This window comes from Mesocricetus auratus, unplaced genomic scaffold (genome assembly GCF_017639785.1).
Source record: "Mesocricetus auratus isolate SY011 unplaced genomic scaffold, BCM_Maur_2.0 Super-Scaffold_100011, whole genome shotgun sequence".
In the NCBI taxonomy this organism is placed as follows: domain Eukaryota; kingdom Metazoa; phylum Chordata; class Mammalia; order Rodentia; family Cricetidae; genus Mesocricetus; species Mesocricetus auratus.
The window spans coordinates 45,151,247-45,295,425 of record NW_024429195.1 but is presented as its reverse complement, the minus strand read 5'-3'; the positions used below and the strand labels follow the sequence as shown (position 1 = coordinate 45,295,425).

The 144,179-nt window shown below is 42.7% G+C and overlaps 1 long non-coding RNA gene across 1 annotated transcript; it reads right to left on the bottom strand.

Annotated features, from left to right (window-relative positions):
- Positions 1 to 48,504: 48,504 nt before the first annotated feature.
- LOC121143095 lies at positions 48,505 to 107,430 on the bottom strand. The gene is made up of 3 exons (XR_005880205.1): positions 107,241 to 107,430; positions 52,933 to 53,068; positions 48,505 to 49,059 (listed from the first exon to the last, which is right to left on the bottom strand). It is a non-coding gene; the product is annotated as an uncharacterized LOC121143095 (long non-coding RNA).
- Between the last annotated feature and the right edge of the window lie 36,749 nt (positions 107,431 to 144,179).

Sequence of the window (144,179 nt, the reverse complement as noted above, 5' to 3'; positions counted from 1 at the left end):
TCTGCAGAGCATACCCTGATAAGTTTGCCTGATCTTCCCCGCCAAGCACTCTTCCCAACCTGCCAGGCCCCACTTTGAGGGTCCAAGCCTAGTCCAGCCACCCCTGCCTGTGCAGGACTCCTCTAGGATTCTATCAGGACGCACCTGCCTACCCCACAACCCATCAGCCCCTCCCACAACACATCCAGCTTCTCCAACAAGCCAGATCTACACCTACACTGAAGATTTGGACCGGGACGAATATCCTACACAATAGCCCAACCTCCTTTTCCACCTAAGTCAGTGGTTGTCAACCTTCCTAACGCTGTAACCCTTTAATACAGTCCATCATATTGTGGTGACCCCTAACCATAAAATTATTTCATTGCTACTTCATAACTGTAATTTTGCTACTGTTATGGATCTTAATGTAAATATCTGTTTTCCAGTGGCCCTAGGCAAACCCTGTGAAAGGGTCACTGAACCTCCAAAGGGTTACAACCCACAAGTTGAGAACCACTGACCTAAGTCATTTACAGCCTCTAGGCCCCACCTGCCTACATATCCTCTCTTCTGCCCCAACCAATTCTGTCCATATCAGACACAGAACTAACAAAAGAAGTCCATGTGCCCATCTCTCACCACAAAAGCACAAACAGTGTGAATGGTCAAGCTAGTATCCCATTTCCAAAACTCATCAATCCCATAGAAATGTTTGCCAATGAAAATTACCTAGATGAACCCCAGAACACAGGATTAAGTAGAACCACAAACTTCAACAACGAATCCAAGGAGTTCAAAGAATATATAAAGAAACAGTTTGACGAAATTAAGGAGAATAAACACCCAAGAAAACAGAAAATTCACAATACCCCATCTCCAACAAGTTTATCCTCAGAGAGTTTTAAAACAAAGATATTATACCATCACCTTTTTAAAACCCCTTCAATGCTTTCTACTTCTTAAAAATGTTTGTGGCGCCAAGGTACCTCACAAATGATACTGCCCCAAAATTACCCCAAACTCCCCCACTCACATGTTGTGTCAGGCCATAGCGAGTATTTCCCAATTCTTTCCTCTTGGGGTGCTCCCTCCCCCACTTCCAGATCTCTGAATGTTCACACAAGTCCCATGACTCCAAGTCTCAGTTATGCTTTTTCTGGCCAGCTCTCCCTGACTCCCCCCAAGACCTATGCTGATTTAGATCCCACAGCATATCACTCTGCTTCAGTAAGAGCTCTGGTTGTATCCTTAAAATATTCCAGGGTCTGCAAGGGCAGGACTATGGCTAGCCTGGGTCACAGTTATGTCTCCAGCATATAGCCAAGCCCTCACCACATGGTGCGTATGGAATGCTGCTCTGGGACAAAGTTTCTATGAGGGTGAATGTCCTGGTCCATTCAGGCTGTTACAACAAGCACACTAGGCAATTTATTGGCAACAAAAACAAATACACATTCCTCATAGCTCTTGAAGGCTGTGAAGAACAAGATCAAATCCCTACCAGAGGTGGTGTCTGCTCAGGGCTGCCTCTCTTCTTCAAAGAGGTTATGGCTTCTTGCAGCACCCTCACAGTGCGGAAGGAACAGACAGGATCTGTCAGAAGGGCACAAGTCCTACTAACCACGGATCTACCCTCGTGGCTACCCCCTAAGGCTCCTACCTCTTAGTATTACAAAAATGGGGATTTGGCTTCCACCTGAGTTTTGGAAGGACACAAGCATTCAAAATATGGAGGCGGTGATCCAAACCCACCTGATATAAGGCTTCTCTGTGGAAATGACCGACTGCGTGGACATACGTATGGCAAAGGTAGAAGACGGAACCTTGAAGAAGTCTGGATCTTCCAGAACATAATTATGATGATTCACTTACATTCAAATTAGATGATGATATGAAACTGTCTAGGGGAACAAAGGGAACTAACAGAAAGGGGAATGGAGAAAAAGAAGAGATCTGGGGTGTGTGAGGAACATGGTCAATGTGTATTTTATATGTTATAAAAATGCCAGGACCCAGTAAGATAATGATGATTCAGACTGAAGCAACGGTAGGGAAACACGTGTTTTCCTTAGCAGCTGAGGTCACACTAGGACTGTTTCAGAGCAAGGAGTGGAAAGGCATCGGGATCAGGTGATTGCAGTATCCGCCAGCCCCATCCTCTGATGTGAGAAAGACAGAAGGAAGAGCCAAATCCAGAAGCACCATAGCCACCGGGTTATCATCTGACCATATAGAGAGAAGCCAGATGTGTTGACACACATCTTAATCCCAGTACTCTGGAGGCAGGAGGACCAGGAGTTCAAGAACAACCTGGATAACACAGCAAGACTTAGTCTCAACAACTAAAATAAAAATAAATAGACACAATTCTAAAGGATATAACATATGAGGGAAGAAATAAATGAAAAAGACTTTTAAAAAAATAATAAACCAATGCCACAGGTCAAAACTGCGGCATTAATTTACAGTGTGAATGTTGATGACATATTTCCATTGACTCATGGGGATGGTTTGAGTGAGAAATGACCTCATAGTCTGGGGTACTTAAACATTTGGTCCCCAGAAGGTGTCGCTGTTTGGGGAGGTTTAGGTGGTACAGCCTGGCTGGAGGAAGTATGTCACTGGGAGCAGGCTTTGAGATTAAAAGCCTTGCACTGCTTCTAGTTTGCTCTCTCTCTCTCTCTACTTCATGCTAATGGTTGAGATGTGAGAACTTGGTTTCTCATGTCTGTCTCCATGCTGGCCACTCCCTGCCGTGATACCCATATCCCAATGGAATCATAAACCCAAATAAACCCTCCTCTCTGTAAGTTGCTTTTGGATGTGGTACTTTATCAAAGCAACATAAAAGTAACTAACACAAGCCCTGTGGCCCAGCACACAGCAAAGGCTTTCAAGTCTGGAAGAAAAATTGAATTATTAATAAATTTAGACTTGACAAAACTGCTTTGCCTAGAGATTAAAGGAGCTCTAACTATCATGAAGATTAAATATTAAAATAAGTTATTTTATTTCTTAAACAGATGAAGCATTATGTGCTCTCCCATTTATTTTCATCTTAAATTCAGTTAAGGAGTGAAACCGTGGTGGAACCTGGCTGGCCTGGATTCCTGAATTAATGCTGTGCTTCATGGCACACAAATGTTTTAAAATCTAATGAGTGAACATAGGTGTTCCACCAGGGCAGAGTTGGTGCTCATTGCGTTCACGGGTTCTGGAGAGGCTGTTTCTCCTGAAGTTACTCTCCCGCATCTCACCTTCTGTTTGCTGAATCTCAGCCATCTGAGGCTCATGGAGAAGACAGCCTGTTCAGCAAGAATCTTTGGTTCCTTCCCATCCTAACCCAATATCCGTGCTAATTACCGTGATGTAATCATGGCCTCTTCCCCTTTTCCAGAATATGTATGAATAATTCTTCGTGTAATCCCCAGGTACGTTATTAATGCACATCAAAGAACGGTTTAGTTATAAATATTAATGACCTGCACAAAGTAATTCTGGGTGTGAAATTGTTTAACAGACTCAGTTTTTGTCATTAATTCCTCATATTGCTTGATCATAGAGAGTTTCAATTAGACGTGATAATTATTTGATTCTTTGCTTTTGGTGAAAGGTTAGAAATTGTGGTGCTACAGCCATCAAAATGAGACATGATGTAATCTTTAGCTGTCGTTAAAATTTCCAATCAGTTGTTGTCCTGGCTGGTTTTATGTCATTGACACAAGCTACAGTCACCTGAAAGGAGGGAACCTTAGCTGAGAAGATGTCTTCATTAGATCAGGCTGTAGGGCATTTTCTTAATTATAGATTGATAGGGGAGGGCCCAGCCCATTGTGGGTGGTGCTGTCCATGGGTTCTATAAGAAAGCAACCTGAGCAGGCCATGAGGAGCCAGCCAGTAAGCAGCACCCTCCATGGCCTCTGCATCAGCTCCTGCCTCCAGGTTCCAGCTCTGTTTGAGTTCCTGTCCTGACTTCCTGCAGTGATGAACAGTGATGTGGAAGTTTAAGCCAAATAAACCCTTTCCTCCCAAGTTTGCTTTTGGTCATGGTGTTTCATCACAGCAATAGAAGCCCTAGCTAAGACATTTGTAAAACACATTTCCCTGTCGTGGAGTACACCGTAACTTTATGGGCTAACAAGTTGCTATGTAACATTTACGAGAATTAACTACCATTACTGAAAGGAAGTAAGGCATGTTCAACATAAATGTAACTGGAATACAGTGAACTCCTTTTCTCTTAGTCTTTCAGGGACCAATGCCCCTGATATGACATCTTTCTGTGTTTATTAGGGCCAGCCAAAGCTCTCCTCCCTGATTTGTCATGTAAGTGTGATGAGGAAGTCCTGTGTATATGTCAATAAGCACTGTTGGCCAATAGGGAAGCAAGATAGGTGGGACTATGAGTTGAGGAGGATTCTGGGAAAGAGAGACACAGGCAGACACAATGTAGCCCACCAGAGGAGTAAGAGGTCCGGAACGTTTTCTCTGGTAAGAGAAATACTTAGATTAACAATTATGTGTTAAATACTTAAGTCAGAACTAGCCAGTAAGAAACAAAACAGCCAACAGCTTCATAATTAATATAGCGTCCTATGTGTTATTTGGGGACTGCAACTGTGGCATGGCCCAGGCAGATGGCAGGGAAGGCTGCACTCTACATATGGCTGTCAGGAGTGGAATTGAATTTCCAAGTAGAATGACAAGAGCTTAAAAGGAATTTTAGAAACAAAAGAACGTAGAGAAGCACAGCTTCTTGGTAGCAGCATTTTCTCCAGTGGGCTCTGTTTTGCTAGAGACAAGCAGAGACTCAAGTGACTTACTTAAGGGAGTCTTCCTGACTCAGCATAAGCAAAAAAAAACCAAAAAACAAAAACCATCAAGGTTCTTTTAAGAGGCTCTGCTAACAATTGAAAGGTGTGTACGTACAGCTGGAAGTGGCAGTGACCACATCTCCAAGCCAGCAGCTTTTGCTGGATGTCAGCATATACTGAGGCGATGAGCTGGAGTCATGCTTACGCCCGCCATCTTGGAAAAATTGAAGTTTAAACAGCCATGGTTATTACCAGACAGGACACGTGGCCAGAAAAACATAAAGATTTACAGTAAAGTCAGATTCCGATGAAGGAAAACCTCTAAATGTTTACAGTGTGTTTAAAATATATATAGGATTGAAAGAGAAAAAGAAATGGCATAGTGTTGGGGAAGTCCTCTGTATATGTCAATAAACTACTGTCTGGCCAATAGGAATCTAGATAGGTGGGGCTAGGAGTCCAGGAGGATTCTGGGAAGGAGAAACACAGGAGAGTTTGAGATGTAACGCCATGGGGTAGGAAGCCCGGAAACCTCTCCGGTAAGAGACATACTTAGATTAACAATTATGGGGTAATTATTTAAGTCAGAGCTAGCCAGTAAGAAACAAGCAAGGCCAACAGCTTCATAATTAATATAGTATCTTCTGTGTTTATTTGGGGACTACAAAGCTGCAGAACCCAGGCGGCTGGCGGGGGATAAACCAAAGCGGCTAACAAGGAAAAAGCTTCCCTTAACAGAATGGTTGTCAGGAGCGGGATTGAATTTCCACGCAAAACAACAAAGGCTTTAAAGGAATTTTAGAAACAAAAGAACAGAGAGAAGCACAGATTTTGGTAGCAACATTTTTCTCAGGTGTGCTCTGTTTGCTAGCAACAAGCCGAAATTCACGTGGCTCGCTTACCAGAGTCTTCCTAACTGGGCATTAAAAAAAAAAAAAAATCAGCCAGCAAGGTTGTTTTAAGAGACTCTGCTAACGATTGAAAAGTGTGTACGTACAGCTGGAAGTGGCAGCTTTTGCCGGATGTCAGCATGGACGCTTTCGCCCGCCATCTTGGAAGGCAGCAGTTTAAAACAGCCGTGGTTTTACAAATAAGACACGTGGCCAGAAAAACATAAAGATTTACAGTAAAGTCAGACTTGGATGAAGAAAATCTCTAAAGGTTTACAGTGTGTTTAAAAATATACGTGAGATTGAGAGAGAAAATGAAACGGCAAAGTGGTATATAAATACAAAAGCCGGCTTTGTGGTGGCGCACGCCGGTAGGATTTACTCCAGAGGCAGAGGCAGGCGGGTTTCCAAAGAGAAATCCTGTCTCAGAGAAAAATAAATAAAAGTAAAATAAATAAAGTAATAATAGATAAATAAATAAGCCACGTAAAGATGGAAAATACACAGAAAGTCTGGATACTGTACGCTATTGTGTTTTTCAGTTTTTTCATTGCTAAGGAAGGAACAACTAAAGTACACTTGATTATAAATGCTGCTGAATTAATTCAACTTCTATCTTTTGAAAATGCCTTGACTTCAAACTTTAAGTATAAGGATATGTTACTTGGGAAAGGAGATTTTACTTATGTTTCCACAGAAAATGAAAAGCTGAGGATTCCTTCCAGGCTTCTGTGGTTTGATGAACCAAGACCCCCGGAAGCAGTAGACCAGGTGTTCCAACAATTGAAACAGCTAAGATGATGGAGCTTTACAAACCCTGAAAATAAGGACTTATACAGGTTTCTGAGTTTTGTCATGATCCCCATGGTATGAACAGCGCCCCCTTCCAGCAGGAAGCAGTTTGGAATGAGCAACGTCCCAATTCCCATCTTGTTTATAAATCTTTGTTTTCATTTAAATGGGGTTGCTTATAATTGGTTAATGATCACAACCAATCTCTTTTTAATGGTAAAAAGGGGAATTATGGTATGGGTATTGTTTTTCATTTATTGAGACAAATTCAAGATCAATTTTGTGATATGTATATTTCTCCTCTTGATTAAGTATTGTGCTTATACTGATCTTTTAAAATGTAATGCATAATTGAATACAGACTATAGATAGTTACTTATAATATAATTTATAGTTAGGTAAGTTAGGTTTTCTAGATATATAGAGATGTATTTGAGATAGATAATCTTCAAACCTTTCAAAGACCTTCAGAAAATGGCATTTAAAATGGTTTAGGGTTTTTCTTGACAATGAGAAATGTCTGCTCCTGGCAGCACCAATTACATCTGAGAGGAAGATGGGCATCGAAGAAACTTGTTATGGAGTTTACTTTCAACATGGCAAGATTAGCCATATGGGCAAGAAACTACTCTTGCCTGTACTGCTTGACTGTTGTTGTATAATCTGGACATGCAGGACCCACAGAAAAGTGACTGCTAAACTCAGTTTTACAGGGTTCCTGCTTGATGAAGAGTCTACGAGACTTTCTGCAGGACAAAGAAAAATGACTGACAGACTGCCAATGCAGATGGACAGTTTGAAATTTTCTGCTTTGCTGAGAAGTGTTCCAGACACATTGTGGCCTATGGGCTGAAGATGGATGCCCCAACGTTACAGAGGAACTTTGAGTGACTGTCCAGGCAGTAAGATGTCTCTGTCAATCCTAGTGTTTATATATTATTCTTCTGTGGTCTTTGATGGAGCTGAAGGCAGATAGTTATAATTATAATTTTCCTTAGTTATGATAAAAGATAAGCTACATATAGAACTTTAGACTCACAAGGATGGGATGGATGATATTTTCTTTAAATCTTGCTGAATGTTGATAGACAAAATATTGTAACTGTATTCTTACTTGATAACTGTTCTGTTATATACAATTTGACTATGTTAAAGTTGAGACCTTTCTTTTTGTTTAAACATAAAAGAGGAGATGTTGGGGAAGTCCTGTGTATATATCAATAAAGTACTGTCTGGCCAATAGGAATCTAAATAGGTGGGGCTAGGAGTCCAGGAGGATTCTGGGAAGGAGAAACACAGGAGAGTTCGAGATGTAACGCTATGGGGTAGGAGCCCGGAACTATTCTCCGGTAAGAGACATACTTAGATTAACAATTATGGGGTAATTACTTAAGTCAGAGCTAGCCAGTAAGAAACAAGCAAGGCCAACAGCTTCATAATTAATATAGTATCTTCTGTGTTTATTTGGGGACTACAAAGCTGCAGAGCCCAGGCGGCTGGCGGGTGATAAACCAAAGCAGCTAACAAGGAAAAAGCTTCCCTTAACAGGCATAGTGGTAAATAGAGAAGCCAGCTGTGGTGGCAGTAGGATTTGCTCCAGAGGCAGAAGCAGGCGGATTCCCACAGAAACCCTGTCTTAGAGAAATAAATAAATGAATAAATGTAAAAGAAATAGGGCAATAATAATAGATAAATAAATAAGCCATGTAAAGATGGAAAATATACAGAAAGTCTGGATACTGTATGCTATTGTGTTTTTCAGGGGATTTTTATTCTAAAGAATGAAAAACTGCTAAAGTATACTTGATTATAAGTATTGATGAATTAATCCAACTTATATATTTCAAAAATGCTTTAACCTCTAACTTTAAATATAAGGAACGGTTACTTGGGAAAAGAGTTTTTGTTTATGTTTCCACAGAAAATGGAAAACTGTGGATTCCTTCCAGGCTTCTGTGGTTTGATGAACCAAGACCCCTGGAAGCAGTGGACCAGTTTTTCCAATAATTAAGACAGCTAAGATGATGCAGCCATACAGACCCCAAAAATAAGGACCAATACAGGTTTCTGTGTTTTGTCATGATCCCAATGGTATGGACAGCACCTCCTATCAGCAGGAAGCAGTTTGGAATGAGCAATGTCCAAATTCCCATATTGTTTATAAATCTTTGTTTTCATTTAAATGGGGTTGCTTATAATTGGTTAATGATCACAACCAATCTCTTTTTAAAAGTAAAAGGGGATTATGGTATGAAAATGAATACTCTGTATTGGTATGGTTTTTCATTTATTGATACAAATTCAAGGCCAATTTGTGATATGTATATTTCTCCTCTTGATTAAGTATTGTGTTTATACTAATCTTTTAAAACATAATGTATAATTAAATACAGATTATAGATAGTTACTTATAATAGTCAGAACTTATAGTTATGTTAGCTGGATTTCTAGATATACAGAAATATATTTGAGATGATAGATAGTCTTCAAACCTTTCAAAGACCTTCAGAAAATGGCATTTAAAATGGTTTAGGGTTTTTCTTGACAATGAGAAATGTCTGCTCCTGACAGCACCAGTTACCTCTGAGAGGAAGATGGGCATCGAAGAAACTTGTTATGGAGTTTGCTTTCAACATGGCAAGTTAGCTATTTGAGCAAGAAATGCTCTTGCCTAGACTGTTTGACTGTTGCTGTATAAACTGGACATGCAGGACCCACAAGAAAGTGACTGCTGAACTAAACAGTTCTTCAGAGTTCTTGCTTCATGGAAGAGTCTACCAGACTTTCTGCAGGACACAGAAAAATGACTACAGACTGCCAATGCAAATGGACAGTTTGAAATTTCTGGCTTTGCTGAGAAGATTTCCAGACACACTGTGGCTTTATGGGCTAAAGTTGGATGACCAAACGTTACAGAGGAACTTCAGATGACTGTCCAGGTAGCAAGATGTCTCTGTAAATTCTAGTGTTTATATATTATCCTTCTGTGGTCTTTGATGGAGTTGAAGACAGATAGTTATAATTATAGTTTTCCTTAGTTATGGTAAAAGATAAGCTACATATAAGACTTTAGACTCACAAAGATAGGATAGATGATATTTTCTTTAAGTCTTACTAAATGTTAATGGACAAAATATTGTAACTATGTTCTTACTTGATAACTGTTCTGTTATACATAATTTGACTGTGGTAAAGTTAAAATCTTTCTTTTTATTTATACAGAAAAGAGAAGATGATGGAAAAGTCCTGTGTATATGTCAATAAAGCACTGTTGGCCAATAGGGAAGCAAGATAGGTGGGACTATGAGTTGAGGAGGATTCTAGGAAAGGGAGACACAGGCAGACACAATGTAGCCCACCAGAGGAGTAAGAGGTCCAGACCCTTTTCTCTGATAAGAGAAATACTTAGATTAACAATTATGGGTTAAATACTTAAGTCAGAGCTAGCCAGTAAGAAACAAGCAAATGGCCAACAGCTTCATAATTAATATAGCGTCCTGTGTGTTATTTGGGGATTGCAACTGTGGCGGGACCCAGGCGGATGGCAGGGAAGGCTACACTCTACGTAAGTGTTCAAGGATTGATGAACTTCCTAAGATACTTTATTCTCGGGCTTCCAAGACTAATTATCAGGAAATCTGTTTATTGTAATTGTAGTAACTTATAATTACATTTATGCTTTTTTTCTTATTGTTTTGTGCAGCTTATCTCTAAATATGGAAGTTAACTCCCGGGAATTCATACTGAAAATAAATGCTACTTATCATTTCACCATTTAGAGAACTAAAATTTAATGAAGATGCCAGTAACAGGCTGGAGGGACAGGTCAGCAGTACTGGCTGCTTGTGTAAGGGACCCAGGTTCAATTCCCAGCACCTCCATGGCAGCTTACAATCATCTGTAACCCTAGTCTAGAGGGATCTAACACCCCTTTCTGGCCTGCATGCACATGCTGCACAGACATACATGCAGACAAAACACCCATACATGTAAAAATACATAGTTTTTAATAAAAGAAGATGCCAGTAACTTAAAGAGTTCCAAAGGGGCTAGAAATAGATCAAAATTTAAAGATGGTTCAAATTGTGAATTAACTCCTCCCAAGTAATTAATCAATTCTAGAAGGAGGAGGAGGAAGAGGACAAGGACAATGGAAGAACAAAAACAAGAAGGAAAAGAAGGTTGAGGCAGAGGAGGAGGACAAGGAGAAGAAGTACTTGAAATTATGTGAAAACTGTTAACCATTCTCCCCCAAATATAGCAAGAAAACAAGATGTTGAAGCTCACTGTAAGAGGCACTCTGTGCTGGGCATTGGGCCAGGTTCTTTGTTGTGTTTGACTGTAATAGGTGCTAACCTGTATGTTGGTATCTCTGCCTATATCTACATGAAGAACCAAAGTCTCTATGGGAGTTTTCTGGAATTCTCCAGAACTGCCACCGAAAGGCCTATTGTTCTTCAATCACTCCCCTTGTCTCCAGACAAGATAGAGAGGCTGTTAAGACAGGGACAAGATGTTCTCCCCATGCTCCTCCATCTTTCTGACCAGAATAAGCCTTGTATTTGTTAACATTAGAGAACAGGCTAAATGACTTCTGAGAACCTATGTCAATGCGAAGACATTTGACCCTAACATCATGAATGCCCTTGATTTCTAAAATCCAAGTAATAAAGGGCAGTGCTATCACAAGGGCACAACAAGGAAAGAACAGCCATTTTCCTCCAATTCCTTTATTCTATTTCAGGCACTTAATGCTTAGAGTCTCCTACTGTGTGGCCACCTTCTCCCAGCTATGTACATTGTCCTTGATCAAGAGACTCCAAGTTCTAAATGCAAATTCTGAAGCATATCCCCTTGTACAGAAATTAGCCATGGGAAACCATAAGATTTAACTGCCCCATGACTACTTCTTTGTCTTAATAGAAAGTTTATTGAGTGTTAGAGTCAAAAGATTGTAATTGCCTAGCAACTTCTCAAGAACTCCAACTCAAAGAAAAACCAGTCCCCTCTGCATGTAAGAAAATCTGATGGGAACTGTTCTTCCGTATATATGTTTCTCTTACTGGTTAATGAATACAACATTGATTGGCTGATTGGCCAGACAAGAAGTGACATAGTTGGGCAGAAACCTGCCACTAACTAACCATAGAGATCTGGAGGTCTGTACAGACAGGTAGGAAGTAACGTAGCTGGGCAGAATCAGGATATAAGCAGGAATAAACAGAAAATGGCTCTCTTCTCTACAGAGACACTTAGGAATCACCACATAGTGGAGGAAGGAGTAAGAGGTCTGGACCCTTCTCAGGTAAGATAAGAACATGTGGAAATACATAGATTAATCGAAATGGGTTAATAAGTAAGACAGAGCTAGCCAATAAGAAACCCTAGTCACTGGCCAACAGAATTATAATTAATATTAAGTCTCTGAGTGTTCACTTGGGGCTGATGCAGCTGTGGGACTAGGCTGGTGGGAAGAACCAAATGCTACAAAAGTCTCCTAGGAACAGGAATCCAATCAATACAGGACACCCTGAACTCAGGGTGGTTCCAATGATGAGCCTCTCCACCCTGAGCCATAATCTACTTCTGTTTCCAACCACTACACACAAGCAGGTTTTTCATGACCAGCCCTGCAACCCTTGAAGATAGGAATCAAGTCTCCTCATCTCTGCTCCATCCAATCCCCACTCCTTCAAACATTTCTCAGCAAATATCTAGACCTTCTACAAATTCAATCAAACTGATTTAACATGGCATATTAAATGTGCCCCAAGTCTAGAGCCATTCAGAATGCCACAGATGTCTCCTGAAGAGAGTCAGGTACAGTACAATAGAGGCAATTCCATCCTAGAATCTAGATGCCATGCTTCTATAGATTCATCTGAACACTAGGTTAGAGTCTGTGGTAGAGACATCACACAGGGTAGACACTGGGCTTACAAAGTACCTACTATGTGATTTTCTGTTAAGGTGCTTACAATTGCTTTATTTATTATGTATGAAGTATCAATTCATTAGTCTTTTTATGTGAGGGCATTTCTGGACAGGATCAATATATATCTAGGGGAATTTCCAGAAAGCACCAGTGTATATCTGGGGGCATTTCCAGAAGTATCGGTGTGGAGTGGATGGATTAAGAAGGAAATATCAGTTGTTTTTTTCTGGGCTCATGCTGAAACTCCAAGGGGAGGATGGAGATGAGAAAAATAAACAGTGAAGAGTAGGGTCTGAAGGGCTGTGAGGGTTGGTGGCCCAAGCCAGCAAGTTTATTAATATTCCAGCTCAAATGGGCAAATAGAAAAGAAGCCATCAGACAGAGCAATGACCTCAGAGAAGCTCAATTTCTTCTGGTTTTGCAAGGTATATTATGGCTCGTAGCATTTCACATCAAAAGTCTGGAACATTCCACCACGGCCTTACAGAGAAACTTACCAAGCCCCAGGTGTTTACCTCTCAAACACCCATCGCTGGTGCCAGTCCATTGTTGTTCTTGGCCCTTGTCCCATCTACAAGACTTCTGACCTTAACCTACCTCTGACATACCAGCCCCTCAATGTGTGTGGCACATTTCATCAGTGCCCCAGATGAGAAAGAAAGCCAGGGAATGGTTGTGTAAGCCTAGGTTTGATAGGGAATGGGCTTCTGTACATATGTTTCTCTTAAAACACTGTTGGCCAATGGGGCAGCAAGATAGGTGGGACTAGGAGATGAGGAAGATTCTGGGAAGCACAGGCTGTCAGTCAACATGTAGGATGCGAAAGGAGAAACAGGTCCAGACTTTCTCAGGTAAGATAAGACCACGTGGAAATACTTAGATTAATAGAAATGGGTTAATAATTAAGACAGAGCTAGCCAATAAGAAGTCCAAGCCAATAGCCAATAGTATTATAATTAATATAAGTCTTGCTTGTGTTTATTTGGGGGTTCCAGGGTGACTGCAGAGCTGGGCAGGAACTCTGCAACATGGGTGTGTTGTTTTACTCTTTTGGCTTTTTTTCTTTGGGTTGGGGGGCCTCCACCCAGATCCCAAGTAAATCACACATGGGGGCTTATTTCTAGTTATGAACATCAGGCCTTAGCTTGGCTTGTTGCTAGCCTGCTTTTCTTAACTTCAATTTTCCCTCTGGGCTTTTATCTTTCTTCTGTATGTCTTACTTTTCTTGTTACTCCATGGCTGTCTGGGCAGCTGGCCCCTGAAGTCCTCCTCTCCTTGTTCTCTTGCTGTTCCTCTTCTTCCTCGTTTCTCCTTCTGTTTATCCTCTCTTTCTGCCAGCCCCTCCTATCCTTGTTCCTGGCTGGCTATTGACCATTCAGCTCTTTATTAGAACATCAGGTATTTTAAACAGGCAAAGAATCACAGCTTCACCGATTTAAACTAATGCAGTTTAAACAAAAGTCACATACCTTAAAACAATGTTCTACCACGGAGAACCCTACCTAACATTGCAGCTAAGATAGATTTTCCACATGGGAAAAAAAAGTCCACTCAATGGAACCTCCTGTGGGTCAAAATTCAGCATTGCTTCTGCTGGTAACACATTGGAAGTTCATGCCCGGTGCCCAGGCAAGGTACTTACATCACAGTAGGTTGTGTACCGAGCCTCGATGATGATGGCTTTCTTTGTCCATCTATACCTCCTCCTTCCCCTTGCAGACTACATTGAGTACAAGCTAAAAGCCAAGGAAATAAGCAGAGAGGATAAAGAGCACATTGCACTTCCCAACGGATAACTACCTCTATGAACTCATGGGTATTGCGGTGACTCTGCTTGGACACCCCTTTGGAGAGGGGGTGAGAAGAGGGAGCACCAATGACCCAGGTACCAGGAGCCAGTGAGAAGCAGAGCGAGCTGCAAACTTGTTTATTAAGGAAGTTAGGCCTGCCTTTATACCGCCTCCCAAGGTACCACTGGCTCAGGCGGCTGACTCTGCTGCGTTGTCCTTTCCTCATTGGTGTCTCTGGGTCAGGTGTCTCTTTGTCAGCAGTCTCTAGGCATAGAGCCAGGCTTGGCTCAGGGAGAAAGTGCCTGCCTTGCATGCTCATGCAGGCTGCCTGGGCAGAGGGGGGGATGCAGGGTGATTGCGTCTTGGGTAGGCTCGCCGCAGTTTCTCCTACATATGGGCAGGAAATTCCTCTCCTCTATCCACAAGAGTTCTCTGCAGCCATGACAGTAGGGGAAAGGAAAACATGACCGTAGTGATTCAGGAAAATGCTCCCTCCTGGAACTCACCCACTGAGCTGCTACTAACAGCCGTACTGTGGCCGGACCCTCGGTCCTGTATCTACTCTGAATCTAACGCTTTTAGTATCCTATTCCTCCATAGCCTTCCAACAGATACTTCTCTTTGACCTAGAACTCTCTGTTGCTTGCATCCAAACTCTCATGGCATCCACCTTCTCCATCCTCAAGTAGCAGTGCTCACTGGCACCGCACCACCGTAGTATATGATTCCTGCAGCAGCCTCAGGAAGGAAATAGAAGCTGGACGTAATGCGTCCATCAGCTTTACCAGCCAGGCTGAATGTCATGTGACATTCACCAGCTGCTCCTGATACAGCGTGTTGTGTTCTGTGTGTATTTGTAAAGTCTGCAGCACTGCCACCCTTGGCCTGCATTCTTGGTAGAGCCATCCCCACTTGAGTTCTGCACGTGCTATTAATCCATCCCCTGACTCCTGAAAGAATGGGAGTCACTGAGGAAAAGGAGGAAAAGCCATAGTGTTTCTTTGCTAATAAAAGGGATGATTAACAAAAAGCCTTATCTGGAACATCAAGAGATAAGGAAGGGAAATAAAAAGACTATTGCTGTCTGCTTATGTAATTTACTCTAAAGCTAGTCAACATTTCTAGGAAGGCAGGCTTGTTTGTTTGGTTGCTTGCTTGTTTGTTTGTGAGCCGTTGCTTCTTTACAGAGCTCAACACAAGTTTTTATAAACATCTTTCTGACGGTCTTAGCATGATCGTTTGTATCTACCTCACCCTACGTAAACGTGAATTTGGGCTGGGTGAATCATCCGAAACCAGGAAGTCCCTAAGACTTGAGAGAATGAGAACTTAATCCACACGATGCACCTTATTTATGCATGTCAGAGTGTTTCTGTTCATTGGGTGCTCTTTCCTCTCTGGAAGAGAAATGCCAAAGGCAGACACTGGTTTTTGCTAACACGGTGTGGTCTTATGTTCATCCCCGTCCCCTTGCACCTGGCACGCCCGCTGTTGCTTTGCATGGCTGCTGCTACCATGGCAAACCCTCTTCCTTTGTAAGTTCAAGAAGCCACATCCATGATTTCACCTACCTTAATATTTTCCCATCTTGCTTGTGTGAGCTTGGCAGCCACATAGCCTAAAGGTATTGTGGTATAATGAGATCATGACATTGGGGACCAGCAAGAGATGCCAGTGTTCTCCCTGTTCCTTTCACCTCTAACACATTAGGCCCGAGCTGTAGAACATGAACTGTGGTTGTCTTTATCTTTACACCACCAGAGAAGCGCATAAAGAGTGCAGCATCCGCAAAGGGCGTCTCCAAAGCTGTCGTCTCAAATGGCAAACGGATGGGAGTCAGAGGAGAATGGGAAGCGGCAGCAGAAGAGGAGAATTTGAAGAGAATTCTCATTTTACTAGCTTCCTACAAAGAATGGCTTTAATATCAAGGTAGCTTGTGTTCATTACAAAGGAAATTAAAGTGATATGCCTTCGCATACCAGAAAATGGAAGAAGGAAACAAGGGGGACGCACTGCATGAAGCAGCCTGGGTTCTTGTCACGTAAACATCCCTGGCCTAAGATACTTTCTACTTGGGGAGAACTGGAGTCTAAGGAAAGCCTAACCTGTCAGTTCTTTTCTCCAAGGTAAAACACCTAAGTAGCTGAAGTCCACAAGAACAAAAAACTCTTACTGAAGAAGAAACAGGGTTGGAGAGATGGCTCAGTGGTTAAGAGCTTTGCCTGCTCTTCCAGAGGTCCTGAGTTCAATTCCCAGCAACCACATGGTGGTTCACAACCATCTATAAAGAGATCTGGCCTTCAGGCAGACATGCAGGCAGGACACTATATACATAATAAATAAATATTTTTAAAAACAAGAAACAACAGCATGTGGGGTGCTGAAAACACACTGGCAAGTGACGGCCCTTGGGGAGTTGTCTTTCCGCCCCCTCATTATTTTTAATGAGCACTGTCACCTGTACCCCACTTCCCTCTCATCTGTAGTCAGACTGTGGCCACCTAACCATTTTGTCTCTTTTCCAGTGTACATGACATTTATTTTACAAGTTACCAGCTAAGTATTGTAACAAGGATAGTGCAATTCTCAGCTTCAGGAATGTACAATGCACTGAGAATCAATATGCTCATATTTTATGGATTGCCTTCTTTTGGCTATTTAGTAGCTGAAAGCCATCTTTAAAAAGTTATTTTAATGAGTCTGCGTTTTATGTCCCTTCTCCTCTCAGTCTTTACTTGATTTAAAATTCTGATCACCCATTTTAAAATTGTATTATAATAAAAAAACATTTCTGGATACATTTTGGTTTAGTCATATACAAAAATGTATAAAACAACTTCCAAAGATTAGACAATGCATAAAAACATGATCACACGATCATGGAGCTTCGTAGTTAAAGGCCCAGACTCTAGGGTTCACCAGAACTGTGATCAAATTCAGGCTCAATCATTTTCCACAGCTATGGGACAAAGTGCAAACCCTGCCCAAGCTTCACTCCTGTGACTAAAAGAATAGGCAGGGTAACGCTTCTATCACGTGGCCGCAAGAGTGAACGTGTCCAGGCATTGGTGTCGCATGCCTTTAATCCCAGCACTTGGGAGGCAGAAGCAGGCAGATCTCTATGAGTTCGAGTCCAGCCTGGTCTACATAGTGAGTTCCAGGACAGCCTCCAAAACAATACAGAGAAACCCTGTCTTGAAAAACCAAAAAAGAAAAAAAAAAGAGTGAACGTGAAGTAGTGTGGCTACTATTGGAGTCTAGCAAGTGATCAGAGCCTGGCCATGGTGATGGCCGCTATGCCACAATGAGAGAAAACCCCACTGTTGACTGAGAATGTCTCCTCACTCATCCGTGTACACAGGGGAAAGACATGAGCCACGTGGCGTCTGATGACCGTCCCTGGGTGGGCTGTTTATAGACCATCAGTAAAGACTGCTGATACACTACTGCACTGCACTGTGCCCCCTTAGCCTGCATTCATGGGACTAGCCCCCCATCCTTTAGGGGTCTGGTCTCAGTTTCATGTCACCTCAGAAAGCTCCTTTGTGTTCAAAAGCAACCATGGCTCCCTCCTTATTACCTCACTGTCATCATCCTCTCATCTATATCATAGCTCCTGGCTCGTCCCTTGATGGTGCTTATTAACTGGCTGGCCCTAACATTGGATAAGCTTCATGAGAACAGATATGTCGGGCCCCAGCCCTCACGGGGTCTCTGTGAGTTGCTTGTCAGTCAATAACCACAGGTGCATCCTGTTTTCTAGTCCTGGCTTACAGCCCCAGCCTTGCCCCACTGGCATCAACCTCTAATTATGAAAACACGGACTCTTACACCTGGGGTTTCTCCACTGTGCTGTAAGTCTGTATATAAGGCTGCTCACTCCTTGCAATAAATACACACACATGCATTCCCTGAGCACAATGGCCAGACGTCTCGTCTTTCATTTAAATCTCCAAGCTTTCGCTTGATACATTAGACTTGCTTGTGGCACAGACACCAAGCAGATATGGTTCAAGTTAATTTACCGTTTTACTGCTAAACTTTAAACAATGCAGGACATGCAGTAGTCACTCAGGTTTTGTTGACTGGATAAGCATCTCACCTGTTTATAATCCTAAGGGAAATGCACACATGTGATCACAAAAGTTTCTACAACAATGTTCTCAAGCATAAAGATTCAGAATAGCCAAAATATCAGAAACAACCTAAATGTCCATTAACAAAAAAATGATGACTACTTGAATGCCCAAACATTAGAGTAACATTTAAATATTTCAAGTAAGCGAAGAACCAGAGTGCTTTAGTTGACAGATACAGCACACATTATTGATGTACATGTCCTTTCACATTATAATGTACATTCAGATAAATGAGTTTGACAAAGTCTTGGTTCAGTCCCATCATCCCATCAGGGTAACATGCCCAGAGCTACACAGCTACCCGCAGAATAAAGCCAAGCACTGATTCATAGTCCATCACCCTCTCTGTCATATGCATGCCCCCACATATGGTATGAGGCAACACAACTTAATAAAAAGCTCTAGAACAAAGCCTACCCAGCTGCTGTGCAAACCTCTTGTTAGCACATGTATTTCTTCTGTGTTATGAAGGGGTCATAGAACTGTCTCACAGAGCACCTTTAAGAATAATATGATACAAGGGTCAGGGGCTTGGTAACTACTTGATGGCTATTGGAATCATGACGGTAAGCACATGGGCCATAGACTTTATGGTAAAGTTCTGCCCCGTTTGAAGGTGTTATAGAAATGAGGGTGAAGTCACAGACAATTCTTTAAGGGCCTCTCCAAAAGACCAGAAATTTCCATAACATTCTACTTAAAGGTTAAATGCATTTAAATATGACTTTTTATTGTCTCTTTGCAAGAAAATGTCCCATATCCTAAAAACAAAATAAGCCGAGAAGTAACAGATTTTTATATCCTAATGGGAGAAGTTAGATTATTTCTTCACAAAAGATTATGTGTGTGCCTTAAAAGTGGTACCTGTAGATATGTGGCATTTTGTAAAGTTGTTGAACGTTCTGGTTCGTTTGTTTTCTGTAAAAGATGGTGACCCAGGAGTTGGGAGATTACTAGAAGGGAAAGTGTTTGTCGAGCAAGCATGAGGACCTGAGTTTGAATTCTCAGCATCCACATAACATCCGTGCATGGCAGGCAGTGTGTGTCTGCAATCCTGGAACTAGAGAGATGGGGATAGGAGAATCCCCGGTGCTCAACAGCCAGCCTCAGCCTCAGTGAACTCCAGGTTCAATGTGAAGTTCTATCTCACAAAACAAGGTATGGATAGATGTTGAGAAAGTTTATCCAACGTTGAATTGACCTCTGGCTTACACACACACACACACACACACACCATGAAAAATAAAAACCAGAGACTGATATTAGGGTTCAAGCTTCAAGCTGAAGATCAGAGAACCAAAGCAGCCAGTCACTAGCTCTTACCTCTACCTCAGCTCGGACCAAAGGGTCCCCAAATTGCTCCCAACTTCACTGTTCTCAGATTCACTCAGACTGCTATGCTCTCCTCAAGATGGCTGGAGACTTACTCTCAGACTGAATGCCTCTGCCTTCTATACCTCTCACATCCTGGGATTAAAGGCATGAGCTCTGATTCACTCCCCAGGATCCCAGGGGGGTCTTGGACTCAGAGATCCATCTGCCTTTCTTCTGAGTCCTGGGATTAAAGGCATGTTCCACTATTGCCTGGTCTCTATAGCTTGAGGCTGACTTTGCTTTCTGAATCCTGAGGCACGCTTTAACAAATCATAAATAATATATCAACACACACACACACACACACACACACACACGCTACATATACAGACACACAAAAACTATCCACAAGAAAGTGAATGGTCTGGTTTTAGGCAAAAAATATTGAAAATTTCAGTTCATAATTTTATCAAGTAATTTGAGCTTAATTGTTTCTGAACAGAAGGTTAATTGGCCAAGATAGATATATTTAATTAGTCAGAAATTAAAAAAAAACATTGAAGAAGCCATACATGCTCAGAATCATATAAAACCAGAAGAGGAAGACATCAGCCATGGCCCATCTAAAACAGAACATGCTAACTAACTGTGCATAGACCCAAGGATTCTAACTCTGATCTTGTATTTTGTTTCTAATAAATAAACTCTAAGGCGAAACATCACAAAACAAGGACCATTCTTTGATGCTGCATCAGAAATGCTGTGGCATTACTGTGTGGCCCTCTCAGGAGAGAGAAAGGGGTAGTCCAAAAATCCATGTACACACGGAAGGCCCACCAGATCCGGGTGGGCCTGGGAGAGACTTGGTCAGCGCATTAGAGACCGAGTGCTTTTCTCATCAGAGGACAATTTGGTGGTGGGGAAGGCTTTTTATTTCCCTCTGTTGTTTCTGGAAAGCAATAGGAAATATACTATTTAGATGCTAAGACAAGTAAAATAGAAGCATTTTGTAGCAGATGGGGTTTTTATGAGCTGTTTGTCACCATATACCAGTCTTGTTAAGATACGATCGCTTTCTGCTTCATTATACTAAGATAGCTCTGTTTAGGGTTTCACTCAGCTGTGAAATGGTTTTAAAACTTCTATAAGCAATAGAGATAGGGTTTTATATATAATAAAAGATTGTTGACAAAAATGTACTGAAACAAAAAAATGGTCAGACGCACTATTTTTGTGTCGGGGAAATGGAGATATGATCAGTGTCCTACTTATGCTAAAGCTGCTTATTTACACCAGCAGAGAAAAACTACATAATACCTTATTTTCTTCGCCTAAGTAAGGTAGGAGTTCCTTTTTATGTTTCCATGCCGTTTCCGTGGCTTATAACGTGGAAATAGAAGGGAGCAAATTCTTGAGTGAGGAGAAATTTCAGCTTGAAATAAGTGAAAGGAGGCAGGAATTTAGTAAGCAGAAGGAACACACCAAGTTTTAGTAGCTTCGCTCTCTTCTAAGAACAGCCACTTTGATTTTTCTTTACCTATCTGGCTGTGTTTTTAAAGGGTCAGCATTGGAGGCAGGGATTGTCAAGCTTATTGCTTTACAGATATTGGAGCAGCTTACCTACATGCATACATATATGCACACACATGTACATAAACACAGAAAAAAATCCAGTCATGGTAGCACCTTTCATCTTAGCACTTTGGAGGTTAATATAAGAAAATCATGAGTTCTAGACCAGTTAAGATTACACAGCAAGACTCCATCATATAAATAAACCAGTAAAATTATTATTATCGATTTTACAGGCTGTAATTGACATATGATATAATTCAAGGTCATCAGAAGGTCCTGGTCAAATTTAGGTTTGGCCACTTACTTATCTGGCTTTAGGTGTATTAATGAATCTTTTAAAGCTTTGACATCTCCAACTGCAAAAGATGATTACTAGCATAAACTTTGTAGTGTTGAACCACCACTGTTGCCTAACAAATAACCACGTACCTTCAGTGGTAGACAACTAACATTGATTTAGCTCATGAATCAGCTAAATACGTGGGGGGTCAGCTAGTTGGGGCTAAGAGCAGTCAACTTTGATGTGTACACTTGTGCCTGCAAACATGGCTGTTCAGGAATGAGAGTTGTCTATGCTGAGGTTTGGCTTTCTGTTGCCTGAACTTGGATGGCCTCAGATTGCACAACTGGGGGACTTTTGTCCTGATTCATGAGTCTCTACCCTACAGCTCTGTAGCCTGAGATCATTCTTTGGATAAGACAAAGACATTAAAAGAGAACACACTGGGGCTAGAGAGATGGTTTACTGTTCTTCCATAGGACTAGTGTTCCCGTCCCAGTACCAAAACTGGGTAGTCACAGTTACCCTGGTAACTCCAACACCAGGAGATGCAACTCCCCTACTGGCTTTTTTAGGTACCCACATGCACCAATGCATACACACACACACACACACACACACACACAAACACACACTCACTCACACAGTTGTTTTTTTTTTTAAAGACAACCTCCCCTTTTCAAGCTTTTGCCTGCATTACATGTGGTAACATTCCATTCACACCGCCCAACAGAGTCACATGGAAGAGTACTGCACAGTCGCATGGTAAAGAGTGAAGAAGTGTGACATGAATACCACCAGCCTGCCTGCTTTCTGCCTATTGTAGTGACTGAGATGTCTTACAAACACTTGTGAAACCATAGACCAGCACTCGGCATCCTGGAGGCTCCCGGTATCAGTCTCCTTTCCTCCCCACCCCCACACACCCATCCCATAAGCTCTAACCCAACTAATCCATTATTATCTTTATTGGTTCAAAAGACCAAATGAAAATTAATATGTTTACATTTAAAAACTTGTAGTTTTTTTCTTCCTTTTCAATATGACCTCCGGGAGACACGGAATGACCTGAGGGGCCCTCGTTAAAGATTGTCTGCAAAAACTGAAGGCTCGAATATACTGAACTACCCACAGACACTGTGCTGCTGGCTGTATTGTGTTTTACTGACAAAGGATAGCGTGTAACCCAGTCACTGCTCTGCTTGGGGAATTGCGGGTCATTTGGGAGGAAACTAGCAAAGCTTCACAGCGGAGCCTACTTTGAGGATGTCCTACAGGGTGGACATTCTCTACACATTGCCCGTCTCTAATGCTTTCTCCCTAGCATCCAAGGCTGAAAACCAATAAACTAGGCTTGGAAACAAAGTCAGTACAGAGGAAAATCACTCCCATATTTTTCTTGCACCCAAAAGAAGTTTTACTAAGCCAAAGAGGTATTCTAGAGAGGGTCCTCTCAGGAGAAGTAGAGTTTGGAGTCTTTTTTGTCTTAGAAAACATGAACAGGTTTGACAAAAGGGAGGAACTACTACTGCTGGGCACTGCTGGGGGGATTTGTGCTGTCCTGCAAGGAACCAGACTGTACCCATCCCACCCTGTGTACAAACTGGTCCATGGCTGGGCCACACCTCTCAACCTCCAAGAAACAAACAGATGCAGGAGCAAAATAATGCCCAGAGGGGGAGTGAGGAACCCAACCAAGCACTTCAAGAGCTGGACACGGCCCCGCCCAGTCTCTCCCACTTTCTCCACCACCGCTTTAAGACACTCTCTTGTCATTAATATACTTGAAAAGCCTGCATTCTACTGGGTTTTGCTATTTTTGGTGTTGTTAATATTATTTTTCAATCCAGATTTTGAGAAAAATGGATGTACCAGAAAAAAAATTCAAAATCATCATCCTTCCCTGGGAGTCAAAATAAACAGTGAATGCCAAAGCCGGGTTGGAAGCACAAAATCAACCCAAGAAAAGCAGGGGGGGGGGATTAAGAGATAAAAGCATAAGCTGGCTAATTAGAAACCCAACAGACATCAATACTTATACACAAACCTAAAAGCTTCTCACTGAGAAGAAATGAAAAGCAGAGCGATCTCCACAAGTGCACAGGAGGCGCAGCCTGTTACCTGCAGGATCAACCCAGAGCCTCTCGAATAAAGATCAAAGCTGTGCAGACATCTGCAGAGAGGGGTTGCCCAAAACAGAAGCATGGCCCAGGGAGTGGAAAAGCTTTGTCATAAGTGTTAATTATTATTCTAATTAGTATCCTCGGAGAGATTAGCATTCCCAGCAGATTAGCAACAGAACAAGATGTAAAAACGCATGGTTGCCAAAAGTCAACATATAGACGAGATCGGGCGCATATGGCCGTAGACGAAATTCAACATATAGAAAAAACGCTCTGATTCTGTTAGTAGCAAAGATCCATTTATGTGACTGTCACAGATGCTCACATTTCCTCTTCATTGTCCTCTACCTTGTCTTCACTGGAGAGAACCAAAAGGAAGAGATCGCCTGATGTCACTCTTACTGGAATTATTTAGAGAAGCGTTTAAAAATCCAGTGTAAATGCTGCTGCCTTCCTGTGTATCTGAAAGAGGGAGAGAGAATACTATCTTAGCTTTGGTGTGTCTTGAAAACAGAAGTCTTACCTAGGGTTGGTGAGATGACTTAGCAGGTAAAGGCACTCTCTGACCCAAACCTGGTAAACCGCAGTTCAATCCTCAAAACCAATGTAAAGGTTTAATGGGATAATTAACTCCATAAAATGGTCCTCTGACCTCCACAAGCATGTCACGTCCCACCACACACACACACACACACACACACACACACACACACTAATAATAATAATAATAATAATAATAATAATAATAATAATAACAATCTTTTAAAGAACTCTTAAACCTTGAGAAATTATAGGTTCTGAAACTGTCAATCAGTTGGGGAGGGCAAAGCCTTCTGCAGACACAGGGTGTTTTTCTAATCCGTATCACACAGAATCAAGTTCATACTGGGCTTATATAAAGCACCAGACCCTCCCAATGTATGTGAAAGTCTCCAAAGGACAGGTGGCAACAATTATGCAAATTCAGCACTTTTGAAATGTGCTGGAGGATGCCCCACAGTGAGGGCAGACATGGCTGCCTGCTGTCCCCCCTCATCCCCACCTCTCCTAGAGACTACCAAGTCTTTATTGAAGAAGACACAGCTTGGTCCCTATGTGCCTCACATACTCAAAACCACACCCTGAAGCAAGGGAACTCACCTCACTCTGCTGCTCAGAACCCTTCCTTCCTTTTTAAAAAAACAAAAACAGAAGCAAAAATGCCTCCTACCTACTTGTGAGTTTCTATTTTCAAATATTCAAATATTTAAAAAAGGAAAGAAAAGCCCCTTACCGAAGCCAAATCTCTGTCCATTGGACGAGAAGCTAGCACTACACTCAGCTAGGCAAAAACACATTTTCACAATGCCAATCACTTTGAAAACTTGATGTTTGGCATAGTAGGCTAAAATATACTGCATGTATCTGTATAATAGCCTTAAAAATGAGAAAGCAAGACAAAGGACTGCATATCACAGGGCTAAGGGCAGCTCCCTGGTAGACTAGAAATGCCCAAGGGCCTCAGAACCATCACTGCAGATATCCATGGTGTCTATTGGGTTCTACTGTGGGAGCAAATGTCACTAGGATTCTTTGTACTATATGTAGTACAGTTTTTAATGATATCTATTACAGCTAGTTTTTACGTGAAATGAAAACTTTTTAACTCTGAATAAGATTGGCGTAGAAGCTTCTATTCAGTACCATAAGGCAAGCGATGCCTTTGTGAGCTGACCTTGATTTTGAAAGTTGCCCTTAAAACATTCATTATGGGAAAGAAGGGACCTGAAGGAATTTCTTCCAGAATATTAAATAGCTCTCACCAAGCCCAATTAGGTCATAACTGAACCAAGTGCAAAGCACTGCCATCTAAAGAACGTACCAAAATGTCAGCCCTCAAGTGTGAGCTATGCCTTACCCTGGGAAGTTGGGCTCTGTGGGAACTTGCAGAGGCTGGGGAGGCAGACACCACTCTCCCTACACATTGCCAATGGGCACTTCAGGTGAAGAATGACATGGCTGTGGGTGTCTTAAGATGTGCTTCAATTAACAACATAGAGATCTGATTCTGAAGTAGGGCAGCATGCGGGGGGTTGGGGGGAGACTACAAAGACAGAATGAGTCAAGAGATCTTAAAGAGGCCAAATGAATGTGATTTCTTGGCTCACTGGGTTCAGGAGACAGGGACGATGATTTTTAAAAGATCTAGATAGAGTTAATAGAAGCATAGGTAGGGTCATGAACTGTCAGATACGCAACAGAGAAGGACCTTCTAATTTAAGGAAGGAGATTAATTTCATGTCAGATGTGTTGAATTTGAAAGAATTGTTTAGGACATACAGTAAGCAATAGATAAACTCAATTCATGATAGGTCTGAAGCTTGAAAGAGCAATAAGTTCTGAGGAACAAGGCCTTGGGATTTTTTTTTGTCAACTTGACCCAAACTAGAGTCATCTGAAAAGAAGAGTATCAGTTGAGGAACTGCTCCAACAGACTGGCCTTTAGACTCAAGTGCCTTTTCTTGATTAATGACTAGTGTAGGAGGGCCCAGTCCACTATGGGTGGTGCCACCCCTTAGCAGATGGTTGTGTGAGAATGCAGACCAAGCAAGCCAGTGAGCAGCGTTCCTCTCTCCCCTCTGCTTCAGTCCCTGCCTTGAGTTCCTGAGTTGACGTTCCTTCATGACGGCTAAGCTGTCAGCTGAAATAAACCCTTTCATCCTCAAGTTTCCTCTGGCCATTGTGTCATCATAGTCATGGAAGGCAACAGAGAAACAGTGGTGATCCCTCAGGGGGGAGTCAGGAACAGAGATCTACAGATGTCTAAATGCAATAAATGAGCAAAAGGAACGATAACACATTCATTCATTCAACAAGCAACATTAGGTAAAGCCATCTCTTCTTCTCCTTGTAGAGAGACTTTGTCTTCTGTAAATACGGCAAAGGATGAGCAAACAAAAGCATTCACCATCATCTAAACAACATGAGTATAGCAAGTGATAAGTGGGCTATATGCGACATCTCTGACGGTTGACTGGAAACAACCTCCAAGTGCAACAGTGAAGTCGGAATGAGATAATCCACAACCTTGCATCCCTCGCCATTGGTACTCTGTCCTTTCCCTTCTCTCCTTCCTTTCCACTCTAATTTCACCTTCCTGTGGTGGTGTGACTGATGTTGTGTGGCCAATTATCTAGGCTGCCATAGCCTGGTGTTTGCTCAAACACATGTAGATGTACCTTTAATCTTATCATTAGGTACAATCAGCATTAAAATTAGTGCCCTGAACTGGCTGCTCTCTATGTGAGTGGGCCTCAGACCACTCAGTAAAAGTCCCAAGAAAAATACAAGTCAGTGGAGAGGGAAGCAAGCAAGTGGTCTGCTTTCACATTCATATGACGCGAACATACCTACAGCGGCAGGCTGCCTACCTCCCCTGCAAAGGCTGTGTACACTACAGAATCAGTTTGTCCAGGGAACCCTAACAAAGCCAGCAAGCCTTACACCAAAACCCCAGGTAGAACAACAGCAAAATGTCACTACCATGTAACCTTGTGCTGATTATCACATCTGCTCTGATTTCAATACAGTCACTACCGAGTCACTTCCTGGGAACAATGTTCGATGACACACAAAAGGTATAGCATACATCGACTCCTGTGAAGCCTACATACTTCTGCCAGCCACATTTGTTGGGTGTGGCATTGCTTCTCAACTAGCAGCAAGAAAGGTGCAATACATATCAGTTAATGTCGGCAAAAATCTGGCTTGGAAAATTCAGAGTGCCATGGAGGCCAGAGATAAAAGAACTTCCAGGGTACTAGAGACCAAACAGGCTTCAGAGAGTCACTTTACTCTAAGGACATCTGTAACTTCCCAGAGTAGATTCTCCTTTGCATGAGCCAAAGCATAAGTTGTCGGGTTTTTTGCCAACTGTTTGGGCTTATCAGATCAGAACAGCTACTTTAAGTAAGCACTCATTATGTTTCCATTATTTTCAGCTTGAAGAGCTGTTCTAACTCAAATATATGCCTAACAGCTCTGCAGAGTATTGTACTTGTGTTTTAGCTACAGAAGCTCATCGCTGTTGATCTACGAGATGTTTTCCCTTTAGACATCTATCTAATCCTTTTTCCCTCTGTATAGTATTTCAATTTAGAAAGATATATCAACATACAGCCTCCTGTGCTGAGAGTATTTGATAGTGAAAACCCGCAGTGGCATAGTCAACCACCTCATTACCTTATTACTGTGATCAGTAGATCTTAAATCAGTGGTAAATGTCCGAGAAATGAAAGACCTGGGGGAAAAAAGTGAAGTCATCCTCAAGGGATGCACATGTAGGGTTACTACAGGCTTTGTGTTTCTGGTTTAATCACTGACCCATTTGCCCTTAGGATATGACTGCTGCAGCAACATTATCACACTTGCATTCTTGTTGATGGGAAACATAATTCTAGCCAGAGAGCCCTCTGTGGTACAAAAGATTACACCTTCCACCAATCACTCACAAAGCTTAGAAATGTCTTATAGTCAAAATAAAATTTCCCTTGTAATGCAATGGAGTGTGTGACCATTTTATGATTAACCATAATTTTGGGTTGCATGATAAAATTGATCCATCATTTGGTATCCTCAGAGGTAAAACACAGATTAATCCTAGAACATTTTTGCACTGTGTATTTCATACAGTGTTACCTGGCTAAAAAACAAGCCTGTTTGTATTCTTGACTATAATTTAAAAGTGCTACAAACCTCTGCTACATCCAAGGAAGAATATTTTTTCCAATATATTTTTATTTAAATTAGAAACATGCTTGCTTCACATGTCGATCACAGCTTCCTCTCCCACCCCTCCTCCCTTGCCCCCCAACACCCCCCCTGTCCCCCACCCAATCCCCACACCATTCCCAAGGGAGGGTGAGGCCCTCCATGGGGGGATCTCCAGAGTCTGTCATTTCATCCAGGGCAGGACCTAGGCCCTCGCCCATGTGTCCAGGCTGTGAGAGCATCCCTCAATGTGGAATGAAATCCCAAAGATCATCCGTACGCCATGGTAAACACTGATCTACTACTCAAGACCCCAGAGATTGCCGAGGCCTCCTCACTGACACTACATTAAGGGGTTCTGGATCAGTCCCCTGCTGGCCTCTCAGCCATCAGTCTGGGGCCCAAGAGCTCCCCCCTTGTCAGGTCAGCTGTTTTTGTGGGTTTCACCAACCTGGTCTTGACCCCTTTGCTCATCACTCCTCCCTCTCTGTCACTGGGTTCCAGGAGTTCAGTTCAGTGTTTAGCTGTGGGTATCTGCCTCTGTTTCCATTAGTCACTGAATAAAGGTTCTAGGATGGCATATATGGTAGTCCTCAATCTCATCATCAGGGAGAGGCTATTAAGGTAATCTCTCCAATATTGCTTAGTTTGCCAGTTGGTGTCATCCTTGTAGAACTCTGGAAATCTCACTAGTGTCAGCTCTCTCCTCCAACCTATAAGGACTCCCTCTATTATGGTACTTCTCATCCTGCTCTCCTCTCTTCTTCCCCTGACTCAACCTTTCTGCTCCCCCATGTCTTCCTCTCCCCACCTCTTCTCCTCCTCTCTTTTTCCCAGTTCCCTCCCCCACCCCTTGTTCCCAATATGCTCAGGAAATTTTGCCTCATTCCACTTCTCTGGGGTATCATGCATATCTCTTTTGGGAACCTCCATTTCCCAGACTCACTGGCAATGGGATTGTAGGCTGACACTCTCCTGATCCAAGTCTAAAATCCATATATGAGTGAGTACATACCATGTTTGTCTTTTTGTGACTGGGTTACCTCACTTAGGATAGTTTCTTCTAGTGCCATCCATTTGCCTGCAAATTTCAAGATTCCATTGATTTTTTCCACTGAGTAGTACTCCGTTGTATAAATGTACCACATTTTCTCTATCTGAAGTAGTGGAGAGAAAAAGAAAAACTTACTTCCTATAATTTGTTTCTCCCTGGTATTTGGTCACAGTGGCACAAGGGTTAACTAATACAATCATCTTCCATAAAAGAGAAATGATCAGAAATTAAGAAAACTGGACAGCATTAGCCCAACCTCCTACCATAGAAAGATCAAGATATCTACTTTCTCACATGTTCAGTGGCCCCACCCCATACCCTAACCACTTCTGGGCCTTCCCAGTCTCTGATACCCTATCAATGAGGAGTATTTCATGACCCACCTTATTTTACCACTGTAACAGATGCATATACAAGGAAAAAAATGTGGAAAGAAAAGATAGATCAATAAAAGGGAATTCAAGGAAAGAGGAAGAGAGAAGACAGAGGGAAGCAGGAAGAAAGAGATGTCAGACAGATGTTTTTCCTGTTTATAATTCTTCCTTTCTTCTACTCATGAATTACTTTCACTTCACCTGACTCCAAGAACGTGATTGCATTCTCCATAGCCTTGACACCTCTCAGGTCAAGTAAAGAGCTGAGAAAATATCGACTGCCCCCACCAAGACAAGAGTGTATGGTAGATACTTTCCTGGACCTGCCCTTGCATCTGAACTTTCATCTCAGTCTGGAAAGGAGCTGTTTGTAACTCTCAGAGATCAGCCCTTTCTCTATCCATGCCTATTATCTTCACTTATTGACACATGAGACAGAAACGAGCACAAATGCAGTCAAAATTGTTTGGTTATTTTCCTCTGGTCAAAATAAAAGCAAAGACAAAATTAAACAGGGCGAAAAACCTTTGAAATAAAAAGTAAAATACTGAAATCCCTAAGTACACTAGTTTTATCCAGAGACCATGTGTTTATTAAATTTATACTTTAAAGTCTTTATCAGACCTTAAGCATTTCAAGAGTCATAGCCAGGTATGGTGGAGCACACCTTTAATCCCAGCACTTAGGAGGAAGAGCCAGGTGGATCTATGAGATTAAACAGTCCTTTGGGGTGTGTGCCCTTGTACACACTCCTCTGTAGTTCTTTTTAATATAGAGCAGTTTGGGCTGTCTGAATCTTTGATTCTGCCATTCTCCTCCCCATCTTCCCTTAGCCCAATGGGACCAGTCTTAGGCCAAGAGAAAAGCAGATCCTCCTTCAGAAATTATAAAGGTAGACTGGGCTGGGAGATGGCTCAGCAGTCAAGAGCAATTTTTACTGTAGTGGAAGCCCCAGTACCCACAAGGTAGCTCACAATCCTTTGTAACTCCTATCCTGGGTACTCTCCAAGGACTCTGCACACATGTGCTACACATACATACATGCAGGCAAATGTTAACACACATAAAAAAAAACCCATGCAATCTCAAATGCTTGTTACTTTGTGTAATTTTCCCTGGCACAGTGCTTAATTTCCAGTGCCTGTGCGAGCAATGAATCAGAACTGGTTCTCTCATTTTTTCAGATGTAAGAAGAGTCAGAAAATGATAAATATATTCACCCCAGGTGTCACACAGAAATAAAAAATATATGGTCTAGTTATTCATTTTATTTCTCTGGATAAAGGGCAGAGTATTTGGGACCAAAAATAATAAAAGCTTATTCTTTATTGGATTATTTTTTTAAAGCAAAAGAAAAATGAGTCTTGTGGTTTCAAAAACAAATACAGAGTTGATGCCCAGTACCATTTGTGCTTGAGTTAGATGCTCTAAAAGCTGATTGGGAAATGTGTGAGTTAATCTCCTTTTTTTGTGGCTTTCACAGCCAGGCTCTTGGCCATTGCTTTGAAGGCCAAGACTCTTGTGGGAAGGTGAACAGTGACTAGAAAGGGAAGATCTGAGTTTGGTCCATTATGCTTGCCAGACACTCTCTGGAAAGCTTCCATGAGATGCAGAAAAAAATTAAAATTAGGTATGCAGATTATAAGGGTATTTCAATTGCCTCTGCTTATCCTAACTCATTGTCATAGACAAGAGTAAGCTTCACATGCAAGCATGTAATTCCATCTTCCAAGTTCATGATGCAAGAAGAATTAATTGGAAAATGTCTGGTAATAAACTAGCATGTAGTATAATAATCTCAACATTAGAAATCAAGAGAATAAGAATATTTTTCATATTTTAATAGAGACACTCAAGATCATATACTGCAAGTATTCACTCATGTTTTTATACCAAGATTTTACTTCTTGAACTGAAATAAAAAATCTTCGTTATTCACTGAAAATTTTGAATTTGTCAAAATGCTTACGAAAATCTCAAGCGCCTGCCTTATATGACACAGGTATGTCCATAGTAATGGAAGGGAAGTCTTGAGAAGTCAGGTTAGAAGATACTAGTAGATATTTGCACATAAAAGGCTTGTGTCCAAGCCACACAACACTGGGCACATTCTCTGTGGGACCTACCCATACATGCCAAGTCATCTGTTTCATATGTGTATGTGTTTATTCAGTCAGCAATTATTCCTTCAGTCAACTCAATGTCCGGCACTGTCCTACACACTGAAGATACAGGTATGAAGAATGACTAGATCCTTGGGTGAGGTCTGACCAACCCTAGACTGGAGTAATGATTGACCGGACATTTGGAACTGAATTCTAATTCTAACAAAGCAACTACTTTGTTCACACATGTGACTATCTTGAGCAGTCTAATTTTGCCAACAGACACAGAATTAAAACTGAGGTAGCATCTACCCCTGTGGCACCTTTAGCCAGACACAGAATTGATAGAAACAGCGATCCTATCCTCAGTCTCAAAGCATACTCTACCAGCACTCGAACCCAGACAAAGAGAATTGCCAGATTCCTGGTCAACTCTCTCACACACTTGGGGCCAAAGAACGATAAGCTAAGGAAGAAGACAAAATTTATTGCTTTTACCTTCCACTTCAGAGAAAGCTAAGTCACCAAAACAAGAGAATAATCTAGAAACAGATCAAAATGCACCAGGAATCTATACGCCAAAAACATTCAGCCAACGACTAAGTCACCCAAACAGAAAGCATCTGCACCGTCATGTGAGATGATTGGAGGTCAAAGCCAAAAGCTGCATCAACAGCCAAGTGGCAGAAGAAAGGAAGAATTTTAAGTAAGCCTTGCTGCAATCCAGGGTCCACTACTTGACTGGTTGTGTGGATTTGATCATATTTCTTCACCTTTCTGTATTGTAGTTCCTCCATCTTGAAAATGGATGTATCCCATTCCTGACACTCAGATTTTGCATGGTTATATAAGCTGTCTAGCTGGGGCATAAAACCAGTAATAGTGCTTCTCTCTTGAGCCCATCGTAAAGACTTGTCAATTTAGAAAACTAATATTGGCTGTCAACTTGAATGAGAATTGCATTGGCGCTCAGCAGTGCACACCTGTAAGTGTCTGGAGGCCATTTTGAGAGATGATTAGAACCTGGGGTCTCTAACCTAATCAATATTTAATCCACTGGTGTGTTCAAACTATGAATAGACTATTGGATTGGGTAGAACACTGGGCATGGCCAGAGGGATTATGGAGATGGGAACATGTCCTCAGGGGTCTCTTACCCTGTCCCCTTGCTGTTACTGATTTGTTCTGCTATCCACTCTGCCACGAAGTGAAAAATGTTCTCCTCGTGTTCCACATCCAGAATGTTCATCTATCCACAGGCCCAGAACCACTGGAGCCGTAGATAATGGCCTGGAATCTCTCCAACCATGAGCCAGAGTAAATCCTTCCTCTCTTAAGTGTTTCTCTCTAGTGTTTAGTCATGACAGGGGTTTTTTAGTGTCTGACTAGGACAGTAACTCAATGTGGTCATGTTGTGATAATATACTGTAAGGTCCCCAATAAATGTTCTGCTCAGAGAAATGTTCAAACATAAAAAGGAGTTCTTAATTGGTCTAAATAATGAATACCCAGGTTCAGATATAGAGGAAAATGCTAAGAGATCAGAGAGAGAAGGAGCAAGCAAAAGCCACCTTTTACCTCCGTGGCTTCTCAGCAGACAATAGAGCAAGTTCCTGTTTCTTCCTGCTCATATCCTCTCTATGTCCAGCAATCTCACTTCCTGTCTGTCTGTACAGACCTCCAGACCTCTATGGTTAGCTAGTGGCAATCTCCATTCTCTGACCTTCAGACAGGCTTTACTTGTACAAGCAAGATATCACCATATATGATATCAATTTCAAGGACCTGTATCTTCTCCCTGGACCACACGTGGCTTCATGGAAAACAATCATGATGAGTAGATTCTCTTGGTAAATAGTGCAGACGATGTCTAGTCAGGCAAAGTGACACCAAGAGGTATTTGATAAACTATAAACTATTACTCATGGAGAAGAAAAGCAAAAGACACTCAGATCTGGGCATGTTAGTTTGCTCTATAAAACTCTGGCTTTTTGTCTCCATTTTGCTGATCTACTCTCTTATGGATTAAGTTCTGGGGGCCATAAGTAAAATTTCTTCAGTCTCAGCAGGACTACCTGGGGTTGAGGTTTACCACTTTCCCCTTCAATGGAAAGTTGCAGTGATGAAGCAGAGAAACCAGATAGGAAGGACAAAAGTCAGGGAAAGAAGTACTTAGTGGACAGTGCTCAGGTTTTGCCCCCCTGGCTGTGGCAGTTCTTAGTTCTTTCCTGAGGTTGTAGGGTGAATTTTGACCTTGCATCTTAATTAGCATGTAAACCAAATTAACTAGAAAATAAGGTGTGTTTTAAAGGGGAGTTGAAATGTTGCCTCATTCATGATACTATTTATATCATTTAAAGTAATTCTGTTCAGCTGTGGTTTGGTTAATAGACACAGTCATTTCCAGGAAAGCACCAATAACAAATCAACATCTCTTTCTGGAATTATGAAAGCAAAGGCCTCTTTTAGACAACTACAGTTGCACGTCAGAAAATCCAAACAAATGTCTAGTTAAGAGTGACTGCTATACCTTAGAGGCTTTGTTTATACAAGACGGATTAGCAAGATACCAGCCTCATTATGCATGAAAGTCATTTGTTTTTCTGTGAAGACAGCAGAGCCCAAGTTCTGGGTTTGCAATTCATAAAGAAAGTGAATGTGAACACTGAGCACTGTTATGACATTCATCTTCATGAATATGGAAGGAAATGAATTATTATCTTTCTCTATAAGCAAGAGAGAACTGTCAGAACAAATATGGATCTTGGTGTGTTTGGGGATATGAGCACTAACCCAGGAGAGTTAGTTTTAGCCCCTCCCTGCTGACAGAAAGGGAACCAGAATTCAGTATCGCCTGGGCCTCAGTCACCTTTGTCTATTGACTTAATGGTGGAGATGACACAAACCTCCAGACTCACCAGCTCATTGACTGACAGGGGAGGTGACTCTTCCCCTGACTCAGCTTTCTGTAAATGGTCAAGAATCTTCTATATGGGCACATCCTCTTTGACACACCTAATCTGAACTCCTAAACTAAGTGTAGGTATCAAATCGGTCTTGCACGTTTGTTGTGAAGTCTAGAATGCCAATCTGCTGTGTGAGTCTTGGAGTGTCTCAATCACTATAAAACTCCCCCCATGGGCAAAACAGCAAAATAATCTCATCCAATGGTGTAAGACAAGAGGAGCAGGCATAGGAAACAGAATTAGCAGGTAGTTGTGCAAGATTATCTAGGAGTCAAGGAGGACAGACTTCTAGATCAGGCACCCCAGAATGAACAGGGCTGAAGGTAGGATGGGTGGAGGATATGGAGATGAGTGACAGTGGGTTTCATTTGGAAGGTAAGGTGTTGCATTTCAGATATATGTGGTTTCAGCTCTTTGGCTCTCTTATAAACGTCCCTCCCCCCAAATTATCAGTCGTCTCTTAAAGAAATGCTTTGGACACGTGTATTCCTTCATAAGACTTCATTTTTGCCATTTCAGCTGGGACTAGTGGCACATGCAGCTCTGACTCCCGAAGGCTGAGGCAAAAGAACCAAAGATCCTGAGTGTGAGGCCAGCTGGCCCTACATGGCAAAAACCTGCCAAAAATGAGGGGGAAAAACTTTTTTAAAGTAAAGGATAATTGAACAAGGCAACTCCTTGTTCCCTTCATGGATTTCCGTTTCCATACACTCAGTTTTCTCCCCAGGAACACACATCAACGCATATGTTCATTGGGGTCATTAAGGATAGATTTTCTAATTCATTGTTCAGAGAATGATGACTGTCAATCTTGAAATGTGTTTGAGCAGTCTGTCACAACTCCTGCTTGAGTCATTTCATCATTTCCAAGTTAAGTTGTAACAGACTTACAGAAGGAAATGATTGCATCTTTAGAAGCAGGTTTGGAACATGCAAGAGCATCCCAGAAATAATTATACCGAACCATAGCTTTTAACTTGGGCCACAGATTTTCAAGAAATTTATACACACACACACACACACACACACACACACACACACACACACATACACTTTTAAGATCTTTAAATGATCTAAAACCTCTGTCTTTGCAAGTACCATCTCCATAACAGATCAACCATCTTCAAAAGAGTCATGAAATTGCTCACATCTTTATGGATTGAGCTACAGTAGACCAGTTACTGTAATGTTATATTCTGAGGGCATTTAACTTCAATATTAAATAATTTCAATCTCCAGCATAAGTGTCTTTAGTTTTATTTGGAGGACAGCAAAAGGATTTAAGTTTCAGAACATTTTTGTGGACTCTCGGAAAGCTCTTACTCACTAGAATATTTCCTGGAATACCAGACAGATTAAAAACAACACCATCGACATACTCCACTCTAAGATGAGATATTAATATTTCACAAGTGTTTCTGCCACTGTTTGACTCTCACAATACAGAGCTTTTACATCATTTGAACTTCGCATGCCAAATATGCTTTTAAGTAAATCATGGATTCGTTTTCACCCAATAGATGGCATATGGTGCCAACCATTTAGGGATCATTAACTTGCTTGTCCTGAATGTGGAGTGTCACTTATATGCTTGCCATGGAAGCTGCTGTGTACTCAGTCAGGTGTGAACTCATCCTTGGATGGTCATCTATGCACTTCAACTCTATTGTAAGACCTTATAGCAAACTCATCAAAGTCATCCAGATGGTCCAACTGAGGCCCAAGATGTGTCTCGGCCATCCATGAACAGTGTTTGCATCCCTATAAGCATGATAGATGTTAACAAGACATGTGTTGACTCAAGAAAAATGCGGTTGCTTTTGCTACTTATTTCACCAAAATGTCAAGCAGGCAGTGTCAGATACGCATGTTTAGCTGGCTGCCTAGACAGAAATCAGTCACAAAAACATACTGTAAACCTTTCTCTAGAGATAACTGATTTCAGATCTCCCCTGTTGATTTTCTGCATGCCAGAAACACCAAGAGTGAGCGAGCTCATCAGTTAATACTCCCGTTTTTTCCTTCTTCATTCTGCTAATCCAGGCAGCATGGAAAAGGGGGAAAGAGAACAGGGGAAAATTTATGTTAGGGTTTCTCTTACAGTGAGGAGACACCACAGCAACTCTATACTCTGGCCTGTAAAGACAACTTGAGATAAGATATAAAAAAGAAAGACCTTGGTATGCTCTACAGGAACACAACTGACAGAATGGATATATTTTATATATATAAGAGAGTTTTTTTAAAGTTGGCTTTCAAGAGATGGCTGGAGTAGCGCAGCAATGGCTCTCTCTCTCTCACTGGAGAGGTTAAGAGGCCTGCAATTCTCCGTCCCTGAGACTGTCTCAGCGCTTCTAATTTGACATCGAAGGCCTGGAGATCGCTGGGGTGCAAAAACAAACAAGAACAAACAGCAACAAAGAAAAAACTTTTTTCTTCCACGTCATTCTCTCTGGGCACTATCAGAAGCTACTGCCCCCACTTGGGGGTGTATCTTCCCATGGCAACTAAGGCAATCAGACATGCCCGCAGGCCAACTAGGTAGAAATAATCCCTCTTCTCTAGGTTGTGTCAAGTTGATGATTAAAACTACCCATTATAAAACTACCCTCCTTAACCAACAATCTGATGACATTATTTGAATGTCCTTTCACTTTAATTAGAATATCCACTTTCTTGTGACCATGGAAGAAAAGCAGGTCTTGTAACAGAAAATTCTCAAACAGAAATCTTGTGTTAATTCCATGTGTTTGTGTAAGATCTGCTTTTCACACTACCAACAACAGCATTCAAGAGTTACATTCCCCTTTAAAAGACAAAGGGAAGAGCCTGGCGTTGGTGGTGCACGCCTTTAATCCCAGTACTTGGGAGGCTAGGCAGGCAGATCCCTGTGAGTTTGAAGTCAGCCTGGTCTACAGAGCAAGTTCCAGGACAGCCTCCAAAGCTACACAGAGAAACCCTGTGTCAAAAAACAAAAAACAAAAACAAAACAAACAAAAAAAAAACAAAGGGAAAAAATCACTTCAGCACACAATAATTGAAATGTATTGATGTTAATTATTTTAGTTCCTATGTTGTCTTTTGTAGCTCTAAAAGCTTGAGAACATACATGTTAAAGGACAGGACTGACTTTTAAACAAAGCTAGTTACTTATTTTGGCAAAAGATGTCAGCAAAGGGCAGTCATCTTTATCTATGAATAGAAATCCCACATAACATAATGTTAATAAATGTATTGGTTTTTCCCCTTTCTACTTCTGTGGTGTATTTTTAAAGCTACCTTATATGTGTTTTAAATTCCCAGGTCTTGCGTTGCATTTGAGGAAACATGCATATCGAGAAACTGTATTTCACTGGATATAGAAGTGTTTTGGTCCCCAGAAATCTATTTCACACACATTAGTCCAGCATCAGACCAACTGTGATGACTACACAGGGAAGAAGTTGAAGATGGAGAATCCAGCAATAAGTCCTCAATGAAAAAGGTCTCTTTCAGACCAGAAATAATTTTGACCGATTTTTAATTAAAGGCATAAACTTGAAGCTGATCGAGAACATCAGTGCTAACAGAAATGCCTCTCCCCCTCGACACATCCCCTCCCCCACTTATGTCATCAACACTGACAGAGGAGCTTCTCCCTCTCCTCGGCACACCTGCTTCCCCACTCATATTATCTGTACACCGTAAAATAATTGGTTTCAGCAGCCAGGCTGGCGGGCCCTGAAACTGGCATCTTCAATATTCTTACCCAGACACAAGACATAAGACTGTAAAAAAAAGAAGAAAGGAAATAGGGAAATGGGGAGTCCCAAGATATATGAAATGAGACTTTGCTAACTATGGTTTGCTCTGGGTTGAGTCACTCAGAGACCCCCAACTTCTAACTTAATTTTGGGGGTGCCAAGATCGTTGAGAGATGCTGGCAAGTTAAGATAGGTTCTAAATCTTGAACACAAGAGTGTGCTTGGAGTGGAATTAGGAAACGTTACTTCTGGGAAGGCAGAGATGTCTGACTCAGTGGTCTCTATATGAATGTAGACATGTGGCTTTGTCTTAACAAATGACAGGGGTAGAAGTAATCCTTGTGGTGATAGCTGTCTTATTACTGTGGCAAAATACAAGGCATCCAAGGACAGAAAGTTTGAGAGCATGGCCCATTACAGGGAAGGCAGCATCACGGGAGCAAGATGGCAGGTCACGTTGCATCTGCACTCGGGAAGCAGACAGATGAATAAGGGCACCCCATTTGCAGTCTCCTTTCGCTCAGCCCTGGTCTCCAGCCTCTAGCATGGTGGGTAGTAGGTCTTCCTATTTCTATTGGCCTAATCTAGAAACTCTTTCACAGACTGTCAGAGTTGGCACCCAGGGCTGTGTTGGTATGACATGCTGAAGCCATGGGGGTCGCCCTTTCCCTACAAGCTTTTAGGATATGTCTGTTTGTACTGTTTGTTTTATAACCTATACCTGATTTTATGAATAAATTTTTGGTCCAACCCCTTCCTTGACCCAGCACTTATACAATACCTAGCAAAGTAGAAATTCTCAACAAGTTTTTGGTGAATTAATGAAAACATACAATTTCCCAGAGGAATGTTATAGCTTTCTTGGGGGAAAACATCACATTTTTTTACAGGATATGCACAGAGTAGAATAAATAACATAATCAGGAAAAACAATGAACGGTGACCACCCCCCTATCTCATTTGCCCCACTAGGAAGCAACACACTCAAATAGGATCTTACAGTAGTCTCCCGACCTGAAAAACAGTAGACAGTTTATAATTGGGAAAAGCTCTCCAGCTGACAGGTATTAATGTTAGACTGACAAAGATCAATGGCCCTCCTTCAGCACTGTGTAGGAAGTCAGGTCAGGCATGGCTACACACGTGCCTGTAACCCTAGTGCTGATGGGAGTAGAGACCGGAGAACTAATGTAGCTTTTGGTTGCCAGTCCAGCTCCAGATCAGTGGCAGATCCTGTCTCAAGAGAATAAGGCAGAGGGTGACAGAACAGGACACCTGAGATCCTCCTCTGGCCTCCATGTGTACACACAGACACACTTGCACCCACACATGCACATAGCACACACACACACACACACACACACACACAAATCATTAACCCAGTGGGAGCCTCCAAACTTGCCACCAAGACTTTTAACTTCATCAACAAAGTTTTCCTGGCAAATTAGAGATTTCAGGAATGGTGTCAAAGGATTTACAGACATCACGATTCTTTTTTTGCGGAACTTGAAAACCATTTCTTTTTCAAAATAACAAATTTCACTTTGGGGGGAGGGGAAAGGCATTTTTAAAAGAAGGAGATATCTTCCAAACACTTTTTTTTCAGTTTTCACAGGGAAATAGCAATCAACTCGGCTTCATTTAAAAGAAAGCCGAATCTTAAACAGAAGCCATGGCCATTACTGTGCACAGCAGGTGCCTTCCCCAGAGAGAGCTTCGGTGGGGGGAGGGGGCGGGGGGGCGCTCTTATTTGTCAGGGAGAGTGAAAGACAAAGAGCCAAGGTGTCTGCTGGAGAAACAGATCATGCCTCTCAAATCCTTCTGAAAGTCCCCTGTCACGGAAACCACACTCACTCAGTTGTGCCCATCTTACCGCCTTAGACATCGCTTGCCATTTATCACCCCAGCCTGCCAAGACAAAGAGCTAGGAGCCGTTCATAGTCTAAAATCTCTCAGATATCAAATAGGTCTCCAACGCAAAGTGCACTCTGGCTATCAATCACCAAGGGATGTTTAAGGTGACAGGTGCCGTTCCAGGCTGTTTACTCTCCTCCCACCAGCAGGCTCCAAGGACTGCACTCCACACGCTGAAGCCTCAGGAGGAAAAGCCCAGCTTCACCTAAGGAATGAACAGCCACTCTGCAGTAACTGGAAGAAAAATGTGTCACCCACTGTGACCATGACTTCCTCCCAGGAGGAAGCCAAGCATTTCCCTGAAATAGGCCCAAGATAATTCAGGCTGAGGGACAGAAAGCTGCCTCCCAGAGTGACCTGCCACACATGAGTAGTTCCTTGAGATAGCTCTCCCATAACCAAACACCCAAAACACTGCATCACTAGTATGAACAACGTTGGAGCCACAAGCCAGCCTCTGGGATAAGCCAGTCACTAGGCCCCACAGCCAGTGCAGAACACTGGGGTCCATCAACAGGAGAAAGCTAACAAGGGTAGACATGGAGTTGACTTATGACAACTTTTCTTCTCTCAGCATCTGGATCAGGAGCTATAGTGAGGGGTTTTTGGTTTTATTTTTTGTTTTTGTTTGGTTTTTTTGTTTTGTTTTGTTTTATTGTTTGCTGTTGTTGTTGCTCTTTTGGCTTTTTGGCCTGTTTCGGTGTTTTTGAGGGGCCTGCCACCCAGCTCCTAAATAAATCACACACGGAGGCGTATTCTTAGTTATGAATGCCTGGCCTTATCTTGGCTTGTTTCTAGCCAGCTTTTCTGTAATTATCCCAACTGTTGTTATTTTACTTAAGATTAGAAATTAGAAAAAGGAAAAAGAAAGTGTTGCACCGGTGATGGGAAACAGCGCGATACAGCATGAGCCATGGAGAGCGCATTAACCACAGTTTATTATAGCGAGACTGAAAGGGGGAGACAGACTTGAGAGAGAGAAAGAGAGAGAGAGAGTAAAGTAAGGGGAGAAAATGAGATGGGAGGGATTGCATAAACGGGCAGGGGTCTGTCTTTTAAGGGGGTCCTTTGCACCTGCATGAAGACTGGGTCTCACAGAACTCTGGGCTGGCCAGAGAACTGCCTGAGTGAATCCTGTCAGGTGACAGGGCAGGCCAGAGTAAAGCCTGAACCTTTCACCAACTACCTTTTGCCTCTGGACCTTTATCTTTCTCTTCTGTAAATCTTACTTTCACTCTTACTCCATGGCTGTGTGGCTGTGTGGCTGTGTGGCTGTGTGGCTGTGTGTGTGGGTGGGTGGCTGGCTGGCTGACTGGCTGGCTGGGTGGGTGGCTGTCTGTCTGGGTGTCTGGGTGTCTGGGTGTCTGGGTGTCTGGGTGTCTGGGTGGCTGTGTGGCTGTGTGGCTGGGTGTCTGGGTGTCTGGGTGTCTAGGTGGCTGGGTGTCTGGGTGTCTGGCTGGCTGACCCCTGATTCCCTCATCTCCTTGTTCTCTTGCTCTCCTTGTTCCTTCTCATTTCTCCCATTTATCCTCTCCGCTGCCCGCCCTGCCTATCCTTTCTCCTGCCTTGCTATTGGCCGTTCAGCTCTTTATTAGACTATCAGGTGTTTTAGACAGGATCACAGCTTCACAGAGTTAAACAAATGCAGCATAAACAAAAGTCACACATCTTAAAATAATATTCTACCACAAGGAGCCTCTGGGTAAAGAGCATTGTGTCTGTAGTCTGGGGGTGTGCAGTTGGTAAACCTGGAAACTTCTGCTTCTAAATCTACCTTAAACACTTTTTATTCGCAAAACCATGGCATAGCCTTTCCTAAATGTGTTTCCCCAATGTCCACGTATTTTCTCGTCTGTCTTTTTAAAAAGATTAGCTTATTTATATTCATGCGTGTTTTGCCTACATGTAAATATGCACACCTCGTGTCCACCTGATGCCCATGGATGTCAGAAGAGGGAGTCAGATCTCCTGGAAATGGAGTTACGGCTAATTGTGAGTTACGACATGGAACTAAACCCAGTCCTCTACAAGAGCAGCAAGTGCTCCTAACGGAAAAAAAAAGTTGAGACTAGCATCTATCAATCAATGAAAATGGCATACAACTAAGCCCCACCCTAGTACTGGAAAGCGCATGCGCACAGGGGGGCTCCTAGTGTCTGCAGCTGAAGATACCAAGGACAGGCCAGCTTCAAGTCTCAATGCTAACCCAAATGCCCAAGCAAAGGGGCGTCACAGGAAGCAGAAAAGTTGGGGAAATGTGAGGAACTGCAGCTAACATGTTCACACCATAGACTTAACATGGTTTGTTCACACCAGCACACAGGCAAATGCTGGTAGGCGGGCGCACACCGCAGCACACACAAATGCCTTGTCTGGCTTTAGAGGTGCTACAGTTGTGCAAATTCACACAAAGGTGGCATTTCCTAGTTACATAATTGCAGATTACATCATCATTTATGTATATGAGCTACTTGCTGGTGCTTTCCTGGAAACCTGGTGTTCATCATGTCTATTCCAGAGATCCATGCTGATGCCATGTTGTCCTGTAATTGATCCCCTGTCTCCCAGATTCCTCTGACTGTGACATGAGGGCCTCCACATCTTCTGTTAAGAACCCTACTGTGTCTTGGCTTCTTTTAAAAATGCCCAGAGCTAAATCACTCTAGAAAGTTTTAATGCCTTAAGAATTGTTGTGGATCCAGGCAGCAGTGGCCCATGCCTTTAGTCCCAGCACTTGGGAGGCAGAGGCAGAGGCAGGCAGATCTCCATGAGTTCGAGGCCAGCCTGGTCTAAGCGAGTTCCAAGACAGGCTCAAAAGCTACAGAGAAACCCTGTCTCGAAAAAAAAACAAAAGCAAAAAAGAATTGTGGAAATTTACAAACACTGCTCCTGTCCCATGCGCAAAAGCACCCTAACTCAAGGCACCCGCATGCAAATTGTCACCAGCGAGCATTTTTCCAAAAGTCTCATGTCCTGCTGAATGCCACCTTCTCTAGGAACTCTCAACCGTGTAGACAGAGCTGTAGTCTTGTTTACATGAGCATCGGGACATTTTGACACATTCACTGTCGCTTGCCAAGCCAAAGACCAGGCACTCCCACAGGGAGAGGGTAAAGTACAATCAGAAGCTTCAGAAAACACAGCTGCAGAACAGAGAACCACCCTAACGCTAATCCTCTTAGCCTGACAAAGAGGAAAGGGGCTGGCTGCTAAAAACAGCCCACTAGCTCCCGTACTTGAGGTCACATTGTTAGGGGGAAGTTTCTAATGGGACCGAAAACACCACTATATCACTGTATCTGAAGACTGACAGCTCTGCCCTTCCACGCCCCCCCGTGAGTACAAATAAGTGGTCCACTTTATCAGAATTCCTCACCTTCCATTTCCAGAAGAGGTAAATAGGCCAATGTACCCATCCACAGGAAAGGACTATTTGTTTTATTGTATTACAGAAAAGCAACCAGGGTAAATTATTCACATGGGCTCCACTCTGTTGGCCAACAGCCCGCCCAGTGGCTTCAAGGGTAAAGCTGAGGGAAGCAACTATGGCAGATGATCAGTGAGTGGAAAGTCCCACGAGATCACACCAGCTTGGCCGGGCTGTCCGGAGACTCGGCCAGAGTCTGTTTTACCTTCCGTGCTGTCTTTATGAGTCTGTTTGAAGAATGAAAAAAAAAAAGCAATCATTAAAAGAAAAGATTTCGAGGTGTGGGGCAGAAAGTGGGTATCCTATGTCTCCAGGATCTCTGTCCTTGTGGCTTGACACTCTGTGATTTTAGAACACTGAATTTAAATAAGACCATAACAAACACATTTTATAGAGTAACTTTCACTTCAGACAAATAAAGCATGCATAAATACAAATACTAATAAGCACTGGCCTGCACTCCCAGGTTCACAGAAATAAAACTCGAATAACATACTTCAGACTGTGGCTGTTTTCCCTGAAGCAAATATCACTGTTTGCTATACCCTTTTTCTAGAGTGTTCCCACACCCTCTCTACAAATCATTATAGGAGATAATTAAAAGATGATACAAACACCCAGAACTGTTCCGTCTAACTGTCCCTTCTTCCACCCAGGAAACTGTGCTTAGGAAGAGATGTTCGCCTCTGACTGACCGCTCTGCAAGTTCAAATGGCATTGTTTCCTTCACACTGCCATTTCTTATTTCAATTTCCCAGACTGCACCTGTCTTTCACGTTTTGAAAGGCTAATCAAGTAATTCAAATAATATAGGAAGGTGGTCCACCTAAATCAACAAATGTATACCCTTACATTCGGTTTGAGAAAAATATCACTACCAACTCTAATTTGAAATATAGCTGTGGCTATTACCGTCCCCACTGGAACTTTCTTTGCTGGTAGAAAGGTTGTTTTGTCTCCAGAGAAAATTGGAAGGCTGTCAAACAATTCCAATACATTGTGTGCCCATCCTTGCCATCCTGACGGTCTGATTTCTTGTTCTGAATACTGTATTTAAGTTAGATGACAGGTTTTGCATTGTAAATTGGCGGGGGAGATTCTTGTGCAACCAGATGTCAATCTTGTTTCCAACACTGAGAGCCCGAGATGTAAATTCTACAACATACTTCGAATTCACTTTCAATAAAATATATTTAGATGCCAAGAAATGATTCTTAATGGGTCTCCTAGGGGGATGTCAACCCCTCAAGTATTTTGAACTGAGGTAGGTCAAACTTAAGATAAAATATATCAAACTTTTTTTTGCTGTGGTCAGAGGGAGGACATGGATCTCTCTGGAGGATCTCTCATCTTTAGGGTTCATTTAAATTTATCATGAATTTTGTATACCCATAAATATATTAGACACATGCATGCACATATATACATGCATCCATGAATATCACTGTACTACTTGGGGGTCTACAGAAAAATAAAGATATCTACAAGAGGAGATTTTAATATAAAAATCCATTCACACAGTTATCTAGGTCAGCAAGTCTCACCAAGTTTGAAGACCTAAATGGTAACATACATTCTCACCCGAACCCAAGAGCCCATTAAGCAGGAATGGTATTTTCTAATTGCAAAAGAATCCAGACATCTTAATTCACACAGAAAGATAATTCGCAATGGGCTCTTCCTCTGACTTTTTGTTCCATTAGGGCCTCCAACAATATCATCTGTATCCACCTACACTAGGCAGGGGCAACTGCTTTAATCAGGACACTACTTTGAATGCCACCTCTGCCAGCGACACCCTCACAGAAATAGTAATGGAGTTTTACTAGCTATGTGTACATCTTAGCACAGCCAAGTTAGCATACAAGAGTCTTACATGACTGCTAATGTTTAAAATAATAGATTTTGAGTAGAAAATAAACTTTCAAATGTGCCAGTTTTAGCCATCAGGGCTGTAGTATAAAATATAACTCAACATTTCAAGAAGTCACTGACAGCTTACATGAAATCATTTAGTACAGCACCCAGAACCTGGCAGAAACCAGGAGTGATACTAAATTTTACCAGTAAGATATGGTCACCAACCAGTCAGGGGGAAAAAAACACCAGCTATAAATATTTAACAGGCTTATTCCAAAGCATAATAGCTAAATAATTCTTGCTAATAAACACCCAATAAATGTTTGAGTGCTTGCCTAGTGTGCATGAAGACCTAGGTTTGGTCTCCAGCACTGCTTAAACCAGTGTGATGATATGTGCCTATAATCCCAGTGCTCAAGAGGCAGAGGCAGGGGGATCAGAAATTCAAGGTTAGCCTTGGCTGTATAATGAGTCTGAGGTTAGCCTGGGCTGCGTGATCTTTTGTTTCTTTCTTCTTCTTTTTTTAAAATAAAAGATAGCAGTTGGCATAGAATTTGCTCAAACTGTAGCTGTTGACTAGTTGGTCCAAGTTGAATAAACATTTGTGTAACTTATTTTGTAGTGTATAGTCATTTTTTCACATTTATACTTCTTTTATTTTAGTGTGCATGAACACTTCCATGAAATGCATGTGGGAGTCAGAGGACAACTCTGGAAAGCCAGTTCTCTCCTTCCACCACTGTGATTCCAGAGACTGCATCCGGTACTTTTGCCCTCCGAACCATCTAACTGGACCTCCAAAAATTTCTTACACACACACACACACACACACACACACACACACACACACACACACACACACTTTATGCATCCATCTCACTGGTCCTGGACGACTACAGAAACTTTCTCCCAAGAATTGGAAAATAAGTAGTATCTCCCTGAGATCTGAGCTCTGAAATGCATTTTTACTGGGCAAAACCACTTTTCTAATGGCTAGAAAGCCTCCACATGGTAAATAACTGGTTGAGTACTCTAAACAAAGCTCATATGATGATATTATGTTAAGTTTGTGACGCATCTAAAGTCAGTGTGTGGGGGTTTGTGAATCAACAGAACCACCCTAGGGAAAGAGGGCTGTGTAGCTTAGGGTGTCTCACAACTGCCTCTTACGACAGGAGCCTCCACAAAAACACGGTTTGGGGCTTTTTTTTCCTGAGATGAACTAAAAACGGCTTTGATTTTAGCCAACTTTCCGATTGGGAGTGAGGGTCTGTTTCTGTGACGTTCTTTCTCACTACAGATTCTTAAGTTTACCTTCTCCTATTCAAACCAGTCCCATGTGTATTTCAATTTATCCAAATTAGCCACTTGGGGCCTGATGGCCTCCTAATAAGGATGGGGGGGGTAGGTTGCAGGGCACAATGCCAAAAGACTACATAAGTCATGAATGCCTCTTCAGCCTGCCACAGGCCTACAATTCTAAGAAAGTCTCAAATATCCTAGACTTTGCTCTATACACTGATAAAGTATGTGTAATAATTCTTCCAAATATGGTGATTTGGTGTGGAAAAGCTTGTGAAACGATGTCTTTGTTACAAATGAGTTTCTGCGTTTTTAGAGCAGGAAGGCACAGCCCAAACCAATGCCCCAACACACTCCTTGCCCTCAAGGACACCCTTACCTGCTATCTACAAATGTCTACACACACCCTGAGCTAAAACCACACGACAGTCTCTTTGATGGACTCTGAGTTCATGTATTTCTTTTGATGGCCAGTGTCCCTCTCACAACAGAATCCTTTTCATTTTATTTCCTCACGTTGTTTTAAATCCTGAGAACACAGCCACGGTGTATGAATAATGAAGCTGCCATGTGTCTACAGAGGTCTCATCACATACTTAATAATACAACGATTGTCACACTGCAGTGTGGTGATAATTTAGAAGTGGAGAAACAGTCACAAAGACTGACAGCCATATTATATGAAATTTCACTTCATTCAGTTCTCAGGGAAAATTGTGCTGTTTTGTTATTATTGAACTTTCATTTTCACATAAAAAAACTGATATTCATGAAAGTGAAGTCACTGAAAAAGAGATGAAGTTAAACCTGGAAAAGAGATCTTAGGATGCTTTTCCTGTACTTTAAGAAACTTTACACCACTACCCTCAACATACCTGGGTGAAACACAGGCCCATGCCCATAACCTCAAGGACAGCTAGAAGGTATTTTTGGTTATCTAACTGGAGCATCTACTGATCTCTGCGTGGAACCAAGGATGCTGACAATTAAACTTCCCACTGTGTGCCCAAACAAACACAGGACAGCCCCCACCCCAAACAACTGTCTGGTCCCAAATGTCATTAGTGCATTGACTGGGAAAACATGCTAGAAAGTCCCTCCTGCAGCTCTCCGTAATCCATGCACCTTACCTGTTACATTTTTACACACAGCCTTTCTCACCATTCCATACTTGGGTGGTTAAAGAGAGCCATGTGGTCAAACAGAAACACCAGAGGATGGTCAAAAGGAAGCCTAAACAGATTTTATCAGATTGTTCTCCTAAATTAAAAGTACTAACTCAAAGGGGTCTTGATAAGGAAAGTACTGAAACTACAGATGTACAGGTTGGGAAATTTTTAAAGAGAGTACTTGAAATTTGCGGATAATGATAAGCATTTGGGACCAGCATAAACTCATTGTTTTAAGTACACAAATACAAGATGAGTTATGTTAAAGCTATTTGCCTATTAAAATTTCACACTTGAAATATTTAGATATGTTAAGAGACCAAGAACCACATTTCCCAAGCTTTTTTTTTTCCTTTTTCTTTTGTTAGCAAATAAAGAAGGCGCAGTGTCCATGGTGAGCAGCTGTAAAGTGGTTTGCATGTTTCTCATCTTTTGGAGAATTAGATGGACCTTCCACACTAAGTCTTAGTAAACAAGGGAGAGAGCAACTGTGTCGGTTTGAATGCAAAGCATCCCCCACAGGCTCACGAGTTTCAACTCTTGATTCCCCTGTAGGTGGCGCTGTTGGGGAAGTTGTGGCACCTTTAGAGGGTGGAGCCTTGCTGGAGGAAGGCTGTCACTGGGGGTGGACTTTGAGAACATGGGCAGCTTGACTCCACTTCCAGGTTAGTTTCTCTGCTTTGTGATTGCAGTTGAAGACACGGTCTCTCGGCTTCCTGTTGTGGCTACCTGATGCCTTCCTGTCCATTATGGACTCTTCCTCTGGAACAATAAGCCAGAAAAGGAACTCTTCCTCATTATGCTTCATCACAGCAATAAAACTTAACTAATACAGTGACAGAAAAGCTGTCCTCTAGCTTACACACCTGCTCACACACACATGCATGCACGCACATACACACATATGCACACACACCCGTGCGCACACACACCAAGTAATGAAATCTTCTTAGTCATAGTTTTTTTTCATTTTTACTATGAAGTAGCTTTTGAAAGTTAGCCTAGGGCCCTTTTCAACTCTGGGAAGCCCCATCTAGAGTTATGAATCAAAGCTGTGCAAAAATTAGCTGGTGAGCCAACATGCTAGACCTTCTGCTTGTCCTGTTCTCTAAGGACAAATATTTTGAGGTCACACATGGACGACCTCTAAAGACCTGGCCGGGGGAGTGTCACTGCCTTTAACCAGTGCTCGGGAGGTATAGTGGCTTTGGCATAGCTGTGAAAGGGCAAATGTAATTGGATTTGAAAGTCCCTACTTTGCCACTGCACTAGGACAAGGTCCCTTCATGCTGGCCCAGATGTCCTCACAGGGAAATCAGAGCAAGACGGAAACTCTACGGGGAGGAGCTGAGGACAGTAGGTGAACACGAGTAGACCTGGGCAACGGCTTCTCCGCAGCTGCCCTCACCTGGTCTCTGGCTGTGAGAGTCTTCAAGGGAGAGTCCCTGCCAAAAGCCGCAAGAGTGACTCTCGCCCTTTAAAAAACTGCTTTACATGTGAGGGAAAGCCATGTACTCAAGAAGTAGGAGGTCAGAATACCCGATAAGGGAATAAAGGATGGAGTGAGTGGCTAGTGGCTAAGGGTCAGAGAGCTGCAGGGTTCAGAGAGGCCCAACCAAGATGAAGGCGGAGCGCCGTCACACTGGTGAGGCGGGGTCTCTGATGTTTGTTTGTTTGTTTGTTTTTTTTGGTTTTTTTTGGAGGCTGTCCTGGAACTCGCTTGGTAGACCAGGCTTGGTCTCGAACTCACAGAGATTCGCCTGCCTCTGCCTCCCGAGTGCTGGGATTAAAGGCGTGTGCCACCACCGCCCGGTGAGTCTCTGATGTTTTATGAACTATGGGTGAAGAACTGCCTAGAGTCAAGACAGCATTTTGGAGTAGGTTTCCTGTCAGGGACCAGAGAAACTGTGGCAGAGGCAGAGGTCCTCCACTATGGACATTTTGCCAGGCAGGGTTCACAATGAGGACTGGGTGATAGATGAGTTTGTCTGCCTTGTCTCAGTCTTGGGGTGCTCAAGAGGAGGAGGCCACATCTGCTGTGACTGATAAGCTTATAGCGCTGGTGTTTCTCACGGTGTTTATATAATCACAGATATCATTATTTATTGGCACACACAAGTTACTATCAGTGTGTGCCTCCTGGTGTGCTGGCAGACAATGGTTGTTCACATCTGTAAACAAGACAGAGAGTCATTTTCTCTTGGCATTTCTATTCAAAATGGAGTAATCTAAGTCAAAACATTTCCCTTACAAAGGGGGGTGACTTGGAGGTAGGAACAGCTTAAGAGCTACAGCCATACCCAGAGTGATCCAGGGCAAGCTCAGCCTGTTCTTCAGTGCCAGGGATAAGAGAGCAACCTCACTTCTAGAAAACATTAGACATGTCCCAAAGCAGGGAAAAGTCCTCATTTTACAAAACAACAACAAAGGTTGGTACCTAACTTTCCAATAGTTACATTGTACACAATATAATGGTACAAGATCCTCACATTATAAAGTTAGAGCTTTCCCTATATGCAAGGACTACTTTATTTTAGAACATGCATACACACAATGTGTAACATTCATACATTAAAGGAGAAATACCTCACAACCATCTTAATAGATGTGAGGAATTTTTTGATCAATAGAACATTAATCAGATGTTTAAAAAACCATCTGATGAATTTGTAATTCATGACAACATTATTGTTAACCTGATAAGGAAATCAAAAACATAAATAAATGGTTTCTTAAGTGTGAAGCTTTAATGGGTTGACAAGATGACCCATTAGGTCTCCTTCAGCACTAACGGATGTGGCTTCCTAGGAAGAATGGGAGGGTAGTTTTGGAGCATAGACATGTTTGAAAAAAGGTTTCATGGAGACCTGGGGTGAGAAGCATTATATATAAGGAGATAGCATGAGAAGGTGGAGCCAAGAGGGCCCTTTAATAGCAAGATCAGGGGTACAGCCAGGAATCAGGAAGGGATCCACTTTGAAGGCTGAGCTTTGCACCCTTCTTCCCACTCCCCCTTTCCAGAAACCAGTTCCAGTGTCACTAAGTCCCAGGAGATTCTGCCTTCCCTCACACAACAGGTGACTTTGAGTGATGGTTGGGATAAGCCCAGAACCCCAGCAGAGTCACATGTGGGAACCAGAGACTATGGAGGTATGGAAGGGTGCGTTAATGAACAGGAACTCATTGTGCAGTTCCTCCACCCAGAATGCACATGCTCTCATCTGAACAAGGGCCCTGCTGCTAAAACTCAACCCATGGGGTCTCAGAAAAGACCCATCAGTGCCCACCTGGCCTTTCTTTCTCTCGTTATGTTTTCACTACATGCCTGTAATCTAGGAAGTCCCAATGGGAAATGCAGACCTACAGGACAGAAGGTAGAAGGTTTGGAATGCTGTGTGGGTCTTGGATGCTATAAAAAATTGAGTCTTTCCCCATACAGCAGCTGAGGCCCAGTTGTTCCAAGGCTGTGGAGCATGTGGTGTAAAACAGGAGTTAGGTCGGGGAACGGCTGCTCCAAAGGGTTTACAACCTGTGTGTGTTTAACTGTGAATTCATGTGCCAAAACATTCTTAGATGGTGCCTAAATCTCAGACAGATGTCTAGGGCTAGCTAAACTCTTTTCCTTTGTTCATTTTTCTTTTCATAGTTATGGGGCTTCTAGGACTAGCTGAAACACCGAACCATAAGCATTCACCATCTATGTTATTAAATACCATATTTATTTTATGACATTTCCATTATCACAACAGTATATATTAAAAGATGAGACATCCACGGTCTCTCTGAAGAGGCATCTAGAATTTGGCATCATGATGGTGCTCTGAGGCTTTTATTTCTACAACTAAATGCTTTATATTTTGTAAGATGAAGTTCTGGAAGAAAATATCTGCTCCTGCATGGGCAATGGGTTGAAAGAGAATTCAGTAGGATTCCAACTGCACCGACTGTGTTTCATACATTTGAATTCTTTTCTAAAACCTGGAAAAACTGGGCTGGGAATATTTTGTCCAGTTAGTAAAGTTCTGGTTGTAGAAACATAAGGACCTGGTTTGGATCCCGAGCATCCACATAAATAGTTCACCACAGCAGCCAACTCCTGTGGTCCCAACACAAGGAAAGGGGAGGCAGGAGGATCTCTATAGCTTGCTGCCCAATTAACCTAGTCAAATCCAGGTTCAATGAGAGACCCTGTGTCAAAAGATAAGGTAGAAGAAGAATAAGAAAGACACCTAATGTTGATCTTTGGCCTATACACACACACACAGAAGAACATAAACATACACATAGTTAAACAGGAAACACTAAAAACACCTGCAATCCATGTGAGCCTTCTGTCAGGAAATGCATGCTTCATTAACAATCTATCTGCACGGTGGCTTTTTTAAAAAACCCAGTAAACTCTGCGGCAGGACAGGGATGGTTTTCATTTGCACCTGACACTAGGATCATTTTTAATAGTGTGAGGTTCGGTGGGCTTTAAAAAATCTCTTGTTATCCTAAAACTTTAGCCTGTTTTTAATTAAGACACCCATATCGGCTGAAAAATGTGGCCTATTTGCATAGAAATAACTATTGCAAAGCAAAATCTTAATTTTAAGCCATTTTAATCACTTTCCTAGACACACTGGTAATTACCTCTGGTTGACATCAGTGAAGTGCTTTCTGGCAGGGCTTGAATATATCCATATCAATCGAAGTTGTCCCCAGTGCAAGAAGATGGGCTGCCCAAGATGACTCCGGGAGTGGGGCAAATCACATTTTTCATCAGTGCCTAATAATTAGCAGAAATTCATTACCCATTGTTTGTCTGAGCCTCAACAATATCAACTTGTAATTACTGGTAGCTTAGGGCAAGGTAAATATTTGATGTGATGCCAGTAAATCAGTTTTTAGTAATACACGAAGTTAGCTGAACATGTATTTCTTTAGCTTTTAATAAGATTATAAAGCATTAGCAGCAAAGGTGAGGTTGAGCCCTCCCCATCTGCTACCAACAAGCAGCAGGAAGGACATTGCCTCGGAACAATGAGTTAATGAACCCCTTGGGGACATGGCTGTCTGCTTGGGTTAAGAACAGGAAATTGGTTTTAGCAAATTGAACGCAGGAGAAATAGTTGCAATGACTTCATCACCAATGTCTATCTCCAACTCCTAAGCTAAGCTGTGGCCTAGCTTTGATTTACATTTCTTTCTCTCTCTCTCTCTCTTTTTTAAGCTTTTCTGGTGGTTTGATAGATATTTTTAAAATTCTCTTTATGTAATGTATGTGTATTCTATAGCAATCCCCTCCACAGTATAGATAGATGCCAGAGCCAAGTAAAGTACATGGGATGTTTAGCAGTGGAAAAATTGATAAGTGTGTGCACATCTCACTTGATCCCAATACAGCTCTTTAAGATAGAGCTGGCGGGGCTACACCCACAGGAAGAACAAGAGAACTGTGTGTCAAGAGTGTGAAGACACTGACATGAGGCCATCGTGGTGAACCAGGCTGAGAACACAAGTCATGGAACCCTAGTATAGGACTCTTTGTATGACCCTAAATTTGCTTGATGGTCAGTGTCCAGCAGTAATGACCAGGGGCAACTGATCCAGGGGGGTCTGGTTCATTGCACTACACCAAGGGGCACCATGACAGTAACTGTCCATAACTCCCCATACAGTTAGTCTTAACCAACTTGACTAAGCCATAGAATACCCAGATTTCCGGTTAAACATTATTTCTTGTGTCTGTGTTTCTGGAAGAGGTTAGCATTGGAATCCACAGACTGGGTAAAGTAGATGGCCCACCTCAGTGTGGCAGACTGTCTTAGGGTTTCTATTGTTGTGAAGAGACACCATGACCACAGTAACTCTTATAACTCTTATAAAGGGAAATATTTAATTGGGGTGGCTTATTTAGAATTCAGAGGTTCAGTCCGTGTCACCATGATGGGATATGGCAGCATATAGGCAGACATGACGCTAGAGTTAAGAGTTCTTACATCTTTACTTCCAGGCAACAGGAAGTAGTCTGAGATACCACTTGGGGCTTGAGCATATATGAGACCTCAAAGCCTGCCTCCACAGTGATACACTTCCTCCAACAAGTCCATACCTACTTCAGCAAAGCCACACCTGCCAATAGTGCCATTCCCTCCAGGGGCCATTTTCTTTCGAATCACCACACAGGCCTCATCTAATTCACTGAGGGCTTGAAAAGGACAGCTGCTGCCAAGGGCTGTATCTGGTTCCATAATTCAACAGCAGCTGGGGTCTGTGTTTAATGTCTGTGGCCTGTGTCACCCCAGGAGGCCTTAGGAACCAAGCAAGATGAAATCAGAGGCCTATACTAAGCCGCTCCCTCCTCTCAGTACTCCAGGGAAGCTGGCCTTACCTCTTAATGCCTGATATATCAAGAGAGCTGGCCCCTGCATTTGAGAGAGAAGGCCTCCACCCCTCATCACAGTCAAGTGTGAACCCACCCTGAGGGAATGTATATAGAGGAGCTGACTCCACCCTCTCACTGAAGCAGGCCTCAGTGGCCAGGGCTGACCAGCTTGGCCACCACCCAGGTCCACAGCTGTACCTTGGGTTGACCCACCCTAGAATCTACTCCATCTGGAACCTGCTGGAGCTTGTGAAGGGACTAGTCCTGTGGAGCAATACCCAAAAGATCTCCAAGACTTTGGGCAGCCACCAGATATCCGAGAAGAGCTCCGGTGAGGATCCAGTGGTGGTGTACCAGGCACCGGAGGCCTTGAACCAGAGCATTTGTCAGGAAAGTTGATGGGACAAAGGGGTAAACTATATGATACACTGAAGCTCCCGGTGCCACCAGGAGGAATGAAGAGGTGTTGGAGAGGCAGGAAAGAAGGAAAAGCAAATAGATTTTTTTTTCTGTTCTTATGGTTTTTGTTTTGGTTTGGAGTTTTTGATTTTCTTTTTCTTTTTGCTTTTGTTTGCTTGCTTGCTTACTTTGTTTTGTTTTCTTTGGGTTACAACAGCGATGAGGGGAGGATATAGGGGAACCTGGAGGTGAGCAGTTGAGGTGCATGATGTACAACTCCCTAAGAGTCAATAAAGAAGTTAAGAGAATTTAGCTCTCAGATCTCCTGGCCTGGGGACGGCAGCCAGGTCGACTCAGGCCTGGACAGATGACCAAGCAACCAGGAGCCTGCAGAAAGAGCTGGTCCACTTCTGCCCACACTCAGGGCAGAGGGCAGAGGGAAGCTCCGGGTCTCCATCTTAGGCCCGAATTCTCCCACTCGCCCTCTCTTGGATCTCCTGGCCTGGGGACCACAGCCAGGTCAACTCGCCCCCAGGCAGACGGCCAAGCGACCAGGAGCCTGCAATGAGAGTCAGAGAGTATTGGATTTGCTTGCACCCACCGAAAGGGAACCCTGGTTGCCTACCCACCAGGAGAGGAAGAGGATCTTTCTACACCCACTGGGAGAAGTGATGGGAAAGAGAAAATATAAGAACACACTCTGCAACCAAAAAATGAATATGACACCACCAGAGTCTAGAGATTCTACACCAGCAAGACCTGAACACTTGAATGCAGATGAAGCAGAAGTGAATGACCTTAAAAACACCTTCATGAAAATGATAGAGGCCCTCAAAGAGGATATTAGAAAATCCCTTAAAGAAATGGAAGAAAAAACAAACCAAAATATCCAGCAAATGCAAGAAAGGGATGGAAACACTAAGCAAAAATTACAAAAAACAATTCAAACAGTGCAATAGTTGAAAGGTGACATGGAGACAATAAAAAAACACAGTCTGAAGGAATGCTGGAAATAGAAAAACTGGGAAAACAGTCAGGTACTACAGTGCAAGCATAACCAACAGAATACAAGAGATGGAAGGAGAATCTCAGGTGTTGAAGACACACTAGGAGAAATAGATTCATTGCCCAAAGAAAATCTTTTTTTAATTTAAATTTAAATTAGAAACAAGGTTGCTTCACATGTCAATTACAGGTCCCTCTCCATTTCCCTCCCCTCCTCCCGTGCCCTTCCACCAACCCCCCCCCAGACCAAAGAAAATCTTAAGTCCAACAAATCCTTAACACAAAATATCCAGGAAATATGGGACACCATGAAAACACCAAACCTAAGAATAATAGGTATAAAAGAAGGTGAAGAAACCCAACTCAAATGGGCAGAAAACATATTCAACAAAATCATAGAAGAAAAATTTCCCAACCTAAAGAAAGACATGCCAATGAAGGTACAAGAAGCTTACAGAACACCAAATAGAGTGGATCACACAAAAAAAGTCCCCTTGCCACATAAGAATCAAGACCCCAAGCATACAGAATAAAAAAGAATACCTAGAGCAGCTTAGGAAAAAAGTCAAATAACATATAAAGTCAAACCTATCAGAATTACACCTGACTTCTCCATGGAAACTCAGAAAGCCAGAAGGTCCTGGATAGATATTCTATCAACACTAAAAGACCACATATGCCAGCCCAGACTACTATACCCAGCAAAGCTTTCAATCAATATAGATGGAGAAAACAAGATATTCCGTGACAAAACCAGATTTGAACAATACATATCCACAAACCCAGCCCTACAAAAAGTTCAAGAGGGCAAACTCCAATCCAAGGAAGTTAACTACAACCAGAAAAACATAGGCAATAGATAATCCCACTTTACCAACAGCCAAAAGAGAAAAGGGGTGGAAATCCACATAAAATTCCACCAACAACAACCATTCCAAAACAAACAAAAATGAGTAATCAAAGGTAACACTCAACACAAAGGTCATTAATATCCCTCAATATTAATTGTCTTAACTCACCCATAAAAAGGCACAGGCTAACAGAATGAATTCGAAGACAAAATCCATCCTTCTGCTATATACAAGAAACACACCTCAGTTTCAAAGACATATGTTACCTCAAAGTTAAGGGTTGGGAAAAGATTTTCTAATCAAACAGACCCAAGAAACTAACATGGGTAGCAATCCTAATATCTAACAAACTAGACTTTAAACTGAAATCAATCAAAAGGGATGAAGGAGGTCATTTCACACTCATCACAGGAGAAATCCACCAAGATGAAGTCTTGATTCTGAACATCTATGCCCCAAACACAAAGGTATCCACATTCATAAAGAAGCATTACTAAAACTCAAACCATGCATAAAAACCTCACACACTTGTAGTAGGAGACTTCAACATCCCATTCTCACCACTGGACAGGACTACCAGACAGAAACTTAACAAAGAAGCAAAGGAACTAATTGGGTTTGACAGACATCTATAGAACATTTCATCCAAACACAAAAGAATATACCTTCTTCTCAGCGCCACATGGAACCTTCTCAAAAATCCACCACATGCTTGGCAACACAGCAAACCTCAACAGGTACAAAAAAATTGGAATAACTCCATGTATCTTATTAGACCACCATGCTTTAAAGTTAGAATTCAACAACAACACAAATTGCAGAAACCGTACAAACTCATGGAAATTGAATAATGCACAATTCCAACACTCCTGGGTCACAGAAGAAATAAAAAAAAGAAATTAAAGACTTCCTAGAATTCATTGAAAATGAAGACACAACATAACCAAATTTATGGTACACTTTGAAAGCAGTACTAAGAAGAAATTTCATACCACTAAGTGCCCACATGAAGAAACTGGAGAATAGTCACACTAGAGAATTAACAGCACAACTGAAAGCTCTAGAACAAAAAGAAACAAACTCACCCCCAGAGGAGTAGATGCCAGAAAATAATCAAATTGAGGGCTGAACTCAAAATAAAGTAGAAACTAGGAAAACGATACAAAGGATCAATGTAACGAAGAGTTGGTTCTTTGAGAAAATCAACAAGATAGACAAACCTTTATCCAAATTCACCAAACAGCAGAATGTGAACATGCAAATTAACAAAATCAGAAATGAAAAGGAGGACATAACAACGGACAATGAGGAAATACAGAGAATCATCAGGTCATACTTTGAAAACCTGTACTCCACAAAATTTGAAAATTTAAAGGAAATGGACAACTTTCTGGATAGATATCACCTGCCAAAATTAAATCAAGAACAGATAAGCAATTTAGATAGACCTATAGCCTCTAAGGAAATAGAAATAGTCATCAAAAGTCCCCCAACCAAAAAGACCCTAGGTCCAGATGGCCTCAGTGAAGAATTATACCAGAAATTCAAAGATCAGCTTATACCAATTCTCCTCAAAGTATTCCATGCAATAGAAGCAGAAGGGTCTTTGCCAAACTCTTTGTAAGAGGCTTCAATAACCTTGATCCCCAAGCCACACAAAGACACAACTGAGAAAGGGAACTTCAGACCAATATCCCTCATGAACATTGATGCAAAAATACTCAATAAAATACTGGCAAATCGGATTTAAGAACACATTAGAAAACTCATCCACCATGATCAAGTAGGTTTCATCCCAGGGATGCAGGGATGATTCAACATAAGAAAATCCATCAATGTAATCCACCATATAAACAAGTTGAGAAACAAGAACCACATGATTATCTCACTAGATGCTGGAAAAAGCCTTTGACAAAATCCAACACCCCTTCATGATAAAGGTCTTGGAGAGATCTGGGATAATAGGAACTTACCTCAACATAATAAAAGCTATATACAGCAAACCAACAGCCAACATCAAACTAAATGCAGAGAAACTCAAAGCAATTCCTCTAAAATCAGGAACAAGACAAGGCTGTCCACTCTCTCCATACCTCTTCAATACTGTACTTGAAGGTCTAGCCAGAGCAATAAGACAACAAAAGGAGATCAAGGGGATACAAGTTGTAAAGGAAGAGGTCAAACTTTCACTATTTCACTATAAGTGACCCGAAAATCTCTACCAGGGAACTCCTACAGCTGATAAATACCTTCAGCAAAGTGGCAGGATACAAGATCAACTCAAGAAAAACAGTAGCCCTACTTTATACAGACGATAAAAGGGCTGAGAAAGAAATCAGAGATACATCACCCTTTACAATCGCCACAAAAAACATAAAATACCTTGGAGTAACCCTAACAAACAAGTGAAAGACCTGTATTGAAAGAATTTTGAGTCTTTAAAGAAACAAACTAAAGAAGACACCAGAAAATGGAAGATCTCCCATGCTCTTGGATAGGTAGGATCGACATAGTAAAAATGGCAATCTTGCCAATAGCCATTTACAGATTCAATGTAACCCCCATTAAAATCCAAGCACAATTCTTCATAGACCTTGAAAGAACAATTCTCAACTTTATATGGAAAGACAAAAGACTCAGGATAGCCAAAACAACCCTGTTCAACAAGGCAACATCCGGAGGCATCACCATCCCTGACTTTAAGCTCTATTATAGAGCTATAGTCCTGAAAACAGCTTGGTATTTGCACAAAAATAGGCAGGTAGACCAATGGAATCAATGCTGATATTAACCCACACACATATGATCACTTGGTTTTTGACAAAGAAACTAAAATTATACAATGGAAAAAAGAAGGCATCTTCAACAAATGGTGCTGGCATAATTGGATGCTGGCATGTAGAAGACTACAGATAGATCCAGGTCTATCGCCATGCACAAAACAAGTCCAGATGGATTAAAGACCTCAACATAAATCCAATCACACTGAACCTGCTAGAGGAGAAAGTGGGAGGTACCCTTGAACAAATTGGTACAGGAGACAGCTTCCTGAACATAACACCAGTAGCACAGACACTGAGATCCACACTTAAATGGGACCTGCTGAAGCTGAGAAGCTTTTGCAAGGCAAAGGACACAGTCAACAAGACAAAAAGGCACCCCACAGATTGGGAAAAGATATTCACTAACCCCATATCTGACAGAGGGCTGATCTCCAAAATTTACAAAGAACTCAAGAAGCAAGGCTCCAAAGCACCAAAGGATCCAATTAAAAAGTGGCTGAGAGACACTTAAGAAAGTGCTCAACATCCTTAGCAATCGGGGAAATGCAAATCAAAACAACTCTGAGATACCATCTTATTCCTGTCAGAATGGCTAAAATCAAAAACACCAATGACAGTTTATGCTGGAGAGGATGTGGAGAAACAGGAACACTCCTCCACTGCTGGTGGGAGTGCCAACTCGTACAGCCACTAGGGAAATCAGTATGAAGATTCCTCAGGAAAATGGGAATCAGTCTACCACAAGATCCAGCAATTCTACTTTTAGGCATATATCCAAAAGATGCACATTCATACAACAAGGATATCTGTTCCACTATGTTTATAGCAGCACTATTTGTAATAGCCAGAACCTGGAAGCAACCTAGATGCCCCTCATCTAAAGAGTAGATAGAGAAAATGTGGTACATTTACACAATGGAGTACTACTCAGCAGAAAAAACAATGGAATCTTGAAATTTGCAGGCAAATGGATGGCACTAGAAGAAACCATCCTGAGTGAGGTAACCCAGTCACAAAAAGACAAACATGGCATGTATTCATTCATATATGGATTTTAGACATGAATCAGGAGAGTGCCAGCATACAATCCCTCTGTCAGAGTCAGGGAAACAGGAAGGACCCTAAGAGAGATATGCATGGCAAGCCAGAGAAGTTGGAATGAGGCAAGATCTCCTGAGCAGATTGGGAGCATGGGGTGGGGGGGCAGGAAAAAGAGAGGGGAAGAAGAGGAGGGGAGAGGAAGACATTGGGGAGCAGGAAGGTTGAGTTGGGGGAAGAATAGAGGAGAGAGCAGGATGAGAGATACAATAATAGAGGGAGTCGTTCTAGGTTTGAGGGGAGATCTGGCACTAGTGAGATCTCCAGAGATCTACAAGGATGACACCAACTGGCAAACTAAGCAGTAGTGGAGAGGCTACCTTAAATGCCCCTCCCTAATAATGATTTTGACGGCTATCTTACATACCATCCTAGAACCCCCATGCAATGACAGACAGAAGCAGAAGCAGACACCCACAGCTAAACACTGAACTGAACTCCTGGAACCCAGTGACAGAGAGGGAGAAGTGATGAGCATAGGGGTCAAGACTGGACTGGTGAAACCCAGAGAAACAGCTGACCTGAACAAGGGGGAGATCTTGGACCCCAGACTGTTGACTGAGAGGCCAGCATGGGACTGATCCAGACCCCCGAATGTGGGTGTCAGTGAGGAGGCCTAGGCAATCTATGGGTCTTTGGGTAGTAGATCAGTATTTATCCCTGGTACACAAATGGACTTTGGGTGCCCATCCCACAATGAGGGATGCTCTCTCAATCTGGACACTTGGGCGAGGGCCTGGGCCCTCCCCAGAACGAAATGACAGACTCTAGAGATCCCCCATGAAGGGCCTTAGTCTCCCTGGGGAATGGAGTGGGGACTGGGTGGGGGGTTGGGGGGACTGGGGGGGAGGAGTGGGCATGGAGGGGAGAGGGAAGAAACTGAGACTGACATGGGAAGCAAGCTTGTTTCTAATTTAAATATATAATAAAAGTGTTAAAAATAAAAGAATTTAATGTAGAGTTGGTAGTGTTGTTGACCCGTCTTTATCCACAGTCTGTAAAATAAGAATATTCCTCCTTTTAGTGTTCATTATTTAAATTCTTTGTAATCTTTTCATCCGTCTAGAGAATTGGGGATGGAATCAGGGCCAGGTGCTTGCTAGGTGAGTGCTATGCCACTGAGTGACCCCCCAGCATGTTAATTTTTAGCAAGTGTTTTACATGTATGCTTCTGTGTTCACAAATCTCCAAATAATTTAAGAAGAAAACTCTGCTCTTTGAGCCTGTTTTCTACAGTGGTACCAAGTGCAATTGGACACCTTTTTTCCAGCTGAAATCTAAATTTAACAAACAAGAGCCTCTGCCTTCATTAAGTGTCACCTCCGCTTGCTTCTGGTAACCTAGTGTGCGTTGCTTTCTCATCCAGTTCCCTTCTCTCGTCTGTTAAGAGAAGGGTAGCTTGCCAATGATCTGAGTCGTGTGTTGCCCCCTATTAGTCCCTCTTGGGTCTGTCTGCTTCTTGACTACCCTATTGCTGCGTGGTTTATCAGTAAGTTCCTGAGGACTTGTGGTTGATTTCATTAAGAGTCCAGAGTGGAAAGAGCTACAGAGAGAGGCGGCGGCAGCTCAGTGGCTTCACGGCCTCCAGGAAAAGGTCTCCCATCTGATCAAAAGGTCTCGCTCCTTGACTCTGCCTGGGAGGTCTTGAATCTAAGCTCCAATCGATAGGAGGAAATAAATAATGCTAAATCATAACACTGAGATGAAACGGAGTGATTCTATCTTTTGTGAGAAATAACACCTTACCAAAACACACAGAGGAAAGGACGTGTCAGAAAAAAATTATTCTAGAACAGATAGAATAAAACCCTTTTTAAAACAATCACCCAGACAGAGTGTGACAAATTGAGCTGTTTCCATCCTGTTTCTTCTGCTATCTGCATGCACCTTAAATTACTAAGTGCTTTGATGCATATACTCCAAATGCGGAACTTTTCAAGTAGCAATATGTATATATTTAACATGCAAGGACAAATGTGGATTCTCCCTCATCAGATTGCAAGGAAATAAAAGCCAGGTTAAGATCATCATCAATATTTCACACGTGTTTACCAGAAAAGCAAAATCTTGGTTGTAGGTAACATACAACACCTGAAACCGCAAAACCCACCGGGGAGGTCCCCCAGCAAAGACAAAAGAAAGCAACGAGGCATAGCCGCAAGTTACATATTCTCACAGCCCTTACGACATCACCTGGAACTGATTTCACCCAGTGTAGTCTTCGCAGCAACAGAGGTTGGATCTATTAGTAAAAGCAACATAAGATAAATATTCTGGTAACCTAGAAATGCTCTGTCATCTATTTTAATGTTTTGTAACGGCTGGAGGGCTGGCTGGGCAGTTAAGAGCTTGTAAGGTTTTCTGGTTTGGTTCCAAGCACCCGCATCAGACTGCCCATTTCTAGGGTTTCTGGCGCCCTCTTCCGGCCTCCACAGGCACTGGCACGCATCGCATCTAAGCCCACACACTCCTGTAATTAAAAATCGGCTATTTTATAGAATTCCAACGGTTAAAAAGAGATCACAGCGTAGGAAGAGAAGAAGTGTTGTATCTGGAGAACGCAGTGGAGGTTTTCCTGCTGGCAATCTCACCTAGCAGACGGGGGATGGGGTGTATGAACTCTGACTGTTAACGAGATACCCTTTTTGCGCATGGGTCGAGTCTCCCCAGTGTGAGATTAGTATTCAACAAGTACATAAACTGCTACTTGTAAGAAAGGATCCGATTAGCACCAAACCTGCTGTTAACACACAACGTATGCATTTGCAGTGGGTCGAGGAAATAACGATAAACCCAATTGCCTAAATCCACACGCTGGCCCCCTGATGACATTACAATAGCTTTCTCCTCTCCTCACTGACTGCTGCACACCATCAAAAAGTCCTAGAACTTGGGAGTTAAGAAATTTTCGTGTATTCTTCCAAGACATATGACAGATTAACCCCCAAAGGAAGCAACGAAAAACTCACGTTTCAAAACCTATCCTTACTACTCGCCACTTGTCATGATTTCTTAAAAAAAAAAATGATTTGTGACCAAAAGTTCTTTCCATAAAAAATATACACATTTCAGTCTCCCTCATGATTGACAGGAACAGCCAATCCTAATAAGCCTAATGTGGATAGCATGGCTTTTGTTTTCCCCCGCAAAATTCAAAGATTTGTTTTTCTTATAAATTTACAAAAGTGGCCATAGTAATGTTTCAAATACATAAATTTTTTAAAGCTAAAGATGTATTACACATTTTTTATTTCTTGCCAAACAAACATGAAAAAAATACCCCCCCAATATACCCAGATTTTCAACATAGTTGTTTCTTAAACGTCACCTCTTCATTAAGACCTGCTCAGTTCTTCCTGTGATCAGGGAGGCATAGTACATATGACACAAACGGAAGGCTGGAGAATGAAAGATAAAACCGGGGCTTCAGATTAAAGAGGTACAGCACAGTCTTTATTACGAAGTCTTAAAGAATTTGCCTAAGATGGCAAAAGTTTTAGAAGCGTGACACGGGAAACGCAAAGTGGTGGGTCTACAAGGACAAACTCATGTGATACAGAGAGTGTCTCTACCAGCTGAGAGAATGACAGACGAAGGGACAGTTGCTGTGCAATTAATTAATCAGCAGTCAGGCTGCTGTTCCAGAAAAGATTTTGGAACAAGTTACGTTTCGATTTGAGTCCAGCTGGGGCAGCTCATCATCAGACGGCAGCTTTCCCATGACACCTTTATGCTCACCTTCCTAAACGGTCTCTCCGCGAAGCTCCAATTGGTCATTTACTGCTTAGCAAATGCTAACCTCCATGCCTGGCACTGTACATCCTGAAAGTGGATTACCTGATCCAGTCCTCCAAGTGTGTGGAACAACAGCCGGTCCCCCAAACTCCATGTGATAAGAGTAGGGGTGGTGTTAGCGAGGTCACACAGAAAAGACCGTCCCGGGCCTTACTAGTCACCATTGCAAGTTCAACAGGCAAGAGAACACCTGGGTGAGCCACCACCACCCGCCCTAAGCCCAGAACAAACCTGACTCAGACACAAGATCTTCAGGATGTGCTAAAAACGGAATGAAAGAGAGACCTCCTCGTGAAATAGTTTAGACCAAGAGCAAGCCCAAATTTGAATTTTCCATTTTCTTCCTGTGCCTTTTCTCTGCTTGTGTTCTTTGTGCTCTGGGGCTTATCTGTGTCTATCCCTTGTCTGTCTGTCTGTCTGTCTGTCTGTCTGTCCCTAACAAAAGCTCTGCTCTGTATTTATTGAACTTCCCAGAAAACATGGTATGGAAAGGGCATGAGGGAGACTTTTCTACCGAAATCTTTAAGAGTTTTTTTTTTAACAAGGGAAGAGGTTATTTAGTGACCCAAACCAACACTCAAATGTTAACACAGAGATGTTATAACCTACATGCATGCATTGCTTCCAACATTTGGGGGATATTTGCATCATAACAAACCTTATGCTTCCAACCTTCTGGCTGTTTTCAGTAAATGATCACAATATCACACAAGCATGTGTCATTCTGGGTCAGGGGCATGGAAGAGTATATAGTTTAAGATTACACTATGCATTTAGCTTAGATTATAGAAATTGATTGAATAGAAGTCCAAGCCATAGTAAGATTGGCCACATTGTTAGTATTCAGACATCTGAGTGGCCTGTCCTTGGGGTTCTGACAGGATGCGCCCTCAGCTGCAGCCTCTAAGAGCACCACCTGTGCACATTCACTACGTTCCCTTTTAAAAGGGCCCTGCCCACCTCCCATACCCCCTCTGCGCCCCTCTTTTCTACTGTTCCTTTCCCCAGAGGCTGGTCCCCCTCCTTCCCTTTCACCTTCTTATGATCCCTTTCCCTAATTTAAAAAACAAAACAAAACCCCCTGCTTGAACCCTGTCACATAGCATCTTTCTCTTGAGTCCTGCTTTTCTTAAGTTACAACACACACTGTCGTCTTAAAGGCAGGTTTAAAGTTGAACAGGCTGAGCACACAGAACTGTAGCAGACTTGACTTCAAAGTTGGGCAAAAGTTCAAGGCAAAATGTATTTTCAAAAAAGATATTACTACACAAGTAGATGGGGAATAGGGAAATGAAAATTTTAAAGCAATACATGAGAAAATAAGTTTGACAAAGAAAGTGAAATATTTTTATAAAACTGAAATCTTAGAGATGAAGGACTGAAATGGAAAACATAATAGAACACTTCAACCATAGACTCTATCGGGATTCCGGGAGTGGAGGGGCCAGCAAAATAGAAATTATCCAACCAGAGGGGGAAAATAATGAAGACAGTCTATGGGAATCAAGGAACATCATCAAGAGATATAAAATGTACCTAAAAGAAATTCAAAGAAAAGCCAAACTCTTCTTGGATGACAGAGTCAGGGGACACAAGTTGGGCAGGCTGGGATTCATGTCAAGTCTCAACAATAAGAAAAGAAAGGAAGAAGAAAAGACATTCAAGGGGAAGGAAAGCAAAGAAACAGTAACTAAAAACTATCCAAACATGGGAAAATATTCAACCCTTGGATCAGGAAGTTAAGAAGTCTCCAACCAAATTCAACCTGAGAAGGGCCTACACTAAGACAGAATTGCTAAAGGGAGTTCTTAGAGCTGAAACAAAAGGTTCTGAGTTAACATCTTAAAAGTTACCAAAACACAAAGTTCACAGGTCAGACCATTACAGTACTGCTGGTATGTGAAGCAGGGTTTTTTTGTTTGTTGTTGTTTGGAGACAGGATTTCTCTGTGTCACCTTGGCTGTCCTAGAACTAACTCTTTTGAGGCTGGCCTCAAACTCACAGAGATCTGCCTGCCTCTTGCCTCCCACGTGATGGGATTAAAGGCGAGAGCCACCATTACCCAGCATGAGAAGCACTTTCATCATTAGTATGAGACTCAAAAGATAGAACTGCTAAGAACAGCTAAACTGAAAGAAATTGTCAGAAGATGTATATTACAAAGTAACATAAAATCTAGGGCTGAAGAGATAGCCCAGTAGGTAGAGAGCTTTGCAAGCCTGAGGACTGGAGTTCGAATCCCCGACACCCACGTACAAGCTAGCTGCAGCATGTACAATACATGTGCTGCCACTGCCTATAATCCCAGCCCTCAGGAGGCAGGAATGAGGAATCCTGCTACAGACTGACTAGCTGGACAGACCAGACAGGATCAGTAAGTTCAGGGTTCAGTGAGACACCCTCCCTCAGCAGAGTGAAAAGTAATCAAGGGTGATATTCCCACATATACCTCAGTCCTCCAAACACATGTAACACACATGCACACACACCTGCACATACATGTGTGACCATGAAAGATCTATAGAAAAGCCAGTCTGGACCAGAATGCTTTAAAAAGACCTCCTAATCTCTTTCTTCCTGAGAGCTAAAGCATTTCAAGAATAACAACCGTTTGACTTATTTCATTTTTGTTGTTACATGTATTCACACTTTTACTTTCAGCATTGTTATTTGGTTGGTCTTCAGGAATCTGAGAATGGGAGGGGAGTTAATCAAATACACTTCAATGCTTCATATTTTTCTAAATTTGATCTTCACAAGGACAAAAGAATCACATACATAACTGTTTACATTGGCATTCATTCATAGTACTAATACCAGTGCTTACACAGGGCCATCTTCATGATTCAGAAAAAGCTAATGTATGATATTGGATCAAGACTGCATTTATTAGTAAGCACTTCTCTTAATCAGTCCCATAGTTACTATTGCCCTGACAAGTGCTTATGAATTATGGCATTGCTTTTGGCAAAACTATTTATCTGTGTGACACGATGTGTCACTTTTGAACTTCAGCTTGACATCCATAAAATTACATTTTCATCAAACTGAAAGATCAAGCTTTCTGTGCTGACTCACTTGGGTCAACATTTTGCAAACGCCCAGATTTACCACTTGAACCATAAACCCTTGGTGAATAATTGTATGCACTGAAGTTTGATAGCCTAGGGCACAGATCATAATTTTTGAGCAGAAGTGTCAACGCAGAGCGTATTTCCCTTCTGCATACAGGATGACTTACTCCAGAGCCTGTTCTCATCCAGTCATTTCAAATGCTAACTTTGTGGCGCTCCCTCTATTTCTTCTGGGAAGGAAAGGCACATCACCTACACAGCCAGAGTACTCCCACAGGTGTAACACCTGCTACAATTGGGGGTGATTTAGATTTTACCTGATTTTAGATTTTCTCAGAGTAAGTGGTGAAGTAGAGAGTTCAGATGGACTAAAGATCTACAAGTGAGTTAATGTTGACTGGTCCTTAAGTCTCTTCTTGAAACACCTCACACAGCATTGATGTGTTCCAGCCTTGGGTTAGACTCCTGGGAGCTAGTTTGGTTTTGTTGTTGTTTTAAACAAACAAGAAGATTTGACATTTTACCCCCAATGAATAGATATGGAGGTTGGCCCTAGAAGAAATGCCTGCTCAAGGAGATGATCCCATGACCTTTATAAGACCTCTGGACAGAAATGATTGGCTCCAGTTATAACTGCACTCTCCCACTTCAAGGACTGTTGACAAAACTCGATCCCTCATGCACCTTTACTGGCTGTTTTCAAATGCTATCCAGCCCTGTCTTTAGGACACATTTTTCACAGCAATTTTTCGAGGATGGTAAAGGCTGTTTGGTGCAGAAGAGTAACCTTTGGCATCTGGCAAGGGTACATACCAGTTCCGGCGACATTTATACAAGAACAGTTTGTTAGCTCTAAACATTTCCCAAGGAAAAGTGAAGGGAGAACCAAATATTGAGGGTTCCTGGAACAGAGAAGCTGTTGTTAGAGGTGGAATTTCCAAGGCAAACCTTTGGAAAGTGTGCTACTCAGGGAGGCACCTTCAATTAGGATGTCACTAGCGATGTTGACTGATGTGACCATAGAGGCAAAAGAGAGAGCACCAGGGAAGTTAGAGCTATCTACAAAGACTACTCGCTTCTAATCAAGATGATATTAAGTTCTTGGGAGAGGGTTGGACTTACTGTCAAAGACTGACCACACACTAGCATCTGGCAACTCTTGTGATAAACCAGCTCTGGTCATGTTGTAGAATTTCACCAAACTTCTAAGTTAGATGGTTGAGGTGGGGGGGAGATATTACAGATGACTCTTTGTTATGAGTAGCAGAAGATTCATTTGGCTTGATTCAATGGCAAAGCTCATGTAACTGGGAAGTCCAGAGACCAAGAGGGATGGAGTCCAAGCTTGGTGTGCAGTGGTTTCACTATGTCACAAAACATGTTGTTTCTTTCCATCTGTCTTCTTCCCTTCTCACAAGCCTGGGTCTCTCATCCAAGTAACCTCCAACACTACCTGCTGCTTTGCTAAGGCTCAAGGGTCAAAAGATTTCCTCAACCACGCTAGATTCTAGATGACTAGGTCTCTTATCTCTTTAGAGAATGGATTACCACATAAAAGATCATTCTTCATGAAGTTGTTGGATTTTTCTTCTCAGTTTCAGGCCCATTTAGTGGTTCTTATTTATGCTTTCAAGAAGCAGTCAAAATATGTCAGCACCCTTAAATTTTTTACACAATGTTCTGGCCTTTGTAGACATAAGATCTAATCCCCAAACCACAGTCCAGCCAACCAGCTGCCCTGCTAAAGGGAATAAGGAAAGTTAATTTTCTGGAAGTGGATAGTAGGATTCCATTGCTGTCCACTCAACTTCCAGAGTTGATCAATTCTGCATTTGGGGATGTGTTTATTTAAAGTAATACTACTATTGACAATGTAAACAGCAGAAAGGCGTCAGCCACTCTTTGTAAAGTGCTACGACCTGGGCTAGGTCCCACAGCGCCCACATAAAAGCTGGGTGTGGCCAGGCATGGCTGTAACTCCAGACTGCAAGGGAAAGCAACAAACAGGGTGACCCCAGGAATTCACACACCAGCAGATGTTGCCAATACAGCAAGATGGGGATTTAGTATGAGAGCTTGTTGCCAACACAGCAAGCTCTGGGTTTAGTATGAGAACTTGTCTCAAAAAGTAAGGTAGAAAGTAACTGAAGAAGACATCATCCCCTAGCCTCTAGCCTCTACTTGAGCATACACACACACACACACACACACACACACACAAGAAAAACAAAGGCTTTGAAGAATTTCTTGGAAAGCTCTTCAGTAACACCTGAAATATGAGGCTTTAAGATTAGGCTTGGAAAATACTAATAATTAGCATTAATTAATCTATTAATTAACAGAATAATTTGCATTAATTCTATCTCTCTAACAGTAAATTAAACGAGATAAATGACTTATTTCTCCTGTGGAGAGGAGCAATTCCAACAGAATAGGAGAAAACCTTTGTCAGTATACATCTGAGAGAGGGTTAGTGTCTAGAAGCTGAAAGAACTCCAAAAATTAAATACCAAAACAATAAACCACTGATCCTAATAAATGGACCAATGAAGAGAATAGAAATTTCTCAAAGGAAGAAAAGCAAATGGCCAATAGGTTTTTGAATAAGTGTTCAGCATCCTTGGCCATCAGAGAAATGCAAATTAAAGCTGATGTGAGATCCTCTACCCACCTCCTGGCTATCACCAAGGAAACCAACAACAAATGCAGTGAGAATGTGGAGATGCTCAGTCACTGCTGCTGTGGCCACCATCCACTTCGCTACAAAGGTCCTCAAAAGTCTAAAAGCAGCAGTGTCTATGACCCAGCTGCACTGCTCCTGCATGCCAGCCTGAAAGACTAGGAGTTGCACACCACAGAAGAGATATTTGCACTTCTTGGTCAGTCAGAGCCAACAACACATGAACCAATAAAGACAAATGTGGTCCACATTCTATTGACTGTAAGGGAGAATCAGACTGTGGCATTTGCAAGAAAACGAGTAAAACTTGGAAGTTAAGAAAATAAGCCAGACCAAGAGGGACCAATACTGCACACCTTCTTCAATATGTGGACTGTAGATTTAGAGGGGGGAGGGGCAGATGTGTACGGGTGGTGAAACATAAAAGTACAGTAGGGACTACGAGAGGGAGAAGGAAATCTACAGCGGGTTAGGAGGAGAAGGTGACAGACTATGTGTCATGTAAACAAAGGGTGTCTATCGGAAGCGAGAAATAGGACCAGCAAGAAGGAAAGGAGGGGATGGGGAGGACAGTGGAGGGGTGAACAAAGCTCAGTGATACAAATGTATGAAAATACCACAAAGATATTGTGGAGGGGGGTGGAGGGGGTAGGAGTGGAGAAGTGTCTGGATACAACAAAACCAGAAGTTCTCATGGCCTATGCACCTCCCTCCAGTCTAAATGTCAAAGGCTCTTTCAAAAGGCACAGATCCATCAAAGACTTGACTCTCAGGACAAGGGACATTTCTGAAGTTGTTCCAGATTTTGGAAAGAGATTTGCTAGCAGATGCACAGAAGATGCTAGAAGATTGTAGGAATGCTTGTACCACCTCCTGAATCTCCTCCAGGTACAGCTGGTGAAAACCGGAGAACACAGAGGAGTGTTTGCAAGACAACAGTTTAGAGGTAGGGATATAGGGGAATAAAGCCAAGTGAGGGCCAACCAATCAGCAACATGGAGTGCCCTAGGATGACAATTATTTCATAACCGCCCAGACCCTCACTAGTCACAATATAGACATGTCACAACCAATGCCCTCCCCCCTCCAAATAGGTACTTCTGGTAGAACTATCCTTGGTAACATTTAGGAAAACTCTGTTAACATGACAGAGATTGTGTGCCTTCTTCTGGTCAGTTTCTCATCTTGTTTTAGAGGATGGATTGCTGATTTTTCAGAACTTAAGATATAAAAACTATCTTGCTCAGAGAAATGGTTGTTTGAATAATAATACCCCTCCCCCCAAAATTGAGTCATTGCTTTACTTCTGTCTTAGATATTTCTTTGTTTCATGATAACAGTGCTTTCAGTTAGGTATATTTTCTTTGTTTGATCGCTAAGAGTTCTATCTCTCACACAGAAACAAAAACTTTAGGATGAGAGAAAAATTGCCATCACAGCCAACCAACACTTTTCATGAGTAGGACGGGGACTTTACAACACCAAGTTTACAGAAAGGAAGATCGTTGCTCTAGATCCTTTTGCACCGGTATTTATAGAGGAGGACAATATTATCATTTAGGGTAAGACAAGTTCCCACAGAAAAGGGCAATCTTATGCATGCTGCAAGGTTTAATTAATACTCCAGCCCTCCAGGCACACACCAATGGTAGGTACCTCATTACAATATACATTATAGTCATATATTGCAATAATAACAAAGATTGTCCCGTGTTTTCACCTGTCCCCTGAAGGAACAACTTTGCAATAAATGGTTTGCAGTCTAGCTGGGAAACACATACACAGAGGAGGAGCAATCAGCATCAGCTGAGAAGCACAGTGTCGACAATTGTTGAATAGATGAGTAAATGGAACACGAATGGAGATGGCTCTTAACTGGACCTTGCAAAATGGCCATAGACAGAGACTTGATGGAGGATGCCCTTCTGCATATATGTTTCTCTTATTAGTTAATGAATAAAACACTGTTCGGCCAATGAGACAGGAAGATAGCCCTAGTCATCGACCAGCAGTTTCATAATTAATATAGCATCCGTGTGTTTATTTGGGCCTGAGAAGGGCGGCGGGACATAGGCAAAGAAAACTCCACAGCAGAGAATGGTGAGCTGACCTCCTAGACCAAAGAAGGTGTAAATATCAGGTGGGATTTGATTTTCCCACCCTACTACTATGCATGACTTTAGATATGTAACCACTTCTCCCACAGTTGTCTATTTTTTAATCTCTGAAAGGGAGGCTAACAGTTACATCATAGAGTGGTTGCGGGGTACTGGAAAATCTAGCACAGGGTTTTAGTGCTATACACAGCTGACTATTGATAAATAGTTAAGGGCTGTTATAATTAATCTACCGTTACTCTATTTACTGGAAGCAAGTTAACCTTACAATGAAAACATTGGACTGGCAGCAATGAGATGTGGAGAGCAGTATGCACACAGGGAATCCAGATGTGGGAACGGCTGGAGCGAAAGACCAGCCCTCCCCAGTGCACAGTCTCAACACTTATTTACAGCAGGGGGAGGCTGGAGAGATGGCTCACTGGATAAGAGCACTGGCTGTGGTTCAAGAGGACCTGGGTTAAATTCCCAGCATTCTCACGGCAGCTCATAACCATCTGTAACTCCAGCTCCGGGGGAATCCAACACCCTCTTCTGGCCTCTGTGGGCACTGCATGCATGTGGGGCACTGAGACAGGCAAGCAAAAACGTCCGTACACATAAAATAAATCTTTAAAAAGAAAATTAAAGCGGCAGCTCCCAGTCCATGTTTCGGTTCCCAGATCACATGTCACTTAAAGTCCTCACAACAAAACATATGCCATGATATCAATGGTGTTTACAAGTTACAGATGTCATTGTGGATATTGTTTACATTCTGTTTACGAGAATATGTAAAGAGAAGCTTTTTCCTTGAGAGGAGCCTTCCCGCCAGCCTGGTTCTAGAGCCGCATCAGTCCCAAATAAGCACACAGGAGGCTATATTAATTATGAAGCTGTTGGCCTTGCTTGTTTCTTACTGGCTAGCTCTGACTTAAGTAATTACCCCATAATTGTTAATCTAAGTATGTTTCTTATCGGAGAATAGTTCCAGGCTTCCTACCCCATGGTGTTACATGTTGAGTCCCTTGTATTTCTCCTTCCCAGAGTCCTTCTGGACTCCTAGTCCCTCCTATCTAGATTCCCTATTGGCCAGACAGTGCTTTATTGACAAATGCACAGGACTTCCCCAACAAGAATATATTATTATAATATACTAATTTTTCACAATTCCTAAGATCTGCTTTATTTCTATAATTTTCATATGTTTTTTGAGACTAAAACAATTTAAAACAAAATCAGTACAGAAAACCGGAAATTCTTTAATAAATTCTTATCATGGAGTTAACATTTATGAACATCCTAATTTTGCCCTTGACATCTGCCCCAAAATGACCAGCGACTCACAAGAAGCAGTGAGAATGACAAGAAGGCCTTTCCAAAAGTTTTGTTTGTTCAGGGGCGGGAGTAGTAGAGTCGCAGGGCATGCTGGGTAGCGCGGGAAGCGAAGGGCAGAGAAGGGGGCCAGTGTTTTTGTCAGTCTGAAAGAACTGGGTTTTTTTCACCATCACTTTTCATATTATGTTCTATCGGAGATATTTACTTCCACTGTTGGGTAATTATTTGAACTGGGTTAAAATAAAAAGCCACTCAATTACTTAAGAGAGTTTTTTTTTAAACCATTACTTTAGATTCCTTTCTGAGTTTATCACGCAGCCCTGCCTATCAAGTGCAATAAATACTGGTTGATGCAATCCATTATGGGAAGTATAGTACTCAGTACAGCTGCAAAACAGCTCTATGCACGGGATAATGTGCCTATCCCTCGGGAGTGACAAGCACACTGTACAAAACTAAGGACAAATTATCAACAAGCATCAATGGTAGTTTAAATTTGTATACAGTTTAATGTATACCTTGTCTATGAGTAAAACTGCAGAAAGCAACCGTTTTATAAGTAAAAGAATAATATCCAATTGGTGGTTTAGACGGGCATAGTTCTACCCTCGTCTATGTGTAGATCCCCCCCCCCCCCCCACGGTGAGATTTCTCAAACGAGTGAGGCGTAATGCTGTCAGCTGGAATGCTCCTGTCCCTGTCCCTCAGATGCCCTTTGAACTGATCTGTTCAAGGGCTTCTCATGTGCTCTCTGGAGTTGAACTGAACGCGTTAAAATATGAAAATGAAAACCGTCAGTAGCTTTTGAGACATTATTTCAGCAATGAATTTGCTTTGTTTTAACTTTACACCCAGAGGAAAATATATAGTGGGGGATAAGTGGTCTAACCCAGTACTGGTCAGGTTTTGTTAACTACACACAACTGAGGAAACGCCTCCATCAGAGTGGCCCACAGTCTGTGGGGTATTTTCTTGATTAATGATTGACAGGGAAGGACCTGGCCCACTCTGGGTGATGTCAATCCTGGGCAGGTGGTGCTCAGTTGTAGCAAGCAGGCTGAGCAAACCTTGGAGAGCAAACCAGTAAGCAGCCTTCCTCCATGGTTCCGCTCTGCCCCTGCCTCCAGGTCCCTGCCCCGACTTCCCGTCATGACAGACTGCAAGCAGGAAGGTGAAAATAAGCCCTTTCCTCCCCGTGTAGCTTTTGGTCACTGTGTGAACACCGCAACAGAGTGGCAGTCTAGGACAACCCCCTCTCACTTGAAGTTTTTAGATGCTCTCCCTCCAAAACTTAGTTATACTAATATAAAAGCTACCTTCTACTAAGCACTTACATCAAACCCTGTGCAGTAGAACACGTTTTCCATTCTTTCCCTCTTTAATTGCCCCATGGGTAACTAAATCATGCCTCAGAAGGGTAAGTCTACTCAAGGTGACACCCAGTTTACAAGTGACTGAGCCAAGATCTAAGCCCCAAGCTCTATAGCCCATGCTGGATTCCAGTGAGACTGCCTCTCTCACATGACGCATTCATGCATCCATGCATCCATGCATCCATGCACCCATGCACCCATGCACCCATACTAAGAGGTGGATGCTGCAACCAGGAACTGCATCAGGCTTTCTGGTCATCTGAGGGTAGCAAGAGGCAGAGGAGTTGTCTGCCTCCAATTAATGTTCACATCAAGTCAAAGATTTAAAAGAAAAAAAAAACCTCATAGAAGAATACAAAAACAATTACAGCAAGCTCTTGTTGTGGCATTTGTACCTCAGGGACTAGATGAATATAACTCATGTTTATTTTTAATCCTCACGGCCTCAATCCCCAGAGTTAGGTATTATAACTGCCAATATTAATTTTCAGATAGTAATTTGAGACCAAACAAACTAAGTGCTTTGCCTGCGAGGAAAGACCAGGCCTGTGTGCAGAAGACCTGAGAGTCAAACGCAGGTGGGCGGGAACCGTCTCCCCGTCCCAGGCAGCAGCATCGCTCAGAGTGTGTATGGGCCCGGATACCCCACCTCTCCTTGTGTAAAGCAGCGGCTGAGGCTTTTGGAAATAGTTTTACTGCACAGAACTTGGCAGACTATTTGGAAAGGTGGGGGGGGGGGGATAAAACAAACAAAGCTGGACTCAGTAAATAGTTATTATTTGTAGAGCTCTATTCTTTTATGTTTAAAACTTGTGCTTGGGAGGAAACTGGGGTGGCGAGCAAACTGTGATAACTGGGTAAAGTGTTCCTTTAAGTACCTGTGGGCTCTGAGCCCTGTCAGTCGGGTCAGACCTAAATGACTACAGGAAGATGGGTAAGTGGAAAACAACACACTCGAATTGCTGAAAATTGGTGTTTAATTTGCTGTCTGTGGTACTTTATCAGATGTGGGGAAAGGTGACTTTTATAACAGCAAAATAAAGGTAGTGTCATTCACATAATACTCAACTGCTATGCGCTGCCTCTAGGGCCCAGTCTGCGTGAGTGAGTCGCCAATTAATCCAATAATCTGACCACCCGCATTAACCTGTTCCTATAACCACATAACCCGTGGTTCCATAGGAACGGAAGCCTGTTGATACACTGTGCACCAGCTCCCTCCCACAGAAATAAAGAAACCCTCGGTCTCCCCGTGCAGAAGGGAGAGAAGCCGTAGAATGGGATGCCCCCTCCTTCCTGACAAGGGTACAGTATGTACCACACTGAATTGACTAACAAGACCAAAATGAGAGGCCCATCCCGTTATTAAGAATTGGGCATGTCTGTTGCCCTTCATACACCATTGGCTAAATGCACTTTGAAAAGCAACACAGATCAGAGCAATTCAAATATTTAAGCAGAATCTCCTCTCGGGGAGAGAAATGATCTTGTCATATGGTTGAGATCGTCCCGTGATATGAGAAAGAACCAGCAGTAGTTGAAGCTAGGACCCCAGGAACCAAAAAGAGGCCTTAAAAAATCCAAAGGCAGAAACGGCTGTATTACAGCATGCATTGCAAGAATGAAAGTAGCAAACATTTACTGAAGCACTCACTGGGTGTCAGGGACCACGTCATACGACAGGACAAAACACTGGGTTTATAAGACAGGCTACGGTCAGGTTTTGTTGCCTCTCTTGGGGTGGTCTCTCTAAAGTGTACTTGATGGAACAAATAGGGAGCCAACAATGTCCATCTGACCGAGTCACTGAGAAAAACAGAAAACATCACGCAGGTAGCAGCAATTGCTTCAAAGTCTTTGGACTTTAAGCTGCATCCTTTGCTAACTGGAGTAAAGATATTACCCAGATTCATTTAAGTGATGTGCATGGGCGGATGGCATATGCCATGGTGGGGCGTGGCATGGGTGGTGATGCGTAGCTCTCATTCTCCATCCTTCAGAGGGAGCATGTGATTTCATCCTTGGCTCTTCTCTGTCCTTCCCTCCCGCGAACCTTGAACACAAGCCTGCCATCCTGGGCCACAAGGTTGCCCTGTGTCTGTCAGATATCTGTCACTGCAACAAAATACCTGAGGTGAGGAACTCAAGAGAAAGACAGTTTTTATTTTTGATCAAAATTTCATAGACTTTGCCTATGGTCACTTGGCCCCATTGTCTTGGGCCTGACAGAAAATTGTGTTGAGAACACATGGTGGAGGAAAGCTGTTGACATTATTGTCGGGGCCCAAATGTCAGCCACAAAATTCTAGGAGCTCAGAACTCCTATTGTCCTTTAGGTGCTGGCTGATTACCTCTGGGTACCTGGCCTCAGTGGGGAATGGCTCCTAGTTTGCGTAACAAAAGGCCTAGGCCTAGGCAAGCCTACACCCACCCAGTAGCTGGTGATATGCTAATATGGAGTGTCTGAGAGCTTGGGTACTTGCAGCTTAGGAGTGTCTCAGGATCAAAGGAAATATTTGATATCAGCTCCATATGTATGATAATAGATGTCTTCTGCCAACACCTCCACTTTTGGAGAGTTATTTAAAATGATACTGGAATAAACCGTGGTCTCCAGTATTGACTAGGAGCCCTCTTGTTATGACCAAGGGCTTGTTATGTCTCTGTCTCATCCTTAACGTCATTGGGTAGCTAGGCCTTCCCTCGTCCCCACTCCCCCACTCAGGATCAGACCCAGGCCTGTTTGACTGGTTCTGATAGCAGCCCCAAAGACATCAGTCCAGAATGGATGGCCCCTGCAGTGTAGGACTGATATAGAACAGACCCTGGCACATTATGGTAACTAGGGGGAAAAATCTTGCTTTTACAATGTCTCTCCCCCAATACACAAACCAAAAAAAAAAAAAAAAAACCATATTAATCTATTCATGAGGCCTGATCCTTCACAATGCAGTAATCTCCCAAAAGCCCAGATCTCTCTGAACACTGTTGCGCTGAGAACCAAGCCTTCAACATGTGGAACTTGAGGGCTGCTTAAGATCTGAGTCATAGTAAGTGGTCTCCTGAGATCTGATCAGAAAGGAAGAAGGACCCTGCATCTCCGTCAATCCACTGGGACCAGAACAGAAGCAAACATTTCGCTCCTGCTCATATTTTGATCTCCTATACTGTTGTTGCTGGTTTTGGTTGTTTTGGTAAAAACCCCGTTCAAGCATATATCCCATTGGACTGATATAAAATCAAGGGAGAAATAAGAGAGGATTTAGAGTTGAAATACAGAAAGCAAACCAGGCCTGCATAGATGCGTTTTGAAGGCTCGGGCTTATAAATGTGCAGACTCAAACTGTCTGGATCACAGCTCTAAAATATGAAGTCTTTCAACACCACAACAACCCCACCCCCCAGTGCTGCTGTTCCACAAAATGTGGGCTCCGGGAAGAATCCCAAGCCATATCCATCACCAGAGAAACCGGGGTTCCCAGAAGCCTCACCACCCACCACAGGTGACAGGACCATGAGCTGGGAAGAGCCACAGCATCTGTAACCACATTAATGTAGGGCTCTGGGAACAGGAAAAGACGAGTTCGGTCCCCAAAAGCTAAGCCTGCCCTGTCTGAGTGCAATCTGTAAAAATGAAAGAAGATAGCAGTCTGTCATTGAACCTCTGTCCAGATGCCTTCCCTTCGAAGTGTTCATAAAATCCAGCCCTACCTTCCCCCATTCTCCTGAGTCACCATATCCAAACGGCTAGTCATTCGCTTGCCTATACCTGTGTCACTGTCAGCCCAGGGACAGACGCACCAGCCCAGCTCTGCAGATCACACTGAGACAATCACTCAGTTTCTTCAGCTCTAAAACCAGGGACTAGAAATTCTGTTGCTAACATCTCTTGCAACACAACAGACAGGACCCAGGCCACCCTCAGCACCCAGGCAGCATCGCAAGTGATGAGTAAGGGCATTTGGTAGAGGTCCTCCCTGGGCTATAGAGGCCCTGAAAGTCACACCAAAAGGTGAGATGTTACCTTTGAAAGCCAGCTTGGCATATCTTCTCACTGCTAATCTAATCACTCACCTCTGCTGATACTATTCTCTGGTGCATAATAAGAGAGTTATATGCTCGCTCCCGTGTTTCCCACTCTAAGTGGCATCTCCTCTTCCCCGAGCCCCGGTCCTCATATATGTGTCTCAGTCAGGAGCAGAAAGACAGATGGTTTTACCCAAGCCCGACCTGATGAACCCCTACTTGTCCTCAAGGTTCTCCTTGCATCATGTCCTGTAGGAGACCTTTCTTTACACTCCCAGGTGGATATAAACGATCTCCTGCTTCCCACGCATACAAGTGCACCTGTTTTCATTGGTGCCGGCACTGGTCACGTGTCTGTCTCCTCATTTGGCTGCTCTGTTTTATAAAATCACATCTCTTTTGCTACCAGCAATTTGGACATAGATATCTAGCACTCTCCGCGGGATTCTGATAAATTCATTAGCAACAAGCCAGTCTGCAACTTACCAGCAATCTAGCTAAATTAGTGTCCACCAGGAGACAAGTGATTCATAGACAAGCTCCCCAAAACTAAATAGGGTCCTGGATAGGAAGATCATCCTAGCTCAAGATTTTGTATGTAATTAGTAAAACATCAGCAAGTTTATTGAACAATCTTTTGTGAGTTTTTAGTGGCCAGGATGTTTGGCACATGCATACATACCCTGTGGTGTGGCCATTTCAATTCAGGGTTTATACCCAAGCAAACTGGACACACATGTCTTCAAAACCATTTGTACATGAATATTCATAGCACTTCTATTCATAGCAGTCAAAGCCTGGACACAATCCAAATGCCCATCAACAGATGTGGCAAATTCACATGACAGAAAATGCATATTGCCAAGTAACTAGAAGGACAAGACATGCAACCGCATGGATAAGTCTCAGTACAGAATGCTGACCAGAGAGAAGCACATGGAAACACAAACAGCGTATTATTTCATTTAAGGGACATTGGAAAAGAGGCAAGAAGAAAATCTTAACCAAAGTGATTGTCTTACTTTGGGGGATTTGACTAAACATTTAAGGTAAGTAAAATTGTTCTGTATCTGAGTATGAATAATGATATCACAGAGTCACTGGAGTTAAGATCTATGAATTTTACTCTATGTAAATTATTCCCCAGTATAGAGGGATTTTGAGTATTCCTGTTTTGAAAGAACCATCCACTCCTAGAAGTACTACTCTCAAGGTTTTCCTCAGGAGACGGAAAACCACAGGTACCAGCTCTGAGGTAACACCTCATGGGGAAGACTAGACAGCGTTGCATCTAGACCAGTGACAGCTCAAAATATAAGACCTTTTAAAAATGACAACCTGTCGGGCTCCCGAGGAATCCGAGAGGCAGAGCATTGCTTGAAAGCCTTCATTAAAATTTCACTTTTGCTTGCCTGTCATAATAGATCTTAAATCCATTCTCTGATTATAAATTGCCTATTATAATATTGCTTATTATTTTTAGTTTCTTTTTTATGAGAGTGGAGAAAAATATTTTAACTCAAGCAGGCAATCAGGGAAGCATGATTGTAAGTAACACTGAACAAAGGCATTTCATGGAGCCAGAGTGATTGGTACACACTTTGAGATCTATGATAAAAGCCAGGCAGTGCGATCCCCCGGCTCCTCAATGAGAAAAAGCTCCCATTTTGGTTTTTTGGTTTTTTCACTTTGCACAAAAACTTTAATTGGCATCAGCAGTCAATAAACTTATCTAAAATCCATATCTAATATCTCCTTTTATGACTCAAACAGCATTTCCCAGCTTCTTTAATAGTAGGCTCCCTCATTAGCATTACAGATTCAGAAAATGCTCGACTTGTGTGTGAATGTATGGATACACCTGGAGACATTCACATACACTCATCTTCCATCTCTTGATCGTGCTTTGGATTCAGGTCTCACACTTCCACTTCTGAGTCCTATGACCTTGAGTAGGTCACTTAATTATCATGTAGATTCATCCTCAGAATGATACTCCAAGATTGTCACATGAGTATACGCTCCATATAGGTTGAAGCACAAAGTAAAGTCTGAGGAAGTTCTAGGCAAAAGTCAACCTTAGCTTTTTATAATCTACGGGTGACGGTACTGATGCTGAACGGGAAACTGATGCCCTAAAAGTCACCCAGATATCCGATGGCAGAGCTGCTACCACCAACAGCTGTCCAGTAGTGCACTTGTCTTCATCTCTTCCACCGATCTGTTTTAATATGCTTATGAATTCATGAAGCCCTTCAGACATGGTACAGTGTATTTTGATCACACTCACCCCATCTTCTCCCTAATTCTTACCACCACCTCCTAACTTCCTCATGTACCCTTTCCTCACCAGTCTGTGCTGCCCATACACACATGGGTATGAGGCCATCCACTGGAATGCCCGACTGGTTTTCTCACCCTCTATTGGATCAACGTGGGCAAATGGAATGAACACACAGAGGAAGGAAAAGTAGATGTGGCAGGGTCAGGGGGCGGGGCAGTGGGAGTCATCCCCGCAGCAGACTAAGCATTGCGTCCTTCACAGCTCATCATTTCACAAGGCATCTTAATGAATGAGCAACTGGTGGTTCTACGAGACCAAATAACATATTTTGCAGAAATAGCCTATGGATAAAAGCTAAAGAATAATTTCAACATCTGTACCCAAAATGATAGGTCCGTCCTTTCTGAACTACAGAAGATGCTGGTGTGTGGTAATATACTATGTAAACGTAAGTTTTATAACAGCCATAGGAAATGCTAAGCACATACATGCTGTAGGTTTCAAGAGTAGAAACAAGATAGACAGTTATGAAGAGATGAAATGCAAGACTCTCCAGAGACTTTGGTTGGACTTAAGGAGTGAGGGACTACTCAGCAGTCGTTTGTGGCCATGTCCCTCTGTCCTTGCACACGAATTGTCCATGTGAGATTTGTAGGAAAGGCGACAAGGGACAGAACAGGCAACAACTTCATGCTCGTGATTCTGCCTGGAGTGTAGATATGATTCTACCTGCTAATTCTCCCCACGCCCTGTACCATCCTCTCCACATGCTGCCAGGCCATTTGGGGAGCTCTGTATTTCTGGTCCTGTTCCATGTGATCTTAAAGTCACCAGAGAGCACACTGAATCTTGTATTTCATCTCTTCCCCCATCACTTTGTGAGCAGAGGAAGGGGCTAGGAGTGCTCAAAAAGAACTCAGCCTGAAGCCAAGAGGAAAGGGTCTAGCATGGAGTGAGCACAAGAGATAGCCTCTCCATGACCCAGTAAACATGGCTCTTGTCCTGGGAGAGGACCAGATTAAGCCTGCTAACTCAGTGCCAGTTTTTTCACTCATCTGAAAGTGTTTTGATTGGGGGTGGAGAGATCTTGTGGCGGGAACAGTGACAGAACAGCAACACTCATGGGCTCATATCAACTGTGGTTGCCCCCACAAGACCCGCAGAGAATCAAGCCAGGCAACGTTCTAGCATGGAGAGAGGAAGGGCTCGTGAGCCCCCACCCCCACCTGGGGAAGTACAGACAACCACACTCCAGTGACTGGTCCCACCCTGAGACACGGGCAGCACAAATTACACTCAGCAGATCTTTTTAAGTCAAGATGGGTTTGATAAACTGCCACTTTGTGCTTGCAACTTCTGCCATAATTCTCATTTAGCCTCATGAAAGACATGCACACAGTGAGCTTTCTGACTTTAATACCTGGTTTAAAGACGAAAGACGGTAAGCAAGCAATGGGATGAATAACTGACTTCCAAGAAAAACATGGCAGCACTTACGTTTGCCCCCAAATAAGCTCAACCACTTGCCAGGCTGTGGGAGACAGAGTCAGTATTGCACCCTCTGTAGACAACTTGGTAAAGAACCAGTTGAACTATCGGGTTATCGGCTTAAGGGCACTCTCTCCAGTCCCGTGTATACACACACCCTGTACTCCTCTTACCCATGAGAGGCAAAACGTGGGAAGTCTTATAACATATCAGAGCCCGAACAGTGTTTCCATATTATCTCACAGAATGTAGCCTGAAAGCCCATATCAAAACGCTTTTGTCTTTTGTAATGTGGTGTTTTATTATTCAGTAATGATTTCAATTTGTAATAAAAACCAAGGCTGCAATGATCTTTTAAAGGCACTTATTAATAAAATATTAAGTATTGGATTTCTATTTCTCAAAAATGTTTAAGATTTACCATCCTCCATGAGGGCTGTGGTGACACCATTGACCACATGGATGCCTGAGTGTGCTATCTGGAGAAGCGCCTTCCTCAAGAGTCATTCTTTTAGGAAGTCTGTATCCAACGCTGCGGATTTGGCTCGTGCTGCTGCAGAGCGTGTGAGCCATCATTCTGGAAGGTGTAGCCCTTCACTTCTTAAGTGCGTTCCTCACACTTTCGATGCCAGAGTTCACACGAACATGCTCAAAGTGAAGGGGATGCTGTAGAGATTGACTCCCTGGGCAAAATGTCAGGCTTTAAAAATGTCAGTCTTGCCCCATTGTCCTCACTGAAGTTTCCAACAGAAACATCAGCTAATTTCAACACTAGTGTAATGTTTAAGATAGCTCTATCAGGGCTGGAGAGATGGCTCAGCAGCTAAGGGAACTTACTGCTCTGTGATGAGGACCCGAGAATCTGCCTCCCAGAACCAAGATCAGCTTACAAACACCTGTAACTCCGGCTCCAAAGGATCTGTTACGCTCACTCTTCTAGGCTTCACTGGCAGCACACATACACATGCTCATACATATTCACACATCTGTATACACACACAATTATTTTAATAGTTAGATTATTGATTTATTAAATTAATAACTAATAAACTTTATAATTTAAATTAAATAAACTTTCTAAACATTTCTATCATTCCCATGGTGGAAAAGCTCAACAGTGAAAATAAAAATGCCTGTGGTAATAATATCATTCATAAGGTTCGATGGACTGCTGAAAGCAGTATACTTACTACTGTAAGAAACTCACAGGAAGAGAAGTGAAACAGAAAACCTTGATTTAAAACCAAGGTTCTGAGGCTGGAGTGATGCCTTGGTGTTTAAGATCGCTTGCTGGTCTTCCAGAGGACCCATATCAGCTGGCTTACAGTCCCAGGTAGCTCCAGCTCCATGGCATCTGGCACCCTTTCCTGGGTCACCTCAAGTATCCACACATACTATACACACACACATACACACATACACACACACATACACACACACACGCGCGCGCGCACACACGCACGCATAAATAAAATAAATCTTGGGTCTGGAGAGATGTCCCAGTCATTAAGAGCACCCATACAGCAGCACACAACCATCTGTAACTTCAGTTCCAGAAGATCCAACACTCTCTTCCGGTCTCGGTGGGTACCGGGCACACACAGTGCATAGGCGTGCACACAGGCAAAACCCCCATACCCATAAAATAAAAATAAATAAGGACTGGAAATCTGTCATGCACGCACTTTTAAAAACTATATGTTGTAATCTGACTGTGTCTGTGGCTATCCTGACATATTGAAAGTATTGCCTTACCAAGCAACAAACACCCCCCGCAAAAAACTCATAGAAATAATTTATGAACAGCAATGCTCTGAAACAGGAGAATATATGATTCATAATTGTGCCCAAGCAATCTGCCAGGATTCTACCAATAAAAGGCACGTATAGAATGGTCAACTTTGAAAGTTTTTCAGGGTTGCCTATGCATAGTTGGGATGCTTAGTCTTGGTTGTCAGCTTGATCGCGTCCGGAATTAACTAAAGGGCAAGCTACTGGGCAATCCTGTCAGGGATTTTCTTGATCAGATGATTCAGAGTGGGAAAATCCACCCTACATGTGAGTAGCTCCTTCTGACAGAACCCTGATGGAGGAGACCACAGAGGGAAGCCTTTGGTCCCTACCTACTTTCACCTACAGCCGGCAAGTTCACAGCCTAAGCTCCTGGCTCGCAATGTGGACTGAAGACCTGAGGCTCTCCTGAACTCCTCCACACTTTCAACACTAGATTGGGATGACAAAGACATCCATCCTTGTGGATTGAGTAACCACCTTGTGGATTGAGTAAGCCTCTCTGCATCATCGGGCTACCCAGACTGGATCATGTAAGCCAATTTAACAAATCCCCTTTTAATATAAATGTATTCTATCTTCTTTGTTCCCGTAGAGAACCCAATATCATAGGTAAGGCAATGAAACCTCTGTTACTGGGAATGTCTGAAGGTTACCAGTGAGTCATGTGGTGCATGCCTGTTGGAAGGTAGAAGAAGAAGGAGGCATCAGGGCTACTTAGTAACTCTGAAGCCAGCCTGAGCTACATTAGGTCTTGAAAGAAAAAAAGTCAACAAAAACAAAAACACCTTGCCAGTGAAGAACTTGCCTGAGTTAAAAGAGAATCCATAATACCTACACAATTCCTTCTAATTCTATGATTCATGTGTTCAACAAATGATTATCACTCACTCTTCACTTGCTCTTGTCCTCCCTGAAAGAGACGAATAGCTATGACATGGGACATGGCAGTCCCAGGTTCTTGACCTTCAGAAACCAGATGGAATAGTAAACATGGTATTGTTTGTTGTTGTTGTGGGTTGCCTTGAAGAATCTGAGTGTCACTCTGTGTCAAGCACTGTCCCAATGCCAGGTACACAGTGCAGAATGGTGGTGACAAGTCTACAGCATGACACTTACACAATACTGGGACAGTCACCTGATATCTGCATCCAAGAATAAATAAGAAACATGGAGGAAAAATGAAGTATATGAAAATGCTTAGGAACCAGTCCAGGGCCACACAGATGCCACTTGTGGGTAGTATTTGTTGCAATCCATGCCTGCATCTTTAATGTGCCCTATGTGTTCTCCTTAGTTATAGAAATAGACGTCTCGTAGACTCTCTGCTCTCAGTCCTCTAAGAGCAGGTTTTCAGGTCTGCATAATTTGTGCCAACTCACACTTGTGTTATGAGGTTTTCTTTCCATGAGGCATGTTCTAGCACCCCAAATAAAACACCTTCCATGAATCTCAAGGCTAGGGTCCCATTTTCACATTTTCCTGTTACCTCCCACACTTAACATCAAGGTTAAATTCTCGTGTGCTTCACTGTTGACAAGGCTAGCTGCCTGGAGAGATTTGCAGTCCTCTTTAATCGGAGTGGAGTCCCTGATCTTTACCATGCTCTTAAAATAAAGCTCCATTCATGAGTTTTCACTGTACTCTCGCCATAAAATGAAATTTTATTATGACTAGGATTCAGCACACAGAACCAATGCAGCTCAGATCCATAAAGCCCAAGAATCCTTCTCAGTAGAACATGGGCTCCAATCCACAGATGTGCCCAACAGCTGCTGATCACAGGACAGAAAAAGCTTGTGTTCCCATTCCTCAAACTACACTTTTATCATCATTGTTCCTTTGCAAAAAAGCCAGGGGCCTCTGTTCTGTGCTCCCAGAAGCTGGTTTGTATCAGCACCCACAGAGCACGCCATGAGCCCGCAGTGACTTCCTGTCATTGTGTTGAAGTCAAGCGTGAACGTTTCCAGCCAAATTGTAATTTGTTTTTCCCGGACCATCTCAGCCTTTCAAGTTCTAAAGACAAAGAGTGTTAATAGCAACTTCTAACATAAACACTGCGGATGCTTCACTGGCAGGGGCAAAGGTTTCTGGTTTTGATGCTGGTGGTTTTCATGTTTAAATCATGAGCCTTAAACAGCACTCGGCCAACATCACACCTCAATAGCTGTTACAAGACCAAAGGGACCGACAGAGAGCCACCTGACGATTGAGCAAACTTTGCTCTGATTATTGGTTACTGTGGCTTTGTGATATTGTCACTTGGAGGGGGAAACAGGATCTCCCCAGATAGCTCAGGCTAGCACTGAACTCAAAATCCTCCTACCCCTTCCTCCTGAGTGCTCTGACTACAGCTGCGCACCACTATGCCCAGCTTATAATTGGAAAAACATGTGATGAGGGCTCCCCTGCAACTGTCCCATCATGGTGTATGAGGAAAGGGGGAAAGAAGAAGAAGAGATCGCAACTAAGTGCCCCTATAGAGAGACGGAGACAGACAGAGGTCATGTTTTCAGCAGCTTCCTGTACCCACACCATCACCAACGAAACCAGGCAAACCCTGCTCCTCCTTGAGACCTAACATCTCCCTTCCTAAAGCTGTCTTCCTTCCTTCAAGCTCGCCCTTGATATCCCAGTAACCTCTTCAAGTCCTTTCTGCAAAGAGGGGGTAAGTGAATGAATTAATTTTATATTTATCAAAATAAGCAACATTCAAGTTAATAAGAAGAAGAGGACACAGTGTGTGTCTTCCTCGGGGGTCAGCCACCGCCTTAGGGGGAAGAACCCTGCGATTGGCCTTCCTCATTCTTTAGACCTCTGAGTCAAGGTGGACCCCACTGGAGATTCCTTTGCTTCCATCTACCCATGGAGCTGCTGTTGCTCCAAAGTTAGTCAGTCTAGTCTGAGAAACCCTTCTATACAGCGATGCCAAAGACCTTTAGAGCTTACTTCTAATTAGCTTTCTCCTTGCAGCGGAAGCTAACTTCCCTCTGCCTTCTTTTCTGGGCAACATGCCCAAGGTCAGAGAACACTTGCAGTTACATTCCGTTCACTCTCTCTTCACTTCTGGCTTGGAAAAAAAAATGTAGCCTTTCTCTCACTGCTCAGGTAACAGCACCTGGGAGGTCTGTTATTAAAAAATAAACAAACTAATGAATAAGTAAAGGGGTATCTTCCTTTCAAATAGTTTTCTTCCTCCTTGAAGCCCACTTCCCATTGGATGAAAAGTCCAGGATGTGACACAATAATTGTATTTCTCAGAGTTGTTTCCTCCTTTTCCCCCTTCTAGAAATAAAAAAAAAGCTATTCTCTATCAATATTTAATGATAGCAATTATCTTTAACTGGCGAAAGTGCCTTCCATTATATAAGGTAGAAGGACAACATTTGTCTAGCCCTTGCATAAAGATTCTTGTTCCATTATATCCACTTGGGAGGAAAATGTTATAAATAATTAACTCACATTGTTACCATGAATAATAACATGGTCAGCAAGGACTTTCATCACTAACAGGAAACCGGGCTGGTAAGGATACCACCTCCTAATGGTACACACCCCTCAGCCTTGATCACTCAAGTTGGAGACCCTAAATAATGAACCCATCCTGATCACACAGGGTAAACCCTAAGTACTGAGCCCCTCCTGATCAGACAGGGTAAACCCTAAGTACTGAGCCCCTTCCCATCACATAGTGTAAATCCTAAATACTTAGCCCCTTCCCATCACATAGGGTAAACCCTAAGTACTAAGCCCCTACTGATCACACAAGGTAAACCCTAAGGACTGAGCCCCTCCTGATCACACAGGGTAAACCCTAGTACCGAGCCCCTCCTCATCACATAGGGTTTTCCTTGAACTCTGCAGCACTGTTGAGAAATGAAACTGAAATCCTGGATGTGAATAAGTTGTGTCCTAAAGGGAAACTGTGGCCACAATCTGAGCCCTCAGGCTGCTGTGTGATGCTGAAGTAGAGGAGCAGCTGAGACCCCAGCACTGTCACCCTCAGGCTCTGTGAACCCAGGCCCCTCCTTACCTGACCTCAAGAGCTCTTACCCTTCGAGCTAATTATGTCCAACCAACTTTACAGAGTTTTCATTCGAAGCATTGATTGTTGTGTCTTGTTAAATTCTTTCAGAGCTCTAGCCTAACAAAGATTATTAACTAGAAAATGCCCTCTTAGTATCACAGATGACTGATTCTGCCTTCTAAGCCACAAGAATACTGAGAAATCCCTATCTGTGCCCTGTGGTACCTCTGCCATCACCATGCAGCCCCCTCTCTCTACCTGGGAGCCTTATTTTAAAAAGTCAATGCCTCTACTCACAGAGCTAAGTCTTGCACGTCAATTTCTCAAACGTGGAAGATTTTATTCTCCATGGCACACTCATCGGTTTTCACCAGCTGTGTCCTCAAGCTCAAGACCCTACCCCAGGTCCATCGTGTACTCTGATCAAGGCTGTTTTTGGTGCAGCCTTGATGACCCATTAACCATCACACCGTCTTGTTGCTCATCTTCATGGATGAGAGAATATGGATCTCCCCCAGACTTACCTGACAGGGTCTACCAACTAAAAGTGTGAAGCAAGCTTCAAGCACATCAGGATTTAGTTAACTTGGGGAAGACAGCCCGTCTTACTTCCAGATGCCCACTCCCTGGCAGCCAGTGGGTCGTGGTACTGAAGAACTCTTACCCAAACTGGCTGCACAGTAGAGGAAAAGTGAAGCAAAGGGTTGTCTGTGCCACTAGAATTTAATGCTGAACATCATAGCAAGGGAACAGAATCACACAGCCCTAGCTATCACTGGTTTGGGTTACAAAACTCAGATTAAGTGGGTGGAAACATGGATCAAGGATTAAGAGCACTTGCTGCATAACGATGAAAATCGGAGACCAGATCCTGGATCACACACACACACACACACACACACACACACACACACACACACATACACACACACAGGCCTGTGACCCACCCGGATTCCACCTGCACAGGCCTGTAACCACGCTCCAAGGGGAGCAGAGACAATAGATTGCTGAAGTCTTCTTGCTTCCAGCCTAGCCAAGAAATACAGGCCTCAGATTCCAAAAGAGAGAGTGCCTCAAAGGAATAGAGTGATAGAGGACACCCGACACTTTCTTCTGTCCCCACACACTCAGACACACACTGGTACACGCAATCACACAGACACATACACGGATATCACATAAATAAGTAGATCTTTTTAAAATTTAGATTGCCACCAAATCAATTTTCTCAGTTCACTTCTCTGTTGCTTCAAAGTTTGACATAGGATGTTTTATACCTGAATTCATCAAAGTTGGTGAAATTTACAGCCTGTGACTATCACTAACCCTGGCCTCCTTTTATGATGTTGTGCAATGATTAAAAATGGGCTTTAGAAGCACAGTTTAGTTTTATAAGAAGGCTGTTTGACAGCAAGGCAACCCTTCTCTCTTTACACTGCACAGAAGAAAACAGCCCAGCAAAGACAATTCCTTTATGATAGAGATCAGAAAGCATAATCAAATTTTAATCAGTTTTTTAGAAAACTTTCATCTCAATTGATTAGTCAGCTTTCCAAGCCCTTTATTTGGTTTACAAGATCATAAATCCAATTTAATAGCACACTGAAACTAATTTGAGATCCAATAGATTGTTTGTTAGTTTTCCCTTTAATTAAAAATGATTTTCGTCTTAAAGGAGACTGGCACTTCGGCATTTACATCTTATTTCTCAAAAAGGAGTTTATATCCATTCGCATATACAGCATGCTTGCTGGCAACAGCGATATCCAAGCATATTAAACAATAGCAGGCGCTCAGGGTTCTAGAGATATCCATAAGTATGTTCTTCATAAAAAAACAGAGTGTTGGTTAGTGCAGTCGGTCGATTTGGAAAAGGTGAATCAAGAGTGCTCTGTGGTTCTTCTGTGACAGCTCTTCTTTCCCATCTTACAATGCAATTATCTATGAAACTCTGTGGTTAAAGCCTACACTGGGGTATCAGGGTTCAAAACCTGTCTTTATTTCTTCATCTAAATATTAACCGTGGTAATAGTATCTACCTTGGTGTTGTTAGAACTAAATGAGGTGGTTCATATCTCAATTGAAGGGGTGCCTCACAAACTAATTCTCCAGTAACTACTATTATTATCATAATGCTATTGACCTTTTCATTTCTTCCATAATGTTAGGAAGGAACTCTATCTCCCTCAGCAATTGTATAATTATTTAGGTGGAAAGCAGGGAAGGTTTCAGATTTACTCAACATTTCAAAATTTCCCAGCTTTATTTACCTCATAGTAAAAGCAGCTGGTAGACTACATCCCCACATCTGGTTTATTTACCCAGGTTTCAGCACAACTGTGTGGCACGGGCTTCTCTATGATTGGCCACATTGTGGGAGCCCTACTCCTATTTATCTGCCCCCCAAAGTAAATTTCAACATGCAATATCAACAGCTCCATATGCTGAGTGGTGAGGGTGCATTTCATCCAATCTCCCATTTTAAAACCCTACATTCTTTTTGGTCTAGGGGCGACAGTCATGAATTCAAGTCTGCGGTTAGCTCTACAGGCACAGTCCTTTCAGGGACTTTAGGACTAGACAGTAATCGTTCAGAGGACATGGAGGTGGCAGGACTATTTTCACTAATTTCCAGACCTCTTCAAAGAAAAGCTAACCCTCGGCAGTGTAGCTAGAATTCTTACTCAAATGAACTCATGTTCTGAAGCCGTCTTGTGTTGTCTCATTGTAAATGCAGAATCCACTCACAGGTTTTCCTTCACCAACACTCTAAATGGATCTTCAGGAAATCAATCTGTTTTCCCCTTGACTGCCATGATAAAATTGTGGTGTTTTTGTGACCTTCCTAATAGAGTTTAAGGCTAGGTCAACCTGTGGCCATGACCACAATTTGCTAAATATTGACAAGTGGAATTATCTGTAGAGTACTTTTCAGAGTCATTGGCCTCAGTAACTCACTCAGAAATTACCCCCCTAACCTTTCTTTTCTCCAGTGGTGTCTGACACTTGAATTCAGCATTCTTCCTGTGCTGATCAGAATTTATTCACTAAAACAGAAGCTCATGGAAGCTATGCATATATGCCTGCAGGTCAGAAGAAGGCACCAGATCTCATTACAGATGGTTATGAGCCACTATGTGGTTGCTGGGAATTGAACTCAGGACCTCTGGAAGAGCAGCCAGTGTTCTTAATCTCTGAACCATCTCTCCAGTCCCTAAACTTCCAATTTTTCTTTATGCCTTTTTGTCAGTGAGCTAACAGATTTTATAGTCTACTTGACACTTTGTCTTACTTAAATGGAGAACTAATTATTGCATCTATTAATCTACATATTAGATCAAAGCATAAATAAATATGATGGAAATATTAATCACTTTCATTTTCTCCCAGGGCTGCTGGAATGCTATCAAAGCTGGAGCCCAAACTCACTGCTCCTCACTGGATTATGGACTTTTATTCCCCCCCCAGGATTAGCTATATTATTTTTTATTTTTTATTTTTAAATTTAAAATTAAATTAGAAACAAGGTTGCTTCACATGTCAATGCCAGGTCTCTCTCCATTTCCCTCCCCTCCTCCTGTGCCCTCCCCCCAGCCCCCCAATATCCCCTCATTTCCCCAGGGAGGGTGAGGCCCTCCATGGGGGTGTCCATAGTCTGTCATTTCATCCAGGGCAGGGCCTAGACCCTCCCCCAAGAGTTCAGGGTGAGAGTACATCTCACATTTTTGGATGGGAGTCCAAAGTCCATTTGTATACTCGGGATAAATACTGATCTGCTACCCAAGGCTCAATACATTACCTAGGCCTCCTCACTGACACCCACATTCAGGGGGGTCTTGTCAGTCGCATGCTGGATTCCCAGGCATCAGCCTGGGAATCAAGAGCTAACCCTTATCAGGTCAGCTGTTTCTGGGGGTTAAAGTCTTGCCAGTGAATTTGCAACAGTGGCCACACACCCCTTGGGCATGGCCTCAGGCAGATGGAAGCAGAAAGCCGGAAGCTTGAGGCTTGGCTTTCCTTAGAGCTTCCTTACTGGTGAGCCAAACAATCTGGTAGGAAAGACAGAGACACGCTCTCTCAGTTCTCTGTATTTTTCTGTGTAATTGTTCCCCAATAAACACCCATGTATCATTTATCTTGGGTCTAGTGAAATAATTCAATTCTTGCCTTAATGGACTAGCTCAGGATGCTCAAGCAATGACAATGGGAGCCTGAGATCATGGTGCCACCATGACTGGGATCTGCCGAGGGTTCTCTTCCCTGATTAAAAATGATATCAGTGTGTGTTTGTTTCCGTCTAGAGCCCACAGGCCAAATCCAGATGCCTCTGTTTTTAGGTATCAAGTTTTCTGGGTATGCAGCCACATTCAGTTATCTACATATACTCTAAGGCTGCCTTGTGCCACAGTAGTATATTTGAATTGTTGCAGTGGTGACCAAATAGCCCACCATCACTAAAGATTTACTACCTAGCTCCTTATAGAAAAAAAAAATATGAACAACCTAATAAGCCCAAGCCTACTCCAACAGTCTAGAGTTCTATCCATGAAGGTCTAATGTAGCTTATAAAATAATTACTCAAAGGCTTAATATTAATTATAATTGCTTGGCTGATGGCTCAGGCTTCCTACTAGCTAGCTCTTATTTTTAAATTAGCCCATATATTTTATCTATGCTTTGCCATGTGGTTCGTGGCTTGTTACCTCACAGCCTGCTCCTCCATCGGCTGCTGGCTCTCCTCTGGCCCTGCCCTTCACCTGTATCCCTGCTTGGGTTTCCGACCTAGCTATAGTCTGTCCTGCCATAGGTCAAAGCAGCTTTATTTATCAACCAATAAAAGCAACGCATACTCGCAGTGTACAGGAGGACATCCCACATCAGTCTATTCTACAAGTTCTACAAGGTGCTCTCATGGGTTAATAATTATTTAAGTAAGGGACAGATGCATACATTGATGGATGTCTTCCCTCTCTCTCGTGCTGACGTTAACCTCTATGATGTCATTAAGGGCCCTTAAGGAGACATAGGGCAAAACCCTCCCAAGTAGTAAGTGCATTTTGTGTCTCTGTAGCCAAATACGTTCTCATTAAATCATTGTTTCGGGGGCTCTGTTGAGTGCCTAATGTAGCAAGAAAAATAATAGAGGGCTAAAGTGCTGCCGCCTCATTGGTTTCCCTCTAATTCGCACCACACGATTTGACACATGCTAAGTGTCATTTTGAGCTGTTTGTTGGTTGCATCATTTGTAATATCTTTTTACCCCCAAACTAGGCAGTTATCACCTTGGGATCCTAAATTATGCTCTTCCAAAAAAATTGAGGAACTAAAGATCTGTGAGATATTAGCAACCATAATCCAATCCAATTCTCACAGATGAATAAATTATGACCCAGCCCAAACTAATAACTTTACCTTCTCTTAAAGTGCCACAACACTTCAGTACCTTTGGAGGCTTTTGTTCAAAAGTTCTGTTTAATGAAGGCTTGAAGAAGAACAAGAGAAAGAAATTCAGAGGAAGCAGGAGGAAATAGGAAGGATAAAGTTTTCTGCTTTCTGATTTAAGATGGTTTTGGTGGGATGTTCCAGAAAACAATCTGAGGTCTGTGTTTTCACTCTGCATTCTGCAGAGCGACCACCTCAAAGAGGAAAAAAAAGGCTTTGGGGAAAGCCTCAGACCAGCTGGACTTCTTTAGAGCCATGTGGACAGCAGTGGCAAAGGAGGTGGGGGGAGGCTAGGGGGAGCTTGGGAAGCTGGGAGTGGGGAACTTGCTCCCTGAGGGCTGAACGTGGGGGGGGGCTCACTCAGGTGCACACACTTGATTAACACTGAGATGTCCAAACATTTGGCAACAAAACACTTGCTTTCACAAAGCACCTAGTAACCTTCTGAGACACAAGAAGGAAACAAATGTTTCTCAGGAATCACTTTAGAGGGAAAAATGCTTCTGTTCAACAAAAGATACCAGTTTTTCCCAAAAGTTTGTCATGCAGAGAAGAAGGCTGGTGAAGTCTGCATCACTGTGATTGGCACTGACTAGAACAGGTGACCTCCCCAAAAAGTTCCTTCTCTTTGGTGTTAATAGTATTTGTAGAAGAGTGAAAAATATACAGCAACTTCTTAAGGGTTTCAATCTTTGGGAGCTCTTAAAGATGGTACGTCTTCAGATAGAAGTGTAGCCCTCACCATTATCAAGGAAATTTCTCTTTGCAATAGATAAAGACCATAACAGAAAACCACAGTAAATCAAAATGCAGAGTTGTAGAGCCCAATTTCAATGTATACAATTCCAATGGAATGTATACAAAACCCTCCTGCACGGAAGGCTTGGGGAACATTGTGGAAGAGGGGTGGAAAGACTGTAAAATCTAGGCGCTCAGGGAGTTTGCTATGAGATTGCGTCTCCTAGGAATGTCAGAAGCTACACCATAATATCTCACCTACATGATTCCTAGACATGAGCTGAACAAGAAAAAACAACAGACATGCCAAAATGGACAGGGAAACATCACGAGGCCTCAATACTACACAAAGAACTTCAGCCGTCTAAGGAATGCTGAGAGTAAGTAAAAAAAATTTTATCAGGGAAAAACACACCAATTTGATATCCAATTCCAAATGGTCAGGCCTGAAAACATACATACAAGTAACATAATACGAAGTGAGCAGGATGTATGCATACATGTGCATATGCATATAATCGCAATTATTTAAAATTAAGAGCATAGGCCCTCTCTAAATCTGGACACAGAGATCTGTAGATTTGGGGGTTTTGTTTGGTTGGTTGTTTGGTTGGTTTTGGTTTTTGTTTGGTTGGTTGTTTGGTTGGTTGTTTGGTTGGTTGGTTGGTTGGTTGGTTGGTTGGTTGGTTTTGGTTTTGGTTTGGTTGGTTGTTTGGTTGGTTGGTTGGTTGGTTGGTTGGTTGGTTTTGGTTTTGGTTTGGTTGGTTGTTTGGTTGGTTGGTTGGTTGGTTGGTTGGTTGGTTGGTTGGTTTTGGTTTTTGTTTGGTTGGTTGTTTGGTTGGTTGGTTGGTTGGTTGGTTGGTTGGTTTTGGTTTTTGTTTGGTTGGTTGTTTGGTTGGTTGGTTGGTTGGTTGGTTGGTTGGTTGGTTGGTTTTGGTTTTGGTTTGGTTGGTTGTTTGGTTGGTTGGTTGGTTGGTTGGTTGGTTGGTTTTGGTTTTGGTTTGGTTGGTTGTTTGGTTGTTTGGTTGGTTGGTTGGTTGGTTGGTTTTGGTTTTTGTTTGGTTGGTTGTTTGGTTGGTTGGTTGGTTGGTTGGTTGGTTGGTTGGTTTTGGTTTTTGTTTGGTTGGTTGTTTGGTTGGTTGGTTGGCTTTGGTTATTTGTTGTTGTTGTTGTTTTGTTTTGTTTTTTTTACACAGCACTGGCATAAGTGACACAAAATGTTGTAGAGAGAATTTACTATAATCAAAGAAGTGCTGGGAAAGACATCTTTAATGAACAGGATTCCATTAGGTAGAAACTGAACATCCAAGCAGTCCACACAGAGGCTTTGCATTCCAGGATGAGCCAGGACCTCCAACCTCTACTCATACCATTAAAAGCAATAAGAATACCAGGTTGCTTTTGTCTTTATTTTCTGGTCAAAAGTCAACTTTGATGCCTTCTGAAAACTAGGCAAAATCTGTATAACCCAAAAAGCACAATTTTTTAAGGCAGTTTGCTCTCTAGAAGAGCACAGAGCTTTGTGGCATTTCATCCTGTATTACCCCCATCCCGCCAACCCTGCCTCTACACCACCAGAGGACACAGAATAAGTCTAGGGCTATCTGAAGACCCCTCTCGCTCTTTGGCCTATTTGCTAAGTCCCTGAAAGGCCCTGAAAGCTGCAAGGCCATCCTTACTCCGCCTCACTCTGCCTCACTCAGAACTCTGCAACCTTGTCTCCCCCAGAGCTTTGACTGAAAACAATCTGTGGGAATTGTTTAACATTACAGCTGCCAGAGGTGGCAATAACAGTTGTGACAAATGAGAAGCTGACTGAAAGCTTAAAATGGAAGGCTGGGGAAATCCATGGGGCACTTTTTAAAAGTTCAGAACTATTCCTGGGTGTGTAGGAGGCCGTGTGCAGAGCTGTGCTGATTTCTCTCCTGTAGTGGCCATTCGTCTCTGGGAAAATAGGAAGGAAAGTCTAGTGGAGCACTGTAAACTGCCTCCCAGAGCTCTGAAGACATCTCCCAACACACACAGACACTCTCAAACCTCCACAGAGGCTGAGCGGAAGTGCACGGCACAGAAATCTCTGTCCAAATGAGCTGTCCACTACACTAGTTGAATAGAGACGCCAGAGGCCGTGCAAATGAAAAATCCCTGTGACAGAACTCACTCTGTCTTTAAACAAACAGCAATGACAAATCAGAAAGATGGGTTCAGGGACTGGATTTTCAGAACTGCCCAACCGAGTTAACTTAAACGTCCGCCTTTGACAAGATGTGATAAGATGCACAAATGAACAAATAGGAATGGGCAAAGAGAAAGCAATACAAATTATCCCTCAGGAAGACCAAAGGGGGGACTTACAGAGGCTTTAAATTAACTATTACCAAGGTATTGAAAGAACTACAGAAACCTAGATCTAAAGAACCAAACAAAAAGTGTTTCACTGAGTAGAGAACATAATAAGGAAACTATTTTTAAAAAATAGGCCTGTAATCCCAGTGCTTGGGAGAAAGAGGCAGGGAAATCTCTGTGAGTTCAAGGCCAGTCTGGTCTAAATAGAAAATTCTGGGACATCCAGATCTACATAGTGAGACCCTATCTCTAAAAGAAACAAAGCAAAACAAGCAAACAAAAAGACATACTAAAAAGGACAAAATGAAAATTTCTGTGTTGAGCCAAAAGATTCATAGTAGACTCAATATGGGAGGACAAAGAAGCCATGACCTTGAAGAATTGGGGTTATGTAGTCTGAAGAAGAGAAATAGAAAAACTGGTGACATCTCAGAGAGCAATGAAACTCATCAAACAGGCCAACATATATAATAAAATCCTCAGAGGACAGAGATGAAGAAAGACTATTCAATGAAACAGTAGCCCCAAACCTCCAAGGATTTGATGAAAATAAAACATCTATCTAGTTTAGAAGGTTAGTGAACTACAGGCAGCATAAGCCCAAAGGCCTTCACAACTAGAAACACCATAATCAAGTTCTTAGGAGCCACATCATTCCACACAGGACGGGAGCTAAGAAAGCTCTGGGAGACACAAAGGCAACAATTGTAAATGTTGACTGGAATCAAGATATGAGAACAGCCCCAGCTTGAGGTAACTAAGGCAAAACTAAAATATCAGCAAGGAAAATGGAAAAGAAAGAATGAGAACACTATCAAAGCTGACTCAGTAGGCCCATAACCAACGCCATAGGTTAGGTGAGCCAGAAACATTCTGAAATGGCCCAGGGTTTTCAAGTCTGTCATAGCACAGTAGCAAATCCATCAAAGACATGGAATTTACACACAAAAAAAGTTTACCAGCACAGAAAGGGGAACAATGAAGTGTCTCCTGGTTTAGCACACATGACACCTAAAGTGCTCAATGAATAGAACCTACAAGGGATTGGAAATGTGAGGCTGACAGAGACTTAGGGGGGGTGCAATCTTGGTTTGGTTCTGCGGTCTTGCTATTTTCTCCTGCTTAGACAATAATGCCTCAATTTTTTCCCTTTATAACATGTAAATTAGAAACAAGCTTCTTTTACAAGTCAATCCCAGTTTCCTCTCCCTCCCCTCCTCCCCTGCTCCCCACTGACCCCCCTATTCCATGCCCTTTCTGTTCCCCAGGGAGGGTAAGACCTTCCATGGGGGATCTTCAAAGTCTGTCATATCATTTGGAGCAGAGCCTAGACCCTCCCCTGTGTGTCTAGGCTGAGAGAGTATCCCTCTGTGTGGAGTGGGCCCCCAAAGTCCATTTGTGTACTAGGGATAAAACTGATCCCCTACCAGAGGCCCCATAGATTAATCAAACCTCCAAGCTAACGTCCTCATTCAGGGGTTCTGGAACAGTCTCATACTGATTTCCCAGCTATCAGTCTGGGATCCATGAGCTCCCCCTTTTTCAGGTCAGCTATTTCTGTGGGTTTCCCCAGCCCGGTCTTGACCCCTTTGCTTATCACTCTTTCCTCTCTGCAACTGGATGCCAAAGATCAGTTCAGTATTTAGCTATAGGTGTTTGCTTCTGCTTCCATCAGCTACTGGGTGAAGGCTCTATGATGGCATATAAGAGACACATAATAGAAGGAACCATTATAGGTTTAAAGAGAAATCTGGCACTAGGGAAATGTCCAGAGATCTACAAGGTTAAGAAATAGTGGAGAAGCTACCTTAAATGCCCTTCCCCGATAATAGTGTCTCAATTTAAGCAGTGGTTTACATGGCTACCTCATCACTGAAGAGATTATGGAAGAGCACCAGGACTGGGTAATGGACAATGCTCATGGGTGAATAAAAAGAGGGAATTTTAGTTGCAGTGACAGGAAGACAGAGAAAAGCCGAGTGGGAATTCAGAGGTGTGAAGACAGAACACGAATCAGGACAGAAGGCAGCTGTGACATGATCTTTAGAGACCTCAGGAGAGCAGACTCCAAGTGGTTCATTGTTGGCGTAAAACAAAACTGGAGGTCACTTATATATACTGTATATCTGCAAATAATGATACTTCAATTTCTTCCTTTCTGATTTGTACCCCCTTGATCTCCTTTAGCTGTCTTATTACTCTAGCTAGAACTTCAAGTACAATATTGAAGAGATATGGAGAGAGTGGACAGCCTTGTCTTATTCCTGATTTTAGAGCAATCACACTGAGTTTCTCTCCACTTAATTTGATGTTGCCAATGGGCTTGCTGTACCAGGGAATGCCTACAGCTGATAAACACCTTTAGTCAACTGACCGGATACAAGATTAACTAAAAAAAATCAGTAGTCCTCCTACATACAACTGATAAATGAACTGAGAAAGAAATCAGAGAACTAACACACTTCACAATAGCCTCAAATAATATAAAGTATCTTGGGGTAACTAACCAAGCAAGTAAAAGACCTGTATGACAAGAACATCAAGTCTTTGAAGAAAGAAATTGAAGAAGCTTTCAGAAGATGGAAAAAATCTCCCATGCTCTTGGATAGGTAAATCAACATAGTAAAAATGGCCATCTTACCAAAAGCAATCTGCAGATTCAATGAAATTCCCATAAAAAACCCCAACACAATTCTTTACAGGCCTTGAAAGAACAATACTCAACTTCATATGGAAAAGCAAAAAAACCCAGGACAGCTAAAACTATAAACAATAAAAGAACTTCTGGAAGTATCAACATACCTGATATCAAGCTCCACTATAGAAATATAGTAAAAAAAACAGCATAGTATTAGCATAAAACAGACAGATGGATCAATGGAATTGAATCAAAGACCCAGAAAAAATCCACACATCTGTGGACACCTGATTTTCAACAAAGAAGCCAAAATTATACAATGGAAAAAAATGAAAGGATCTTCAGCAAATGATGCTGTTATAACTGGATGTCAGCATGTAGAAGAATGCAAATATAACCTTATCTATCACCCTGCACAAAACTCAAGTCCAAGTGGATCAAAGGCCTCAACATTAATCCAGATACATGGAAGCTGATAGAAGAAAAGGTGAAAAATATCCTGTGCATTGGCACAGAAGACAACTTCCTGAACAGAACAGACTCTGAGATCAACACTTAATAAATGGAACTGCATGAAACTGAAAAATTTCTGTAAAGCACAGGATGCTGTCATTTAGGACAAAAAGGCAGCCTACAGAATGGAATGGATCTTCACCATCCCCACATCTGATAGAGGGCTGATTTCCAAAATATAGAAACGACTGGAAAGCAAAGGGTAGAATGACCTGGGTGGTCCTTTAACTTTTGAGGCAGTAAATAGCTGGGATTTGGTTGTTTGTTTGTTTTGTAGTGGGGTCTCATTGTAGCCCATGCTAGCCTTGAATTCAATACTTTGCAGGGAGTGGGGATGGCATTCACACTGTGTCCATGCTGTGCCGTACAGAGCCCATACAGCCATGTGTGGGTCTCCTAAGAGAGAACACCAAAGTAAGTTTAACCGTCTCTCCCCTGCTCACCCTTCACCTTTAATTACACGGGTAGGAAGGGCTAAGAATGTGGAAGTCAGCTTGAGCTACCAAGACTAACTGCATATTGCAAAAGGAATGATTTCACTTGGCTGAACATTTCCAAGCCAGTTTCAGCTCCTAAGCATTTTAAACATAGGGAACAGTATGAATAATGTATGTGTGTATCTATACATAGACATGCTTTTATATCTATATGGCTTTTAATGAATCATTGAGAGAAACATTTGGAATGCTAAAACAGTAGGAATTTCCTCACTCCCATTTGGCTTTCTAGGCACTGATGCCATCAATCACTAAACGACATCAGGCACTTCATTGTTTTTCAGATTTACGACATGTTTCAGTTCATTGTTTTTAAACTGTCACCCTTGGTGGGCAGCTGGCACAATTCTCAGCTCCCAGGGAGCTCATCGCCCTAGGAGTGATGTGCTAGTGACATTTTCCATTGACTCATCTCCAGGATAGCAAATGCTCTCCGTGTGCCTACTCTCGGCCCTTAGCTCAAATGCTCTCTGTGTGCCTACTCTCGGCCCTTAGCTCAAATGTTCTCTGTGTGCCTACTCTCGGCCCTTAGCTCAAATGGAAATAGTTAAGATTGTGAGTGTTCATCCCAAACACTGAAGACAAAAATTGACCCCAGAACAACTAGTGGTTCTGTCTACCCTCTCTGAGGGCTGGAGACTCTCCCAGATATCCCAATAGTGTTATGGTGCTACTACAAAAATGTCTCTAAAAGTGTGGCATCTCTCTGGTCTCTTGAGAACTGCTGTGTGTCCGGTTCTCCGTGTGAAATGGGTTTGTTTGGGTCTGCTGAACTTTCTCATTGGTTTTCTGAAATGTGTGACTGATAGGCTCCATCCTCATCTCAGGAAGTGATTTCATACCAGGACCTAAAAGCAACCGTGAGATTCTGGGGGCACAGCATCAGGACATACTCTCTATCCTTGGCTGGGCTCAAATTTGAGTGTGGTATAGAAAGAAGAATTAGAAACTGCACACAGACTCGGCCCTAGCCAGATGTCTCACTCATGTCTGACACACATATAGTCAGGTTAGATGACCTCAACACCCAACACTGATTATTAGTATGTAGATGTTCCTATTTCCTGTTCCTATAAAATAACATGCACCTATATCTCAGCATGGATGGAATTTCCAATCTGTACTTCCTTGCACGTATAAATTAGACAAAGCCTCTATGAGTTTATGCTTACATAACTAAAGTAGGTTTGAAAAGATGGAAAAGCAGTCAAGTGAATTCACTCAGCAGGTATTTACTGGGCACTTATTATGTAGGAGACCCTAATTTAGAGTCATAGGGAAATAGAATGAGAGACACTCACAATGCTGGCTATTCTTTCCCTATAGAAAACAAGGAGTGAGAGGCCAGGTCCCAGCCTCTGCACAAAGAATAGAGCCTGTTTAGCAAGTGTTTGTTTGGTTTGGTTTGGGTGCTGTGATTAAACCCTGGACTTTGAGCATGCTGAGCGAACACTCTAGCTCACAGCCACATCCCCAGAAAACGTAACAAATGTTATGCCCCATAGATTATTGATTTATCCCCAAGAATAAACTAAAACCTTTCCAAAAGAGTGGTGATCAGCTTTCAACAATGAGGAAGGGGCGTGTCCTGCTTGGGTTCATTCCCATCCCTCTCTTTAATACATACTTAAGGTAAAAAGAAAAGAAAAAAGCTAACATCCAAGTGGGTGAAGAAATCTGCACTGTTCATAAGATGCCCTAGAGATCGTCTTTAGAAATTGCCAGTCACCTCATGTTAACCAGGGGGCCCAGTTAGGCACAGGACAGGGGAAAAAATGCAGGTTCTGAGAGAGTTTCTGTCTCTAGAGAATAAGGTAAGAGTAATAGAGAGCATGAAAGTCCTCTCTTCCTCATAAGTGACCAAATGTTTACATAAGAAAACATCCTGTGTGCTTGTTGTTGTGGTGGTTGTGCTAATTAATTTAGATCATAGCTCTAATTCCCAGTGCCCCTACCTACAGGAACAAGGTCTATCCGAATAAAACTATTTTTTCAAGTATAATGAGCACTCTTTGGGAGTAGTATAAGTCTTTATGAAAGATCATTCATAAGACAGAGAAAAGAATCAAGTGGACTACCTTTAGAACACAACGTTTGGGCCATGCTTACTTAATGAGCTAAAGGAGAAAACATCTGTAAGCTTTATTTTATAGATTCATTATTAGTAGCATTGGCGTGTGTCTTAATTAGGGTTTCTATTGCTGTGTTGAAACACCATGACCAAAAACCAGGCTGGGGGGAAAAGGGTTCATTGGGCTCACACTTCCACATCACAGCTCATCATCAAAGGAAGATAGGACAGGAACTCAATCAAGCAGGGCAGGATCCTGGAGGCAGGAGCTGAAGCAGAGGCCATGGAGGATGCTGCTTAACGGCTTGCTCCTCAAGACTTGCTCAGCCTGCTTTCTTATAGAACCCAGGACCAGCAACCCAGGGATGGAACCACCCACCATGGGCTGGGCCCTCCCCCATTGGCCACTAAATGAGGAAATGCCTTACAGCTGGATCTCATGGAGGCATTTCCTCAACTGGGGTTCCCCTCTTTCGGATAACTCTAGCTTGTGTCAAGTTGATATAAAACTAGCCAGGACAGAATGTGTGTTTCTAACTACACATGGTGAATAAAAATGCTGTACAGAGAGAGACGGCTCATTGAGTGAGGCACTCACAGCCAAGCCTGGTGATCTGAGTTCAATCTCCAGAGCCCACGCAGCTGAAGGAGAGAACCAATTCCTAAAAAAAAAAAAAACTGTCTTCTGACCTCCACACATGTGTGCATGCAGAATAAATAAACCAAATATAATAAACGAAATTCTAATAACTTAAAGATATGGTATTATTAGAAATCAAGATTTTTCACTGAGAGAAAGAGACATGTATGTATAATCTTACAAGAAAAGTTAAAAAAAACTTCTTTGAATTAGAAGTTACAGAATCAGATGCTTGGGAACATCAACAGCCAGGCACATAGTGTGTGCCTCTACTGACCAGATTTGGATTCAAGCATGGTGTGCCCGCTGTCAGGAACCAGAACTCCTTGTGGATAAAGCTGAATTCACATCTGGGATAGGAAACTCACAAGGTGAGCTTGGAGCATTTTGTTGCTCCAGGAAGCACAGCAAAGTTTAATGAGACTCTTTGTAAGGTCACAGAAAACAGCTAACGGGGCTCTCGCTGGCTGGAGATGCATCCGCGCAGTGGTACAAGCATCAAGGCAGTGATTGTTGTTGCTTACAAGGCGCAAGCAACATCCACTGAGAAACTTCCTCACGGCAAAAGAAAAAACTTCGAAAAGACCGAATTTAGAACTCAACTTACCTTTCTTAGGAAAGAAAAAAAACACCAAATAGGCCTGTCCGAGGGAAAGAAAATGACAGGATTCCAACTAACAAATGGAGCAGGAAATCAACATTTTGTGACCTGCAGTGGGGCAATAGCTTAGACAGCCAAGAGATGCTGGAACCACGAAGGGAAAAGACGGTGAGTGGTGTTAGCGGGGTACCAGAGCAACACCGCTCTGATTATTTGCGGGACGTCGGGAGAAAATGCAGCAGGAAGATGAAATGTTGCACTTAGCATTCCTGCAACAGTAGACTCTTCCTGCCATGCGTCGTGTGGGGCACCAACTCTCGGCTATGCCATGTCTGAGGAAAGTGTTGAACTTAATCAAGACTCGCTCCCAGTTTGCAGGAAATAGAAGAGGAAGAATCGGTTAAATGTCATCATTTGGAAACAGATAAATCAGAAATGTGATGTGTTCTACATCACAAGTGTCAGGAGTGTCGCGGGGAGAGGCACAGTTCCACACTGCCACCTGCAGCCTGAGGAGTTCGCTTCGTCCTCTAAAACTGGATCCTTAATTTTTCCACGGAAAAGAACCTCAGGGCAAGCCAATATGAGGCAGAGGTGGGGTTTATTAAAAGACATTTTTAAGTAGGAAGTTAAGAGAAAAAGAAGCCCTGGGGAAGAGGATGAGGCACCCGAGAGCTTGGCATGGCTTCTCCTAGGAGAGTTGCGTTTCCTTGTCCTTACTGTGGTCATAGTACTGGTGGTTTCTGAAGTCCTTGCTGAGGAATTTCAATGAGTCTCTGCAGAAGCCACAGAGGGGCGCTGCTTGCTGGCTGTGCTCTCTGGCGCATGCTCAGTTAGCTTTCTTACCAGCCCTCCCAAATGCTTTTTTTTTTTAAGTTGCCCTGGTCATGGTGTTTTTCACAAAGCAATAGAACAGTGACTAAGACACTAAGCAAAGCAGAATTGCCCTCCCTAGTGTGAGTGAGTCTCAGCCCATTCTGAGTAGGGGAAAAGAGTATTAAGAGAAAATTTGTTTTGCTTTTCATGTGTGTGAATAGTGGTAGGGTGAGCATATGAGTGCAGCTGCCTTTGGAAACCAGTAGAGGGCGTCAGGTCCCCTGGAACTGTGTTACAGCAGAGGCCTTTTGACCCTCACATTATATGAAGGTCCTTCGGAGGCTTTGCTCTCCAAGTAGGTGAGTAACATGAACGCGACCAGGGATGCTGGAAAGAAGAAAGAAGAAAGCCAAAGAAGAGGGCTAATGCCAGGCAGGAGCATAGCAGCAGGTCCTCACTCAGTTAAAGGATACATTACAGGCTGGCTTCCCTCTGCATTAATCTCTATTGTGCCTGAGCTGCAACCCTAGTGCTTTTGAAAACCCAGCATCAGCAGAATTTTGCAGCTTTAATAGAATGTACGAGCAACTGAAAGTTCGCAGAGCCTTTCCTTTGTCACCTCCTGACCTTCCGATACTTCTTGTAAAAACACTTTTATGTTTTTCCACATAAATGGAATTAATGCTTTTTTTTTCCTTCTGTGGCATGAACTCACGGTGGGTGGATGTTTAATAGTTTGCAAGTAGTTTTCCAATGTCACATTTCTGTAACGGTGTTACGGAACAAAACTAATTGTCATCTGTATTGGAGGCAATTCTGTTCACAGCAAGATAAATTGGATTTCTAAACTGTGATTTCCATTGTATTACCTCTGCGTAGCATGAAAGTTATCCTGATGTGCACAGCAGTCAGGCTACTTATGAATACAGTGAGGGCCAGCATTGTGCTGACTCCATCATTTCTCCCTTCCCCAGGGAGAAGAGAAACATAATTATGCCCCACCGTCTAATGGAAGAGGTTAATGAGGGTACAGTGTTTTAAATATCAGTGTGAACATTCGAAGACTCTAAGGAAATGACAGACTACCTAAGAGGGCTAGGCATCATTGTGAGTTATCCAATTTGTCACTGAGGACTTCTGGGTATGTGAATTTTTTTTATAAAGTCACTTTACAGATATATACATATATAGTTTTTGTATGTATATCAATTAAAAACAATCCTATCTTAACAATTAATAAATGTTGACCTACTAATCATAAATTTTAATACATCGGATATTTTCTCAGGTGGCATTTCTATAATTGATGAAAATAACATTTTCTAAGTGAACTAATGGAGTAAACCTTGGGTGCATGCACCACTATAATTAAAAAGGCTAACCCAAAATAGTGGTGAACACCTTTAATCCCAGCACTCAGGAGGCAGAGGCAGGAGGATCTCTGAGAGTTCAAGATCAGCCTGGTCTATATAAGAAGTTCCAGGACAGCCAGAGCTGTGTAGAGACCCTGTCTCACCAAGGAGAGGGGAAGCATTAAAGGTCATATAGGCATGAAGTCTGGATCTGGTTCATATTTGTATGACTCTTGCCCACACTGCTGCTGTCATCCTGGACAAATTACTTAAACGTACTCCTGCTGTCTCATCCATAAAAATGGGAGTACAACAGACATGTCTTTCCAGACAACATGACTAAGGCAACTTATAGAAGAAAGAGTTCACTTGGGGCTTATGGTTTCAGAGGGTTAGAGTCCATGCAGGGAGCATGGCAATAGGCAGGTAGGAATGGTACTGCAGCAGGAGCTGAGAGCATTTTGAGACATCTTAAGACAACAACCATGAGGCAGAGTGAGAATTAGATGGGAATGGTGAGGGTTATTGAAACCCCAAAGCCTACCCCAAATGACACACTTCCTCCAACAAACTCACATCTCCTAATCCTTCCCAAACAGTTCTACCAATTGTGAACCAAGTATCCAAATATATGAGCCTGGGGGGGGCATTCTCACTCAAACCACCACAGAACATTATAGCAGTTGTATTCTTTAGAAGGTTCAATCAACAATGGACTCAGAACGGTTCCCAAGTCATCAAGTCATGTCATAAGCCGTCTGCATTAGTATAAGCTATAAATATCACTTCCTGACTGAGCAATGAAACTTACCCAGGCATCCTGGAACATTTCCTCAGACTCTCACAGGCGGCAGTATGTTGCCTTACGCTCATGACAAGTATCTCCGAAAGAAAGAAAACAATTAAAAAATAGACAAAATGAAACAACCCCACTTCCCAGTTATTTTATACCAGCAATATTTTCCAGCACGGCATGGAAACGTGGACCAGCCAGCAGTGCCTGTGCTTCCTCCCTCTATGTCCTGTCAAACGCTTATAGGATCTTGGAAAATATCACCACCAGCCACCAGCAACATTCCCACTGTGAGGACCCACAGTAACATTCCTTTGTTTGGGGGCACGGGGCATCTACAGATATGGAAATCAGGCTGAGAACTGACAGCTGACGAGGGCTAAAGGGAGACAGGGAGACAGAGCTGCTCTGTTTCAGAAAGAAGTAAAACGGGAGAATTTATTTAAGAGCAGTGTGTTCCCCGTGCTTGCTAACCACCAGGCATAATTACATGCAAACGTGGCTTCCCAAGCAGCCTGGGGCTGGGCAGCTCTGTCCACACTTGTGCTACTGCAAACTGCACACGGTTTACATTCTTAGCACTAAACTGCTTTTCTTCGTTCTAAGGAACACACCATCTTCACCCAGGCACAGTCTAGAAAATAATGGGTATTATCAAATGGAATAAACATGAATGAACATACAGCACAGTACTGGGCTTTGTGGGGGTCACAGATATTTGTGAATGAATGAGCCAAAGGATGATTTGTGGGAACTGGTTCCAGATCATCTGTCTTCCAAGTTGTGATCAAGAAAGAGAAAGAAAGGATAGTAAGAACGAGGGAGAGGGAGAGAGAATTGATATGTTCCTTAAGTACATTGAATACATGACTTTATATATACAATTCTATAGGGATTAGAAAACTTAGGGAACTGACTTTACAGAGTTGTACTCTGACTGAGAGACAGACAGACAGAGACAGAGAGACAGACAGAGAGAGAGAGAATATATACTTAGATGTAAAAGAGAAGACAAAATCACTTCCATACATGGTGGTGCACACCTTTAATCCCAGCACTCAGAAGGCAGAGGCAGGCGGATCTCTGAGTCCAGTCTGGTCTGCAGAGTGAGTTCCACTATATAGAACTAAAACTGTGTAGTGAAACTCTGTCTCAAGGAAACGAGCAATAACAAACAGAAGGATAAAATTACAAAGTGCTCCTGTAACCGTCTACAAGATTGTTTCTGTGACCTGGACTTGGAAGTTTTTCTGTTCACCAAGATCCTGGTAAGAAGGCACATGACTCAGAGGTTAAGAGCACTGACTGCTTTTCCAGAGGTCCTGAGTTCAATCCCAGCAACCACATGGCAGCCTACAATCATCTGTAATGAAATCTGGTGAACTCTTCTGGCTTCTGGCCTTCAGGCATATATGCAGGCAGAACACTGTGTAAATACTAAATAAATAAATCTTTAAAAAAAAAAAAGAAAAAAGGAAAAAAAGGCACAAAGGCAAGGAACCAACAAGCAGCAAACCACCCATCACCACTTATATAAAGAACAGCACCAATGAACAAGAAGAGACAAACAAGGCTGTCAGATTTGAAAATAAATTTACGCCACATAACCAAGTGGTGGTAGAGATGTGAGCTAAGAAAAACCCACCTACTGGTGGGAATGGAAATTGTTTTTTAAACTTCCTTTGGCATTATCAGGTCAGGCTCAAGATGTACATAACCTGGAACCTAACCAATTCTAGAAAAACCCTGCACCAAGTAATACATTCAAAGAACCATCATGTATTTGAGGTATGGGGGCACTGGAGGTGCCAGGAGCTGGGTCCAAAGCAAATGTTCATCAACAGAGGATGACCATAAAAATTACAGTCTCATATAATAAATGTGAACTACAGCTGCGTGCAACAAAGTGGGTGACTCTTAGAAACACAATTAATGAGAAGCCACCCAAGAATACGTATAATACTACAAAGCTGTAAGAACTAAAACAGCATGCCATTGGCATCAAAATGGATGCATAGACCAATGAAGCAAGAGAGAGAAGCCATGGACCAAGCCACATTCATACAGCCAGCTGCATCTTGACAAAGGTGCCCAGAATAAAGACGGTCTCTCCAACAAATGGTACTGACAAAACCATATTGTGTATGAGGAAGAATACATCTAGGTCCCTTCCTCTCATCATACACAAGTATTAACTCAACAGATCCAAGAACTAAATAGTAAACCTAGAGATATGAGATCATTACAAGATAATATGGGGAAACTTCTTGAGATATTGGCGTAGACAATGAATCTTTAGTAGAAACCTACAGATAGAGGAAACAAAATGGAAATACACAAATTAAGATTGCCTGTAATTAAGAAACTTCTGCATTACAAAAGAAATAACAGAATTAAGAGACAATATACAGAACAGAAGAAAATGTGTGCAAGTCATTCATCTCACAGGCTTGATATCTGGGATATATAAGAAAATCTGAGAAGGAAATAAAGAAAAGAAAAAAATCAGAGCATCAGAAAAAGCAAGCAATTCAATTTTATGAACAGACTGGAGAATGATGTGGACATTCCTTCTAAAATTGAACAGAAGTGGTTAATAAGTATGTGGGGGGAAATGTTATTTCACTGGTCACTAGAGAAATTTAAATAAAAAACACAACACAATATCATCTCACCCTAGTCAGAATGACTAACATTTAAAAAATTGAAAAAGTTCACAAATAGTGGTGAGGATTAGAAGAAAAGAGAATTCTCCCATGCTATTTGTTTGTAGAGATGTATATTAGTAGAGCCATTCATGGAAATTCCTCAAAAAAAAAACCTAGAAATAGAACAGCCTGTGGCCCAGCTATTACACTCCGGGATACATAGCAAAAGGAAATGAAACGCAAAAAGATACTTACCGGCATTATTAACAGCAGCCAAAGTGTGAATCAACCCAGATTCCCTCCATGATAAAGACAAGGGGAGTTGGCAGTGGCGTACGTGCCTAGCACAAAGTCTGAGGTTTGATCCCCAGCATGGGGATAAACTGGGTGTGGTGGTCCAGCCTTACAACGCCTGCACTTAGTAAGTGGAGAAAGGATGACCAGAAATTCAAAGTCATCTTCAACCCATGAGGCCAGACTGAGATATACGAAACCCTGGAGGGGAGGGGTGAAGGGAATGCTATATTTACGTAAGGAAATGCACTTCAACCATTTTTTCAATTAAAAATCCCACCATCGACATGAATGGAACTGGAAGTCACCGTGTTCGGAGGGGTAAACCAGACGCAAAGACAAACACCATGTGTTCTCATTCATTTGTGGAAACTAGTAAGGTGATTTTGTAGAATCAAATGAGTTGGTGACCATTAGATAATAAGGAGAAGCCAGGGCAGTGAGGACAGAATAAAGGTCAATAAAGGACATCAAACATAGTACACGAATTACTTCTGGTTCTTCAGCGCAGCAGGGTAGTAATTAAAACATTCTGTAATATCTTTCAAAATAACTAGAAAAGAATATGAACTCCCAAACCAGAAAATGATTAATGGCTGAAGAGATGGAAATACTTAGTAAGCATGATAACAATGTTACTGTTATTGGTTGAATTGCTATCATGTACCCCATCAAGATGGACAAACAGTATACCTGAGTGAGAAAAAATAAGGATTATTCTGTCTATATTAAGTTGAAAGCCAAGCAATGCTATATTGTTTGTGGACTTAAAAACATTCAGGAAAACTAAGAATAATACACTCAGATTTCAGGGCGGTGACTACTCTGAGTGTGGAGAGAGAGCGTGGACTTCGAAGGTCACAGAGGAGGCACAAACTCATTATCCAGATCTCAAATTCCTAGGAATGTGTCACATTGCCATTCTTTGGGATTTGAATATATTTCATATATACTCTTTTGTATCTTTGTACTATTAGAAAAATGTTGTCTCTTAAGAGAGTGAAGAGCTGGAGAGATGACTCTAGCAGAGAACCCTGGTTTGGTTCCCAGCACCCAAGGCTCTTAATCTCCTACAACTATAGCTCCAGGGAGGGGATCCAGCCCTCTCCTCTGGGAATCCACAGACTCACACATAGACTCACACATATACATGTAATTGAAGAGAAGTTTTTAAATAAATAAAAGAAATGACAAATGGCAGAGCAAATATTTATTGTATATGTAATAAAAGGAAAACATAATTAAAGACATAAATAAAAAACTCCTACCAAATACTAAGAAACAACACAGCAGAAAATAATCAGAGAATATGATGGTGCAGCTCATACAGTAGAAATACAAGCAGAGCTTAGATACCCAAAGCATTCCTCCTTACTAAGCACAGCAGTGTGAATGAAAATAATTTGTATTTCACTCACTAGACATCAGGATTGTTAAGGGCAGGAAAAATGAACCGACAAAGCCTTATAAGGGACAATTTGATGTGACCCATTAAAAATGTAAATATTTTTCACCAAGCAATTCCATTTCTGTGAATCATCTGATAAAAACACCTATACATTTGTCAAGTTTTGTATAAAATATTCATTTTGTATTTTTTGTAACAGTGGGAAACTGGAAACAGACTTTCCATCCTGTGGCCTTGTGGTCTCATTGTGGAATCAAAATTCTATCCAAGCCAGATAAGAGACAGCGAGGGGAGGAACAGGTGTTGGAAAGATGATCAGGAGGGCGAGAGGTCACATGACAGTGAGGGGGAAAGGTCACTGGGCATGCGAGGCACAGACGGCAGAAAGGGGTGGGGGACAGAGACAACAAAAGCTCTGTTTTCAAAATGCCACAACGAAACTCAATCCTCTGTAAGCAAATGTTTTTAATTAAAAAGTATATCATTGCTAGAATAGAAAAATAGAGGTCCCTAAATAACTTCAACAAAATTTTAAAATTATATTCAAAAGCAGGAAGTTAGGATTACAGGGAGGAAAGCCAAAAGTTGGAATTGTTTCTTGATGACAATATTGCTGTTTCATCACTGATGTCATTTCCCAGAATCCTCTCTGCCAACTTCTCATTGCGTTTCCTAGACGAGACTATGTCCCCTAGTCTTCGTAGCTCTTTGTGGAGATAAGAAGTATCTGTCTGTCCACACTCCACCTACAAACACCAAAGGTTGCTGGGAAAACACAGATGTGTGAGCTGTCTACAGATATGTCAAATTATAGTGGACAAACTCAGATGGAATAAGGAAGATTTACATGTGACAATGTGACAATGGGGGTGGAGACCAACAATCAACAATCTATCCACTAAGAATAGCAGATTTCAAAACAACACATGAAATAGTCCTGCTAAACTACAAAATAAGAACTGCAGGCTTGCGTGGCAGTGCGTGGAGGTCAGTAAATGTGCAGGAAAGGGCGAGGGGGCAGGGAAACAAGGAGTGTAGGACTTCGCTCTTTCTCTTCAGGAATCTCCATGTGGTTTGAGATGTTAAGACTTACAATTCATGAGTTACAGGTGTAATGTGATTAAAATGGTGACAGAGGAGAGGTTGCAGGCAGCTGAAGCAACAACTGAGAGCTCACATACAGAACCAAAACCAGGAAGTGAAGAGACCACTGGAAATGTCGGGAGTCTTTCTCCGCACAGTCTGGTCATGGATCTGTTACTGTCAGGGTTGCTATTGCTGAGATGAAACACTATGACCATAAAGCAAGTTGGGGAGGACAGGGTTTATTTGTCTTACATTTCCACATCACAGTTCATCATCAAAGGAAGACGGGGCAGGAACTCAAGCAGAGTAGGAACCTGGGGCAGGAACTGGTGCAGAGGCCACAGATGGGTGCTGTTTACTGGCTTGCTCAACATGCTTTTTTATAGAGCCAGGGACCATCTGCTTGGTGATGGCACCAACCACAATGGGCTGGACCCTCCCCCATTGATCACTCAATGAGAAAATGCGTTACAGCTGGATCTCATGGAGGCCTTTCCTCAGCTGAGGCTCCATCCTCTCTGATGACTCTAGCTCATGTCAAGTTGATACACAAAACCAGCCAGTATGGTTACTCTCACGGGACATTTTTTTGACTGGACTCAGAAGTAGCTTTCAGCAAAGACAGCCTGTGTCTCTTAAAACTTTGTCCAGGACATTGTCCCTTGACTTCTCCATTGTATTTAGTGTATTCTCCTTCAATGTTTAGTGTATCCTGCAGCCTCTACCCTTGTTTGTTGTTGAAGGTTTTTTGTTGTTTGTTTGTTTTAAGGTTTTGGGTTTTTTTAGTGCTTTTTTCAGAGTGTTAGGTCTGCATTTGTTGCGGGACACACAGAGGAAGATGATGCTGAATCTTGAGTTCTCTGGTCCTGGAGTTCCTTCCTTATTTTAAGGGCTTTCTGACAACATGTTGGTGGACAGCATCATCTTAAAAAGACTGAGAAGCTTTTACATCCATAAAAAGGCTTGTACTCCTGGGTCTATGTGTGCACTCACACAGATGTGAAGAACCTCCCACACAGACACACAGGAAAGGCATCAAGCACACTTCCACTGTGCTCTCCCGTTCCACAGATCCATGCACCATCTCTAGGCTCTTCACCTTCCCTGAGACAAGCCCGCCTTCCCTACCTTTGCACCATCAAACCCTTTACCTGTCTCTAGAGGTGAGCTCAGTCTGCCAGCCACCTTCCATCTCATTCCAATTCACTATCAAACCACTTCTATTTGCAGATGGGAGTTTCTGTCCCACCTGATCCCACGGCCTTTTAGTCCCAAATGAACACACAGAGGCTTCTATTGATTATAAACTGTTTGGCTGATGTTTCAGGCTTCTAACTGGCTAGCTCTCTCTTAATTATTAACACATTTCTATTAATCTATCACATGGTCTTGATTTACCATAGAATGCTCGGGCATCCTGCCTTCCCAGTAGCTACATGGCATCTCCTTGACTCTGTCTACTACCTTTCTCTGTCCCTGTTTGGTTTTCCTGCCTGGCTAAATCCTGCCTGTCCACTGGTCAAAACAGCTTTATTTATCAACCAATAGGAGAAACATATATTCACAGCCTACCGAAGGACATCCCCCATTATCTATTTGCAAAGCATCATTCAGACACAACTCAGTAAAATCCACCCTCCATGTCACTTGCCTTGGATGTGATTCCATCATTGCTCACTACCCAACAGTAACAATCTTTGTAATGTCCTATTCCTGCATCATCAACTTCTAGTGAGGCAACTTGCAAGGTCATTTCTAAACTGGTCATTTTATCTGGCTATATTATAACATTTAAGTTATATATAATTGTACATTATATTATAGTGCTATAAGTAATATATAAAATTCTTCAGGAGTTATCATCAACCAGCATAAATTCCAGACCCTCTAACACAGTGTACAAAGACCCTGCCAAGCTGTAGAGTTTCATTTCATGCCGCCCTCCTGTCAGATCACATACTTGAAGCCACACTAAACAAGGCATGGGCAACATGACTGTTCAGTGGCATTTATGGTAAACCCTGGAGTAGACAAGAAGACATGCATAAAATGTAGGAGATAATTGGAAAATGTAACATTTATCACTTATTTTATATTAAAGAATTATTGATGTGAGGATTGGAGGGTTATTTTGAAATATAGCCTACAATACTGACCTGGTATTTGAAATACTCCTGCCTCAGCCTCCCATGTGTTGTCATTACCCACATGAGCCACCATGCTCAACTGAATTATTAACTTTTAAAAGTAATAAACATATTAAGATACATGTATGATACTACAATGGTAGACATGTGACATTATACATTTGCCCAAACCCACTGCCCACAGCAAACCCTCTTATTAACTAAGAGCTTGGCATATAATGATGTCAGTCTGTCTAGTTTAACCATCAGTGACCAGTGTCTGCTGGAGACGTTGATAATGGAAGAGATTGTGCTTGTTTAGGGACAGTGGGGACATGAGAAATACCTGTTCACTCCTCTTTCTGTGAACCTAAAAGTAGCCTAAAATCATATTTTTTAAAATTCAAAAATCCCTGAATAATTACCAACATGCCCAATTGGTTCAAATATACACATTAACTGCTGTCTTGAAGTGCATTGATGGAATCTTTTACATTTTGGAGTGCTTTATATGAAGGGTACAGTCCCTGGACTATTGCAGTCAGATACAATAATGAGAAAATGCAGCAGCCACAGGGGAGGGCCAGTCCCTGGGAGGAAAAGGAAGTTGAGAATTGGACATGGGTTTAATTGTGCCCTCCTCTTCAAGTGTGATCCACAGCTCTTCAGTTGGGATATTAAACAGTGCTCAGCAAGGCTAAATACCAGATCGATTGAGCCCACCGGCCTGGGTGACTCCAGATGCGGGAGTGAAGAATGACCAGAAAAACTCCCTGCTCCATTAGCCTGAGATATGGTGGAGGAAAAGCTTCGATCACTGCTCTCATTCGTAAGTGTTTATTACTTGGACAAATTACAACTCCCTGTGGTTCTTCTCAGCAGAACGGAAAGTGTTTTGAGGGAAGTGCTGACTAAATTTTCATTTTAGAAGTCTTGATAGCTTAAGTATGCTTTCCCCTGCAATGGGACATTTCAAGAAACTTCCTGGAGTCTACATCCTTCATAGATGGTTTTCCTGCTAGACATGCTGGTACACACATGTAATTACAACATTTGCAAGGCTGAGGCCAGAGAATTTTGAGTTTTGGGGTCAGCCTGTGCCTCATAGCAAGTTCCAAGCTAGCCTGATCTATATAGAAAGACCTGTCTAAAAAAATAAATATGTATAATTTTATATATTTTAGATATAGTTATATATAATATGTTTATATATAATTTTATATGTTATATTATATATTAGCATACATACTAAAATGTATGTACTAATATGTATTCCATATTATTTTCAATGTATTTGGAAACAGAGTTCAACATTTAAGAAACTTAGTTCTCACAAAGCAGCTAGACACTGTGAACATATGAAACTTCCCGAGGGTAGATAGGGTTGGGGTGATTTCTCCATTTTGTGGGATTTCCTTAACAGTAGCAAAGAGTGGAAGAGCCTCTGCAATGATAGAAAGACACAGAAGAGAAGGTCACTCTGTGGCTGATGGATTAAACCTCAGAACAGACGGTGTAAATACGTATGGAATTCACTGGTTTGCACATAAACCCAGATGCCAGCCTCTACCTGTCGTCCACCCACCATCCTACCAGTGACTTCCATCTGTGGCATCTTTTCTTCCACCATCTCCTGCATAGAATTCTCTGCATCCCAATGACCCATTCCCTACAGACACAGCCTGGAACCATGGACCAATGCCCCCATTTCTATCTCAGCACAAACATCACCTGGTAGATGAATGGGGGCAGCCATGTGAGTCTTAGATCTTTCTGAAAAGATTCTTTGCAACATCACAACCAATCAGCAATTAAATATTAAGTAACCTGCACTTAAAAGACTGTTAGCCACCCCCTGCTTAAATGCATTCATACAAAATGCATTTACTGATCCTCTACACTAAGCACATGCTCTTCTGAGATTGCAGGTTATGCTGGTGGGGATTAAACTGCAGATAACAAGAATTGTAGCAACTAACTTAATCTGACAGTTGTTTAAAGCAGAATTCAGATAGTCTTTTTAAAAAAAAAAGCTGTTGAAAGACAAGAGGAGATGCCTACAGGCTGAGTAAGACAGACATGGGAGCGTGCTGTCCCGCTCACTCTTCTGGTGGGAAGCTGCTCTAAGAGAGAAAGCTGTCAGCCTCCAGAACAAGGCCACAGACTCTTGGCTGCTAGGAACTGAGTAAGGCAGGGGTTCCTAGAGCCAGGCTGTCCTGCCCAAGACAGGATCATGCTAAGAAGCAGTCTATACTGTCTATCAAGATGGCCAAAATGCTCGGAGCAGTTTGTGGCTATTCCTACCCAACCTTCCCTCCTTCACGGACTCTCACCGTGGTAACAGAAGTTCATCCTGGTCAGAAACCATCTCTTTGCCTTTGTTTGCAGGCCACTTGCCCAGCGATTCTCCCACACATCTATTTCCATCCTGACTCCCACTTCCCACCCAGTCTGAGCTGGTACCCTGAATGTCCAAGGACACCTCCGGAACAATGCAGCAAAGTTTGCCCACCAACAGAACAACAGCGTGCAGGGATCAGAAAGACTGAGAGGATTTCAAGTGCTGCCTTCAAGGACCACACCACCTCTGATGCTATCCGAGTCACTGCTTCCGACTCTCCAACACCCACTAACCAACAGAACTGCAGCTACAAAGGGAGAAGGCAGTCACCTCGGGAAGCTTTGCTGAGGAAAACAGACAAGGGAGTGCGGTCTCCTCATGGTGTTCAAGGTAACTTGATAGGTCACTCTCAGCGTTGACCCTCCATAATGTCTACCAGCAATCCAAAGATGTTTCTGAGAAGGACACTAGCTGTTCAAGAGGGGTGGCGGAGCTTTGCTTCAATAGTGGTCTGCTCTGGCAGGACCATCTACAGGGCTCTGCCGCCCATCTACAGGACTCTGACATCCATCTACAGGACTCTGACATCCATCTACAGGGCTCTGACATCCATCTACAGGGCTCTGCCGCAGACACTTCAAGCAGCATTGAGAAGCTGTGTCCTATTTTCAACTTTTTCTTATTAATTTCAAGAACTTTCTATGAACCTAGAAAGAATCTCTGTCTTCTCCCAAGCTGTATCTTGCTTTCATGTGTGTCCAGGACCTTCTAAAGTAGAATTTATTCTAATGTGTTTGAAGTTATCTGTCTTTTCACTTATGATGCATAGTGTGATGGCTGTTCTTGGCTGTCAACTTGACTACATCTAGAATTAACTAAAATCCAAATGGCTAGATACACCTGTGAGGGATTTTCCACTTAATTAAATCACTTGACGTGTGAAGATCCACTCCTAATCTAGATCTTTAGAGGTGGGAAAGTACACCTTTAATCTGGACCACACCTTCTGCTGGCAGCCTACGTAAATGGCATGGAAGAAGGAGGCTTGCTCTCTTTGCCTGTTTGTTCTCACTCTTGTTAGCAAACCCATTCCATCACTGGTCTTAGAGCCTTCTTCTTCAGGATTCCTGCTTATACTGAAGACCAGCTGAGATAGCCAGCATCTTGAACGAACTGAACAACTACTGGAGTCTTGGACCTTCAGTTGGTAGACAGCCATTGTTGTACTAGCTAAACCACTGCCTGTAAGCCATTTTAAAAAATTCCCTCCCTATAGATACAGATAGATGGTAGGGAGATGGATGACTTATAAATTCATTCTATAAATTCTGTCCCCCTATAGCAGTCCTTCTCAACCTGTTGGTCACTGCCCCTTTGAGGTCAAATGACCCTCTCACAGGGATGATCTAAGACCATTGGAAAACACAGATATTTACATTATGATTCACAACAGTATTAAGATTCTAGTTACAAAGTAGCAATGAAAACTATTTTAATAAATGAGGAACTGTATTAAAGTGCTGCAGCATTAGGAAGGTTGAGAACCCCTGCTGTAGAGAACCCTGACTAAGACACATGGCCTCTGGATCGTGGTGAAGGCCCTTCTGCTCTTTAGTTCTCTACTGCAGCACTGTGGCTCTCTAGAGTCAATGATTCTGATAAATATCACGATAGATAGATGATGATGATGACAGATAGATACATAGATACATAGACAGATGATTGATTGATTGATAGATGGTAGATGAGATAGATAGAAGATAGATACATAGATGATATATAGATAGGTAGATGATAGATGAGATAGATAGAAGATAGATACATAGATGATAGATAGATAGGTAGATGATAGATAGATAGATAGATAGATAGATAGATAGATAGATAGATAGATGAGATAGAGAGAAATAAAGACAGTATACAGAGATTCATTCTAACGCCCTGCTACTCTAGAGAACCCCAACTAACTCAAGGAGCTTGGGTGGAAGTTTGCTCACAGGGACATGAGCACCTTACTCATGAGCATCACTGAACAAAGTGTCTCTCCCACACCCGTGAATGGTTCTGTGCTTACAAATCCTCAGGGAGAAATGATGTCCTACCCTCCACGACAGGGTGTCAGTGTACTCTGTCTTATGGAGATCTTGCATAGCTCATCCTCACTGCTGTAAGTACAAGAGATCAACAGCCGTGTCAAAACCAGAACTCTGTTCCACACTCTTCCCGGCCCTTCCTCCCTGTCTCCAAAAGCTATTCCTCTTGCCGGGGATCCTTTGCCTGAACTGACTCATCTGTCTTATGCTTAGCCCTCAGGATCCACTCAGCTGAGCCTCCTTGGGAGAGGCTTTTCAGTCATTCTTTAGAACATGAAGGCCCCTTGTTCCAAATTCATATTGTTCTTCACCTATCAAAGCACTGATTGAACTGCCCCCCTCCCCAACCTGTAATGTAAACTTTGAAAATAAGATCCATTTCTCTCTTCCTCATTTTTGTAACTTCGGCCCTTAGCAAGATGTCTCACAGGAACTTCATATTTGCTAAAGGGTTTCTGGAAATTGAGATCAATGGGAATCTAGTTCATTTAGTCGAACTGCATAAAAATGCCTATTTTAAAAAGTCAAAACAGCCAGACAGTGGTGGGACCTTTAATCCTAGCACTTGGGAGGCAGAAGCAGGCGGCTCTGTGAGTTTGAGGCCAGCCTGGTCTACAAGAGCTAGTTCCAAGACAGCCTCCAAAGCCACAGAGAAACCCTGTCTCGAAAAACCAAAAAAAAAAAAAAAACCTCAAAACAGCCTGGCTGCAGAGATGGCTCAGAGGTTAAGAGCTCAGGCTGTTCTTGCAAAGGACCAAGGTTCATTTTCCAGCCCCTGCATGGCAGCTCACAAGTATCTGTACCTCCAGTTACAGGGACTCCGATGCCCTCTTCTGGCCTCCAAGGGCACTGCACACACATGGTGCACAAACTCACATGCAGGCAAAACACCCAAGCACATACACATTTAAAGATATTTTTAACTGCCAATTGTAGCCAATTACATACATGCAAAAGGATGAGTCCACCCACTGAGGATAATAAATGCAGGATGCTTTTTGTTTGCTTTTATGTTTTAATGTGATCTTGACTTTTCACTGGCAGCCTTTATCCTGACCACATACAGTTAAAAACCTATTAAATTAGAAGATGACCTTCAAAAGAAAAAGCCAAAGAACCCTACCGGCTCTTAAAAACACAGAAAATTGACATTTTTACCTTGGCAAGTGTCCTGCTACTAACTGACTCTCTGGCTTTATTGAGTTAATGTTGTGATCATAACCTGGCCATGTGTGCCGGAAAGTTGATCCTAGACTGCTTCCGGTCCTGCAGCTGTAATGGTACCCATCATTCAATGCTCCCCTCTAGTGGGCTTGGCCACCCATCACATCAACCCCAGGACCACCACCTTCATTTAAACAGGCTGTTCCAAAGGGGAAAAATATTCAACAAGTTAAATAAGCGCATCTGTGCTTCCTCTGGAATCCACGCAAACTTTCCAATAAACATGCTCAGTGGGCCAGAAAGAGATGCTGGGCTCCAGGACAAAAGGAAATCTGTCAAACAGATGTTGCTTTTGTGTGGTTGACTGTTTCGTAAAAGCTCCAGGTAAGACTAGCAGCAGGCAAGGACCAAGGCAACAGGATTTTCTTTAGTCTGTTCAGTGTTTTCTCCACTTTTATGCAAAGAGGTATCTGCTTCAGTTTCTCAGAGCAATATTTTTCTCACAAATTTTCAGCAATCTGGACATATTATGTGTTACATATTCTTATTTTAAAAATCCTGTACTAATGTATTTATTCTTGCCAAAATAAGCTGACTTGCTACTTCCATTCATTACCATTCGTACATGCGTATGTTCTATGAGTTCTGTTCCCCTAGAGAACCCTGACTAACACTCTATCCCATCTTTGTAGTCCTTGTTGTCTACCCTAATAAAGTTTCCTCTGATGTAGCCAGTTGAAGCTAAGTTCTGGTTGTAAGCAACCCCAAAACAACTCACTGGTTCACTATGTTGGACTTTGGTAGTATCCATACTCTGATCATTGGTTCCCTGTCTGGGGTGAGGAGACTCTTGTAGATGTCTCGCCAGGAAGAGTGACACCCAATGGTGGCAGACAAGATTTTCACTCCCCCATGAACTTTACTCTCTTTTATATCTGTGTACACATGTATTATATGGAAAAACAAATATCACAAGCAAAATTAAGGTTTCAGACCTTAGAGCGCTGAGCAACATCTCTTCACATGAACCCTTAAAAAACAGAAGACAGAGAAACTCAGAGGTATAAGAGTCAGAAAACGTTCAGAGCACACAAGAGGGGACACCTGCTATGTTAAGACGCAGCCACTTTGGGTCAAGGGTCTCCAAGGTCCACAAAGTGATGTCCCCCCAGGTGTCCATGAATGCTAACCACAGATTTTCCTTCCACAATTCACATGGGAAGATGAGGGCAATCTGAATGACAAATAGAAAACTGGACTCCAAATGACTCTGTCTCTCCCACACCTGGGATGGTATTATGGTACTAAAATTGCGTGTGTGGCTGTCTGTTCCATCAGGTCATTTCTTTCCCATGAAACTAATCTCTCCTGCAAACAGGGGCATTTGTTAATTTGATTAAATATTGGGATCACTGTGCTGAATCTGGAATTAAGAAAGATGAGAGAGAGACAGACAGAGAGACAGAGAAACGGGATGACGGGGGGCGGGAGGCAAAGAACAAGAAAGCTCCAATTACTCAGCCTCCGACACAGCTGAAGTAAGAGAAAAAAGCCTATGTCTATCTGCATCTGTAGATGGAGAAAGAAAAGAAGAGGAAATAGAGAGGGAGTATGTTCTGTATATACTTGGGGTGCAGTTACATGGCGAGAGCTGCACAGAGCTTGGCAAACGTCAATGTTCAGGGTTACGGCTTGATTTGCACCACAGGGGCATAAATAATGCTCCAAGCAGTGTGGGCACAGGTAGAGCGGCTTACAACCCAAGCGGCAGATTAGCACCCTATTAATTACATGTTATAATCTTATTAACAAGCTGCATGACTTTGAACAAACCCATTAACTCTTTGCCTCTTTGTTTGTAGGCAAAGAAGTCAGCCACCCTCACGTCCACTGTGAAGTTTACAAATGGGAGATGAGAGGTGAGTGAGACAGCAGCCAGGCAGCAGCTGTCTCCCCAGCCCTATTTATCAGGGCTCAGGATAAACCCCAGAGCTTTCAGACATGCTAGGCAAGTGCTCTACCTCCTGAGACTCCCAGCTCTTAGCCTGAAATACTAAATGGATTGGACTCTCAGATACTTATCTTTTTCTCCTATGACTTCCTGACCTCAGACCCTTTGTCCCCTAACATGTTTCTTTCCATCCACCACCCAAAAGCCCAATATGGTGGACTAGAGAGCCTCCAAAGATGTCTGTATTGGAATCATTGGAATCTTGGAATTTGTTGCCTGACACGGCAAAAGGGACTATGTAGATCCAATTGAGCATTTTGAGATGAGAAGATTATCCTGACTATCCCAATAGAACCAAAATAATATTTATAAGAGAGATGGGGCCCTAGAGAGATGGCTCAGCAGTTAATAGCACTGGCTGCTCTTCCAGAGCATTTGGCTTCAATTCCCAGCACCCACATGTCAGCTCATAACCATCCCCAACTCCATTCCCAGGAGATCCAATGTCCTCTTATGGCCTTTGCAGCACAAGGCATGTACACAGTGCACAGGCCTACCTGCAGGCAAAACATCTGTACGTAATAAAAAATAAAACAATTTTTTTCATGAGGGAGGTAGGAAGGTTAAACATACTAACAAACACAGGCAGATTTGGAGATGCGTCTGTCTCTACTGGCTTTGAAGGTGAGACGGCCTCGTCTCACAGTGACAACTGTCTTCTATTTGTTTAACGAGGGAGATGGAAAAGGTGTCACAAAATTGAAAAATCAAAGGCTGTCCATAACAATAGCCTCAAGGGTCAGTCCGTGGGGACCCAGCCTAGACTTTTATTTTTTTACCTTACCTCCCTGAGTCATGTTTTGTAGATCTCAGTAGAAGCCCCTGAAGTTTAGAGAGCTGAAATTTGTAAACCCAAATAGTGGATCTAGGAAAATGACATTTTTTAACACCAGAATTTTTAAAAAATGTTTTAGCAAATATGCTTTTATTTCATGAAGTGATTTTGGAATTTAATGAATTGTCATTTACAAATGTTAGTCTAAAACTTTTTAAATTTCACTTTGCGTGCTTGTGTGTGTTCATGTGAGTGTGAGTCCACAGATGTGTGCACATATGGTATGGTACTCATGTGCAGATCAGAGGACACTTCCCTCCTTCCCATATGGGTTAGAGGGATCAAAATCTGGTCATCAGTCTTCACACCAAGTGCCTTTACCTGCCAAGCCATGCCATTCTCCCTTAATTTAGAATTTTAATAAAAATGAAATATTGACTAACCCAAGGAGATTATTAAAGTAGAACTGAGGCAATTGAAAAGAGATGAGAGAAAATGGAGCCCAAACAGCTCAAGTTACCCAGAGGTTGCCAAAAGAAAAAAGTAAAAACCACAATAAAAAAGAAGTATTACATTTCAGTTCAATAAGAAATATATATTTCTTAGCTCCCACAACCTCTGGAGTTTGCTGAAAGATAAAAGAATCTGACATGGAGTCCCAAAGATCTATTATGATTTCCTAGGTCACAGGATTATCTTTTGCCAATCTCCTTGGGTCAATGACCTCGTCCTTTATATGTGAACCGGTCATGTCTACTTGCTTCTTGTTACTCTCTCTCTCTCCTTCCAGAATCTTAATCCATAGCTAAGTCTGACCGGTCTGTGGCATTTGAGAAAGATAGAAAGATAGCGTTATCAATTACATGAAGCTTCCCTCTTTCTGTTTCCATCTGCCTGAAGTCACGCCCAAAGGGGTGTGGCCACCACTGCAGGTTCACTGGCAAGATACCACTACAATTACAGATGCTGAATTTGGATCTTTTTCACAAAGATGAAAGACATAATTACTTTGAAAAGATCTCTACCAACTTCTCAGAAAGTGCCCCCTAAAAACAGGTAAGGAATAATTTCAGGGTGCCCTTGTGTGAAAACTGGCACAGATGGTCTTTGAATCTGTACATAATTGGGATGCGTGAATATATCTACAGCAACAAGGTGTGCGGAGCTTGTGACTCCCCAGATTTAGACCACAGGAGAGTAGGATGTGACTGTTATGCTAATGATCTCATTAATACCATGAATACAATTAACAAATGAAGTCAATTATCACCAGCAAGCATTCAGTACAAAGAGATAAGTTGCTCCCCTCCATCCACATGAGAAACCATTTAGCTATACTTTCTGTAGACCATCTTTTCATCTTTGCTCATTTATTACCACTAAATGGATAAATGCTTGGGAGTGTGGGCTCAGTTCGTTACTTACATATATTACCTTGCTTAGCATTTGACCTCATGGACATTTCAGTCCGACAAACTCTACAAAATATCACTTCTATTTATAACATAGCCTCATTTGCCAGGTTCACAGGAGAAAGCCTAATTAGAAAGAATAAAAGGTTACCTTTGCGTGTAAACTGCACATTCGTTTAGTCATCGATTTTATTTCATTCTAATTATCAGTGGTTGTGCAACTCCTGGTAGCTTGGATATAGATGCTTTTCCTCCTAATAACTCTCAAGGAGTGGGGCCCTAATTATCAGATCAGCAGTTTGGGAAGCTGTGGCCTCAAGGTAAGGTTTATGAGGACTGTCAAAAATTCTCAGAACTCAGACTTCAACTTCCATAAAACTGTAGTTGTGGGGCCAAAGATCACCGTCAGTGACACCAAGTGGAGTGGAAAAGAGTTGCACTACTGAAGGCAAGCTCTCTTTGGGGGGCTACTCTTGTCTCCCTCTGTCTATCTCTATCTCTGTTTCTCTATGCCTCTGTGTCTCTCTCTTTCTCCTTCACTCTCTCTGTTTCTTGGACACCAAGAGAGGAGTTCCTTCCTGTACCATGTGCTTCTAACATGATGTACTGGGATGTCACAAGCACAAAGAAACATGGCCATAGGACCAGAGACTGAAACTTCTGAATCTGGCCGATGAACCTGTTCTTTCAGGCTGATTGATGATCTGGGTATTTATTACAGATGGAAGACTGAACAACAAGAAGTCCACAATCAGTCTACCATGGCTGGGCCCCAGTGACGGCTCCCTTCACAGGTCAGAATGAGATCGCTGGTCTCTTCCTCTTCTACAAGGACACCAATTCTATCAGGTAAGGGCTCCACTCTTACAACTTCAATAAGCCTTGTGTACCTCCCTGAAGACCTTGTCTCTAATACAGGCACATTAGGGACCAGGGCTCCAATACATGGATTTTAGGGCATGTAATTCAGTCTGTAACATTCTTGGCCCTATCACACTGGGCTACCCTTTCCAAAACCAAAAAACTTTCAGGAATGTGTGCAGGGAAGCTGGATGGTAGACAGTAGGACTCACGTAGTTAAGTGGACTGTATCAGTTTGCTGCCCAGATTCTAAACATAGCTTTGCCAAGTGACCACTTACAGAGGTCAAGGAGGAAATTTCTTGAGGAAGTCATGGCGAGAGAGTAGGGGAGGGGGTGTCTTGTCCAGTGTTTGCTGTTACCAGGGCTCTGGTTGTAAGGCAGACTTGGAGAGGTGAGGCCAGATAGAAGGATGGACTCCTAGGAACCTCACCTGCAACATCTGAACTGAGGAACCCTGGACATGTGTTTAAAAAAAAAGTCTGCCTTTGGTGACTTGAATAAGAACAGACCCCATAGGCTCATGGATTTGAAGGCTTGGTCAACTAAGAAACTGGAATGGAACTCTTTGGAATGACTACAAGGATAAGGAGGTATGGTCTTATTAGAGTAGGTGTGGCCTTATTGGAGGTCCATGGGAACTCTTAGAAAGCATTTAAGCAGGGTCTCACAGTTTCAGAGGTTTAGCCCATTGTCATCATGGTGGAGGGCTACATCCTGATCTGTAGGCAGAGAGAGAGGGGGGGGGATTTTGATTGGGCTCTTGAAAACCTCAAAGCCCACCATGATCATGGTGTCTCTTCACAGCACATAGAACAGTGACTAAGATACTGCCTCATTGGCCTGATGCTGGGAAGAAAACTTCACCATTAGCACTGTGTCTCACTGGGCTGAAGGAGGATCATAGACTGTTAGAAGATAAGGGGAGGAAGAAAAATAATATACTATGACATTTTCCCATGAATGTAAAAACCTTACGTCACAGAAATTCACTCATTTTTCAGACCCTCCACTGTGCCCAGCGTGATTGGTGTCTTACACAAATGGGGATACTCAATATAGCCTGAATTCCCCAAAGGATTTGAACTCCTTTCACATACAAATGCTGAGTAAAACCTACTGTCTTTATTGTTGTTTACATCACTAAGTATATACAGGGTGGGCACTAGAACAGTTCCCCAACTCAGCGCTTAGGAGGTTGAAGCAGGAAGATATCAAATTCAAAGTCGCCTGTGCTATATAGGGAGCCATTGTTTCAAATAAACAGATAAGACAGTCACTGTATACATTCAGCTCTTCCTAACTGTCTCCCCACATTACAAACGTTTTTAGATAATAGAATACAAGCTATTTTGTGTTTAGCACGGCTATAGCCAGAAATTATTCTGGGATATCATAAAAGCACAGCCAAATATGACACATAGCACACAAATTCATTCTCTAGAGTACCCACCATGCTTTCATTTGCTTTATTTCCTAATAGCTTGTGCATCAAACAGGTAACATTTTTTGCTTCTAATGTACAATATTGGGAAGTGTTTCTATTTTAAAACTGCATCTCTCTTAACTAGAGGAGCAGACTGGAGAAATGAGCGAGATAGCTGGGTCAGAGCCGGGGCTTGCCCCACAGGCACAGACTCCAGTGTCTGCCCAGAGGAAAGATGAGGAGTGATGGAAAAGGTGGCCAGCCCACAGCCAAAGGGGAAGCAGGACTAGTTAGCCGTGTTTCACTTACACATCACTGCAGGCTTTCCTCTAACCACTGATGTTTCCTGACCTACCCAAGGCATATGTGGCTGCAGAGAAGAGACTCGATGTTACAGGGTCCCATGGGTCTCCCTCAGGGGAAGAGGGCAAGTAGATTGGGAATCAACATGGTAGACTCTGGGAACAGGTCAAAACAACAAACTGGTTCGTTAAGGAAGGGGTAAGCTTTATATACTGCCCCCTGCTGGGGGGAGGATCTGTTGTGCTGGCATCTGCTGATGAGACATGGCCGCTTTTTCTTGGCCCATGTCATTTCTAGACACAGGTAGGCTGCTGTTGTGAGGCCCTCGGGCAGACCCAGGTTGGCTTTCAGGAAATATTTACTACACATGCTCTTAATATTGGTTAGGCTGGCTGTTAGGGCTTAGTCATCCCACAACTCAAGTCCACCCAGATTAGCTCACAAATGGGTTCTGTTCAAAAGACACACCCTAGAGACTGAAGATGACTCCGCAGTTTAGAGCACTTGTTGTTCTTGCAGAGGACCTGGGTTCAATTCCCAGCACCCACATGGTGGTTCACAACCATTTGTAAACCGGGTTCCAGGTATTCCAATGCCCTCTTCTGGCCTTTGTGGGTACATACATGCATGTAGGCAGAATACTCATGCATATAAAATAAATCTTAATATATGTTAAGATTCACCCCCTGTGGGATCTGTGGAAGAGTGGGATGGAGTGGGAGGGAAAAGCAGAAACTCAGAGGCAAGCTAAGGCTCCTGTGGGGCCTTCTCTCTGCAGCACAGGCTCACAATTGTTGTACAGGCATCTCAACTAAGGTGTCTGGTCTCCTGTTTCCTCTGTGTGACTTAGCCCCTTGCTATTCAGAGATTGGTCCCTGGGAGCCATCGACATTGGTATCACCTCAAAACTTGTTCAAAATTCAGGACCTCAAGGATTTAGCTCTGCTAAATCAAGATTTGTACTGCAGATCTTTAGTGAGGTGTCAGATGAAGGGAATAAGGGAGGCGTTGGTAGAGGGAGACAGGATGTGGACAGGCTGCCTGGCTTGACAGAAACATGTCAGAGCTGAGGCAAGATGCCTCCTGACTGAATTCCAGTAAGAAGGATAAGCCGAGGGTCCTGGGCGTGAGGAGAAGTTAGCTGGGGTAGCCAAGCTGGCTGCTCGCGCATTTGAAATGTGTTTCTTGGCTGTCTCAAGTCTGTGCCTATTCTGAGTGTTCGGCCCCCAAAGGGTCTACACCGTAGGCTGATTCCTGTCACCTCTGTCTCCTGGAATGAGACGTTCTCGCCTCTCAGGTGATTAGAAACTTCAACTGTCATTAGCAGAGTGAATGTTTGGTCCTTTTTGAGACTGTTGTCACACAGAACCGCAATGTGCATATAAAGCAAAGAGTTAAGGGAGCTCTGTAATTCTCACCAGTTCAGTGATCCAATAATGAGCTCCCACGGCCTTTCTTCCGAATCTGGGCAAGGCAAGTAGCTCTGCTAATGCTTCAACCCCAGGTGGTAGCTTCCACACCTGGCTGTACAACACAGCTCTATGTCATTTTCTCCTCGGGGCTTAAATCAAACTTGAGAAGGCAACCTGAGGGTAGCTAATTAATAGATTTTTTTCTTTTTCTTTTTTTTTTAATAATTGCATGTACCTAGTATTATTCTGACTACATTTTCAAGTCAATTAAAAATAAGACCTGAAACTTAGCAAGCATTGTTGCCTGCCCACAAAGAGCTGACCAGGAAAGCCCCAAGCGAGCTCTTGAGTTGACACACGCCAAAAAGAAAATAAGGAAAAGGCTTCAGGCTCAAGGGTCAGACACAAAACAGGTTCCTTTTTTCACTCTCTGTCCTCTTATAAGATCGATTCTATACACACACACACACACACACACACACACACACACACACACACACACACACACACACAGTCAGTTTGCAGCACACAGAAATTTCTGGTTCTCATTATAAAGTCCCAGAAACACAGAACCCCTTCAGCAGTGGGTTGGAGATTTCTGCAGGAGCGGGTTCGCTTCCTGTCCTGTGGGGGCCGGGGGAGGGCGGGGGCGGGGGGGCGCGAATTCAGCCAACCGCGTCCCGGAGCCACTCGGCCTGAATCCTGCTCCCACTTGTAAGGGCTGCTGCCGTGTGCAGCCCCCGTGGTCAAGACAAACGCTGGCCACCCCTTTTGGTTAAAAATAGTTTTGCATCAGATGAAGAGGGATGAGGACTGGGGTCGGCTCCGTGATGTCATTTTATAAACACATGAATAAAACAGACGGAAGGAGAACTTGAGCAAAGATAAACTATTAAACCGGGAGCAGAGGACAGCATCTTCACGTAGATTCTTCTCAAACCACGTGCATCCGGTAGACATTCCAACAAGTCGACAGATAGGACTCGACCCAAGTATGTCAAACACAAAGCCTCATCCTTCGGTCTCTGTGACTGGCTCAGGAATAAACACATGACTCAGTCTGGCCAATTGGAACTCCAGCCTGGGTTTCCTTCCAGATTAGGCAGAGAGAGACCTTTCTCTGTGGCGTTGGGGGAAGGGTTAAGTACACGATGCTGGAGATGCGGAGCCTGTACCCAGACCAAAGCGGCTAGTCTGAGCAAATGAGCGGATGATCAGAGACGCTGAAATAAGCAGTAGGCAGAGTTGCAGCATTCGATTTCTCGGTCCCACCTCTTTCTGATGCCAGATTACCCTGCCCTCTCCCTGATGCGTTAACCAGTAAGTCATACTCTATGTTGTCCCTAGTTCAAGTTCAGTTTCTTTCACTTGCCGCCAAGAAACTCATATTCAATTGACCTCTACCAAGTCTGTGTTTGTGCTCATCGAGCCCCCTTAAGCAGAAACGCCTCTTAAGAAACAAGTAAAACTGACGGACTATAAAGACCTATATTAATCATAATGCAACGGGAGCACTTTGATGAATAAAAATGGAAAGAAGTGGGGGAGACGACTGTGAAGTATTTTATGCCAAGATCAAGTTGGCATTTTTACAGAGTCCTTTGTTACTAACAGAATATAGTATTGTCAGACAGAATGAGCAGTGAAGCTGGAGAAGGGACCCTAAAAGATAGCTCAAGCACTCTTCCTGTTTGTACACCTGGACAAAATACTGTAAAAACCCTGTCCTTATTTTTCATGATAAAACCTCATGCTTAAAAATGGCAAACTGTCTAAACCAACAGTCAGCCTTGACATCCATCATGGGACCCTGGGCAGTTTCAAAACCTGAGGTAACCAAGGAAACTGCAGCTGCATCGCAATAGCCGTGTCTCTCGTGGGCAGAACTCCTCTTCATGGGTAAATGCGCTTGAGGCTGCAGACAGGTTGTTCTGTTGTAGCCAAAGCTAAGGCACTAGGGCACTCTGCCACCCGGGTCTGTATCCTCAAAGGTCTCGGCTTCATTGTGATGTCATTACACTAGGGTTTTGATCCCCTCTCTTGTGGGCTTCTCTAAGGGATCATGAAAAGAAATACCTCAAAAGAGACATTTTTCACCATAATTGGGAGGGAAAAAACAATTACTTTACCCAATAAACATATTACCTATCTCACATATGTTCATAAAACTTGTTCAAACTCAACACTAGAGAACCTCATATGCTATTCCCTGCCCCTGAGGGGCAGCCCACTCCAGTCTCTCTTTGAAATATATTTTTCTTTGATTTTTTTCTTTGCTAAATAAACTATTTATAATTTCTGTGTCTTTCAACTGAATTCTTCCCTTCAAAAAGACAAGAACCAGGAGCCTCCATGTGGTAGTTCTCAGCCAATGGAAAGGATGGTGGATGAACGTCAAAAACTGACAATGTTCAGTCTTGTCTCGTCTCTGAAAGTATTTTCTTGTCTTAGCAAAGATGTTTTATAAGAAAGGAAAGGAGGGAGAAGTGAGAGAGAGAGAGAAAGAGGGGGGGAGGGAGAGAGCCAGCCACACCTGGGTGTTCCCTAAACCCTTCCAAGGCTAACATTTCAGAATTATACACAGAATCTTCAAGTACATACACTCCCCCACCCCCACCCCCGACTTCTCCCATAAGCCAAAAAAGAAATTTTAAGAAAATTCTTTTCCTGCCCTTGATCTAAGATGTGTGGTGGATTTTCCGACACAGAGGGGAAATCCTCCACCCCTTTCCCAGGTTCATTACCTGTTCCTCAGAGGCAAAGCCTTCATCTGCTAGAAGAGGTTCATCTCAGTCATCTTGACTGATCTTCATATCTTTAGGACCTGATGCCACATGACCTCATGGCCAGTAAAAGCTTTTTAAAAGCTAATGGAGACTCCGTGTGGTTGGGTGGGTGCTACCAAGGTCTGGTTTGCTTCTTGTAGTAATCTCCGTGCGACCTCCATTTGTAGCACCTGAAAGGGTAGAACACTTCTCAAGGACTTGGGCGAGGGCCTGAGGATTGAAATGAAGACAGAAGACAAGAGGGGAGCATTATATACCAGTTAGCAGGCATGGTGGAAAACTACCAAGGTCAGAAGTACATGTCCCCAAGGCCCTCCAGCAATAAGGATGGGTGAATAACAGGAACTTGCATTCAGGCTCTACTGGGAGGAGGGGACAAGAGGTGTTTGCTAGAAGCTTCTAGTCACAAGCTGCTCAGCAGACCTCCCCATGGGGGAAGGAGCCAACAGTTTCTGTTGCTGTAGTGGTTACCCTGATCCTCTTGCTGGGCAATGGCTTCAGTGTTGTGGGTTCTCAACCTAGAATAGGTCTAGCACAGGCTAATCTGCCTCCAGCCATATCCAATTCCTGGAAGTAGGTGTTGGAGTCACAGGACATCAAAGTACTGGCCCCTTTGGGGGGCCTCATTAGTGAGGGCACAAAGAAGTGTTTAGCACCTTCAGGACCACAAGCCCCGCCCCACTAGTGACTTTCCTCATCACCATTTAGAGAGGTTGGCATGCTAATGCACAGTCAGTACTCTAGGTGTCAATTTCTGAACAATGTGCAGAATGGTTTTAAGAGGGCAGATTTGACCCAGTTGCCTTTGTGGACAAACAGAAGAGGGCTAGGCTCCCATGACAGAGTCTGGGACTTTCCAAATAACTGTCTCTCATTTATGCATGGCTTACACCATTAGCTCTTTCCTCTGACACCCTAAAATAACAAGAAACAAATTCCAGAAAATGCAAAGGCAAATGAAGACACCAGATGCTCTACCAAGAACCCTGAAGTGGGAATCCAAGGAAAAGATCTGGTATTATATAAGGAATCTACAGAGTCATGATCCATTCCCAGGGAGACAGAAGGCTCTCATGTCTGTCCTAATGTAACCCAAAAGGCTAACATTTAGAAAATGAATTTTTTCCCACTTTGGAACAGTAAAATAGTGAAAAAGGAGAAGGGGAGGAAGAAGGAGAGGGAGGAGGAGGAGGAAGAGAAGGAGGAGGAGGGGGAGGAGGAGGAGGGAATTTTTTCCCACTTTGGAACAGTAAAATAGTGAAAAAGGAGAAGGGGAGGAAGAAGGAGAGGGAGGAGGAGGAGGAGGAAGAGAAGGAGGAGGAGGAGGAGGAAGAGAAGGAGGAGGAGGAGGGAGGAGGAGGAGGAGGAGGAGGAGGAGGAGGAGGAGGAGGAGGAGGAGGAGGAGGAGGAGGAGGAGGAGGAGGAGGAGGAGGAGGAGGAGGAGGAGGAGGAGGAGGAGGAGGAGGAGGAGGAGGAAGAAGAAGAAGAAGAAGAAGAAGAAGAAGAAGAAGAAGAAGAAGAAGAAGAAGAAGAAGAAGAAGAAGAAGAAGAAGAAGAAGAAGAAGAAGAAGAAGAAGAGTCGCATGAGGCCTGCTCGGAGATGCAGTTGATATGCCCAGTGACCCTCCACTGGAGAAAACTGTTTCCCTTTCTCGGTGATTAACAATTGCAAACAGCCTCTTGGGCCATGAGGGCCTCCCCTTCTGGGATATTATCTCTTTTGAACTGTGCAGGATTGGGGCACTCTGGGGTGGGTGGAGGAGGGGTGGAAGGAGAATGAGAATGAAGTTAGGTGAGTAGGAAATTATCTAGGTGGGACTGAGAAAAGGGAAAGAATATGTTCAGAATATAGTGCATGAAAAACAATTTAAAGAAAAGTAAGTAAATGAAAATGGGGGATGGAAGGGGAATGGGGAGGAGGAAGGAGGAAATGAGTTATCCCCAGGTGGAGGTGACCAGAACGTCCCACCTGTGAAGGTCTAAAGACTTGGGAGTGAGAAGGAAAGACAAGTTCGACTTGCCTTCTGGAGATGGCCGAGGGGAGAATCGTCCACAATGGAGCCTTCCACACTGGTTCCATATGGTCTCCCGGTCTAATCTATTCCTGGACAAATTCCACTCCTCATGAGCACTTCTCAGATCTCATTTCATTTTTATGTGCCTGGTGCAAACGCCAAGGACTCCTCCTAACAAATGACTCTCTTCATCTATTTTTTATCACCCAAACAAATCCAAGGACTCGTAATTAGCGAGGTTTACATAACAGGTATAATTTCTTGATAATAAAGTCGGTCCATTATAGTTGTTTTTCTTAATGGGGCATTTCGTGCTTGAAACAAACAGCAGGCATTAACCAAAGATATCTGGATGGCAATAATACTTAGCTGTGGTGGTGAATGACTTGCTACTCTCTTGAAGCTAATCATAATTCTAAAACAAAATAAAAACATTAGGAGATTAATAAAAGCCATTTTATCAGGCCAGGCTCATTCTTCTTTAATGTTTTGTTTCTCACACAAGGGAAAACCACTTTATTACAAGAGTAGCAGTGTATTTATGACAAGTACTTGAAAATCCAAGTCCACCACTCCTTCTGAAACTCCGATTCTTAGTTGTAAGCCGAACCATCATCAGAAACACTCTTTAAAAGTAAAAGGAAGAATGACGACATGCCTTAAATATTTTGTTCGTGCTAATATAAGACTTGGTGGGTGCACATCTATTAGAATTTAGACTGCTGCTATATGGGTTATGTTAAATCACAAGTCAACACTATAGCCATATGAGATCTAAATAAACAAATGAGAGGGGATTTCAATTATTCAGTATCTTATAGAGTCGAGCATATAGTTTCAAGGAGGAGCAAAGTGTACTTAGAAGCTTTTATATGTTCCACCCAGCCCCCCTGAACCAGTTTCTCTCTGCCCACAGGGTCCCCGAAACTGCTTATAAGATAACACTCAGAGACTTAATATATATTTATAACTGTTTGACCAATGGCTTAGGCTTATTACTGCCTATCTCTTCTCTTATAAATTAACCCATTTCTACTACTCTGTGTATCACCATGTGGCTGTGGCTTACCAGTGATGTCCTTGCATATCGCCTCCGTGGCAGCAACCTGGTGTTTCCTCCACCTCCTCTCTCTATCTCGTCTTGGATTTCCTGCCTGGCTTTACTCTGCATAGCCATTGGCTGAAACAGCTTTATTCATCAACCAATAAAAGCAACACATATTCACAGCATACAGAAGGACATCCCACTTCGACCTCAGCTCTTCTGCTTGTCAGTGATTAGAAAATGACTGGGTAAATGGTTGCCCTTGTTAGTCATTCATCTCCATCTTACTTGACCAGAAACTTCAGAATTCCAACATGCTGCAAAGATTCTGCCCCACCCCAACTTCACCCTATACACGTATTTCAAGAGCCAGCGGATATGGCAAAAACTGCCCATCAAAACCCACCCTTCCACTTCAAGATGTAAAGGTGGGCCTGAGACAAGTCCATTTCCCACTCCTTCAGAAACAAGGACGAGACAGGCAACCCCTCACCACGGGCGAGGGACAGGAATAACCACTTCTGGGTCAAGGCTTTTAAGAGACAGGCCTGAGGCTGGAAAGGTAGCTCAATAGTGGAGTTTGCCTAACATGGGTGAGGCCCTGGATTTGATCCCCACCATTGCAAATGAAAAGGCAGAGGAGGAAGAAGAGGGAGGAGGAAGGACAGCAGCATCTCTCCTCCAATCCTGTTCTCTTCTTCCCTGTCCACAAACTGGGTACAAACAACTGGGTTCCCAGGAACTGCAGGATCCCACTGTGAAAGTCTCCTGGGACCCCCTAAATCTTTACACAGAGAATAATCCGACCACTGCCCCTTGTGAACGAAATAGGCATTCCTGTCATGTTTGAGCCATTAAACATTTGGGACAGGTGTGCTGCAACAGGCTTCCTTCCGTAATATTCCAGAGGCCGCCTCATAAACAACAAAGCAATATAACTAACCAATCAGTCACATGTCTTCCATGTGAGGCACCCTAATGTCTGCCATCTGCTGGGCTTCCCCTCACTTGGCCTCTACTGAGGTCATCAGGTACCACTGCCTCCACTGGGTCTTCTCCTGCACCTTCCTGGTCCTGACACCCCACCCTTCTGAATGCAGCTGCCTCTTCAACTAGATCTCTCAAAATCTCAAGATGGAGCAGGAAAGATGACTGTAGGAGTGAATGCCACAAAGCTACCCGCCCAACAGGGCGGGGTCAAGGTAGAGATAAAAGGAAGTGAAAGGAAAAGAGGGTCCCCTTTTTTCTGCTGGAAGCCAGCCACGCTTCTGACTCCTGGTCAGTGTGACACACTCTCTCTCTCTCTGGTAAATAAATATATTGTTTTCCCTATATAGTATCGAGTATCGCTATATCTGGTGTCAGAAGTGGGATAGGAGGTGTTCAGACTTAGGCATCCCTTTCAGATAAGTTTAGAATTTAGGTGGAATGGATATGTTTAGTTTAGGATAAGTAGATTATAAATTAATTATCACCCTCTATGTATATATGTTGTATATGTTTGAGTTTGTATCAAATTTAAATCTTCTATTTAGACTAAAAGGGGAATTGTAGGAGTGAATGCCACAAAGCTACCCGCCCAACAGGGCGGGCTCAAGGTAGAGATAAAAGGAAGTGAAAGGAAAAGAGGGTGCCCTTTTTTCTGCTGGAAGCCAGCCACGCTTCTGACTCCTGGTCAGTGCAACACTCTCTCTCTGGTAAATAAATATATTGTTTTCCCTATATAGTATCGAGTATCGCTATAGATGACCAGCAGCAAAAAGCACTGGTTGTTCTTCCAGCAGACCAGGGTTCTAGTTCCACCCACTGAGGTTTCAAACATCTGTAACTCTGGTTCTGAGGGATACGATGCCCCCTTCTGGTCTCTGCAGGCACTGCACACAGCGTAGATTTACACACAAAGGCAAAACAACTGCATACGCTAAAAAAATTAATTGCTTTAATCTTCAAAAGCCTCCAAGTGTGTAATGAAGTTGACAAGCATTTCTTTCTCCATTTGATGCTAAATTCATTTGACCTTACCCATGAAAGAAAACAAACTCAATTAATAGTGACTTAGGCAATAAAAGCATTTTTTTCTCAATTTACCAAGAGTAGAGTGCTAGAAAAATAGCTCAGCTAATAAAGTGCTTGCCACAAAAGCATAAGAACCTGACTTCAGATACCCAGTGCCCACACACAGAGCCACACATGACGCCCAAGTCTGCAACCCCACTGTGGAGAACGTGGAAATAGGCAGATACTTGCAGTTCAATGACCAGACTGTGCTCCGTTCAGTGAGAGACTGTGACTCAGTAATAATGTGAAAACAACTAAGGAAGACATCTAGTGCTGCCCTGACTTGCATATGTATAAGTACCAACATGTGCTCTCACGTGCTTACGCATAAGAAGTGTGGAGCACAGAGCTCCAAGTGTAGCATAGTAGCTCCACATACCATCAGTCACCCAATGTCTTTGTGTCTTCTCTGCCTTTCTTATCTCTCAGCTTTACATTCTTGCCAGTGCATCTTCAGGCAACATCAATGGGACCCAAAAATACCTTTTTCCCAGAAGTCCACTCACACAGATTTCTCCAAACATAGTATTGAGCAGACCCAACTCATGGGGTCATTGTAGCTCTGGGGAGTTCTGGAAGAAGGAGACTATGTCAAAAGAATAAGATGAAGGCTAATAACTTAAATGTGACTTTAGTCCCTGCAGTTGAGCATAAATATGTCTACTAGGTGCATATGAGTGCATTTGCACAAGACAAGAGAATGGCTATTGAAAGGAAGTTCAACTAATTGTGTCTGCCATAGACCCAAATTCCAACACCTTTCTCAGAGAGAAGACAGACTTGCATCTTCTACAAGAGAAGACATGTGGTGTTATCTTTCTTGCACAAATAAAACCTGTCTGGGGGTCAGAGAATGGAGCTTGCCACTAGCTAACCATAGAGGTCTGGAGGTCTGTACAGACAGACAGGAAGTAAGGTAGCTGGACAGAAACAGGATATAAGCGGGGAAACACGAAATCGCTCTCTTCTCTGTTAAGATGCTGAGGAGGTTAGGGGTGCTGTGATTTGCTCCTTCTCTCTGATTTCCAGACAGGCTTTATTTGTGCTAGAAAGATATCACCACAACAACAGGCATAAGGTGAAGAGCATCTGTACCCATGTTACACACAAAGAGAAACACACACACACACACACACACACACATGTGGGCCCACACACCTATCCCACAAGAGTCACTGTTTGGGCTCAAGTCACAATTTATTACCCAGTCATGTCCCTTCTCATTTTCTTTTGACAGAATCATGTGACCAGACTTCAAATCAACAAATATCAATGATATGTATACAAGACTGTGGGATTTGTTAGAAAAATTGTTGTCCCAGAAATTACCTATATCCTGATGCATTTCAGACAGAAAGTACAGTAAGGGTCTAAGCTGTACTAACAGTAACAGCAATAAGGACAATCAGACTTTCTATTCGATATTAACTGCATTTAAGCACAGAAAGTAGTCCACTCATTGGAAATTATGTGTTAATATTCCAAGAGGAAAGAGTCTAATTCATCCACAACTTCAAAGGAAAACATCTCCCAGGGGAAATTAAGTTAATCATAAAAGGGAAAATGCCCACAGAGTTAAATGCATTTTTTTAGACTCAATATTTTTCCTTCTGCCTATTTCAATGAGTTTCCAAAGTGATGGACTCCAAGCAGCCTGAGATGAGGTTTTCTGATTGTCCAAATTCTGTACTTAGGGCAGTTTGGGGGCCTTTGTGATAAGAGGCAGTGCAAGGATAGAGATTTCTCCAGCTCACCTCTATCAAGGAAGAGGAGGATGTCCTCAGGGCTACGGTTTAGGCTGGTGATTTCCACTCTACAGAATTGCCCTGGAGCTGACTATGAACTAGTTAAATGGGTGCCTGGTAACAACAAAAACGGGGGAATAATAAATGCACATAATACAGCACAACAGATTTGGAGGGATTTGTTTCTTCTCTGTGACCACAGGGAAATTCAAATTCCTTTGAGCCTCCTCCCTCCCTCCTTCCCTCCATCCTTTCCTACCTCCCTCCCTTCCCCCCTCTAGGCCATTCCTCGTGTCCCCAGTAAAAGAACTGTTGTGACAGGTGGGAATAGGAATTGGAAGTAAAGAAAACAGAGAAAGGAAAATGAACAGGTCTGTGAAAGAGAGCCATTGTGTTCTCACACAGCCAGGAGTAGCCATGATGTGGGATAATGCTCGTGTTCAATGTAAAGATTCAAGTGTATTGGTTTAATAAAACACTGATTAGCCAGTAGCCAAGCAACCAGGCAGGAAGGAAGTATAGGTGGGGTTACCAGACTAGGAGAATTCTGGGAAAAGGAAAGGCAGGGCCACAGTCTCCAGCCAGATGCAGAGGAAGCAAGATGAGAATGTCTTGCTGAGAAAAGGCACCAAGCCACATGGCTAAACATAGATAATAATTATGGGTTAAGTTGTAAGAGTATATCGCCTGAGCAATATACCAAACAGTTTATAATTAATATAAGCCTCTGTGCGTTATTTGGGACTGAATGGCTGCAGGACAGAAATTTCTGTCTACATGACCACTTCTACTAAGACAGCTAGTTGGATCAAGAAAAGAGAATACTTTAGGTGACTTTTTAAAACTTTTTTCATCCAATATATATCATATATTTAATCATATCCCACTGTCATCGTCTTTTGTTCCCCTCCCCCTCCCACAGAACCCCTTCTTAACAAGTCCTCCTCCCACTGCCACTGTATGACAGTATCCCGCATTAATTAGGACTGCCTCTCTTAGTTATGGTTTCTATTGATATGAAGAGACACCATGACCATGGCAACTCTTAAAAAGGAAAACATTTCATTGGAACTGGCTTACAGTTCCAGAGGTTTAGTCACTATCATGGCAGGACATGGCAGCTTGTAGGAAGACACAGTGCTTTGAGAAAGAATTGGGAGTTCTACATCTTGACCTGCAGGTAGCAGCAGGAGAATGTGTGCCATACTGGTCAGGACTTGAGCATCTAAGACCTCAAAGCCCACCCCCACAGTGACACATATCTTCGAACAAGGCCACACCTCCTAATAGTTCCGCTCCCTATAGGCCAAGCATTCAAACACATGAGTCTATGGGGGCCATTCCTGTTCAAACCACAAGGTCTCAATGTGTAGGACAAGTTGGCCTCCACCTGCCTCAGCCCTGAGATTACGCTTTTATCTCCAATTTCTATCATCACAGCTTGCATGTTGCAGTGTGGTTGTGTTTGTTTTTGTCCTCTTGAGCAGGACAGGCAACCACAGCAGAGCCAAATTCAACTTAGCATATGGTTTAGTATCACTCAAGGACAGTTTTGACATTGTTGATGATAATATGTCTCAATGTTATGTATCTACATTCTGCCTTTCAACTTTTTTCAGTCTAAAGGGAAAAAAATTGCTGCTGTTGTTTTTTCCAAACAGGGTTTCTCTGTGTAACAATCCTGACAGTCTTGGAACTCACTCTGTAGAGCAAGCTGACCTCAAAATCAGAGAAATATGCCTGTCTCTGCCTCCAGAGTGTTGGAATTAAAGGCGTGTGCCACCACTGCCTGGTGAGAAAAAAAGAAAAAAAGAATTAACTCACTCTCTGAGTAAGTCCTCCAGGGGCAGCAGCATCTTCTATAATATAGAATCTATAATCTTCTTCCTTGGATCCAGCTTGCCTAATGGTTGGATCAATGAAAGCAAGTTCTAGAAGCATGAGAGATGTCTCTTTCATTTATTAGCAAAGAGCCCAACCAGAGCTCCCATAACAGACCCCCTTGGTTCAGGAATGGCTAGTGTAAAGCCTCATAACACTTTCCCATCTTTAAATCAAACTGGCCGGCATCTGTGTATCGTTAGAATGTCGAGGCATCGTGTGCTGATGAAGATGTCCGTGCATTTAGTAGGAACTTCAAACAAAGCTAATCTTATTCCTAAGAAGAGGTGCAGGATAAGTCATGATCCCCAGGTAAGTCACCGTCCTGATACTGTGCTAATGATCTATAGCAGTCAGAACCTTTTGGGGCAGCCCTAGAAAACACGACCTCTCTCCTGTGAGATTCAAGGCTGCTTTGCAATGTTGATGGTATGCCAAGAGAAAAACACACCAGGGAAGCCATCTTTTTCACTACTAATAACATCAGAGAGACGAGAATTTGCTTTGCACGTTTTTATGCCCTTTTTGAACAACTTCAGGGGTGAAAGTTTCTGATCCTTTGGCAGCTAAGCTAATGCTTTTCATTGTCACTCTTGTCTTCCAAGGCAATATCTCTGGGTCTCAAGGGTTTGTTCAGCAGCCAACACACATGCTGATTTGAAACTTTTTGAATTATTTTCTAACCCAAACTCTATCATAATATTTTTTGCTCTTTTAACAGCTTGGGGATGTAAAGCCTTGACATGTAAACAAATACCGATGCTTCCTTTGAAACTTGGAAGGAAAGAGTCAATAAACTGGATAGAGCTAAACATTTTGACCAGTAAGCTGGGCGTAATTAGCCTAACGCTATCGCACAGGTGAATTACAGCCTTGTGCTGTGTAGACAGTATCAGAGAATAACTCCTCCTTCTCCCTGTAGGGTGCTCTTTAGAAGTCTTACTGCTCTAGTTAGTTCGGTGCTATTTATTTTTACTTCTGTTCATTAGTTTAGTCCTCAGGAGAAATGTTCATTGTTTAGCAACAATAAATTTTATTTCCCACATGTAAGCCTGGTTACAAAGCTGATACAAATCCCTCCAAATCTCTTGCGCCACCTCATATGCATTTATTATTTTCTTCATCTTTTTGTCACCAGCCAACCATTGCACTAGTACGAAGTCAATTTCAAAGTCATCTGTGTAAATTGGGAATCACGGGTGGAGAGCAAAACCCTTGGGACAGACATCTCACCTGGGTCTTCTCTGGCAGGGGCTTTCTCTATCAAAGCAGCCATTTGATTAACCCTGTTTAGACCTGGACATTGGTTCTATTTAAAGGCCAACTTCAGATTACATCATCATCATAAGTAATCAACAAACAATTATTTATTTCTATTCATTTAATTCTTTCCTTGGGAGTTGCTCTGGGTAAACAAATAAAATCAGAATAAATGAGTAGGTGGGGAGGAGGAGAGCAGAAGGTCCTGGTTAGTTATTTTGTCAGCTTGGCACAAGCTAGCGTCATCTGGAGGAAAAACACAATTGAGAAAAATACCTCCATTGGATTGCCTGTAATCAAGTCTGTAGTGTATTTTCTTGATTAATGATTGACATGGGAGGGCCCAGCCCACGCTGGGCAGTGTCACCCCTGGACTGATGGTCCTTCTTGGGTTGCAAAAAGGAAACAAGCTGAGCAAGCCAGGGATAGCAAGCCAGTAAGCAGCCTGCTCCATGGTCTCCACTTCAGCTCCGCCTCAGGTTCCTGCCCCGACTTCTTTCAGGATGGACTGCGGCTGTAAAGGGGATGAGCCCTTCCTCCCCACATTGCTTCTGGTCACGGTGTTTGTCTCGGCAATAGGAAAGCAAACCAGGGCACGGTTTTGGTGTTGTTTTGCTTTCAGGGTTGATTCAAACTTGTCTGAGGATCCAGAAATTCTCATAACTTCAAAAAGACAGTGTCAAACACAAGGAAACAGAGACTCCCTTGACCGAAACAGACTAAAGTCAAGTCACGTTAAAATATATTTCGACTACATTAAACCGTCTCTAGGATTAAGTTAACCAGCATCGTTTTATTATCAGGAGGTGTGTGCTTATGCAGATGAATGTATTGGATGTGGGTACTCGCTGACACACTTCCACAGACGTGAAGGCCTAAGGTCATCTTGGGTGTCATGCCTCAGAAGCCATCATCTTGTTTTTCCAGGCAGGCTTTCTCAGCGGCCTGGAGCTTGCTGATTAGATTAGGTCAGCTGTCTAGCAAGCCGCAGCAAAGGGACTAGCGAGCAATGGACAGGTATCCATCCCTCCCCACCTCCCCACCCCCACACTGAGATCAGAAGCCTGCATTACCATGTCTGCTTTTATGCATGGGTTCAAGGGCTCAAACATGGTCCTCCTGCTTGTAAGACAGGAACTTTACCAGCTAAGGTACTTCCCCAGCCCCTCAATCAACAATTCTTTTTTAAGTACTGTACCATGTACTCTTCCCGCCAGCTGCCTGGGTCCTGCCGCTGTCTCTGCCCCCAAATAACACATGGGACACTATATTAATTATGATGCTGTTGGCCATTTGCTATAGTTTCTCATTAGCTAGCTTGACTTAATTACTAACCCATAACTGCTAATCTGAGTATTTCCACGTGGTCTTCTCTTACTGGAGAAAGGGTCTGGACCTCTTATTTCTCTCATGTCCTACATGGTGACTGACTGTGCCTCCATTTCCCAGAATCCTCCACCTCTCTTAGTCACCTGTCTTGCTTCCCTATTGGTCAATGGTGCTTTATTTATCAACCAATAGGACAAACATATACACAGAAAGACTTCCCCCATCAAAGTACCACAACTTATAATTACAGACAGGCATGATAGGACAGGCCTTTAGTCCTGGTACTCCAGAAGCAGAAGCAGGTGGATCTCTGAGTTCAAGGCCAGCCAGGCATACATAGTGAGCTCCTGTCTCAAAATAATAATAAAATTAATATCATTTTCCCATCTCTTCTCCTTCCCCTTCTTCTTTAGTCATTGTTGTTACATATATATACAAGCCAATAAATATGTAACTGCAGCCTGCTGAGTCCACTCAGGATTGTCTGCATTTATGATCACTTGGTATTGGAAAGCCTATAGGGGTTCATCCCTGAGAAAATCGCTTGTGTCTTTTCAGCTGAGAGGCCCTGGGGAGAATCCCTCCATCTATGTTGGGATGTCAACTGTTATTGGAGTTGTTTAGGTCTTGTTTATGTGGTGTATGCTGAGATTCCTTGGGCGTGGCTTCCCTATCATAGCTGGAAAGCACACTCTCACAAAAGACTTCCTGGTTCTCTAGTCTTACAATCTTTCTGTCCATCCATCCCTCTCCCTTCTTCAATGTTCACTGAGCCTTAGGTACAAGAGTCATATTGTCGATACGTCGAGAGATATAAAGAAAATCATAATTAACCCCAAGGAAGTAATGTTTCCAGATCCCTTAACATACACAGACATCGAGGTCAACCAGAAGGCCAGTCCAGAAGAGGACCTTGGAGCAAAGGAAAGACCTATTTATGCTCCCTTGGCCAAACATCAGAAGGTTCTAAAGAGAACCATCATTTGGTTATAGATTCTTGAAATAAGGTTCCCTCCCAAAAAAAAATTGTCATTTCCCCCCAAGTAACTCACATTGAGAAGAGGAAACAGCTGAAACTAGGCAGTGGAGGAAAGAACCACACAGTTCTGACTTGTCTACCATCTGGATGGAGCTTCTAACATATCTTGACCAGAACCACTTCCTAATGTACGCCTCTTGTCTCCATTCAAGCTTAAACTTCACGTCAAGAACCCAAAGATGGACCTGGGGCATCACCGGACTGCTTTGTTCCTCTTCCCAACGTGACTGTATTGAATGAATCTCCTTCCTCCGCCTTCCGCTGTAGCGTGTCCATTTAACCAGGCTATTGAGGATCTGGGGCTGAGGCCAGGTTGTTAGGGCTTCCAGGACCCAAGCTCTGAGCTCGACAAATTCTGGTAACAATGGAAGGATGAGCTGTAATAAAAGATTAAGGATGCTGACTCAAATGTGCCAAATACAACCAAAACCTTCTGTGGT